At 53.8% G+C, this 136,380-nt stretch overlaps 7 protein-coding genes and 1 pseudogene across 18 annotated transcripts; 5 read left to right on the top strand and 3 right to left on the bottom strand.

Moving 5' to 3' along the window:
* Positions 1-2,080: 2,080 nt before the first annotated feature.
* On the bottom strand, positions 2,081-13,806 carry LOC120408980 (dapper homolog 1-like). Of its 6 annotated transcripts, none has more exons than XM_039546223.1 (6): positions 13,306-13,806; positions 12,224-12,488; positions 7,655-7,753; positions 5,967-6,264; positions 5,456-5,707; positions 2,081-4,020 (listed from the first exon to the last, which is right to left on the bottom strand). In XM_039546223.1, the coding sequence occupies exons 2-6, from the start codon at positions 12,410-12,412 to the stop codon at positions 2,699-2,701; spliced, it is 2,160 nt and encodes a 719-aa protein (XP_039402157.1). In that variant the 5' UTR covers positions 12,413-12,488; positions 13,306-13,806; the 3' UTR covers positions 2,081-2,698. The 6 variants fall into 6 exon arrangements, with proteins under 6 accessions (XP_039402157.1, XP_039402158.1, XP_039402156.1 ...); XM_039546224.1 differs by lacking the exon at positions 13,306-13,806 and adding an exon at positions 12,599-13,272; XM_039546222.1 differs by lacking the exon at positions 13,306-13,806 and having other exon boundaries at positions 12,224-13,272.
* A 190-nt stretch (positions 13,807-13,996) lies between these two features.
* LOC120408983 (microtubule-associated proteins 1A/1B light chain 3C-like) lies at positions 13,997-17,093 on the top strand. The gene is made up of 4 exons (XM_039546231.1): positions 13,997-14,107; positions 14,517-14,572; positions 14,802-14,908; positions 15,383-17,093. Exons 1-4 carry the CDS (start codon positions 14,047-14,049, stop codon positions 15,543-15,545), a joined length of 387 nt encoding a protein of 128 aa, XP_039402165.1. The 5' UTR covers positions 13,997-14,046; the 3' UTR covers positions 15,546-17,093.
* A 682-nt stretch (positions 17,094-17,775) lies between these two features.
* On the bottom strand, positions 17,776-22,585 carry ZBTB3 (zinc finger and BTB domain containing 3). Its single transcript, XM_039546229.1, has 2 exons — positions 21,767-22,585; positions 17,776-20,734 (listed from the first exon to the last, which is right to left on the bottom strand). The coding sequence occupies exon 2, from the start codon at positions 20,680-20,682 to the stop codon at positions 19,285-19,287; it is 1,398 nt and encodes a 465-aa protein (XP_039402163.1). The 5' UTR covers positions 20,683-20,734; positions 21,767-22,585; the 3' UTR covers positions 17,776-19,284.
* On the top strand, positions 22,184-33,381 carry LOC120408979 (5'-3' exonuclease PLD3-like). Of its 4 annotated transcripts, none has more exons than XM_039546220.1 (13): positions 22,184-22,223; positions 25,734-26,066; positions 26,275-26,373; positions 27,161-27,595; positions 28,101-28,291; positions 28,550-28,733; positions 28,837-28,951; positions 29,116-29,243; positions 29,549-29,749; positions 30,125-30,264; positions 30,758-30,923; positions 31,611-31,710; positions 31,998-33,381. In XM_039546220.1, the coding sequence occupies exons 2-13, from the start codon at positions 25,872-25,874 to the stop codon at positions 32,189-32,191; spliced, it is 2,148 nt and encodes a 715-aa protein (XP_039402154.1). In that variant the 5' UTR covers positions 22,184-22,223; positions 25,734-25,871; the 3' UTR covers positions 32,192-33,381. The 4 variants fall into 4 exon arrangements, with proteins under 4 accessions (XP_039402154.1, XP_039402150.1, XP_039402155.1 ...); XM_039546216.1 differs by lacking the exon at positions 22,184-22,223 and adding an exon at positions 22,606-22,752; XM_039546219.1 differs by lacking the exon at positions 22,184-22,223 and adding an exon at positions 22,658-22,752 and having other exon boundaries at positions 25,650-26,066.
* Positions 33,382-34,472: 1,091 nt separating this feature from the next.
* On the top strand, positions 34,473-38,323 carry POLR2G (RNA polymerase II subunit G). Its single transcript, XM_039546400.1, has 8 exons — positions 34,473-34,629; positions 35,287-35,396; positions 35,771-35,930; positions 36,919-36,969; positions 37,068-37,133; positions 37,371-37,442; positions 37,769-37,802; positions 38,101-38,323. The coding sequence occupies exons 1-8, from the start codon at positions 34,618-34,620 to the stop codon at positions 38,112-38,114; spliced, it is 519 nt and encodes a 172-aa protein (XP_039402334.1). The 5' UTR covers positions 34,473-34,617; the 3' UTR covers positions 38,115-38,323.
* Positions 38,324-40,460: 2,137 nt separating this feature from the next.
* Positions 40,461-48,133, top strand: EEF1G (eukaryotic translation elongation factor 1 gamma). Its single transcript, XM_039482507.1, has 10 exons — positions 40,461-40,614; positions 41,729-41,887; positions 42,600-42,663; positions 43,122-43,264; positions 44,900-45,043; positions 45,298-45,427; positions 45,914-46,100; positions 47,004-47,176; positions 47,298-47,422; positions 47,810-48,133. The coding sequence occupies exons 1-10, from the start codon at positions 40,600-40,602 to the stop codon at positions 47,966-47,968; spliced, it is 1,299 nt and encodes a 432-aa protein (XP_039338441.1). The 5' UTR covers positions 40,461-40,599; the 3' UTR covers positions 47,969-48,133.
* Positions 48,134-80,631: 32,498 nt separating this feature from the next.
* Positions 80,632-135,117, top strand: AHNAK (AHNAK nucleoprotein). 4 transcript variants are annotated; one of them, XM_039482643.1, is made up of 6 exons: positions 95,855-96,015; positions 112,154-112,235; positions 113,568-113,718; positions 115,064-115,251; positions 115,869-122,270; positions 123,867-135,117. In XM_039482643.1, the coding sequence occupies exons 3-6, from the start codon at positions 113,568-113,570 to the stop codon at positions 134,226-134,228; spliced, it is 17,103 nt and encodes a 5,700-aa protein (XP_039338577.1). In that variant the 5' UTR covers positions 95,855-96,015; positions 112,154-112,235; the 3' UTR covers positions 134,229-135,117. The 4 variants fall into 4 exon arrangements, with proteins under 4 accessions (XP_039338575.1, XP_039338577.1, XP_039338574.1 ...); XM_039482641.1 differs by lacking the exon at positions 95,855-96,015 and adding an exon at positions 80,632-80,649 and having other exon boundaries at positions 115,869-135,117; XM_039482640.1 differs by having other exon boundaries at positions 115,869-135,117.
* LOC120369384 lies at positions 82,689-83,812 on the bottom strand (annotated as a pseudogene).
* Positions 135,118-136,380: the final 1,263 nt, after the last annotated feature.

Below are 136,380 nucleotides of genomic sequence, written 5' to 3'. Positions count from 1 at the left end.
TGCATTGTACCTGTCATTGCACAGCCCAGTCCTTGCATTCATTGTGCTCAGTCTGCCCTGGCCAAATCCAAGCCTGGGACATCCCTAGTTCCCTTCTTGAGCAGGTAAGCGACTCTCCTGCCCTTGCTGGCTGTGCCACTGTGAAGTAGGTGCCATTGCTCATGCCAGGGCCAAGTTCTCTCTCTTCTCTGTGTGGTGCAGAACAGGGCAAGATAACAACTGACTGGAGAAGTGGATGCTTCTTTCCAGCCCCTGCAGCCCTATGAAATGGAGAAGGTATTGCAGCTGTAGCAGAGCCCGGCAGGTCATTACACAATATCTCAGAAAGGCCACACTCCCCTCTATATGCCCAACAAGCTGCCTAGGTGTGGCATTGGGGAGACTGATCCCAGAATCCTGCATCCAGTTTTGCGATGCACATTTTGAGCAGTGCCCTGGCCAGCATGCAGGGAAGAGCCACAGACTATTTGAGGGCAAGAGGTGCCTAACCCAGAGAAACTGATGATGCTTGCTCTGTTTAGTAAAGAGACAGGTGACTTGATTAAGAGATACATTTTTCCCAGGGAGGGTGATTTACCACTGGAACAACTCCAAAGTAGGGGGTAGATTCCTCCATCTCCTGAGGTTTCCAGACTCTCAGGCAGGGGCGGCTCTACAAATGACGCTGCCCCAAGCAGCGCGCCGCGCCGCGCGCGCGGCAGTCCTCCCCGGCGGTCCCCTCCTCCGGGTCTCCTGGCTCGAGGGGAGGGAGCCTGGGAGCGGCTCCGCCCCCTGCATGCTCCCGCGGCGGAGCCCGGGGCGGGGGGAGAGCGGACCTGCGCGGGCATGCCCGCGAGCTCAGCGGAGAGAGGGCGACGGGAGCGGGGACCGCGCGCGCAGGGCACAGGCGCCGTCGCCGCTCCCGGGCTCTCGGCCCAGGCGCCAGGCATGGGGAGCTCGGCCGAGCCAAATGGCGCCTCCCTCCCAGGCCGCGCGCCCGCGCGCGCTGCCCGCTGGTGCCTAGAGCCGCCCCTGCTCTCAGGTGGCCTGTCTGGAAGATGCTTTAGTCAAACCCAAGAGGTATTGGATTCAATGCAGGGGGAACTGAGTGAACTGCTCTAGTTGGTGCCTCATGCCTGATGATCCAGTTGCCTGCTGTGGCCTTAAACAGTCTGTGACTCTACCTCACGCAGTAATCGGGCCAACCCTTTACTATCCCCCTTGCTTATTCCCTTTTCTCCAAGAGCAACAGCCAACCCCTCCCCAAGCAAGGGATATGCAGGTGAGAGGTTCAGGGAGGGCAGCACTACTGTTGGTGGGTCTTTCTCCTCTCCCTCCTAGGCCCAGAATTAATGCACAAGCCAACAGGGCACCAGCAGGAGTGATGAAGCAAGGGCCAGGAAGGCCAAGCCACAGGGAGCCTGTGAGAAAGCAGTGGAAGGTCTCTCCTGTGCAGGCCAGCCCCTGGGCCCACACACCTGGTAAACCCCATGTGATGCACAGGCTGAGGCTACTGAATTTCACCTAGAGAAGTACCTTCCAGCTGGGGGTTGCTCCCAGCTCCAGGGACAAGTGCTGGGCTCTGAGGGGGAGTTATTAGCATGGAGGCAGCTGGCATGGGGTTAATACGAGTAGCATCTAACAAGCAGCAGCAGCATGAAATAGAGCAGGGGGTCCAGTTCACAGCCCCCAGCTGTCATTACACAGGTACTGCCTGGACTTATTCTAAATGCTGCCCTTAGGGTAAGTCCTCCCAACAACAGCAAGGATCCTATCCTCTCTCCCCCAGTAAGATGGGGGCATTAAGATAGGGAGTGCACAGGGATTTTGTCAACAGCCGACTGGGTTGCACCCCCAGCCTAGGCTAAGGCCACAGCAGCTAATGAAATACAGGGCTTGGCTGTAACAGCCAGGGAAGGGTTGCATGTGAGCACCCATGCTCATAAAACAGCCTATGCACAGAGAGAGAGTGCGAGCGAGCCCGTTGCCGCCTTGGCCAGCATTTAACACTGGAGTGGGGCACTGCAGGGGGCAGTGAGGTCCTGCCCTTCCCAGTCCAGCAGACACCTTTCCCCCCGCTGGTTCTAAAACACCCTCCAAATCCTTCACATTTGTTTTTTATTTTTTTTTTCCACTTAGAATTGACACCAGCAATGAGGCTCCTTGGTGCAGCCAGAGCTGGGCAGCTCCGCCTACACAGAGCACCTGCCCGCCGCAGCTGGGCAGACAACAGCACCCAGACACACCTAGGTTATGGGAGACGCAGGGGCCCATGGTACCTGATGAACATTTGATTTCAAGCCCACACTAGGGGCCCAGATACAGTCCCTAGAGCCCAGTGTGGCTCCTGCCCCCTCCCACCTGTAGAAGTTGGGGGGCCATTTCAAGCTCCCTGCCTCTCAGGGAGAAGGCTGCTCTGGCCTGTCCATACTGTAGGGAAAGGGTGCCCCTGTGCCAGCCTTGTCACTGCAGTTCTGCCAGCGTTGGGGCAGGGGCTGATTCTAAATCGCCTCTGCAACTTGTTGGCGATCAGGGTGGGTGAAGCACCAGGCCCTGCCAGTTCCACAGAGAAGAGACATGAAGAGGGGACCGTGAAGACTCCATGGGGAGGAGGCAGGCAGAGCTTGCAGTCCCAGTAAACGGGGTCCCCCTCCAAAGGATGGGGCTAACTGGGGTTTTTGCCACATGGCTTTTGGGAGCAGCCTGCAGCTAGAGGAGGTCACTTGGAGGCTCCGCTGGCCTTGGGAGCCAGAGGCCTGAGGGAACGGCTCACCATCCTCTTCAGCTCCTTGAAGGAGCGAGTCCTGTGTAGTTTGAAGCTGGCCATGGCCATGTTGCTGGAATCCAGTGTGGCAGAGGCATGGAGCGGGCGGGCCCTGGGTGGGCCCAGTTGCCGCAGTCGCCAATCCCCATTCAGGCTGACAGCATCTACCTCACTGAGGCTGGAGGCACTGCTGCCCTCAGCCCGCTGTGGCTGCAGCTCCAGCTGGCTGCCATCAGGGAAGCAGGAGTCTGTGGAGAAGGCCAGCTGGCGGCTTGGTGGGGGGAAGGGCTCGGCTTTCGGCCTCCCCAGGGCCTGGCTGGAGATCTCCAGGACGGATGCCCACTTCTGTCTCCCTGGGGGCTCCAGGCAGCGCTGGGAGCTGCAGCGATACACAGGCCTCGGCGTGCGGACGTTCACCTCTGAGCTGCAGCGGCTCCCGCCCTCTGCCCGGAGAGCTGGCCTGCGCCGGAGGCTGATCCTGCGAAGCAGCTCCCGCGGGCTGAGCCAGCTGCGCTCTGCACCCTCGCCTGCCTTCACCAACTCCCGTGAGGCATGCTTGCCCTTGTACAGCCGCTCTCGCTCAGTGCCAAGGGCCTTCCTGGAGGAGGCCTTGACCCTGACCACATGGGGACGACAGGACGAGGCCTCAGCCCAGCCGGCTCCCTCTGGCTGCTCCCGGCACAGTGAGAGCTGCTCCAGGAGCAACCCCACTGATCGCTCGCTGGACCCCACAGAGGAGGCAGTGGAGCCCCGGCCTCCTGGGCCATCCAGGGCCTGGGAGCTGTCGGGCCCCTCTGGAGAGCGGAGGTGGGAGCAGGTAGAAATGCGCCTGCGGATTTTCCAGCCGGGGAGCGGCCCAGCTCCCAGCGGGGAGCCACAGACCGATGACATGGACTGGCTCTTCTGGTGCCCTACCAGGTAGCCAGGCTCTGTGCGGCTAGCCGCTGACCGACACCTGTACCTCAGCACCAGCTTGGCGATGTAACGGTCCAGCTGGACCTGGCGCTGCTCCTCGGAGGGGGCTGTCCCACTCCGGGGAGAACCCTCCTGCACAGTGGGGATGGCTGCCTGCTCGCTGAGGTCCTCCTGGGACGGGCCCCGGGACAGGCCGCTGGTAAAGAGTGGGCTCTGCAAGGCCACGGCATGCAGCGGGCTGGGGTAGTGGTAGATCTCGCTGGTGCTGCGGGACACCAGGTCGCACTTGTACCGCAGGAGCTGCAAGCTCGGAGGGAAGGCTGGAGAGAGCTCACCCAGGCTCAGCAGGAACTCCAGGTCCCCTGTGGAGAGAGTAGAGAGCAGGCACCCTGGATCAGAGACAGGTGCCTGGGCCAATATTCCCTGCATGACATGGGGCTTGGCTGTACCAAACTGGACCCAGTATCTGAGCTGGACACAGCTTGGCTAAGTGGTGACCTGGGGTGACCACGGGCACTGGCAGGGATCCCGGGGCAACAACGCGGGTTGAGTGGAGAGCTAGGAGAACAAGTCGAGGGCTGAAAACCTGCCTCGAGACCAGGGCCTTGTCCCCACTAGGAGGGGTCGGCTGGTACAGATATACAGGCATAGCTACCAAAGCAGTCCCTTCTAGTGGAGGTGCAGCTTAGACCGGTTTCCCCAGCAAGAGGCCTTTTTAGCTGATATAATTGTCTCTACACTAGGGCTTTTGCCAGCACAGCTCTGTCAGGGAGAAGGATGAAAAAAAACCAAACCATCCTTCACTTAACATAGCTGTGCCAGCAAAAGCCCAAGCATAGCTGCAGTTTTGCCACCCAAAAAGGCCATTTGCCAGTAGAGCTACGTGCGCTCGGTGGGGCTGGAATAAACTACGCTGGCACAAGAGCCGTTTTGGAAGTCTAAGGTGCAGCCACGCTCAGAGTGTTTTGCTGGTGTGGTACACAGGGACAGCCTATGGGGATAGCTACACCGGCAACATGCTCCCAGCACAGACCTGGCCTCGGACCAGATGGAAAGCACATTGTTAAAAGGGAGAGCGATTAGCCATTTAACAGACCCAGGGAGATGGTTGATTCCCCATCACAAGGAAGAGTGGGACATGGGGTGGGGGCTGTAAATTAAGCCCAGGATTCTAAGGCCTTGTTCACTGTAGTCACACTGGTGTAGTGAAAGCATAGAGCCTCCCTTCCCCAGTGGGGATGTGGTTACACTGACCTGATTTAGCTGTTCCTGGAATAAACTCTCCTGGGGTACGGCACCTTTATGCTGGTATAACTGCAGCTGCACTGGGGCAAACTACACTGGTTAGGGGGTGGGGTTTTACACCGCCGAGGCCTTCTAGTGCAGACCAGGCCTTGAAGGCATGCTCTAGCTCAGCCATGAGTGGCAAGTTACATACAGGTGTATCCAGCCTGGCCCATCAGAATGCACTTCGCTGGTCTTGAGATCTGTGACAACTCAGCGCAATACTCCTGGAGTATCTGTGAGGCAGTGGGGAGCAGGCAGGGCCCACCCCTGCCTGGGATGCAGAAAATCAGAGAACAGGCGGTATGGGACAGTCCTGCACTGACCCTGCCATTGGTCTGGGGGCATGAATGGCACCTGGCAGGGTGTCCAGAGCCCCTGTGGGAATGGGGAAGTTAGAATCAGTCAGCTGCCCCCTGCCAGGTTCAGGGTGATGTCCCCACCTTGTTACTCCCAGGATCCTAGTGGCTGGCAGCAGGGCTCCACACCCTGAGCCGGCCGTTTCCTTCTTACCTGTTGAGACTGGTCTCCTGGCAGCAGCATGGGGACTGCTGGGAGCATTGGGTGCCATTACCCGCTGCAGTCGGAGGTCGAGAAGCCGGACGGTGGCCTCGTCGGTGGAGCGTGGCCGTGAACAGCCACTGTCTCGTAGGCCTGGGAGGTGGGAGAGGGAACCGACGCTGCAGTGCGAGCCCCCCGGGCACTCGCTGTGCATGGACGTGGAGGAGTCGGACAGGGAGCCCATCTCGCTGGTCTCGTAGAACCCTGGGGCAAGAGGAGAGGTTCACTGCAGGGGACCGGTTGTCCTTATCTCTCCCCCTGCCAGCCCTGAACAGGATGGGCCTCTCCTCCCGCCGAGTCCCCCACTAACAAGTCCCAGGGACTCTGGGTTGTAGAGGATGATCCTGACAGGATACATGGCCCAGCTCGGAGCCTCTGCTCGCATCACACGCCACCCAGGACGAGCAGGCCCTGGTGCCTTCTCGCTCCTGGTTGCCAGGGCCCAAATCCCGGCTGGACATACCTGAGCTGGGCCTGGAGTCGGCCTCTGAGGTCTCTGGTGCAGTGAAGCTAGGCTCTGCCTGTGCCCTGGGCCTCTTGGGGAGCAGCAACTGCTCGCTGGAGCCGGCGGTTCTCAAGGCCAGGCTCGTCGCTGGCGTTCTGCTGTCCCTGTTCCCGGCCTGGCGCCCCACGTCGATGCTCTCGGAGGAGCAGTAGGAGATACATGGCTTCTCAGGGATGCCCAGCAGGTCCTCAGACTTGCTCCGGTCCAGCTTAGCTGGGGGCAGCGGTTCCTTAGGCCCCAGGCTGCCCCATCCCTGCTGTGGCAGAAGCATGAACAGGGTTAGTCAGAGAGATGCCACCAAACCCACCAGCCACTCGGGGCCCTGGCATCCAGGGCCAGCCCCAGCCCTGTGTCTCTGCAAGGAGCTGGGCAGAGCACATCCCCAACTACGACTGGGCCTCCTCCATGGCACTGGGCACTGCACAGCCCCCCAACTCTGCCCCAGACTCCCTCCTCCTGGCCTGCTGGGCACTGAATAGACCCTGCTACCTGAGCGAGATCAGGGCCTCCATCACACAGAGAACCCTCCCCCTTTGAGGGGGCTCCCTTCAATCGCTGTTCTGGGCACGACAGAGACCCCCGGAACCCTTTGGAGATCAGGTGCTCCCCCCATCACTGCAGAGGACCCTTCCTCCCCCCTGGAGAGTGGGCCCCTTCCCCCCCTTTGTGCTGGCACTGCACTCCAGTAAGCTCTGATCCACACGGGGAGTTGCACAGGTTGAACTAAATCGTTGCGGTACCGATTGCTGCTGCAGGCGTGGCCTCCCACTGATTCAAACCTGGCTCAGCGTGGTGTCACTGCTGGAGGCACATTTACAGGAGCAGGCTGAAGCGACAGAACCAGTTTCCTGCGTCCGCACACATGTGCAGTGCTGGTTTAGCCCTATCAGGTTTTAAACCAATTCTAAGCTGCAGCTTGTGTGCCATGTCTAGGCTCTACTGCCCCAATGAGCCAGAAGCCCAGCCCTGCCCCAGAGAGCAGCTGCCCAAGGGAGAAGGGAGCCCACTGCTGAATGAGCTCTGCAAAGCTACTGTTGGTGCTTCCCAGGCTCAGAGCAACCTGCCCATTAGCCCCCACAGCTCCCAGGGGTGTCAGGCAGCATCAACCTCCCTTACAGCGACAGGTAGAGACAGAACCTGCCCTAGGTGGCACAGACCAAGCAGCAGTGCTGAGAAGGGAACCCAGGAGTCCTGCACACAGCTGCGTGCTCAACCCGCTAGGCAAGCAGCAGCTTTAGACACATCCCTAGCTGGGAAACAGCCCGGAGGCACAATGGATGGGAGGCTAAGGGAGGGCAAGCTGCTCGCAATCTCCCCCCAGGTGTGAGGGTGGCCTACAACCTGGCCACTGCACCCCCAGCACAGAGTGTCTTAGCTCCCTCCCCCCATATCATTGCTGTCTCCCAGATGGACAGGATTTGGCAGGCAGGGGCCTCCCTGCCCACCCCAGGAACTGGGAAGCAGCAGCAGCCACAGCCAGGTGAGGAGTTCAGGAGGCCAAGAGATGATGCACCTTGACCCCAGGCTGATGATTAGAAATACTGATAAGATCACAACCTTCCCCAGTTCCCTGCACTTTACCTCAATCTCCCATCCATCCCCCTTCCTTCATGGGCGGGGGAGGAGGCTGGCCCTGTCATTCTTACCCCAGAGATGTTTGCAGATCTGTATCCTGGCTGACGTGGAGCTGGGGGGCCCAGTGGCTTCCCCCCAAGAGGAGGGGCTGGCTCAGGTTTTATTGGACCCTGGGGTTCAAGAGGGTAAAAAAACAGTGAGGCAATATGGTGGGGGTGGAGGGAAATCACAATGGAAGCAGGTGCTGCTCCCTCCAATCCGCCCCAGCCCATGGCCCCAGATACACCCTGGCCTTGCCCCACGGCCCCCAGCAGCAGCCAGGGTGACCTGTTCCATTAGGGAGCATGCTCCATAGCATCATCCCTACTGTCCCACATGCCTGGCCTCTCTTGCAGGGCCCAGACTGTGCGGGTGTAGGGGGGGATGGGAGGGGGGAATGGGACTTCCCCCAAGCCCCACTAACAGCCAGGCTAGGGCAGGCTGTGAGGAAGAGGGGGGAGGGCCCCAGAGCCAAGCTGGCGGCAGGAGTGAAACATGAGCCTGGAGGCCCCTTTCTGCCTTTCACTCAGCTCCATCCCTCCCAGGCCGGGCAGCTGTTGCCTTTGTGTGAGCCCCCCCCCACCCCACCCCCCCGCCTCCATCTTACCTACTGAAGCGGAGAGACACATGCTCTACACAGGCAGAACGGAGGGGGCATGTACAAGATTTCAAGGTTTGGGGGGAGGGGCACGCAGGCAGGGGCTTGCTGGCTTGCCCCAGGTGTGCATGGAGGGTCCACACGTGCACCTTGGAGAACAGCCAGACCACACTGATATTTCTGCCACCTGCCCCTGACTCAATGCCTCCACGCAACTCATTTGGTTATTCAAAGCCTCTGCTGGCCTTAAGCCAGGCTGGCCCTGAAAGCCAGGTCTGGCCTCACTGCTGTCCCTGGGAGGGGGCAGGTCGCAGGCTCCCAGCTGTTCAGACACCCTCTTCCCCGCAGTACAGGCACAGCTGTGTGCAATACTGTGCATGAGCAGGCATGCACCAGCCGGGCTGCCCTGGGGCCGCTCCCCCCATTTCCCCTCCCCCTGCATGCCAGGTGTGCAGGGCAGGGATGGAGGGAGCAGCCTGCTGCCTGTCCCAGGGTTAGTTTACACTGGAGCTGGCTAGTCGACGTTTCCCCCGTTTCTCATTAGAAGACGACTCTGGTTCTGCTATTTGCTCTTGAATGACACCAGGAAGGGGATGGAGAAGCTGGCACTGCCCACGCCAGCGCAGACCTGGGCTGGGAGGATAGCCAGGCAGGAAGCAAGTGAGGACTGTAAACAACAGGTGGTTTGTTTCCTCTAATACACACAGGGCCTGACCAGCCAACGCCCACCTCCAGGCAAGCCAAATCCACAGAGCCCAACCTGCCAAGGCCAGGTCAGTAGCCTAGGCCTGAATCCCCCTTCCTGCAGCTCAGCTCCCAGCCTCAGTACAAACAGAGGTCAGAAGAGACGCCAAGAATTCCCCTGAAGCCCCACAAGGCTCCAACTCCCCCATCCTAGGGCTTTGACTGTACAAACGAGGGCACATCCATTTCAGACAAAGCAGGCTGAGAAACGCAAACAGCGCAGCCCCAGTATGGCAGAGCACACACCACCCCTTAGTTAGGTCCTGTGGCACAGGGCAGATGAGGGAGGCACAAAACGCTGCCTCCTATATGATAAGAGACAAGATGGGTGAGGTAATATCTTCTATTGAACCAACTTCCACTGGGGAGAGAGACAAGCTTTCAAGCTACACTGAGCTCTTCCTCAGGTCTGGGAAATGTACTCAGGTCTGGTCTGCATTACAGAGTTAGGTTGAGGCAAGGCAGCTTATGTCAACCTAACTATGGAAGTGTCTATACTTAAATTTAATTCCTGCCAATGTAACTGCCCCGCTATGCTGAATTAATAACTCCACCTCCACAAGCGGCGTAGAGTCACGGTCCATGTAGTCAGTCGACGCAGTGTCAGTGTAGACATTGTGCTGCTCATGTCGACTGTTACTGGCTTTCAGGAGCTGCCCCACGCTGACAGTATAATCGATACAAGTGCTCCTGGGGAGAACATGCACCACAGACACAAAGCGCAAAGCATAGACCAGGGGTCGGCAACCGTGGAGAAGTGGCGTGCCAAGTCGGCAACCGTGGAGAAGTGGCGTGCCAAGTCTTCAGTAATTTAAGGTTTCCCATGCCAAAATAAATTTTACATTTACAGGGGACCCTGACAGAACCCCAGACTGGCAGCAGGCTGAACGGGGCTGGTGGCAGGGACCCCCTCTGGCAGGGGCCGGCAGACGGAACCCCAGACCAGCAGCGGGCTGAACGGCTCAGTGCGCTGCTGGTCTGGAGTTCCATCTGCAGGCCCCTGCCAGCCGGGGTCCCAGCCGCCGATCCCATTCAGGTGCTGCCGGCCTGGGGTTCCATCCATTCAGGCCAGCCGCAGGCTGAGCTGGGCTGGGACCCCGGCTGGCAAGGGGCTGGCAGCCAGAACCCTACACCAGCAGCTGGCTGAGCGGGGCCGGAACCCCAGACCGGGCTGAGTGGCTCAGCCAGCTGATGGTCTGGAGTTCTGGCTGCCGGCTCCTGCCAGGTGGGGTCCTGGCCGTCAGCCCCGCTCAGCCCGCTGATGGCCTAGGATTCCGTTCACCCAGGCAGACAGGGGGCTGAGCGGGGCCAGCGGCCGGGACCCCGGCTGGCAGCAGCGTGCTAGTAAAAATCGGCTTGCATGCCGCCTTTGGCGCGCGTGCCGTAGGTCGCCGACCCCTGGCATAGACACCCAGAAGCGAAGTAATTATTTGTGGTAGCTCTATAATTCTGTAGTGTAGACATGGCCTCAGAGCGTCACCGCTAAATACAAGACTGAACAGATTGTTTAGCATAAGTCATTAACAGGCCACTTCACCTTGAATGGTGCCTTGAAATATGTAACTACTTAAGCTAAACAATCTGTTCCACCTTGTACTTAGCAGTGACACTCTGAGTACGTTTCCCAGACCTGAAGAAGAGCTCGGTGTAAGCTCAAAAGCTTGTCTCTCTCACCAAGAGAAGTTGGTCAAATAAAATATATTACCTCCCCCACCTTGTCTCGCCAATATCCTAGGACCAATATGACTACAATACTGCATACATTCTATATGATGAGACAGTCTAAGAGGGATAATGGATTCTCTTTTCCTTCCTTTTCCTCTCCTAAGCTGTTGAGCAGCATTGCAATGTGCTGTTGGATAAGCTTTCTCAGCCCACACCAGATGTGGCTGCATTCAAGCAGTGACTAAGGAGAATTTATAAGAAACAACTCACAAAACAGACTGTCCAGCATCAGGCTATGAACCTACCAACTCCTCCACATGCCAGAGAGCTGCTACACAAACTTTATGCACAAAAAGGAGGAAGTGGAATTGGGAGGGGTGCAAATACAAGCCAGAATTAGAAGACAGGTAGAGACTTCAGTAAGAGACTGGGGCTGTTTAGTTCAGATAAGGGACATCAGGGAGTTCACAAAATGGTAACTGGCATAGAGAAGGCAGACTGGGGACTCCATTCACCCCCCACAGTTGATGCAGGAACAAAGAGACATTGAGCGAAATTAAAGAGGCAATACATTTAACACCAAAGAAAGGAAACAAGCACTGAATTAATCTGTGGAACTCACTGCCACAATATATGACTGGGGACAAGAGCCTAGCAGGATTCACAAAAGGGCTGGACACATCTTTGGATAATGGGAACATGCCCAGGTATGTCAGACAGGAGAAGAGGTTATAAGGGATGCAGACTCCTCAGGGCACAACCCTGTCCCTAAGGGAGCAGGGGGTTCCTCCTGGGCAGGACATAGTGCTCCACACTGGAGTTTCTTGTGCTTTCCCTTAAGCCTCTGAGCCACTCCCAGAGGTGGGGCATAGGGCTGGAGAGGCACAGCTTGAGTCAGCACTGGCAGCCCCCAGGGTTGTTCCACAGACTGAAAGATGTTGCATTTGGGGAGCTTTCCTGGCTCATTTGCTGCAAAAAGAATGTTTTTCTCCAACTGGAGCACACACTATCCCAGGGCAGAGTCCTGGGGATGCCAACTTGCTCAAAGCCCTTGAGCCCTCCAGCTTCCCCACTTGTATCCTGGCACCCCAGGACTCCCCTGGACCATAACCCTGCAACCAGCCTCCCCATGGTCACAGCAACCATTGGCCCTTCCCTTCCAGCATACCCCTCTGCCCTCTCACTCATGCCCCAGCCCCCATATTGCACCCCCAGTCTTGCACCATCACACCTCCAATCACACCATAGTTACACCAACCATAGCTCCCCCCCCACTCCTACTCCAGCTCCCATGTTCCTCTCCCACATCCCACTCCTAACCCAGAGTCATCCCCATCCCCCACACCCTCCCTGTGCTCCCATCCCATACACTTAGCCCAAGTTCCCCTACTTGGACCCCAGCTACCCATGCTCCACTCCCTTGGCCCCTTGTACTCCCCCCCTCTCATAATCAGCCCCTCCCGCTGAGTCACAGAGTTTAAGGCCAGATCATGTAATCTCCTGTAAATCACAGGCCACCAGCACACCCCACCCCGCATACTACACCCAACAATCCCTCCCCTGGCCCATACATCCCCCCCACCTCCGCTCTCACCTGTCGCTGCCCCCCTGGGACAGCCCCCGCGGGCTCCCCGATGCCCAGGGCGCTTTCCACGGTTCCCTTCTGCGTCTCTCTCAGCAGCCCCAACTCCAGGATCCCGGCGAGGCTGGCCTGAAGCCGCTCCCCGATCCGCACTCGGTCGCTCCCGGACCAGAGGGAGGGCAGCACAGCTCTGCGGGCCATGAGGACCGCCGGGGCAAGCGGCACCGATCAGCGGGGGTGGGGGCTTGCACCGGGGAAGGGGCTAGGGACACAGCTCCTGGGGAGGTACATACACCGGGGGTAGGAAAAAAATAGAACTGGGGGCAGTGTATGCACCAGGGGCAGGATCGACTGGGCGAGGAAGGAGGTGCAGCAACCAGGACTCACCGGGTACAGCAACTGCAGAGGGAAGTGTGCACCGCAAGCAGGAGCAGAATGCCGGGAGGGGGGTAAATTGCATGCAGTGGGCAGGATGGGTGGGAGAGTAAATTACATCCACCGGCAGCAGGAGTGCTGGTAAGTCGCATGCACCGGGAGGAGGCTGGGGGGACTATAAATTGCCCGCACCATGGGGGAGTTGGACGTAGAGAGGCACCCCCCAGAAGCCGCCACCGGCTCCTCTTGCCAGGGACTTTCAGTACATACACAGCAGCTCAAACAAAGGGGCTGGTTTTGAAAGAGTCACGTGGGGGCGGGGCCAAAGGCCCCGGGCTCCCGATTGGATCCGACCCGGGCAAAACATTTCGTAGAACGAAGTTAGGTTCAGAGGAGGAGTAGACGGCAAATATCCCCTCGGCCCCGCCGTGCACCAGGGGGCCAAAAACCCATTAGACCCTCCCTCAAATGCACTATGGGACAAATACCCCCAGACACACCCTGAGGGGTAAAATAACCCCACTGCACCCCCCAGAATACAGCGTAGGGGGCACAGGCCCCCATTACCCCATGGGAGGGTGAAATGCCATCCAAATCCTTCCCCCAGTGAGGGGCAGATTCTCCCCCCAAATATAGCCGCAGCTCCCTTGGGGACAGGTCACTTCCCCATTCCCCGGACCAGCGACACTTCCCATAGCAGCCCCGTGCCCGGCCCCCACCTTGGCTGGCTGGCTGGCGGGTGGGGAGGCCTTGGGAGTGACTGCGAGTCCGTGCCTGGGCTTGTTCGTCCATTCTCGCTCCCCCTCTTCCACCCTGGGGCCCAGCCATGTGAGCTCCTGCTTCCGGCTCTTAACGGAGTCGGGCGAAAGGATTCAATAGCCATACGGCCCGAATTCCCTTCTAGCCGCTGGACGTGCACAGGGTGTCGGAGGTGGGGGCAGGGGCAACTAATAGACCTCCCTCTCTATCGCCCATCCATGGGTGGCTGGGACAATTAACAGATTCCCCCCCCATCCCCATCATAGGGGGCAATTAACTGACCCCTCTACCATGGAGAGCAGGAGTAATTAACAGACTCCTCTCTACCCCCCATCCATGTGGGGTAGGGGCAATTAACAAGACCCCTAGGCCCCTCTGTCCCCCCCTCATAGAGGACAGGGGCAATTAACAGATAACCGCTCCCATCCCCTTCATGGATGTTAACAGACTCCCTCTTCTCTGAGCAGAAGCAAAATCAGCCCATAGAGAAGAAAAACCCTCCCCCCGCCCCAGTGCCCTGCTCCCCACCAGGAGCCCCCCGTCCCGTCAGGGCCCTCCCTGCGCTCCCCAGCAGCAGCAGGGCCCTGGCCTCAGCGATTCCCCCGCGGGCGGGGCGAGTTGCAGAGGGATCCTGCTGCAGCTGGGGCAGCGCTATTTAAAGGGCTCCGGGGGCAGACGAGCCCCGCTCAGCGCCCTACAGGATGTTGCCAGTTACCAGCAAGCGGGAGCCCCGCGCTCCCTTCAAGCAGCGGAAATGCTTCGGTGAGAGGGGAGCCCTGGGCGGGTCACTGCAGGGAGAAACCGGTGAATTCGAGGGCAGGGCGTCCCCTCCAGGGAAGCCACTGGGTGGACCTCGGGGTGCCCTGCCCTCTTCCCCTCTGTGGGCTCGGAGCGGAGAGGCCCCCCGCCCCAGGAGCTAGACAAGGGGGCTGGAGCTCCCCCTGCAGCTGGGGTGCGGAGAGACCTGCTCCGGGCTGGCTGCCTGCCCCCGCTCCCTCCCCACCGGCGCGGGGGCCCCGGATGGTTCCTCGGAGTATCCAGCTCTCAGTGGGCGCTGCCCGCGCGGGGTCTCTCCCCATTTCCCTCGGGCTCCGGGGGTCTCTGGTGGGGGAAGCCCTGGCTCAGCCCCCTTGACTGTGACCCTCCTCCTCGGATCCGCTTCTCATTCCAGCTACCAGGAAACGCGAAGTGGCCGCGGTCCGCTCCAAGTTCCCCAGCAAACTCCCGGTGAGTGCGCGGGGCGGCTGCTTGGCGGGAGAAGGTGGGGCGCGCTCAGCGTGTAGCCTGGGGCCAAGGACACCAGCCACTGCGTGGGAAATGGGCCCTCACCTCTTCTACCCCCCCCAACTCCGAAGGGTCAGGGATTGGGAAAGGGGCGGGGGGCTGTGCGTATCTCGGTAGCGTGGCCCGGGGAGGGGTGCTGCTTTCCTCCTTTTCCCACGTGTCTGTTTTCCAGGTGATCCTGGAGCGGTACCCCAAGGAGAAGGTTCTGCCAGCATTGGATAGGACCAAGTTCCTGGTCCCTCAGGAGCTGACAATGGGGCAGTTTGTGACCATTATTCGGTAAGAGAAGAGAGGAGGTATGTGTGTGATTGGAGGTGAGGGTCTGGTTTGGTATTGCACCCTTTGGTGTCTGTGCCCCAGGTGCTGCTGGGTCCTGCTTCTCTCTCTCCCCTGAGACCACAAAGCAGGGGTGCTGTCACCTGGGCATTCATTAGCCCCCTTAGGATGCCCCTGTGTTTCAGGGGTGCTGTACAGCTTTGGGAGAGGTGCTACCAAAGGCTAATGCAGAGACTGCAGCTCTCTGAACAGCCCCTTCTTGTTCCAGGGTGCCCTGGGTAAGGGACCCCTGTTCTCCTTGGCAGCTGTTGTGGGTTAAGTGCAGGGGTGGCTGTGAGCAAGTGCAGGCAATGCCCAGGTAGTGCATTTCCCCCCCTGGGCAAGGCAGGTAGTGGGTGATCTCAAGGGAGACCAGTCAGTGCTTTCCCTTCTTACCCTCAGATGGGACTCAGCTTTCCTGCCTTCTTGCTTCTCCAGGAACAGGATGGCCCTCAGCTCCACCCAGTCGTTCTACTTGCTGGTGGATGGTAGCCGGAGCCTGGTCAGCATGTCGCTCACCATGGCTGAAGTGTACACACTAAACCAAGATGAGGACGGGTTCCTCTACATGACCTACGCCTCCCAGGAGATGTTTGGTTAAGGCTACTGGTTGCCTCGGACCCCTGCTCTTCTGAGAGGACCCATTGTTGCCCATTTAAATGTTGCTGCTTGGTAAATGGTGTCATCCCACCCCCTCTAGTCAGAGTAGGAATGATATTCCTACCTGGCCAGTGGGGCATCTACCCTGGTGTGGTGAGACACCAAGGAACCTGCCCATTTCCTCCCTTCCCCAAGTGGGTGACTGGATAGACTTGCTCCAAAAGGAAAGATCTGACTCCAGACTGAGGGCCCCCCCTTTAGCCCAGTGCAAGTACCTTTACCTTGTCATGCAGTGCCCATGGGATGGCCCTTTCAGTGTTGTGGGGGATAGTCACACCTGCCAGCCTCTTGCACTGGTGCCAGTGTGATTCCCCCCACTGTGAGACCAATAGGACCCCACTGCTCAAGGGCTAATGTTATAGGACACTGCTTGGTGCTGGCTCAGAGTTCCCGCTGTACCACCTGGGGCTGGTAAAGCCCAGCCTGTTCCTTCTGACCTTGGGATAGAACTCACATGGTGGTAGCTTTTGGAATAAAAGGAAGTAAACTTATCTTCCAGCAGCTTTCCTAGCCCCACTGCTGACCACTGGAGACCCTTGTCCTCCCTGAACAGGGGTGAACCTCCTCCTCAAGGGCAGCCCTAGCTGTGGGGTAGACTGGTTCTCTTGTAAGGGAGGTTGAGTTGTGCAGGAGGGAAGGTAATCCTGCACATGGAATAAGCACTGTCTGGCCTTTAGATGGCACGTATTCCCTTTAGAAGCATACCCTGTAACTACTATTAACCCTGTTAAACATGTTTCTGTAAATGCTTGTCTGTGTGAAATGGGACTGGCAATCCAATCCAGCATAGCCAAGCCACTGCAGTTCCTGAGAGTAATGACTACACTGAGAGCTCTCCTGCCAGGTGCAAGCAGCTCATGATGCTACCAGTCAGTAGAGAGGCCTGAGGCGAGTGCACCAGTTACAGCTGTATTTAGAGCACATGGTCCCTTGGGCCTGTTATCTTGGTGCAAATAACCTGTCCTGGATGGGAGGTTCTGTGCTGTGGTGACCCTGTCCTGGACCCACAACTACTTAGCAGGCCTCAGTCTGAGGGTTGTTTAGCTGGTGCTGTGTGCTTTCCTCTCCAGTGCTGCTGGGTTGGTAAAAGCTCCTGGAGACCCTGCTGGAAGCCTGTCTTAATTTCAGACTGATCAGAGGCTGCTTTCTGCTGGTGGCTGTCACTGATTCAGAAGTGGGCAAAGGAAAGCTGGGTTAGAAAGGCCTGTGTTATCTAAGCACCCAAGGCTCCTAATGGTGTAGAGCAGGACGGGGCTGAGATAGCAGCTAGCGTCTTTCCTGCTCCCTACAACATGTGTGCATGTACCAGGGCCTCTCCTCCTATTGCTGCTGGGAAGATTGATTCATTGCAGGGAGGGGAAGCTGTTATCATGTTCTGGGATAATGCCTGAGGAGGCTGGAGCATCCACTAAATAGGCAGTTCCTGTTCTGTACCCTGCTCTGGAGTCCCAGTCTGATTCCAGGGACTCCTACACCAGACAGATGTAAAGAGGGACCTGGAACACTGTGTGTGAGAATTTTTCCTCCTCACAGAGTTGAGAGGGGAGTAGAAAAATTTCTTCCTGATTCTTACTTTCCTACAAACTAATTCTCATCTGGGTGGGAGTTCTGCCCCCTAGAACAAAGCATCTTGGAGGCCCCCTTTCCATGGCACAAGAGTGATATTCCTGTGCTGCTTCTGGAGTCTGGCTAAGGTAGGTAGGTGCACAGCAGTTTGAAGCTGGAAATCCCATCAGAAGGGGGCTCTGAGGGTCTCCCCTCTGGAGTTGGCCAGAAGCCTGGGTTTGTCTTCCCCCTATGCCTACCTCATTCTTCTCATGCTCGTGCTATTCTTAGCAAGGTTGAGTAAACTATGGAATCTCACCTCAACCAGCCCTTGTGAGTGGGGCTTGGTGCTGTTCACCTCTCAGGCCCTGCTCCAGACCAACAGTGGCTAAATAACCATATCACCCCACCAAGGGGGTTGCCTCAGGCCAACTGCCTGTGTAATAATGGTAGGGCCACAAAGACTGAACTCCCTCCTCCACTGTAGGAGTGAATCAGGTGGTGCTGCAGCAGCCTGTCCTGTGGATAAATGGACTTCTTTGTCAGCCTGAACCAGAGAGGCCAGAGCTGCCAGAGCTGCAGTGGAGCTGACCCCTCTGACACCAAAATGTGCTGGAGAGAAGAGACCACAGCACAGACAGCGGAAGCACTTGGTGCTAGTTTTACTATAGAACTTGTGTCCTGGGCAGTGACCCCAACTCCTGGCTTTGTACAGAAATGAGTCCTGGAAGCACTTTCACTCTGGGCTTTATATTTAGAGGATCAAATGAGTTGGATAAAAGGTGGCAGCTCTGGGCTGTTGGGTTTGGTAGGTGGAGGAGAAGGGCTGATATGAGGACAATTTAATAGCACAGCAGCTTGTGGAGTCTGTCCCTCCCCCTGGAGTGAGCAGGAACCCTGTTGCATTCACTGCTGGGGCAGTGTGGGGGGACAAAGAAGTATTAACTGGGAGGGGCAACTTGAGCTTAAAGAGCAGCTGGTTAGGGCCATGGGGTGGTGTTGAGCAGTTGGGGGCCCAAATGCTGCCATGACACTAAAAACAATGGGAATCAGAAACTCTTAGCCTGGAACCTTAGGAGGGTTTTCAGGAGCGGGTTTCTTGGCTTTAGGTGTTTTCTACCAATCTGCCCTTCTGCCCAAAGGCTCCACAATAAGCAGCACAGACAAAACTGGTACAAACCATCCCATGCAAATAACCCACCTTTCACCTTTTTGTCCCTTCCTGGGTGGTTTGCAGAAGGGCTAGTTGGCCCTAAAGCCTCATAGCTGCTGGGAACTTATCCTCCGGGATGTTGGGCTACTCCCCACATTCTCTGGGAGCTCATTCCTGGGGGACTGGAAGGGCCACCCCCATTGGTGGGAAACCATTTTTAAAAACCTCACTTTATATCCTCTTGAAAAGAGAACCACAATTTGCTTAAAAATAAAACCTTAAAAGCAGGGAGCCTCTGTCTAAGGCGGATTAAGATGGAGAGTAACTTTCAAGGAGACAGTGTCTGGGCATAAGTTAACCTTGGCAGGGCTAAAACAACCAAGAGAAGGGTCAGCACTGGGAGTGGATGGTGAGGGAAATGAAGTTTGTGTGTCTGCTCAAACTCACTCTGAAGTAATCACTCTAAACCCCTCTCTGTGCAGAGCTCCTGCCCAGGGTAATAATAACCCTGACAGTCAGATACTGTCCTGGGTCTGAACTCCCAGCTGCTGTTACCTACTCTGAGCATAAATATATAAGGAAGTGTTTCCTGGTTAGAATTTAAATTATTTTGATCAATGCAGCTATTTCCAAACTATTTACAAAGCTGGCAGCAGTCCAAGGGGGAAAGGCCAGTGTAGTGTGCCCAGCACAGGTCTACCCTGTATAAGAAATGACAGTGACTCCTTCCAGCAGGCAGGGAGGTGGTACATGTGGCTTAGGCAGGAAGATGACTGATCAAGGGCATGAACCAGAGCAGCTGCTAGTTTGGAGTTAGGTCCCTGTGTCTCCTGAATAGAGTTCAAAATTCCCTGCTAGCATCTGGGGGGGCCTCACCACACCCCCAACCCATCTCTACAGGAGAAAATCCAAAGGCTTCCCCTGTACTGCTTAGCAGCGTCCGGCTTGTCTTATATCCCTGAGTGGGGCAGATGTGGGTTCACTACGAAGGGTTCTCCACGTCCTGTTTACAGCGCTTGGCTGCCAGGTCTTCATTGTGGGCCTTGCGGATGTGCCTGTACAGGTCCCCAGACTGGGTGTAGCTGCGCATGCAGTAGCGGCACTCATAGGGGCGCTCGCGTGTGTGCACAGTGGCATGGCGCCGCAGCGTGTAGGAGCAGGAGAAGGTCTTGCCACATGTCTTGCAGGTGGGGACGTCCTCAGTGAAGATACCAAAGTTGGGGTGTGCCTCGTACTCTGGCAGGTACATCTGCTCATGCAGCGGTGGTGTCACCATGTTGGAGTAGCCCTGTCCACCCGGCACTGGGATCATATGGTAGGGGAGATGCTCCTGTGGAAGGAAGCCGCCCTCTGAGGACACCTCCTCCATGCCACTGGGCTCCTCAAAGCCATCGGGGTGGCGGTTGCAGCCCCCAGCTGGTCCCACCTCCACTGTGGGCCTCTGGAAGATGCTCTCCATCCTCATTTCCATGCTCCGCCTCTCCAGCTGCTCCACTGTGTCCGGCTCCTCGTCAGAGATCACAATGGCTTCCACCTTCACTTTGATGGGGCCCCTGTTCAGCTCCTTGGGGTAGAAGCCATCTAAGTTGCCCACCCGTGGCTCCACAGCTAAGCTTTCAGGGATGGTTTCCAGGCTGGATGGTGCCTCTGCCACATTGCCTGGGGGAAAGTAGCTGTGGGAGATGGTTTCGGTGGAGCTGCTGGGGCTGGACAGGGACAGGTCTGCAGTGGCTGGGGGGAGAGGCCTACCCAAGACAAGGCCACGGGGGGAGTCACCCTCCATGCCTGGCTGGGTAGTATCTGCCATGTCTGCAGTTGGTGCTGGAGGCTGCTGGGGGCCTGCTTTCTCCAAGTGGTTATTCTTCCACTCCTCCTTCTTGTTCTTTCCTGCCTCACACAGATGCAGAGGTGGTGGCAGGACCTCAGGGCTCTGCAGCTGGCACTTGGAGGTGCTGGGCAGGAACTCAGAGCTGGCTGGGGAGTCCTCCTCCTTCTTAGTGCTGTCAGCCTCTGCCAGTGCCCGTGCCTGCAGCTTCTTCTTGCAGACCTTGACAATGTCATTCATGTGCAGGTAGCTTGCTGCAGCCAGCACATCCTCCACTGGAGTGTCGTTGAAGGCCAGCATGCCCTGGTACATGAACTCCAACAGCAGCCCGAAGGCCGGTGCTGTGACAATCTCGTTGTTGATGCAGACGAGGTCCCGCTTGTCCAGCCGCTCTTTGTAGAACATGTGGAAGAAGGTGCTGCAGGAGGCCAGCACGGCCCGGTGTGCTAGGAACTGGGTGTTGCCCACCATGATGGTGCAGTCGCAGAGGAAGCCCTGGTGTCGCTGCTCTCGCAGGCTCTGCAGCAAGTGCTTACTGTGGTCAGGGAACTCCATGCTGAAGGATGGTCAGGAGGATGGAGCAGCAGCTGGCATAACCCTGAGCCCCCTGGGAATGGGGGGAGGGGGAAGAGAATCAGAGTTACCTTGGAGATGAAGGGGCTGACGAAACATCCCTTCCCCACCAGACAGCCCCATAATGGGCCCTCATGCCTCTCATCTATCCCCTTGCTGCCTCAGCTTGAGCTCTGTTCCCTCTTGGGCTCTGTGGGGGCCTCACTTGCCCTGCATCTTTCATTATCTGCCCCTTGCCTGCCCCCATCCCTTTCTCCTTCAGCCTGCCCCATTGTGGGCCCTCACACCTCATGCTGAGCCTCTTTATCCCCTTCCCGCTGCAAAGTGTCCTATCCAGAATCTCCTCTTCCTGTGGGCTACAGTAGCCAGAAGCCCCTGCTCCCATCATCCCCCTACACAGGACCCCACCCCAGATTTGGGCTGGAAGCTGGTGCCCCCCAATATTCCCCAGCATTGGCTGTTGCCTAGAGCAGGCATCCCCCATTCTAGCATGGCTGGCGTGTGTTAACATGACCCAGTGTCACCTTCCCCTACGTGACCCTGAGATGGGAGAGGAGCCTGTAGGAGTTTTAACCTGGGAGGGGAGAGGGCTGGCGCAGGGGTCCCGGCTCTAGGAATGGGGCCTCAATGGGGATGGGGAAGCCTGGGCAGGGAGGAGATGGTTGCCCCCAACATTACAGCCCAAACTAGGTGAAGGGCACTTGGGATGTCAGGCCAGGGCTGCTTGGGGGGGCAGGCAGGGGGCTGATGGGGGGGCATGGGGGGTGGGAGGAGCCGGGCTCAGGGGGATCCTGGTTTAGGGGTCTAGGGCCAGAGAGCGCCTGTCTCAGTTCGGGGGAGCTGGGCCGGGGGAGGGGGTCCCAGTATGGGAGAAGGGGCCAGTTCTGGTCCCGCGTGAGGGGAACGGGGCCGGGGTCCTCGGTGGGGGGGGGGGGTTGGAAAGAGGCCGGTTCTGGTCCCGCGTGAGGGGAACGGGGCCGGGAGGGTCCCGGTGCGGGGGGAAGCGAGGGCGGCTAATCCCGGCCTAGGGGGTACTTTGCCCCCCAGTCCCCACATCCCCACTCACCACAAAGCCGCGGCCTGAAGGGATCCGCCTACTCCCGCCCCCTGCTGCCTGCCTTTGCCACTTCTCCAACCTCTGCTGTTCCATTGGCTCGGAATCACTGTCAGTCTCCGGTTTCCCCCGAAGATTGGATATCGGCTGCTGTCATTCAATCCCCATTCCCGTCGATTAGTTTGAAGCGCCCGTCCATCAACTCGACTCATCCGTTGATTGGTTTACCATAAACTGTCACGCTCACCCTCTGCTCGCTGACTGGCCGCAGAAATATATGCCTCAGCCCTTCACCAATCTCAACGGGCACTGGTCAGACTCGGCTCCTCCCACTGATTGGTCAACGCCTGGTGTCAGTCCACCAGTCCCCCTGGTGATTGGTGAACTAACCTGGCCCGCCGTTTCGTGTGGGGGTGGGACTACGGTCTCCATAGTAGCCGGTGAGCGGTGAGCGTGAGGGAGAGGCGGGGTGAGCGACGCGGGAGCTATACTGTGTCTCTCGAGGTTGCGCGGCAGAGCAATAGTCTCTGTTTTCTTGTTATTCGTTTGCTGCGATGCCTCAGCCGTGGCCCCCTCCCCGCCCTGCGCGCCTCACCCGGGCGGGGCGGGCTCTCCTCCCCCTTGGGGTGTCCGTGAGGCAGCCGATGCCCGACGGTGTGTCCCGGCCCCTCCGTAGGGGCCCCTGCTCCCTTCCCCGGGGTGCGGCGGCCGAGGGGCGCCTCCGGCCGTGGCCCGGCTCGCGGTGGCCTGGCTCGGGGTGGCGGGCGGGGGTTCGGCCGCCAGGGGGAGCCGCGCCGCGCCGCGGGCCCAGGCCGGCGCGTTGCCAGCTGTCATTTCAAACCAGCCCCGGGGTTTGAATGTCAACGGGCGCGGGAGCCGGGCCCGCCTCTTCCTTCCCCGCCACTCGCCCGCCCGGCATGAGGAGACGGGGCTCGCTGCGCGCGGGGACTCCCGTGAGGCGCTCCACGCGCCTGGCGCAGAGTAACGCGGAGGAGCCGGTGAGAGCAGGGGGCGACCCCGCGGGGGGCTTCGAGGGGGCGGGACCGGGGAGCCCCGCGGCTCGGGCAGGGCGGCCCCGGCTCTGGGTGCGGCCGCGGGCGCCCTGGCCCGGCCCCAGGCCCTCAGCGGCTTTTAGGGGCTGGGGTGCAGGCTCTGGCCGGCGGGGCGCCCCCCGACCCAGCCAGCACCAGGGCCCCGCGGGGCGCCTCCCCAGCCCTGGCCGGCGCGCTCGGCTGAGGACTCAGCCCCCGGAGCAACCTGGCACTCGGAGCTCGGCCTGCGGGGCCAGCAATGCCGGGGCTCCCACACCCCCCAAAGCTGGTGCCGCTCGGTGGGTGACGCGCGCGGTCCGAGGGTTTGTCATAGCGCCGGGACCCCCCCTGCGCTGGGCAAGGGCAGAACAGGGAGAGGGGCCCGGGCCAGAGAGTCAAGTTGTGGAAAAGCTGCGCTGCTCTAGGCTGTGCCTGCCCGACAGCACCGCGGCACCGGTGCCTGCAGCTCCCCTGCTGTGACATCCCGGCTTGCTGCAGCGCTGCGTGGGGTTCCCCCGAATGGCTGGGTCTGTCGCTGTAATAAATCCTCCCTCCCAGCAGCCTAGCGGGGTCTAGCCCAAGGCTTAGGTCAGCTTAACTGTCTCCTGCGTGTGACTTTTTCACAACCCGGAGGCAGGCAGCTAGATCAAGCCAAGTTTTAGGTGTAGACCAGGCCCTAGTCTCATGCTAATAAACCATCGATTGTCATCAAGTCACCTCAATTTTCTCTTGGATTAAACAATCTGTAACTGCTGCATAGGGAGGAGAGTTAGCAGCTGTCAAAGGCAGAATGCCATCCAATGGTTGGGAGCTGAAAACTGAGAAGAAAGGCACGTTTAACAGTGGGTGTAATTAACCATTAGAACAATTTACCCCCCCCCCCCATGGTGGATCGCTCATCACCTGCAGCCTTTACATTATGACTGGATGATTTGTCTAGTTCTGCTTTCGCTCAACCAGACATTATAGGGTACAGTTGAGTGGGAAGTGATTTTGAGACTTTTCAAGAGTAAAAACCTTCCTGCATCAGGCCAAAGTCATGAACTGAATTCTTTTTTTGCTTTGTGTTAATCAAACTGCTTCCTTCTGAGAGTTGTGACTTCTTCCTCCACCTTTTTTCCCCCAGTGTAAATGAAATTACTTTTCAAAACAAAAACCAGAACTTTGTTTTGAGAGTGGGATACTGCAGCAACTTCCCAGTTTGTTTTTCCTTGAATTTTTTCCCCCTCAGGGCAGGAAATTCATTAAACCCAATACCTTTTCAGGAACAGTTGGAGTTTTGACATTTTTTGGCTAAAGTGTTTTGTTAATAAATCTCCAGCCAGTGCTAGTTCTGGACTTGAGGCAGGAACTACCGTACAAGGTTCTCTAGCCCGTGCTATGCAGGAGATTAGTTTACGTGATCAGAATGGTCCCTTCTGGCTCTAAAATCTCTGACACTGTATTGCCTAGAACTCCAGCCAAGATCAGGACTCTGCAGAGACAGGTGCTTTGTCAACACACAAGAGCCACTCCCTGCCCTGGAGAGCTCACGCTGTTCTGTACTCGACAAAGGCTGGGAGGGGAGACAGATAGATTTGCCCAACATCATGTTTTTGGCAGACCCAGGACTAGACCCTAATCCAGTGACCTAGCCACTAAAACACACTGCCTCCCTATGCCTTGGAGCTCTCCTTGCCTTAGTGTTGGAATGAAAGAAATGTCAGCAATTCACTGACATCTAACTAAACAGCCTGAATAAAAACCCTGTTTCTGCTCAGAGAGTCAGGTTTCACTTCCTTGTCACTTGTGGTGTCACAAACCCACCAATTCTTCCGTTGCCTGTAGAGCCACTGCAGGTGGGCAAGGGCTGAAGTTTTAGATTTAAAAAAAAAACCAAAACACAACCAAGGAAAAGTGACCAAAGTTCATTTTACAAAGAAAACACCCCTCTGTGCCAAGAACAAACTTTCAGCCCCAAGGGGCAATTTCTTACCTGGGATTTGGAGTTACCTCAGGGGAAGTCTCTCACCTAGCATCCTTAGGGGACTATACTGGAGAGAGGTTTGGGCACCTGGTGTCCTCTCCCTCCTGATGGTTTATTACCCTGAGGCGCAGGGTCTCACTGTTCTAAATCCAGTATAGCCAACCCCCAAAACACGAACCAATCAAGAGGCAGGCCAGGTAGCAAGGTTACACACTCTGGGTTCAGACCCTGCTACTTGCTCAGTTTTTCTTCCATCCCACATCAGACCACCCCCCATAGCTGGTGTTTTCACAGTACTGCTCTTCTGGGGGTGGTTTAGTACTATAACCCCCCCTATTTCAGTTTATCTGGGCTTCTGCTTGCTTCTAGCAGGTTCAGTCCTCCTAATAAGCTGCAACTTAGACTTACTCCTCAACAAATACATATGCTCTCTCCAACCCCTCTGTGGCTGCCCCTTATGTTCCCCAGCAGGCCTGGTTTCTAGTTACATGCCATCGTCAGGGTCCCCTGGTGTAATTCCCTTCACCTGGGGAAGTGGGCTAAGTTTAGCACAGGTGAGGCTGAGCCCCTCCTCCCCCTTAAAGGACCAGTTCACCTCTGACCAGCCCCAAGAAATAATGTAATTTAAAAACAAGAATAAATGTATGTTCCTTTTCATTTGAGCTCTTAGGGTCATGCCCAGGTCACATCTAGGGACTGTTAGGAGCATACCTGGGTCATGTTTTCAAGCTTTTCTCTGCAATCACGAGGGTTAGAAACTTACTCTTTTTTAAGGGCAAGCTGCAATTCTTACAGGAGCTGAGGCTTTAGGTAAAGTGCCAAATGTAATGAAGATTAACAGCGCTGTAAACTACAGTCCCTTGTTAATTTGTAATCTCTGATGAAATTGAGTCTGCAGATGTGGGAAACTCCCAGCATCAGTGTCCAACTCCTATTCTGCCTGGGAAAGGAATATTAATCAGGGCCCCACGCTCCTCTACAGGTCCTGAGAGAGGTGCCCAATGCTGAGGGAGGGAGCTTGCCCCTCGTTCTGCAGCCCCGGGCCAGCATCAAGGCCCACAAACTGCATCTTACTCCAGCCCGGGATCCATCGCCCACTCGAGCCAGTGACCCTACCCCCATGCCAACTCTGGAGCCCTCATCTGGGTCAGCCCTGGAGCCCTTGCCAATATTAACCAGGGAGCCTCCACTGCCCCAGCTCAAGGATGAACCCACCAGGACTGTGATGAAGAGAGGCCTATCCCGGAAGCCAGTAGCAAGGCTGGAGGCTTCCAGGAGCAAGAGATGGGTGGCACTGGACCAAGATGCCCACTTGGTGAGTCACTCTGTCTTGTCTGTGCTGGCTTGCATGTCTGGTTCTGGAGTGATCCCCTCTCCCATTCTCCCTCACCCCTACTCCACAGGGATTGGAGGTTTGGTGCTGTACAGACCTATGCAGATGGGCTGCTGTCTCCATTAGCCCCATGTAGCGTCTCTCAGAGACTGGCAGAGCTGATATCTGGCTATTTCTGTTTCCCTTCCAGTCACCCTATGTGAGACTGAATAGGCTGCAGATGTCAGAGGAGGATGAAGAAAAGGAGGAGCTTTTCCCCACCCGAAGTGAGAGCTCAGGGGAGAAAGAGGTAATGTGGTCCCTCCCTTCTCTAGCCTCTATGCCTCAGCCATCCAGGATTTCCCCCTAGAGGTGAGAGGAGTGTTCTGTGTCCACAGTCCCTTCTGCTGAGGCTGCCCACAGTGGGACCAGTCAGGAATAGTTGTGCTGGGGACATCTGCCTGATGGACTGGGGTCAGCAAACAGCTATCAGATTAGAATGGGTTTCAGTCACTATTGATCTGGGGCTGGATCAGAGCCAGCACCCCCTAGAGAGAAAAGGCCCCGTGTCCCATTTCCCAGCCTCCTGAGCCAACCAGTCCTCCCTGATGCTGAGGCTGGATCGGAGCTGATGCCTCCTAGCAGCAAAAGGCCCCTTCTCCCACGCCTGACCTGACTGAGCCAGCCAGTCCCTCTACACTGGGACAGGATCAGAGCCAGGGCGCTTTATCAGTGAAAGCCCCATATGCCATTCCCTGCCCCCCAAGCCCTGTAGCCCCATGGACAGTCTGGCCCTCCCATGAGTAATAGGGGTCTTGGGTTGTGGCTCTTGCTGATGCCACCCAGCCTACTCTAGGTGGGGCGTGGAGCAGCCTCACTGTGGCTGGCTAGCAGACCCTCATGTTAGGCATAGGTAGTGGCTGATCCCAGGTCTCAGGCTCTGCAGCTCCCCCTCCCCCAACTTGTACCCCTCTATTGCTCAGTGCTCTTTTAGGCCATTCTTATCCTTGCACCAGAGGGACAATGCTTGGGGGGCTGGGGGCTGCCTCTCAGCCAGACTAAGGACCACCCTTTGGCTTGGCTGTCTCCCACTGCAGAAGCTGAACCTGGACTGGCAAGAGTTCAGAGATGAGAGAGCCCAACTGCAGGTGCTGGAGACTGCGCTGCCTGCCTCAGAGACCGCCACTGTCACAGAGATCACGGCCCCCAGGCTGCAGGGCAAAGCGGCCAGCAACACCCCCAGGCTGCAGGGCACAGCTATCTGGCTGCAAGGCAGGGCAGCCAGCAGTCTCCCTAGGCTACAGGGTGGGGCCCCCAGGTTGCAGGACAGGGTGCAGATCAGCACCCCCAGGTGGCAGAGTGCAGCTCCCAGACTGCGGAGTGTGGCACCTGGGACGCCAGGTCTGACAGAGACAGATACTCCCAGGGAGCGGCACGTTGCCCATGGAACACCAAGCTTGGCGATGTGGACAGAAACTGCAGCACTCAGGTCACCAGCCCCCAGACCCAAGAGCCCAGGGAAGCAGAGCAAGGTAAAGGAGAAATCCACTCTTCTGCACTGGAGTGTCCAGGCATTCTATGTGCTGAGCTCCCTGCTCCATGTCTGCGCTGGGTGCCTAGCATAGTCTCCCTTTAAACAGCTGACCCATTTCCTGACAGCCATGGCAGCTCCCCTCAGAGCCATACCCTAATGCCACAGGCAGGAAAGTAAGAGCTCAGAGTTGCCTTCTCACACTGGCTGGGGGGCAGTCTCGGCCTGCGAGAGGGCATTATTGGCTCAACCGCTGCTGGATGGAACATTCCCTGCCATGGAGAGCACTGTGCTCAGCAACCTTTCCCTGCAGCATCGGGTTCTGGACGCTACTACTTGGGAGAGAGCAGACCTGGTCCAACCAGCCCCTGTCCTGTCCCTGGAAGGGTTGGATGGACACAGATGTGGGCCCTTGTCCATGGGGCTCCTGGAGAGGTGTCCCTTTGTTATGTCGGTTCCTGCCTCAGGCAAGGCTCCACACTAAGCGCTATTCTCTCTCTTGTTAGCTTTTCCTTTTCTCCTCCACCTGCTGCATCCTTCTTTCCTTCCTGCTCATCTTGGGCTTCTCTGGTTGGTTCCTGTGGGAGCACAGCAGCCCCGTCTCTGACCTGGGGTTGATGGAGCAATGGCAGCTGGGCTGGAGCCATGTCGCCAGCCTGTGGAGAGAGCCAGAGGAGGAGTGCAGCTCACAGTGCAGGTAAGGGATCCTGCAGGGGGCAGGCTGTCACACGGAGGTGGTGGGCAGTAGCACATAGCGACAGCACAGGCTGTGCAGGCAGTAGGTAGCAGATGGCTGTGCTTGCCCTCGGACTCAGCAGATCCTTGGCGTGGAAGGGAGCTGGATTTTGCTCTGGTCTCTGCTTGTCCTGGCAAGTACTGATGCCCTCGCTACCCCTGTTGAGGAGTCCGTCTCCTAACCCTGCCCATCTCGCCTCTCTCTCTGTGGCTGCTGCAGTTTGGTGCTGGTGGAAAGCATCCCCGTGGGCCTGGATTACAACCACTATAGCCCCCGTCACCTCCCCATTTTCCAGGCCTGGATGGACCTGTTGGATGCTGCCAACCACTCTGTAGACATCGCAGCTTTCTACTTCACTCTCCGGGACTCAGACATGCAGGAGGAAGAACCCTCATCCTGGCAGGTGGGGCTCAGCACAGGCGGAGGGAGCCCTTGTCCGCTCCTGTTCTGCAGTGAGAGGGAAGGAAGGGGTTGCTAAGCAATAACACTCATGCTGCTCCCTGCAGGGCAGGCAGGTGTTGGAGAAGCTGCGGGACCTGCCCTCTCGGGGGGTGAAGCTCAACATTGCTGTGAACAGCCCCCAAAAGTCTGACCGAGACACCGAGGAGTTGGCCAGCAAAGGTAACACAGGGGTCGGGACAGCCCTCGAGCCTGGGTGGGGATAGGGGCATGAGGAGAAAGGGGCAGACAAGACCCCAGCCAGCTGGGCTGGGATAGCCAGGCTGAGAGAAGCGGGAAAAGATGTCTGTGTGTCATGGCCACTGTTCTGCTGGTGCCCCCTGCAGGTGCAGACATAAAGTATGTGGAGTTGGAGCGCCTGACTGGGGGAATTGTGCACACCAAGTTCTGGGTGGTGGACGGCAAGCACGTCTACATTGGCAGCGCCAACATGGACTGGCGCTCGCTGACACAGGTACCACAGTGGGTAGAGGGTGGACAGAGGGGAGGTTACTCACAGGGACTGGCGCTTGGGGGAGGGTTTGGGAAGGGGGGAGGTGTGCTCACAGGGACTGGGGCTCACTCTTCTGGGTCCCTGTGAGGCAGGGTTAGGACTGGAGCTGGGGCTCATGTTGGAGTTGGGCTTGGGTGGTGAGGCTGGCTGCCCACTGAGGCTGCACTCACTCTCCTGGGGTTTAGAGTTCAGCCTGGCGCTCCTGTTAGAGCTGGAGCAAGGTCATGTTTGCTGCATGGCTGTTCCCAAAAACCCATGCCTTGCAGGTAAAGGAGCTGGGTGCTGTGCTCTACAACTGCAGCTGTGTGGCCGGTGACCTGCACCGGATCTTCGCCATGTACCGTGCATTGGGAGGGCAGGGGGCCTCACTCCCGACAGTGTGGCCAGCTTATGTCTCCGCAAAGTCCAGCCTTAGCCGCCCCCTGAAGCTGCAGCTCAATGGCAGCAGTGCAGAACTGTACCTCTCTGTAAGTATCCAAGTAGGCTCTGTCGGGTCAGGCAGCTCATCATGGCTGCTTCCTGGACTCTGTATATCCCGATACCTCCTCTGCCATCCTGGGGCCCAGTGCTCAGCCACTGCCTGCTGGCACTGCTGGGGGTTGCACAATATTGGCACAGCAGCTGGATGGCTCTCCAGTGCATGGGGGGCAGCCACCTAGGACTCCCTGCCAGGGGCCTCTCCCTGTCTTAGGAAGTCCTGTTACTCGTTTCCCAGAGTCTGTGCTGTGGCACATACTGACCCTGTGGGGTTCTGGGCCCCAGAAAGCCCTGTCATTCACTCCTGGATTCTGTGCTAACACACATCCTGCCTGTCTCTGTACCTGTGTTTGTTTGTCTTGCAGAGCTCCCCTCGCGCTCTCTGCTCCACAGGCCGTACCCCAGACCTCACAGCCATTGTCAGCACCATCCAGGATGCCCAGGCCTTTGTCTACATCTCGGTGATGGACTATGTGCCCCAGTGCACCTTCTGCCAGCCCAAGAGGTGGGGGCCACAGGATGTGCAGGCTGGAGGTGGGGTTCAGGCAGTCAGCTCCCCTGACATTGTCTCTTCTAGACATAGCTGGGAGTCCCGTGCTATCCTCCCCCATGAGGCTGGCGGCAGGGACAACCTGGGCTCTGCAGACAGCGAGGATGGGGAGGAGAGACAGAGGGTCAGACACAGGCTGGCACTAGTGAATGTCAGATAAATGGCTAGGGGGTGGGCAAGGTGGGGCGCTGTTACCAGGGAGCTGGGCAGAGGGGGTGGGGGGGGGGCTGTGCTATGACTTGGGGACTGGGCTGGTTGGGGAGAGAGGGGAGGGCAGTTGGGCAGCTCTGACCCAGAGGGTGGGCAGTTGGGAGACCATGGCCTGGGGGCTGAGCAGTTGTGAGGCTGTGGCCCAGGGTCTTGGCATTTGGGGGGCTATGGCTGGGGAGGTGTTGGATGTGAGACCAGGTCCTGTCCCCTGACCTGGTCTCCTTGGGCTGCCCTCTAGGTTCTGGCCGGTCATTGATGATGCACTGCGTGCTGCGGCCTGCAACAGGCACGTGAAGGTGAGGTTGCTTATCAGCTGCTGGCAGCACTCAGACCAGTCCATGTTCCTGTTCCTGGAGTCGCTCAGTGTCCTCAGCCGGGAGCCTCTGGGCTGCCCTATCGAAGTGGTGAGTCGTGGAGTGGTGCAGGAATAGGGACCTGAAGTGCCTGGGGCTGGAGCTGGAGCTGGCTGGATCCTGAGGGGACCTTTCCACTCCATGACTCAGCCTAGGGGCCAGCTGGTAGGAAGTTCTCTCTGTCAGTGCCCTGCATTGGCAAGGGGTCACAGATTACCTGTGTAATCTTTTTCAAGCTTTGTGTTGAAAAGTTCTCAATTAATATTAAGTTGTTAAAGCTAAAGTGCAATAAAACCCATCTTAGTTTTCAGTTTTGAGCCTCTAGTCAGTTACAGAAAATGTATTTAGTAGAGGGCCACTAGATGGCACTTTGAATGCTACAACCAAACTATTAAAAAGAAAAATCATTAGATAAGCAAACAGGCATGCGGTTATCACTTACACAGTACTACAATCTTAGGCCAGATCTACACTCTAAACTTACATTGGAATAATTATGTTGCTCATCCAGGGTCGTGTCCTTGCTAACTCTTACTTTCTCATAACATGGTATCTCCAGCTTATCTCTAACTTTCTCACACTAGCAATGTCAGTTTTCCATACTCCTCTATACTTAGGTTTTGGGCCTAAGTTAGCTTAACTTCTACTTATTTCTTAACCTAAACCATCCTTTATAGGTTATACCAGGACATGCTGGACCTGTAGGCTCAAAGGTGACTTTGTGTTTGTCTCTTTCAGAAACTTTTTGTTGTCTCCGCATCGGCTGAGCAGAAACTCATTCCCTTCTCCCGTGTCAACCACAACAAATACATGGTGACCGACCGCCTGGCCTACATTGGTGTGTGCCTCCCCAGCTATGGGGTGGGGGTGGGATCAGCCCAGGGGTCTGGAATCATGGGCTAAGGAGGCCAGGGAAGCCATCACTGGGACCAGTTACAGCATCTCAGAGTCCACTTATGGGTGGGAGTGTTGAGAGCCAAGACTCCTGGGTTCTTCGTCAGAACTGGGAGGGGAGTGGAGTTCAGTGGGTTAGAGCAGAGGAGGGGTGTTAGCCAGGATGGAGCCCCTGAATGACTCAGTGTTGATTCCCTGCAGACTTGATGATGTTTGCTCCTCTCTCGGCAGGCACCTCGAACTGGTCTGAGGATTACTTCACCAACACTGCAGGGGTGGGGCTGATCGTCAACCAGAGTGAGGCTGCCCCTGGGGTTACCCAGCTCACCCTGCGGGAGCAGCTGGAGGCTGTGTTCCAGCGGGACTGGAGCTCTCCCTACTCACAGCCACTCAGCCCCAAGCCCAGCTGTGCCGCCAAGAACTGAGAGCAGTTCCCTGCCCGAATGCTGGGCCAGGCCCAGGACCTCTCCTCAGCTGGATGTACATTTGCAGCCTCCCTTGGAAATCCAGCCCTGTGGCAGCTTGCACCAGACTGCTTCTGCTTTTGCTCCCCCCTGCTCCGGGAGGGATCCCACTAGCCAAAGAAGGACCAGTGCAGGCAGCAGCAATGAAACACCCAAGGGGACCCTGGATGCCAGCATGTGACTTGCCATGGTGCATTAGTGCCGTGGTGCTTGCCTCCTGGCTGCACTCTGAAGCTGGGGGTTTGGGGCCCTGGCACGTGGACATTAGCTAAATCTCAGGCATAGGCACCAACTTGGTGGGTGCTCTGGGGCTCAAGCACCGGTAGGAAAAACATAGGGGGTGCTCAGCACCTCCCAGCCACAGCTATTGTGTGGTGCCTGTGACTGGCCGCTGAACAGCTATTTGGCAACTAATGGAAGGCACTCCGGGGAGGGTAAAGAGGACAAGCAGCAGGCAAGAGGGTTGGGGGGATTGGGGGAGGAGCAAGCAGTGAGAAAAACAACTCAGTGCCTATGGTCTCAGGGTCTAAAACCCTCTCCCAGAAGGGATGGGCACCTTCATGGGGAGAGGAGCTAGCCTTAAATTTTATTTGGGAACTGAACTTCTCCAGTTTCATGACGGGTATTTGTTTTAGGTGGGTCCCACTTACAGGTGCTGGATTGGAACCTTGCTTCCTGCACTCAGGGCTGGGGGAGGAAAATAAGTCTTGGGGAAGTGGCAGGAAGAAATAGGAACAAAGGTAGTTCATAGGCTGCAAGCCAATGCAAAGTGGCACTGCCCCAGGGCTGAATGGAAGAGCTGGTTGCAGCAGTGCCTCAGGGCTAGATGTGTCTTGCTATATTGCAGGGGCCTGGGCCCTTGTCCTGTGGCCCTGCCAGTTATGATGCCATTTTAGCGGTTGAACCAATGCAGATTTGGAGAATACAGTTTGGTGTGTGGAGAGCGATACAGCCAGCACCAAGAGCTGGGTGCTACAGCTGTGGCCATAGGTGCTCGAGGAACAAAGAGCCACAGCTACCTAAAGGCACTTAAATGCAAAATGTTTGGGTTTAATCTGTCCCTTGACCACAGGGTCGTGGTCTCAAAGTGCCAAGGGCTGCGGATCTCCAAAGGTCTCCCATCGCTTTGTGAACTGATAGGATCTCCTCTGGGGCAGGGTGATTATGGCTCAGAGACAATCTCCCAGGAGGTGGGGTAGGGCTCAGAGAGGGTCTCCCCCTCTTTCCAGGACTGCCAATCCATTTATTGTATTGCTTACCATAGAGGATATTGCACTAGTTTAGGGAAGTGGCTTAGGGGACTGAGCATGTGTGTTTAATGTTGGGCAGGGTCCATATGTGTGTATGTGGATCTGAGCACTTGGTGCTCTCAAACCAAGATGCTAGGTGTGCATGGGGAATGGGAAGCGGTGGTGGGGGTTTGCTGGGGGAGGGACAGGCAATGGGAAGCTGTGACATACTGTGAGGGGCAGCCAGGGGCGGCTCTAGGAATTTCGCCGCCCCAAGCACGGCTGCACGCCGCGGGGGGCGCTCTGGCGGTTGCCAGTCCCGCGGCTCTGATGGACCTCCCGCAGGCGTGCCTGCGGATGCTCCACCGGAACCGCGGGACCAGTGGACCCTCTGCAGACACGCCTGCGGGAGGTCCACCGGAGCCGCCTGCCGCCCTCCCGGCGACAGGCAGAGCGCCCCCCGCGGCATACTGCCCCAAGCGTGCGCTTGGCGCGCTGGGGTCTGGAGCCGGCCCTGGGGGCAGCCCCCTGAAATCGACTCCCAGGAGCCACGATCAGGAATTTGTTGCAAGGGTATCATGGCCCCCTTGATGGGTGAATTTCAGGGAGTTGAAAGAGGTGGCTCCCTGTGATTGGGGATTCGCGGGGGTGAGGTCTTGTGGGTCAATCCTGGTTGGGGATAGGGGGTCTCAGACTGGGATTTGGGGGAGGAATTGCAGGGCTCCCACGAGCTGAGGGGGGCAGCCTGGGCGGCGCTGGGGGGTCGAGCTGCTGACTTGGGCACGTGGGAAAGGTATGGCTTTCCAGAGTTTATTTTTGTACCTGACTGCCCAATAAAACGGGATTTGGGATAATTCGCCTCCTGTCAATCACTGTGCGCCCCGCCCTTCGCCATGTCAATCACGGTTTCCCTCCTACTCCCTCACCTGCCGGACCCCGAGCTCCCTCTGGCGTCCTCTGGCCAACGCGGCAGCCGCTCGCTGGGCGGCTGCCATGATACTATAGGCGCCCATGTGACTGCAAGGAGCGCATGCGCACAGAACCCTACAGGTTTCTGTTTCTTTGAGGGGCGGGGCTCCCGTGGAGCAGTGAGGAAGGAGCTCGGGGAGGGGATTGTGGCGGGTTCCTGCCGGTCCTCACTCCTGACCCGCTTGGAAGATGTTTTATCACGTGAGTGACGGGCCCCCCTCCGGGACACCCCCGCCGGGGTCAGCTCCCCTCCCCCCCGCGCCAGGGCCTGGACCACCCTCCCCCCCCCGCCCCGCCGAGGATCAGCTGTCGTCCCCCCCGGGGCCTGGACAACCTTCCCCCCCCCGAGGGTCAGCTGCTTCCCCTGCTAGGGCCTGGATAACCCTCCCCACGGGGGTCAACTTCCTACCCTTCTCCCCGCCCCCCGCCAGCAGCGCCTGGACAGCCTCCCCCCTGTGGTCAGCTGTTTCCCCAGCCCTGTTTCTAGGAATCAGTTGCTCCTCGACCCTCCTCCAAGAAGCGACCCCCTAGGTGTATTAGCTGCCTTCTCCTGCCCCTGCTCCCCATTGGGGACCTAGCATGAGTTACTCCCTCGGCCCCAGGAGGCATTCTCCCCTCACCCATCCAGGGCCCCAGCATGTACCATTCCCTGTGCCTTGGGGAACCTCCCCCCAAATCCAGGGGTCTCAGCAGCCACTGTTCACTCTGCCCCTGGGGGCACTAGGGCCCTGCCACATTGTGCACTGCTCAGTCTGCTGTGAGATAGGGGAGGGAGGGTTTGGCTGATGGTTGCATCCCTTCTCCTCTCAGTGACAGGTCTCTCCTTTGCCCCCTCACCCCCTTTTTCTGCGCCCATAGATCTCCCTGGAGCACGAGATCCTGCTGCATCCACGCTACTTCGGGCCCAATCTCCTCAACACTGTCAAGCAGAAGCTGTTCACGGAGGTAGAGGGGACCTGCACGGGCAAGTGAGTAGGGGCAGGAGTATGGAGGATAGGCCATTGTGGGGTTGGAAGGTGCAGCCAGTGGGGGGTAGGGATGGAGATAATGAGGCTGGGGGTGATGGGAATGTGTGTGTGTGTGTGGAGGGAATGGGAAGCAGTGGGGTGGGGGGAACGGAGGGAGGGGGTGGGAGATCCAGGGCAGGTGCAGATGCATGGAAGGAAGAAGTGGGAGTTGAAAAAGGAGGGGGTTGCTGTTCTGGAGGGATCCTAAGACTAGCCCCTGGGGTGAGTGTGGGAAGCTCCCTCTATAACAGGACCTTGGGTCCCTGCTCCTTCTCTGGCCCCCGTTTCCTCTGCCTTGGCACTCTCTAACAGAGCTGGTTCCTACTCTCCCCCAGATACGGCTTTGTCATTGCAGTCACCACCATTGACAACATTGGGGCAGGCGTCATCCAGCCAGGCCGTGGCTTTGTGCTCTACCCCGTCAAGTACAAGGCCATTGTCTTCCGGCCCTTCAAGGGAGAGGTGGTGGATGCCGTGGTGACGCAGGTCAACAAGGTAACACAGTGCAGCGGGGGGGTGTGGGTGTGGGTAGATTCGGAGAGTGTAAGGTCAGAAGGGACCATTAGGTCATCTTCTCTGCCCTGCTGTATAACACAGGCCAGAGAATCTCACCTGGACACTCCTGCATTGAATTCACTCACTTGAGTCCTTCAGTGACTAAATTGTTGTGAGCCCCAGGCAGAGAACAGGAGAGTCTGAGCAGCCACCAATGCCGGAAGGCCCTGCAGTGACAGGGAATTGATTTGGCAAGATATGCCCAGATGATCCTAGCAAGTGATCCACGTGCCATGCTGCAAGGGAAGGCAAAAAGCGCTGAAGGTCCCTGCCAATCTGACTGGTGGGGGGAAATTCCTTCTTGGCCCCTAGTCTGATGATCTGAGCATGGTGCCCCAGCCAGGCATTTAGAAAGAGGATCCTCTGGACCACCTCGAAGCACTGGCCCACTGTGCCCAGTGAGCTGTCTCCAGCAGTGGCTGATCTCTGATGCTTCAGAGGAAGGTGCAGTGGGGGACCCACCCGGGGGAGGTTGGAGGGGGCCATCCTACCCCAGCCCAACCCAGATTGTGCATTGGGAGGAAAACGTTCCTTCCTGACTCCTGCAATTGACTGGCTGAAGATCTGAAGCATGAGATTAGATTATAGTCATAATGCTGAGCTACAAGTGTTGTGGCCAATGCAAACAATCCTGTTCTCCTCCAGGCCCATGAAGGAAAGGGATGGACAGGGGAATTCGTGGAACTAAGCCAGGGGGTGGGTCCCTGGCTTGAGACCATGGGGTGTCCCCTGTGCTAAGGATCTATGAACCCCAGAGCAGATCAGGAAGGGATGTGCAAGTGCTGTTTTGCCCCTGACTGTGGTGTATGGGTGCTAGGGTGTGAGCAGTGGGTGTCTTGGGGCTGGAGGTGGATGTGGCTATTGGTGGGAGACTGGGATAACTCCCATGTCTATGTGCTAATGGAATCACTGCTTCCACTTCCTACAGGTTGGGCTCTTCACCGAGATCGGGCCCATGTCCTGCTTCATATCTCGACATGTAAGCAGGGTGCTGGGGAGGGGGAGCTTGGGGAACAGGTTAGGGGTGGGGTGATATTTGGGGAGCTCCTCCCTCACTGACTCCTGTTCTCTTCTCAGTCCATTCCCTCCGAGATGGAGTTTGACCCAAACTCCAACCCTCCCTGCTACAAGACAGTGGATGAGGTGAGTCCTGGGTGGATGATGCTTTGTGGGGAGCTTGGGGTGTAATGGGGGTAGTGGAGGTGTCTGGAGAAGGAGAGAGACCCAGCTGGGGGCAAGGGAGACCTGTGGAGCAGGCTTGTGGATGATGGGGGAGGATTTTGCTTCCCCTGTATCAGACATACTTTACTTACTGGCTGTCTGTCTGAGAAGGGGAGGAAGCTTGTAAATGGGTCTCACTCTAGTGCTGCATGTCTCTAGGACATCGTGATCCAGCAGGATGATGAGATCCGGTTGAAAATCGTGGGGACCAGAGTGGATAAGAATGACATTGTGAGTCTTTGATGCCTCCTTCAAATATGCTTTGTGCCTGTGTGCGTGCAGATCCCCAGCTCTCAGCAAAGAAGAGGGCAGGAGCTGCTGGCTACTCCACCCTAGCCTCTCCCAGCAAGGGGCACTGTAGGGAGCAGGGCATGAGGGCTGGCTGTGGGGGAGCTCCCAACTGCTCCTAGCCTGGGAGCTGTAAGGAGTGGGGCAGGAGGGCTGGCTTGTTCATTCCCAGTCTCTCCCACAAGGGGGTGAGCAGTGGTATGCAGGCAGGGGCAAGTCACACAGTCTCTTTGCTGCCGCACTAATCTCTCTGTTTGTTTGGTTTGCAGTTTGCCATTGGCTCCCTTATGGATGATTATCTGGGTGAGTGTTCTCTGTAGGCGCGAAGGGTGGGGGGGGGGAGTAACCAGATGGGCTGGGCTGGCTGAGTTCACATTGGGCTTGGGTGGATTTCTTACTCCAGAATGTTTCTGCAGCATTGGCTCTTGCACTAGAAGCGCTCTCAGTCTCTGCCATAGGATGGCTTGACACTGGCGACAGTGGGGTGGTCTCCCCGGGGGCTGGAGGGGGGGTAAGGGGAAGGGGCTGAGCTGCACCTCCTGGGGGTCAGGGCTCTGGTTGCTCTTGGTTTCAACCTCCTCTCTCTCTGTTTCTCACGCAGGTCTTGTGAGCTGAAATACAAATCCATCCCTCTCGCTGCGTGTCTGGGCTCCAGTTGGGAAGCAGTTGAGCTGCATCCAGGCCAGACCTGCTCCCTGCACCTACTGCTGTATTTATAGTGTACAGATCCACGCCCCTTCCACTCAGCAGTTGGGAGTTTGGGGGGGTGGCCGACGGACCAGAGCTTCCTCCTTCACCTCCAATAAAAGTTTATTAAAACAAAAGGAAGTAGCATTTTGTGTCTCAACCCGCAAAGCAGGGCCAGCTGCCTTGGGTGGGGCTCGTGGCTCCCTTTCCTGAGCACGAAGGGGGCTGCCCTGCTCTCCAGCACTCCAGCTACTTGGCACCTCGGCCTTACATGAGGGTAACAAGGGAGGCGCAATGGTGCAGCTGTTTAGACTATGCCATGTGACCTGTTGCACAGCTGCCAGTCTGCCTTTCCCAGAAAGCATTACTGTCTGTATTCTGGCTGTGCCCCTGGTGTGCCTGGTGCTCTATACACACAGCCAGTCCCTGCCCCACCAGAGCTTACACCGTAAAGGGCAAGGTGGACACACAGATACAGGCAGACCACCAAGCGGCACTGGGGAGGGGGTCTGAGCTGGGATGTTATAAGGCAGGGAAGCAGGGCTTCCCCTGAGTCAGTGCAAGGATCCTGGGTTGTGCACCCCTGGCCTTGGCTAGCCCGTGAGTCCCACGTGCTGCTCACACCAACCTGCCCCAAAGACCACTCTGGCTTTGGCTGCAGGGCTGGGGAGTCTGTGTGAAAAAGACAGAGGGAGATGGACAGGGTGGGGCAAGCTCTGCTCCCGAGCACTGCTGGCCAAGACCTTTGTCACCCATCCAGCAATCCCTTCTCCAGCCCCTGCCATCTGGCACCCTGGGCCTAGCCGGGGTTGTGCTGGGGAACTGGTGCAGGAGCTCTGATGCCTGATTATGGTGTCTGGCCTGGAAGAGAACAAGCTAGGGTAGGAGCTGTGTACCATAGACATGTGGGGGCAGCCCTGGTGCTGGGTAAGAGCCCCCATGGTCTAGAGCACAGTGCCAGAGCAAGCAGCGTATCACAGATCCAGCAACCCTGGGCCCAACTGGGTCTCCCAGCCCTGCCTCTCACTCTGGGCAGCCAGGTACTGCCAGCTGCCCCCTCTCCCCGGGAGCTGGCCACCAGGTGGCCCTTTATCACCAGCATTGGGTTTATAATGGAGCCAGGCCCATGCTCAGAAAGGGCCCTGGCCTGCTCTACTTACACTGTGCCCTGAGACCCTGCTGGCTCTCCCCCCCAGCTCACCACTTGCCCCTCTCAGCCAGCCACTGGCTGGCTTCTCTCTGCCCCCTGCCAGGACCCTAGTGCACCTCCAGCTCTGGAAGGCAGTCTCTGGTTCCCACCACCTGTAGGTCCCCACCTGTCTCCCCGGACCTGAGCTGAGCTGGGATTGGTGCAGAAGTCTGGCCAGTCTTGGTGGGGCGGGATCTTGGCTGGGCCCCTCCTGGCTGATTTCACCACTCCAGGGCCAGAGAGATTCCCCGGCCCGGGACCAGTTCTGGCTGCACCAGCAACTTAGCTTGGCAGACACAGTTGCCTCCCTGCAGGGCCGGTGAGTATGGCCGGGAGGCAGGCTGTGGGGGAGTGGGTCTCTTGGGGGTCTGGGGGGGTGCTGCTGGGCTGTGAGTGGGTGGGGAAGATCTCTATGTGTAGGGGCACTAGGGACTGGGAGTTCTGTGTGGGGTGCTGGGCAGTTGTGATGGGGCTGTGGGCAGGGGGGTGCTGGGTAGGGGTGGTGTTGTGCAGGGTGCTGTGCATTTGCGGCAGGGTCTGGGGGCACTGGGCATAGTGGGTTTAGGGAGGCTCTGGCCATAGGGAATTGGGTGTGTGTGTGTGTGTGTGTGGTGCAGGCTGCACTGTGCAGTATGGGCCATTGTGCGTCTGGCAACTGCCGGTTTGTAAACAGTGCCCTCATCCTGGGCTGGGCGTACTATGTCATGCCCCTGGCTGGCTCCTCACTCTGGGGACTGACCCCTCCCCCCTTTGCACCATGCTCCATTACCCCAACGGGGGCCCACAAATATGTTTGGTGCCAGGTCCATTCAAGGTTACTCCGGCCCTGTTTATCGTCCCGGGGCCCTGAGAATCCAGGGGCAGGTGGGGGGGATCATCGGGTAGGGGCCCAGTGAGGAGTTTGGGGGTGGTGGGGCTTGTGGGGCGCGTCCGTCAACTCGGGACGCGAAGCACCCAGAGGGATAAGCTGCGGAACGGCCACGTGGTTGGAGTTTTAAAGCCATTTCTGTTCCCTCCCGTTGCGCAGCTCCCTCTGCACGTGACCCAGAAGCGCGTCTCCTGTTGCCTCTCTAAAGCCCCGCCCCCCAGGTGACGCCCTATAAGGGCGCCGGGCAGCGGTCTGTCGTGCTGTGACTGGGTGTGCGGCGTCTCGCGTTGCGGTTCTTTCCCCTTTGCTTTACGGTGGTCCCGGCCTGGGCTCCTCCCTTTTCTCTGCTAGCTAAGATGGCGGCGGCCGGGGTGAGTGTGTCGCCTCCGTGGGTTTCCCCGTCCCCCTCTGGGCAATCCGTTTCCATCCGCTCCTGGGGGGCTGGTCGGGGCCTGGGGGAATGGCGGCGCTTGGGCGGAGGTGGGCTCGTGTGCCTGAGGGTGGTATTATGGGGGCCCTGGCCGGGGAGGGGGGACCCTGCGGGGGCTGACGCGGGACAGGCTCCAAGGGGGCTTAGCTGCTGCAGGAGAGCTGGGGCTAGGGTGGGGAAATGGGGAGCGTGCGGTTAGGGGAGGCGGCAGCGGCGGGGTAGGTTTGGAGGCCCCCGTAGCTGGGGGGCAGTTTGGAGGGGGTGTTGACTTCGTGTCTGCCTGTGGTGGGAGGTATTGGGGGGGGGGAGGCCCCATCTCCTGGGGAGGAGGTGGCTGCGCTAGGATTAAGGTATTGGCGGGGAGGGGGTGTGTGGTGCTGATGAGGTAGGGGAGGGGAGTCTTTCTGGGTGTACCGGGGTACCTGGAGGAGACTTTTGCACTACTGTCCTTGCGTGTCCCTTTGATGGAGCGGTGCAATGGCCAAGGAGAGTGAGTGTTGGCTTAGCTGTCTGGTCAGTGGGTGGCAGCAATAAATGGGGGTTGGCCCAGGGTGAAGAGTTTGTATAGAGAGACAGGACTTTCTGGTGCATGGCAAAGCTGGCAGTGAAGATGAGTGGATGGGGGTGTGGCCCAGAGTGCTTGGGTTTCTGATGGGGTAGTGATCTTTGTGCATGTATGGGGGACCCTGAAGCAAGGGGGGCATTTGATCGGGGGTGCTGAGGATTTCTGTGGGTGAGGAGAAATCTGGGAGGTGGATGGAAGGAGTAGAGTGGCTGTGAGAGAGGGTTATGTCTCTGAACTGGTGATAGGGCTTGGGGTGGATGAAGGGAGCCACTGTGTGGTGAATGAGGGGAGGGAGTACCTGGGGTGACCATGGCAGATGAGGGGGCTTTCTGGGTGAGTTCTAGGGTTGGTAAAATCAGCGTGGTGGGGGTTTGGTTTAAGAAGGAAGGTCTTCCTGGGGGACAAAGGAGAAGGAGGGTCAACCAGAAGACAGATCTTGGTGATCTGCTCCTGTGTTTTTCATCCCTTGTTCATTTTCTGTGTTCTTCAGACTCTCTACACCTATCCTGAGAACTGGCGGGCATTTAAAGCCCTCATTGCTGCCCAGTACACTGGGGCTAAGATCAAGGTCCTTTCCACCCCACCCCAGTTCCACTTTGGGCAAACCAACAAGACACCTGAGTTCCTGAAGAAATTCCCCGTTGGGAAGGTAACAGTGCTGCATGTGCCTCCTTATACTGAGTGAGGAGCATTGCTGGGGTAATGCCAAGTTTCCAGTAATGAGTCATTCAGATTAGAGAAACAGGTGTCCTCTGGGGTCACTCTATCCCTCCCTCTAGCCTCCATGTGCTGGGTATATGATGGTTGGGGAGGCCTGGGCTGGCAGAGGCAGACCAGCTGCAAACAGTGCTGCATTGAATCTCCTGGTGTCGAAGGAAATGTTGGTAGCTAGAGTGTGGTGGAGCTGCTCATGTCACTTTACCCCTTGGGCAGCCCATAGGTGACAGCTGTGCACTGACTGCTCATGGTACTTGGGAAATGAGCTGTAGAGGGACAAGCCCTGAGCAGCCTCCCACCCCCAGCATGCTTTCCCTGCTGCAAGCCACTCCATCCCCCCAGGGGTGGGTATCTAATGGGGAAGGAAACAGCAGAGGGGCTTCCTTGGTGCCTGCTTGGAGGGCATGAATGCCTCCCTCCTCGCCACCCTGTGACTCCATCTGAGAGCTGCTGCTGTGGGGTGCTGGGTGTCAGCAGAGCCAAGATGCCCTTCTGTGACTAGTATGTCGGCCCTTGGGGGAGGGGAAACTGGCTGTACTCTGAGGGCTGGTGGAGATAGCTAGTGTGGCTCGGGGCGGGGTGCTGCACAGGTGGGTAAAAGTCCTGATTGGTCAGTAAGGAGTGCAATGGTGCTTGCTTTCTAGGTTCCTGCATTTGAAGGGGCTGATGGATTCTGCGTGTTTGAGAGTAACGCCATCGCACACTACGGTAATGGCCAGGGCACCTGGAGGGAAACTTTATAGAAGGAGCATACTCTGTGCAGCTTGTACCTGGCAGTAAAGTTAGGGTGTCCCTGACCCTATCCAGCTGCTGCTGCTGCCTCTGCTGCTGTCCGTGCTGGGCTCAGTGGAGTAAGCAGTGCGTTGGTCAGCTCCTTACTGTGTCAGTGCACCTGTAGTAGGGTCAGTGCCTGTGGACTTGCTAGATCTGTAGTGTCTTCGGGCTGGGTTTGGCTCTTCCCATAGCTGGCTCTGCCAGGGCAGTTCTGCTTCCTTTCCCCTAATGGTAGTCCCACTCCTGGGGCAGGTAGTGCTTCTGCTGCAGGGGGTGGGAGGGAGGGAGAGAGATGGGTGTGTGTGTGTGGATTGGGGGGGTGTATGTCTTGTCTTGTCTGGGTGGAGTTGGTGTCTCTCCCCATCCCAGTGACCAGCTGGCTCTGGTTCCAGTCAGTAATGACGAGCTGCGGGGATCCACCAAGGAGATAGCTGCCCAGATCATCCAGTGGGTGAGCTTTGCTGACAGTGACATCGTCCCTCCCGCCAGCACCTGGGTCTTCCCTACTCTGGGCATCATGCACTACAATAAGCAGGTCAGTGAGGGGTGGGGCAGGTAGCTCGTGCTCTCCTCCAGTGAATGGTCTCAGCCCCAGGACCTGGCCAACTCCTTGCTGCCCCTGTGTACATGTGGGAGTCCTGGAAGTTTCCACTCCTGATACTTCTGTTCACAAACATCCCCTCCTGGAGCGTCAAAGGCTTAGATCTTGGCTGTGAGGCAGGGTCAGGATTTTAGGGGTGCGCACCACTGGCTGCATTACGGTCGCACTCAGTGACCTGCCTCACTGGGGGTGAGACAGATGCATGGGGCCATAGTTGGTATCTGCCATCCGAGCATCTCTGCAAGGGCCTGGCAGTGAGAACTTGGCCTGAAATCTGAGGAGAGGCTGTAACTATAGCGTCCTTGCCCTCTGCCATCCACAGCCAACGGAGAATGGACACTCCTTCCAGCTTGCTAGGTACTAAGCTTGTTGGAGGCCCAGATCCTCCGAGTCTGGGCTGCCATGGTGCAGCTGGGGTACAGTGAAGCTCCTGGCACTGCCTCCCTGACTTATGCAGATGGGCCCATGCCAAGGAGGATCTCCCTGGGCTGCTTCTCCTCTGACAAATGTCACTGATGCCTCAACAGCTGGGAAGGCAAATAGCCTGCTCCAAGGCTGCAGTCTGTGAGGAACTGCTGGCCCCTTCCCCTGAGGGTCAGGAGGCTGCTGTGAATAGAGGGCTCCTGTGTGGTAATCCAGTGAGACTGGCTTCTCTCTTCCCTGTTTCTTCAGGGACTGAGAGGGATGAGGGGTGGGAAGGGCCACACCAAGCTGATGGGCCTCCAGCTCCCCTCCATCCCTGCTGGGATTCTGATCAGGAAACAGCCACAAGGCCAGGCTAGGTCTGAGGCTGCATGTCTGGGACTTTCTCCTGCTTTGGGGCCCATTCCTGTCTTGGTGCCAAGCTTGGAAAGAAGATGCAGCATCTCCTGTCAGCTGGGGGTTGGGGAAGGAGGGCGATGCCAGTCATTGATTGGGGGGGGGAGGGGTGGAATTCCAAAGAGGATGGATCTAGACTGTTCTCAGTGGTGACAAGTGACAGAACAAGGAGCAACGGTCTCAAGTTGCAGTGGGGGAGGTCTGGTTGGATATTAAGAACCTATTTCAGTAGGAGGGTGGTGAAGCACTGGAATGGGTTACCTAGGGAGCTGGTGGAATCTCCATCCTTAGAGGTTTTTAAGGCCCAGCTTGACAAAGCCCTGGCTGGGATGATTTAGTTGGTGTTGGTCCTGCTTTGAGCAGGGGGTTGGACTAGATGACCTCCTGAGGTCTCTTCCAACCCTAATCTTCTATGATTCTATGATAGCTTGTGCATCTCCTGCACCTTGGTTTGGGAGTTTGCAATTCCCATGGGGTGGGGGGATTGGAATTTGCCTCCTAGATAGGAAAGGACTTTTCCTGAAGTCAGTGGTTGAGCTGGGGTTAGAAACCAGGAGACCTGGCTCCTCTGCTCTAACTACTAGAGTGAACTTGGTCTGTTCTGGTTTCCTGGGAATGCTGGGGAGGGGAGGGTGTTAGGTGGTGGTGAAGCTGTTTCCTGTATTTGGTGGCACAATGTATGGCAGCTAAATGAGCATCTTTCTGTCTCCCCTGCCTCAGTGGGGTTCACCTGGTTTTTTTGATCTCCAGGCCACAGAGTATGCCAAGGAGGAGGTGAAGCGGGTCCTAGGCATCCTGGACTCTCACCTGAAGACCCAGACCTTCTTGGTGGGGGAGCGCATCACACTGGCTGACATCACTGTTGTGTGCACCCTCCTCTGGCTCTACAAGCAGGTGCGGGGGTGCTCAGTGCTCTGCCTGAGGCTCCATGGCTGTGGCAGGAGGGTCTGGTTCTGGGCTGTAGCTTCGCTGAGAGTTCCTGCTGTCCTGGGTGTGCAGGCTGGGGCTTTGAGGGGGCAAGGCTGGTCATAGATTCCAGTGTGGTTGCAAAGGCTTGGAGTGGCTGCTTGTCCCTGGGACAGGGGTAGATGCCCAGGACCTGAGCCATGGCTGGCTCCAGCTGTGCTGATTGCTGACCTTCTCTCCAGGTGCTGGAGCCGTCCTTCCGCCAGCCCTACAGCAACACCAACCGCTGGTTTGTGACCTGCATCAATCAGCCGCAGTTCAAGGCCGTGCTGGGTGAAGTGAAGCTATGTGAAAAGATGGCTCAGTTTGATGGTGAGTAGCCCCCTAGGCAGGGGTCTGGCCCTCTGCCTCCCCTCTGAGGGGTGTGTGGCTGTCCTAGTGCCCCCAGTAAAGGCAGGCCTTGTTGTTGCAGTGAGTCTAGAGAACAACTTGGAGGGGGAGAAGGGTGGTAGGATCCTGCTTGCTAACTCTGGGGTGATTCTGCTGGGATCTGCGTACACTGATCTACTGCCCTCTTTCCCTGTGGGGCCTCCCAGGCTTCACTCAGCCCCTGATCTGGTTCTGAGGCTACTCCACCCTGGGTGGGGGAGGATGCAACCACAGAAGCTCTAGCAGGGAGCTGTTACTGCTATGATCAGGGTCTCCCTGGTTCGGGGCTAACAGTGGCTGGGTCAGGGCATCAGTTGCTGGATTTCTGCCATTGCTAAGTCTTAGGATGGTCTGCCAGGCCTCCAATATGGGGAGTGGGAGAGTCCTGGCTGCTCCCTGCCCATGGGCTCCTTCTTCCCCTTGATGCAGCCAAGAAGTTTGCTGAGAACCAGCCAAAGAGAGATGTCCCCAAGAAAGAAAAGCCTGCCAAGGAGGAGAAAAAGCAGGAGAAGAAAGAGGAGAGGAAATCTGAGCCTGAGGAGGAGCTGGATGAGTGTGATCAGGCCCTGGCTGCTGAGCCGAAGTCCAAGGACCCTTTTGCTCACCTGCCCAAGAGGTGCTCACCTACTCACTGGCTGGTGGGGCTCATGCAGGGAAAGTGTGGAGAGGGGGCTGGATCCTGGCAGTTGCATGGCACTAGTCATGTTCCCTCCTCTTCCCCAAATAGCAGCTGTCAGACTCCTCTCTGCTGCTGGTGGGCTGGGCCCTGGGAAGGGCCAGTTCCCATGCTCTGCTCCCCTTGTCCTCTGGCCTCTTCTGGGCAAGCTGCCACCAGCTCTTGTTTGCGCCCGGCAGTGGGGACACAGCCAGCCCCCTCCTGCTGCTCCATGGGCCTCTGGATGGGAAAGGGCAGAGTGGCCTTTCCAGAGCAAACAGAGGAGTTGGCTTTGGGAGCCCAGTCCTGCCCCTCCCTGCCTCTACCCCTTGGCCCTTAGCAGAGGGAAGCAGCCTCTCTTGGGGATCAGATTTCAGGCTAGGGTCCCCTTGCTTATGGCTTGTCTGCTGCCTCCCCTGGCCACCAGGGGGCAGTGGCTGCATGCTGACAGGCAGAGCCTCAGCACTGCTGGGTTGGAGTCATTCCAGTCCCACGCCCTGCTGCATGCTTGGGATAGCTTCCTGTGCTGCACTGTCTGGGCCCATAATCCCTGCTGGGATGTGGAACGCATGGCCAGAGGCATGGGAGCTGGGGTCCTAGCCTAGGACCACTGGGTAGGCTGGGGAAGATGCTGCTAGCCCTCCTCAGTGCCCTCTGTTACTCTTAGCCATGGGCTCTCACTCACTGACCTGGGAGCTGAGGTTGTGCAGCGTCCTGGCCCCACAGCCCAAACACCTGAGCAGGAAGAGGGGCCTTGGAGTCACTGCTAGGCAGGAGCTGGGACAGAGCCAGCCCATGTGGGAGGTGGCTGAGGTGAGGACAGCTGCCCCCTGCCGGTCTCTGATGGAGCCACTCTGCCCCCAGCCCCTTCATCATGGATGAGTTCAAGCGGAAGTACTCCAATGAGGACACTCTGACGGTGGCACTGCCCTACTTCTGGGAGCACTTTGACAAGGACGGCTGGTCCATTTGGTACTCGCAGTACCGCTTCCCTGAGGAGCTGAGCCAGACCTTCATGAGCTGCAACCTCATCACAGGTCAGAGCCCAGCACACAACCCCCAGCTCCCCGAACAGCACCTGGGGCTGGTCTGGGTCACAGAGGGTTCCTGCTTGGAGTGGGGCATAGCAGTGATGTCTCTCCCACCTCTTCCCACTAGGCATGTTCCAGCGCCTGGACAAACTGCGGAAGAACGCTTTTTCCAGTGTCATCCTCTTTGGCACCAACAACGACAGCACCATCTCCGGCATCTGGGTCTTCCGTGGCCAGGAGCTGGCCTTCCCGGTGAGTCTCTGCACAGCCTGCGGGGGTGCAGGAAAATCTGTCCGTACCCAGTAGGAGCAGGTACCAGTAGCTCTGTACTGCCACACTACAGGGTTGTGCATCTCTGGAGCCTGCTGGCTCCCTGGCCTGGGAACAGGTAATGTTCCTGGTGCAATGCCGCTTGAGGCAGCCAGCTAATGTCCCTGGGCAAAGGGGGGCAGCCTGGCCATGCCCTACTGTGAAGCTGCCCAGTGACAAGAGCAAAGGGTTGGAGTCATCCTCATAGGAGGAGTGTGAACATCTGTAGTGCAGGCAAAAGGGAGGGACTATGCTCAGCTGGGCCTGTTTGGTGCAGTGCCTGGGATGTGGGGGAGGCTCCTTGCTGATCCCCCTCCCCTTTGTTCCCAGCTGAGCCCTGACTGGCAGGTGGATTACGAGTCCTATACCTGGAGGAAGCTGGATGCAGACAGCGAGGAGTGCAAGACGCTGGTCAAGGAGTATTTCACGTGGGAGGGCGAATTCAAACACGTTGGCAAAGCCTTCAACCAGGGAAAGATCTTCAAGTGAGGGTGCTGCCTTCCTGCCAGCTGGGACGGCACAGACTGTGCAGTGAGGGACAACAGCCTCTGGGCAGCAGCCAGTGGGAGCATGGGCTGCTGGGAACTGTTCACCAGGGGCCAAACATCAGAAGCCTGGATCAGTGACACACAATAAAAACCCCACATTCTGGTATCCTGGGGTCTGTCATTCCTGGGCAAGGGCTTGTGGGGCTGGCTGGGGGTGCAGGGACAGACACTGAGTTTCCTGCTGGGGAGGACAGGAAATCTGGGCTGTCCCTAGCAAGAGTGCAGCTGCTGTGGGGCAGATCTGGACTCTTGCTGTGGGCTTGATGGGTGTCTTGGCTGGGGTATAGGATGGAGGGGGAGAGCTGCTGTTGCTGGGTAGGGATGAGTGCCTCTGGCAAGGAGGCTGGTGTTTGGCTGTCTCCCCATCTGGGCTGCCTGTAAAAGGAAGATGCTTTGTCGGTGGGGTGCTGTGGCACAGTCACCCTTTCCTGGAAAACTGATGCATCAGCACTGGGGAGCTGTGCCAGGTGGCTTTGCCCTCAAGGTGCTGCACAGGCTGCTCATGCCCTGGCAGAGCTCTTGGTTCCAGAGGGGCAGGGCATGGTGCTCCCATGGAGCTGGCCATGTGGGTCTCTGCCAGGGCTGGAATGGGAACCCAGGGCTGGCTGGCTGGCTCTGGCCTCTGCCTTTAACAGTGCCCATCAAGCTGCTGTGCTTGTCCCATTCAGCCTCCCCCTTGCCCACCCAGTGTGCAGCCTGCAGCTGGGAAGGGTAAACAGGTGAGAGCTGTCAGCACAACACAGGAGTGCAGGGAGGTGGCTCTGGCTGCTGGGGCAGTGCCCACTGGGAGAATCCTCTCTGATTTGTTTGGAGAGGCTGAGTTGCCAGGCCCCAAATCAGTATTTAAGATTGGAGGCAGGGCTTAGATCACTGCAAGCCTCTGCCCTGGCCTAGCCCTCAAAGCCTATTGTTGATAAGCTTATCAGTGCCAGCGGGCAGGGCTGAGCCCTGCAGCCAGGTAGGTTACAGGCTTGGGTGTACCACAGGAAATAGGTCCCAGCTGTCCTCATGAGTAGCTTGTTGGCAGGGTGTCGGGGAAGCCTCACCCTGGAACCCATCAAACAACTTGCTAGGCTGTTCCCACCCCCTCCTGAGTGGGCTGCCTTAGGCCGATGCCTAGCTCCAAGGCTGTGGTGTCTGCCTGACCAACCAGCCTGCTCGCCACACCCTCTTTCTAGCCTGGCATTGTGCAACCCTGGCTCAGCTAGTGCTCCACCCCTGGAAATACTTCAGGGTGAGGAGCAAATTCTCCTTAACCTTCATGTGGCAGGGCTCCTAGGGGCTGACAGCTTTCTTGTCTGTTGGTCAGTCACAAAAGCTGGGCCCTGGGTGTCTTTCCCCTGCAGCTGCTGTCTGCAAGGCCCCTTCCCTTGCCACTGTGGCAGGGGCTGCCAGCTGGCTCCTAGGAGCCTTCCCTAGGGTTTTGCCCTAACCAGCCCTGTTGCCTGTAGCTAGGCAGCCAGTATCCCTGTGCCTGGGCCTGCTCCTCCTGTCCCTGCCCCAGCTGGGACTCCCTAGCACAGGTGTAGGCAATCTATGGCATGCGTGCAAAAGGCAGCACACAAGCTGATATTCAGTGGCACTCACACTGCCCAGGTCCTGGCCACTATTCCAGGGGGGGGCTCTGCATTCTAATTTTAAATGAAGCTTCTTAAAATTTTAAAAACCTTATTTACTTTACATACAACAATAGTTTAGTTACCCACTTTGTCTGTCTAAAGTCTATTCACCCATGCTCCAATACGTCTGTTAGTCTATAAGGTGCCACAGGACTCTTTGCTATATTTATATAGTTGTTATAGACTTAGAGAAAGACCTTTAAAATGTATTACTGGCACGTGCAACCTTAAATTAGAGTGAATAAATGAAGACTTGGCACTCTACTTCTGAAAGGTTGCTGACCCCTGCCCTAGCAGTTGAGCCCTCCGGTGCAGGGCTCTGTTCCTAGGGAGCAGCCTGGAGTGCGTGACTCATGATTGGGTGCTCTGCCAGCTGCAGAGAAATGGCTTATTCACACCCCTGATATAATGAGCTTGTGCTGGCTGGCAATCAGTGGGACTGGGGCTCCCTGGGTATGGGGGGAGGCAGGGGCCAGTCCTGTACCACCCAGGACATGCTGAAGTGTCTGAACTAGGTGCACTTTGGAGTTGGAGCTTGGGCTGGGACCCCCAGGCATGTGCCTACTCTCATCATGACTGGGTGAAGCTCCAAGTTAGGTGGGGAAGAGTCCAAAGTGCTGCAGGGCTGGTGAATGGTGGGGAGAGGGGGTGTCTGCTGTGTTACCATCTGCCCACTGAACCGAGGGTGGGGTCCCACAGTCTCTTATGGTGTCCTGGTGTGTGGGCAGGAGCCCCCTGCTGCTGAGGGCTGGCGCCTGGGCTGGGTGTAGAGGGGCTGATCTTGAGGGCTGGGGCCCTGATTGCAGCTGCCAGCTAAGCTGCCCAACTTCCCCCTGCTCTGCCTTGTTGACAGCTCTGGCACTGCACTGCGTGCTGGTTGGAGCTGGCCGCCTGTCTTCATGGACCGGCTGCCTCTGTCTCTTTCCGAGCTGCAGTTGTGGTGGGAGGCAGCACTGGGTTAATCGCATCCATCTGGCTCTTCAGGGGCCCTCAGGAAGCATGAGTCACTCTTGTATCCTGTTGCCCGGCTGCTGCGTTCCCTGCGGGTGTGGTTTGGCCATGCGAGGCTGTAGCTGTCCTGCCATCTGACAGCATGAGCAGGGCTGGGCAGCAAGCTGCTGGTGCCAGCTGGGCTAGAAATGGGAGCAGTGTGTGAGCCTCTTGTAGTGTCTGGGGCTGAACTGCTGGGGGGGCTGTGATCTCACTGCTGGCTGCTAATGTAGCTTCCCCATTGGCTGCTGCAGGATCCCTTAGGAAAAGTCCCTGCCCTTCAGTGGTTGCCATGGGGGGGGGCGGGTGCCAGTGCCCAAACAGTGAGGCTGGAAGCCTGGGCTGTGGGAACGGCCCCAGGGGAGTGGATGCTAAGGTAGATGGTTGTGTTTAAATGGGGCGGGGTCACTGGCTCATGGCCCATTCAGTGGCTCAAGGCCATGGGGCAGGCACTGTGTCTGGTGTAAAGGGCCATCTGGCCTGCTCGTGCTGTCTGAGTAACAGGCCTCTGCCCCACTCCAGTGTTTCTGGATGAGCTGGCCCTGCCCTGCTCCACCCTCTTTGTAAATTCCCTCAGATCCTGCTGCAGTCTTGCCTCCTTCCCTCTGTGCCTGCCTGAGGCAAGAAAGGGCCCTGCCCAGCTCCCCTCCTTCTCCTGACAAGTGTGGGAGGGGGGAATGGTGGGGACTTTCACACCAGTGAGGCATTGGCTCAGTAAAAGCAGTGCCCCAGCCCTGTCTGCCCCCAGTAGCAGCCAACCAGCCTCCTATCTGTAGAGGGGCAGCTGAGCGGGCGGAGGCCGGTGCTCAACCTCTCAGCTCTGCAGCTGCTGCATAATGTGAATTGTCACAGAATGTTGCTGGCTGGGCCCTTAGGGCAGTGTTCTATCACCATTCTGCCATTCTCACCACCGAATGATCCAGCAGCAGGGCGACCTGGGTTCTGCCCTGGCTCTGGGAGGAGAGGGGGATATGATGGGTTAGAGCAGGGTGGGGTGCTGGGAGTCAGGATTGCTGGGATCTGTTCCCCTTTCTGGGCCTCAGTGTCCCCATCTGCAAAAAGAGCCCATGGTCCCTCTGCAAAGCAGTGCGAGGACTAGTGAGGGAGATGCCAAGAGCTTTTGTTGTACTGGAGCCAGAGACAAACAGTTCTAGAAGGTTTGGTGAAACTATTTGGGGGGGGGGGGGGAAATCCGAGCACAAAATGAGAGGGCTTTTTACTAGCCTTTTGTGCTTGGATAATGTAAAAGAAAAAGTGTATGTGTTGGGGTTGGGGGGGGGGGTGGATATTTAAAGCTGCCTGCACCAGCTGTTACCCTGGGGCAGGCTGTTTTGTTTAAAAGCATGTTTCTAAAGAACCTTTGAAAAGTGCCTCCTGTGTGGTGGCAGCAGCACATAATTGCTAACCGTTTATCAGCACCATGCATGTAACAGGAACACGTGTAGGGGAGCACATGTACCCAGACCACCACCAATGCTACCCCAGCCCCTAGGGTGCCTGGAGGGGTCTCCCTCCCTCTGGGCAGGTGTAGGAGCAGAGCAGGGACCCACACAGCACACTGCTCAGGGCATCTGGCTTTGCCTACTGTGCTGGGGATCAGAGGTCATTAAAGGCTTATGGGTGTAAATCCCCAGAGCCGCTTGCTACAACTAGACCCGCCAGCACCCTAGAGCCAAGTAAATCTGCTATGGGGCTACCCCAGGGTGGAGTTCCAACCTCCTCTTAAGCTGGGGGCTGCTGGGACCTGCCAGACTTCATCAGAAAGGGGGTGGAGAGGTTTCTAGGCCAGTGTCCTGACACCAGGGGGGAGAGGCTTGTGGGGGAGAGGCCATGGGGCACGTGTCCTCACAAGTCGCAGTAGTTAGCCATTGGCTTGTGCTTGGAGCTCGTATGTGTGTTTATTGCCTGCCCCTTCCTCCCTCACAGCTATTGTGCACATAATGCTCTCCACTAAAATGCCAATGTTTGCCAGTGTCTTTCACCCGTTTCCTGAAACCATCCCCTGGGCTCTAGCTGTTTCTGCCCTGGGGCTTCCCCACTGGCGCAGCTGCAATCCCCTCTCGCAGGCACTCTGCATTAATGCAATGCCTGATGTATGCAGCATATAGCATGGCTGCCACATTGCAGCTAGCAGCCCCATGGGTAAGCCCCAGCCTAGACACGCTCTTCCGGCTGCTCTCCCCAGGCACTACTGCCAGCAAATGCTGGCTTACCACCAGCTGCTGTGGGGTACCTATCTGGGCCATAGACAGTTACACAAAATGCCATCTGCATGCCCGAGGGCAGGAGCAGTGACGTGTGCCTGGCCACTCCTTGTGCTTGGCTGGGCGAAGCTGTGGCCCTGGCTGCTCAGTTTGTGAGTAGTTCCCTGCCTGCTGGAATCAGCTTGTCAAACTTCACTGCACATCCTATGGCAAACAAGCTGCTCGTGTTTCTGTAGGGTGTGGTGAGGGAAGGGTTAATGCCCTGTGCTGCCCCTTAGCAGTGTCTCCCCTGATCCTCCCCCCACCATTGGGGGCACATTTCCTCCCAAACAAACTCCAATGCCTCAAGATGGCCACCAGATGTGGGGGAGCAGCTGCAGCCAAGGCTGGCGCCACTCCAAATTGCCCGTTTGCACATCTGGCTTGAGTTTTGTTCTTGCTAAATCCGCCCCACCCAAGCTCTCTGGGGCGGCTCTGTGTACTGACTCACGGCTCCCCTCTGCTTGCAGTCAGCTTCCAGCCCTCGAGAGGAAGCAAGCTGCAGCCAGGCAGCGCCAGCCCACTTCCATTTTAGCTTCTTACTGCCGCTTGCACAGGAAAGCGTGATCGCTGCACCGCACCGCTGGGGCTACCCTGGTAGGAGGCCCCAGGTTGGAGGCAACCCCTACATCACTGCTGCAGCTTGCAGAGGCCCTATGGGCTGGCCCCGCCAGTCAGCTCCCAGTGACTGACCCAGAGCTCTGGGGCAGGGGCGGCCAAAGCCTGGCCTGTGTTTTGAATCTAGGAATAGTCTGAGTGGAGGAAAAGCCTCCCCCATTCTCTGCTGTCCCCCTGCCCTTCCTCCACTCCACCTGCCCATTCACCGCAACCTGGTATAGGGGGACACAGTGTATTGGAGTGGGGAAAGATATAATGGGAACAACCAATGTATGATGGAGAGTTATGTCAAGATGCAGAATGTATCTGATTTAATGGGGGACACAATTTATTGGGGTGGGGAACACAAGGTCTAGGGGGACAGATAAAATGAGGATACTCTATATCAGTGGTTTATAAACTTTTGTACTGGTGAACCCTTTCATATAGCAAGCCTCTGAGTGTGACCCCCCTTATAAATTAAAAACACTTTTTTATATATTTAACACCCTTGTAAATGCTGGAGGCCAAGCAGGGTTTGGGGTGGAGGCTGACTGCTCACAACCCCCCCGTGTAATAACCTCACAACCCCCTCAGGGCTCCCGACCCCCAGTTTGAGAGCCCCTGCACTATATTGAGGAGAAATATAATGGGGAAACAGTATATCAGGCTGGGGACAGATATCATCGGAACACACCTGTGTGGTGCTGGGGGAGAGGTTTAATGGGGGCACACAGTGCATGGCAGGGAGAACATAGAATGGCCATACTGGGTCAGACCAAAGGTCCATCTAGCCCAGTATCGTGTCTTCCGACAGTGGCCAGTGGCAGGTGTCCCAAAGGGAATGAACAAAACAGGTAATCATCAAGTGATCATCCTCTGCTGCCCATTCCCAGCTTCTGGCATGTTCTGGAGGGCGTGTTTTAATGGTGGTACATCATTGTGTTGGGAGGTGGGAGCAATATTATAACTTGCTCGTTCAGTGTGCATTGTGTGTGCCCACACTAATGGCAGGACCAAACCTGAGAGCAACAGCCTACTATTGCCACCTGCTAATGGAGCTTCCCCCTTTAGCTGATGTACAGGCCCATGCTTTCAGCAATGAGGGTACCTGTGCACTGGCTATGTTCCCTGTGGCAGGGGGAGAGACCACTGTTTGGGCCCGTGGGCAGTACCTTGGAGTAAGGTTTCTCTCTTGGGAGTCAGGCAGGTTGGAATAGAGCAGCGCTGACGGGGGACCTATCTAACCCAGTGTCCCACAATGTACAGAGGAAGGTGCAGGATACCTGTAGGACCCAGGCTACCTGCTGTGGAATACCACACCCTGGGGATGTGGCTGCCCAATGCCAACTAGTTAGGGGGCATCGGCATGTGCCCCAGTGGAAGCCCTTTGTGGACGCTCCTATCTCGGTTTGGATTATCACACCCGTTCCCAACCGACCCAAGCAAAGCTGATTTAAACTGAGATGAGAGCGTCCCTGTGGCCTTTCCCACTGCTTTAATGACGGGTTTAAATTCACACCTGTGGTTAAAGCAGCATCCCAGGCAGGAGGGCCCAGATCCTGTGCTAGTCTAACTCTGGAGGAGGTGCTGGTGGGAGGAGGGCAGGGACAGTCCCAAGGTGACTCTGGCTCCCTGCGCCTGGTTCCCACATGAGATTTTGGGTTGCTGAGCTGCATGCGGAAACGCCAGGGCTGGGCCTGGAATGTGGACCTGGAATGTTATCTTGGTGAGCTGTTTTCCTTTTGCTCGGAGCTTGGGAGGAGCTAGCAGGCGATCCCAGGCTGTCATCTCCCTCCCACCCCCACTATTGATCTCTGGGCTGGAGTGACACAGGGCTGCCAGGCGAGGGTTTAGCAGAATGCTGCTCCTAGTAAACAAGGCTGTGCAGATTCTTGTGGGTGCTCCAGAGAACAGGCTGGACATGCACAATCCCAGGCCGACCCAGGGTGTGTGGGGTGCAGCGTGTGGGCCTGGGGAGAGGGCATTTGCAGGGGCCAGAGGCTTAGAAACAAGGTGTTTGTGCTGTTAGCTGGAGGGGTGTGGCAGTAGGGGTGTGGGTGTGTGCGCTGTAACTACAGCCCTGCCATGGCAGTGTGTGTGTGTGTGTGTGTGTGTGTGTGTGTGTGTGTGTGTGTAACTACATCCCTGACATGGCACTAGGGGGTGTGTGTGTAACTACAGCCATGATGTTGGGGTGTGTGTGTGAGCTCTTTGTGACAATTCCTACTCCTCTGGTGCCTCTTTCATCTCAGGTCTCCCTGCTCTTTGCCATGGGTGAGTGCGGCACATCGGCTTCCTGAGATAGGCGGGGCAGTGGTGGCAAGTGGAAGGAAGGAGCTTTGCCCAGGCCAGTGGGTGAGAGTGCAGAGCCAGCCCCTTGCCCTGCCTGCCTTCTCTCCAGTGACCTGCCTGATCCCCAGGTTGCCTGGGGAGCGGGATGCAGTCTGGCCCCTCACAGTGTGGAGCAGGTGTGATGGACCCTATGCGGGGCAGAGGTGTTTTCTGACCAGTCTCTCTGCCCTGCATTCAGCCCAGCGTGGGAGGCAGGCCGAGAGCCAGGAGAGGCGGGAGAGTAACCCATGGTCCTTGGCCAAATTCCTGTTTGTTTACTGGCAGTGGGAAGAATGCAGGGAGGTTGCTCAGCCCAGCCCAGCCAGAGCCCCAGGGAGGGGCGAGGGAGGAGGGAGGAACTGAAACAAAGTGTAAAATTACCAGCTACCAGCTTGGTTTGGCTGAGGTGCCTGGGTGTGGAGGCCTCTCTGAGCTGGCGGCAGGGGGACGGGACGGCTGAGGGGATGGTCTTGTGAGCTTGGCCCCAGCAATTTTGTCAGGATCAGTCCCCAGCTCTTGTCAGGATCAGTTCCCAGCCAGGGGTTGGGGACCATCTCAGCGGCTCAGCCCCGCCCTTCTCACTCAGAAGCCAGGCTCTGAATAAGGCATTCCTCAGTGCAAAGGTATTTCCCCTCTTGAGCTGGGACTCAGTATTGGTGGGGCAGGGTCCAGCTCACCTGGGAGGGGCAGGGGGCGTGCTGCACCCCGATCCCTCCTCTAGGGATAGGGGTGGCCTGGCCTGCAGTCTCCAGAATACAGGTCACAAAACACAGCTGCCGCCAGCTGCAGATCCTCATGGTGCCCCCCTCCACACACACACCTGCCCTGGCCTATTCACCCTCTATCCTTGTTGTGGGGTGGCTGGAGACCCCTGCTCTGGGCTTTCGGCCCTGGCTGGCATGGGGCAGCCGGCAGCAGACGTGCTCTGCACAGCTGGGCTAGGGGTGACTCACTGCTATTGATTTGCATGGCACTCAGGGTCAGGGCGCCATTGTGCAGGCATGGTACCAGGAGCTAAAGCCAGATGCTACATGTGAGTGTAAAAGGGTAACACAGGGTTACAGAGACTAGCCACATGCACCCCCTGCCTGGCCAGTGCCACCTGTCACCTTCTTGGGGGCATTGCTGAAGGATCACAGCTGGAGGAGCGATTCCAGGTGTATTAATATAACCTGCTGTAACAGGTATCCTGGGAGGACCTGGCTGGAGTGGTGCATTCTGCATCTGGGGTCCCCCCTCGAGCTGGGTTGGTACGTCCTCTGTAGGATTCCCCTCCCAGTTGGACCCTAATCCCTGGCTTGATGTCTCCTGCCTCCCTGGGTTCTGGGTTCCTTGCAGCTGGGCTGGGTCAGTCCCTGGCTTGGGAAGACCCACAACAGAGCTGGTACATCCCTGGCTTGTGGTCCGTTCCCACCCCTGGTAACCCAGACGTGGCTCAGCGCACTGGGGCCGGCTCACAGCCGAGCTGCCTGGGTGGCAGGTTGCTCTAGTGGAATCCCAGTGCCAGGGAGGGGCTGCCAGGCAGAAACTCTGAACCTCATAGTTTGGGAGGAAATTGCAAAGCCCTCAGAAGCCATCTTGATCTTGTAGCCAGGGAGGCTGCGCCATGGCTGCCAGAGCCCAGGCTCTTCCTTCAACTTGGCAGGGGTGAGCCACAGGGGGCAGCTCCCTGCTAGAGCTCTCAGCTCTAGGCAGAGCCGGGGATGCCCTGCCTCTGGCAGCAGAATGTGCCCTGAACTCCCTCCCCTGCCTACCCAAGGTGGCTGCAGGCGAGAGGCAGGATTTGGTGGTCTGTACAGGGACTCTCCCAATCCCCCCCTGGCAGAGCTAACATGGGAAGAGAATCCCACTCCCCGCCATGTCTGCTTCAGCACTTCCGGGGCTATGGGTGGGACTCTGGTGGAGTGTGGAGCCTTGGGTACTTCTAGGGTGACCAGATGTCCCGATTGTATAGGGACAGTCCTGATATTTGGGGCTTTTTCTTATGTAGGTGCCTATTACCCCTCAGCTTTTGTCCTGATTTTTCACACTTTCTATCTGGTCACCCTAGGTACTTCCCACTCGGGAGAGTGTGGCGTGGCCACTGTGTGTCAGGGGGTGGGGAAGCAGTGCTGGTCTGTGGTGCCCTGGCTGCTTCCCGAGGGACCCCCAGCTAGGGCATGTGACAGGCCCGTGGCCAGTGCCCTCCCCTCAGTTATGGGCAGAGCCAGCGGCAGAGGCAGCAGAGAACAGAGCAGAGCTCACACCACCTCTCTGCTGCTCTCACCTGGCTGGGGAAGGTGCCCGAAGGGAGCAGGTGCCCGTGGGACTGCAGGGAACAGCAAGTTCCCCAGAGCTGAGCTCTCCTCGCCCCCTAGCGCTGCAGGGGGAAGCCAGGCAGGGAAACCTGACACTTCCAAGGCTGGGCTGGGCCACCCTGCTTGGGTTTTGCACACGGCCCCATTGCTGTCTGGCCCAGCTTTGATGTAGGTCACATTACATGTAAACAGGGGGCTTGGATCCAGGCAGTGTGCCCAGGCCCATGGAGAAGGACCTGAGAACAAGAGGGAGTGAATTGCAAGCAGAGCTGCTGGGGGCTCTACACTGAATAGAGACCAGGGAGCTTCAGGGCAGAGCTGTCATGGTGGGGGGTGGGGGGAGAGAGAGCTGGATACTGAATAGAGACTGGGGAGCTCCAAGGCAGAGTTGTGGGGGTGGGGGGGGACTCTATTACTGAATACAGATGGGGGAGGGGGGAGGCTGCAGGGCAGAACTGTGGGAGGGGCTCTATACTGCCCAGAGTCAGAGACCAGGGCGGAGTTGTTGTGGGAGGGGGGGGCTATAATAGATCATCTGGGGTTGGGGTTTGCACGGCAGTGGCATGTTGTCCCAGAAGGGTATGGGGAGCATGGCCCCCCCTCTGCTGCAGTGAGTCTAACAACAGTTGGTAAGTAAATGTCCTTTGTCTGTTAGCCATGTGGACGGGCCCAGTACAGGAGTGCTGGAACAATTTATGCAGGGGTGGTGCTGAGAGTCATTGAACCAAACTGTAAATCCTTATATAATGGAAACCACTTCAAGTCAGGAGTGCTGCATCACCCGCTGCACCCCCAGTTCCAGCACCTATGGCCCAGTACCAGCAGAGCAGGTTTTCTCTCTCCCGACTGGCTTGTCACACCTTTTCAGATGTTGCTTTGAGGCTTGAGTTCAAGTCAGGGGCCACCCTTGACCCCAGTGCTCCAGAAACAGCTGCTGCCGTGAGGAGCCTGCACACATGGGTCTCTTGAGAGAGCCGCCATCTTGCCAAGGGAGAGTCTGAGCTTTACCAACAGCGCATGACACCAAACCCAGCACTAAGCCCCTAGGCTTGGACCCTCCCCACACTGCCCGCATCCTCAAATCTCCTCTGGGCTGCAGTGCTAAGGGGACTCTGGCCAGCTGCCTGCAGGGACCTCTGCACAGGGACAGTCATGAACTGTGGGGGGATTGTGGCTGCAGAAGGCTGGCCCAGCACCTTAGGAATATGCCAGTGTTGGCTCCTCACCCCTAAACACGCCAAAAAAACCTCACTGGATGCCTCAGAGAGCCGGTTAAGGCTTTGAGGGAAGGAATGGGCTGGCCCCATATGAGCCACCTATTGTTGGCGGGTCCCCCATTGGCTCACAGTGACGTCCTCCGTCAACCACTGCACCTCTAGTATCTGCACCTCCCAACGGTGACCTCTTTGCTGTCTTTCTGATGTCATCCCATTGTTTTCTTGAACTCTCACCATCGGCATACTCGCTAAAGCTCTTTCCTTGTTCTTATATGTGGAGCAACTTGAGGCACAAGGACATTTTTTTCCTCATGGCAAAATTTTCTGTGGGAATTTTTGAGGTTTCACCCTCACCCCTAATTTTTCTTCTTTTGGCTCAAAGCGTTTGGATGAAAAAATGAAACATTCTCAACATACTTTCTTCCAAAACCCAAATGAGCCAAACCCCAGTTTTCCGTCGTAACCAAGCTGCAGTAGGAAATGTTGCCCGGGTTTGTGTAGCACTCCCCGAAGCTTGTAGGAAGTTTTGTACGAAGATACAAAGATCCCTAGGAACTGCTGAAAGAGGCAAGAGCCAGCTGATCTGCAGGTATTTTTGTCACATGCATGTTTGGCCTAAAGAAAATGAAGGCACAAGATGGAAATGAGATTGTCTTCTAAACTAAACAGTGAAAAGGGGAGCAAAATTAGAGGGGTGAAAGGAGGAGAATGGGGACAATGTATGAGGCCTTGGAGGCAAAAGAAGAGTGGATGGTCTTTAGAAGAGTGGATGGAGTGAAACAGACCCTGCCACAATACAAATAGCAATACTAACTCCAAGCACCTCTATCTCTCTCCCTCCCCAGCCTCCTATCACAAGGGCCGGCGGGGTGCCATGAAGGGCCAATTTCCCTTCCCCTGGGCGTGGAGTCTGCCCCTGGCCCGTGGCTGCTCTCAGCCCTGCTCCACCCTCTTAGGGGATATTAATGGCAAGGAGGCTCCTTGGACCTGGGGTGGCTGCAGGAGAACACTTGAGCTGCAGGCCAGAACCCACAGGGCAGGCCTGGCACTTTCCAATCCAGTTAAAGAAACAGGCTGGCCACACACAGGAGCCTCTTATCAGCAGTTCCTTAGATTGGAGGTGGAGGGGGTGCCCTGGCCCCTGCTTGGTGAGAGCAGCGAGCAAGGCTGCACTGAGCTTGGGAGTGGAGTTGGCGGAAGTGACACCGCTCTCACTCCTGATTAAGTGCGTGAAAGGGGAATTGGCTTCCCCATTGAACCCACCCGTGCTGGGAGACTGCATCTTGAGGTCTGCAGGGCTTTCCCACACCTTTGGGATGAGGGGATGGGGGATCCTGGTCTCCATGGCTCCCCCAGACCCTGGGGTGAGAGGATCCTGATCTCCATGGCTTCCCACTCCCTGCCAATGCTTGCAGCAATCACCCTCTCCTAGAGCCAGGGGGGAGTTGTAGATTCAAGTGCAGGGAGTAGCTGAGAGGCTTCCAGGACCACAGAGGCCACCTGCCTGTACCTGGGGGTTACTGGGGGACCACTGTGGTCTGCGCAGCTCCTGACCACAGATATTCCTGCAATGCACTAAGGGACAGGGTTTGTCTGGAAGGTGCCATACAGAATAGCCTGCTGCTCCTTCCTGGTGCTCATGCCGTGCCCATTTCCACCATAATGAGCCCCCAGTGGGATGGGTCTGGAAGTGCTAAGGACTGAGGTGCAGTTGAGTGCCAGGTCTCTATAGAGACAGGACTGTCTGTCCTGCTCAGACAGTCCTGGGCATGCAGGAGTTGGGGCAGTAGCCTGCTGCGTTGTAGCTTTTAAGACTCTTAGAGGGAAAGAATCCAGCTGGGAGAGGAGGGTTTGTGTCAGCGCCAAGTCTGCAGGAGGCGTCGCTCTGCCTTTACCCCTAATTACTGAGCCAAACACGCCCTGGCTTGGCCCGGGCTCTGGGTAGAAAGACACACCATCTCCCTCACCCCCTAGAGTTTCCTCGCTCAGGTCAGACATGCCCTGGGTCGTGGGCTCTTGTCTCAGCAGCTGGTGCTTCCCAAGCACCAGGAAGGACATGGGAATCCCTCCCCAGCGAGAGCAAGCCCCAGCCAGGCTGTGGTTGCGCTTTCTGGGCTCACCCTGTGTATAGCCTGAGCTCTTTGTTTTACCAACAATCTCTATGGTTAAGAAGCACCTTTGCCAGGGAGTTACGACCCAATAGAGCTGCCTGCTGTGAATCCGTCCCTGCCCCACCCCCTCTCTCTGCTTGCCCTGGCCTGCTGGCATCAGACCACAGGGTGCGATTGCCTGTGAAATGCCCTTGTTCTTTCCAGAGAAAGGAAGTGCTGCCAGCCTGCCAGGAGGAGGAAAGCGTCATTTTCGGTAGGCTCTCTCCAGTTTGTTGCCAAGGTGTGAAAGCTTCCAGTTAAACCAAGCAGCCTTGGCAGGGAACTCCCTGGCAGACAGAGCCCTCCGGAGAGGCAAGGAGAGATGAGACACTCTTTGGGTCAGGGGCTGTCCTTTTGCTCTGTGTTTGTACAGGGCCTAGCACTATGGGCTCCTGATCTGTGACTGAGGCACTACTGTTAACACATATAACAACAGAGGGCCCCTGGGGAAGCCAGGCCCTTGGGAAGCAGGTTCTATGGGACAATGCATGAGCCAGCCCTGGAGGTGCGATAGGCATCACTGCAGTGGGTGCGGCCTGTAGCCCAGGCCTGCATGCTGCCATCTGAGCCAGATTTCCAGGGTCTGTCTCAAGTGACTCAAATGCCTTTCCTATGTCACAGGACAAACAATGCAGGCGCAACAGCGCATAGTGGCATCAGACATGAGAGAGGCCAGGAGCAGGCGTCTTTGTGACAGCTCTGGTAACGCCTGCTGGAGAGGGGGAATGTTCTGTAGGTTTCTCTTGACTAGGAGAAAAGGCGCGTTGTTAGCGGACATGTCGTGCAGCTTAAGTGCAGCAGGCAAGGCCACATGCTAGTTGGCTTAGTTGAAGCCAAGGAGGTTGGGTCTCCCGCTCTATGGAGAGGGCTTCTCCCCGACCCCCTTGTTGGGATGGCACAGGCAGGGCTGTCTGGTTTTGCATAGAGAGGGCTGAGGAGGGGCCCAGCTCACTCAGGGCTCTGCAGTGTCCCAGCCCCTGAGAGGGGAGGTGCAGGCCCAGCTGTTTTTCCCTATTGCACCATCCCATGCTGCTAGGGAGAAGCTTTATCTCCCTAATCCTGCCCTGGGTTGCTCAACACACACAAGGGTTGCACGTTGCTCCCTCTCCCCCCAGCCAAGTGTCAGCCCCTTTCATTACATGCTGGGGTGTGTGGGCTCCTGCCAGCTCTGCTTGGGGCTCTGAACCTGGGGTGCCATCTGGGCTTGCATGCCTTACACCCCACAGTTCTCCCTGACCTTCTCTGTGGATCCGGTGTCTTTGAGGCTGGGACAGGGGCTGGGGGAGGAGGTACTGCACCTGCTTTGGTTATCAGCCCTACCCATGACACTGTCCCAATTCCCTGCCCCCCCACCTCCCATCGTCTCAGATACAGTCCCCTTCAGACCTATTCCCCCAAGCAAGATGGCCATCTCGGTAACAAAAAAGTGGCACTGGCGAACTCTGGGTAACCAGAAATGAGGTGCTGGGTCTGGGCAGAGCCCAGGGATTCATGGTGGGCCCCCGAAGGAGGCATGCTGGGACCAAGCAAGACCTATTGGGATTCTGGGTAGCAGGAAATGGGGCACTGGGGCTGAGTGGGCCCTGGGCGAGGGTACTGGGTAGCAAGGAATGGGGCTAGGTGGGCCCCAGGGGGGTTCTGGGTAGCAGGGAATGGTGCACTTGGGCTGGGCGGGCAGGCAGGCAGCAGTGCCAGCTCTCTTTGCTTGGGTGCTGGGATGTTGGCTGGGCTGGAGCCCACCTTGCCCACCTGGAGCTCTGCCCTCTAGTGAATTTGAGTCGGGCCCTGCATGTGGGGAACCCACTCTGATTGACTGCCTGCCCCTTGCATGTCTCTGGGGCTGAGCAACCAATCAGCATTGCTACAGGGGAGCACAGCTCCCCTCACAACCTGACCCGTTCTGTCAGTAGGGCAGGGAGAGCAGGTGTAGCCCCACTGCTGTGGGGCTCCCGCCTCTTCCTCTCTTGTGACCAATGAGACAGCTCTGCCTCCCCCCCCGCAACCACCCCATTGCCCTGGGCTGGATATGAAGTGCCTTGGGGCTGCCCCATAGCTTGGAAGGGGGCAAGGGGACCTTGCTGCAGCACCCCCTGGCCTGTGGGGGGAGGTGTGAAGAGCCCCAGAGGAGCAGAGGTGAGGAGGGGGCTGACCTTGGGGGTAGGATTGGTTTGGAGGCTGGGGGTTGGATTAATTGTTGGGCAGGGGGAAGGTGGATGTGGGGTGAGAGCTCCTGCAGCAGGGGCAAAAATCTCCTCGCCCATAGGGTGATCAGATAGCAAGTATGAAAAAATCAGGACAGAATGTAGGGGGTAATAGGCTCCTATATCAGAAAAATCCCCAATATCAGGACTGTCCCTATAAAATCAGGACATCTGGTCATCCTACTCACACAGTACATCTGTGTGCGTGGGTGACACTGATTGTCTCACACACACTGGGGATGTGGAGTTCAACAACCATAAGACAGACCAAAGAAAACACATTTGGCCCCAAAAATCTTTTTTTTTTTTTAAATTCTTATGATATTTGGGGGTCCCACTCCTGACTTTAGTTTTTTTGCGGTTGGCGATACTGAACAGGGAAGGTGGTGATGGGGCTGGTTAGGATCCTGGGGGATTATGGGTAACTGGGAGTGGCAGTGGCATGGTGAGGGCGGGCAGGACCCTGGGGGGTTCTGGGTAATGGAATGGGATGATGATGTGGGACAGGTCCCAGGGGGTTCTGGGTAACAGGGAATGGGGCTGAGCAGGACATCAGCAGATTCTGGTTAACAGGGAGTGTTTACTGAGGGCACTGGGCTTTTGGTGCTGAGTTTGCTTTGCATCCAGACACCTCCCCAGGCCTGCCCCCAAGAGAATTCTGTGACTGGCAGGGATGCCCATTTCCTGGGTTTCAGCTGGAGAGGAGAGATCTGTAAAGCAACGCATGTGAGGCTTTGGCTACTGTACCCACCAGTCCTCCGTACCGTGAGAGCTCCCCCTGTCCGTGCTGGGACAGCAAGGCGGGACAGAGGCCTGTCCCAGCATAGGACCCCTAGGAGACACCCCGTGCTGCTCCTCTGCCCCACATTAGCTTGTACTTGCTGCTTGGGTTGGGGAGCTTGTGCTTGTCTGGTTAGTCCTTTACCCCTCCGCTCATGAGTGCTCTGCAGGGACAGCTCTCTAGCTTCTGCAGGGGATGGAGGCATTTGTGGTGAGCCCAGATACCCAAATGGATGGGCTCCCAGGCGACACCAGCTCTGCACAGGCAGGATTTAGCCCAGAGTCCCCACCCCAGTATAGTCCCTCCCCCATTTGGCTCACCAGGTATCAGGAATCTTAGGCAGAGCCATGTGGGAGCGGTGCATGTGTGCGTTTGTGCATTGGGTAACGAGGGCACTGGACAGGCCGTGGGAGGCAGCACCGAATACCAAGCAGCTCCCATGGGATTCTGGCTCCCTGGGAAGTTGGACTGGGGGCTATTCCCTGACACGCGGTGCAGGTATGACCTCCCTGCTCACCTTAATGACAGACTGGAATAAGTTTCTCCACCCACACAGAGGACCCACCAAATCTCATTCCACATGAGCTCACCCCACAGGTTCTTGATGGTGTTTATCAAGGATGCAGATGCAGCAGCAAAGAGACGCCAGGCACCTGCTAGAGGACGAGGCTGTGGGTGGTTGCAGCAAACTGCTGTCAGCACTGAGTCCTGCTAGGGTGTTCATTGTAAGGGGAGAGCCAGATGGCTCCACAGATGGGTATAGAGAGCCCTGGTCTGGGTGCGATGGAGCCTTCTCTTAGTGCCTCAACAGCTGGAGGGGAACCTGGCTTCTGAAGGTGGGGGCTGTTTCCTCTTTCTGGCATAAAGCTGGAGTCTGCAGTATGATCCCTCGCCCCCATCCCAGTGTGTCTTAGGGTGAGCTTGGCCTTGTCGTCTTGCTGCTGGTTTTTGTGGGGACAATTCATGGAGGCTCAGCTGTCCCTTGGGAGCGGTCACCTGCCTGTGAAAGCCCAGTGTCAGCTGACCTGCCTGCTCCCCTGCTTTGCAGCTTGCAGATCAGATGGGGCGTTTTCCATGTCAACAGCTCAGTGATAGTGGATGACTCATCTTGGGGTGTCCAGAGCTGCTTTTATTTAGACACAGCGATTACTGGCTCTGTAAAAAGGGATGTTCTGTGAGTGGGAGGTGCCCGGCCGGAAATCCAAGGGGCCTGAACCTGCAGTCAGTAATGCTAGCAAGGAGCGGTTCCTCTAAAGTCAGTGGAGTCACATCCACGTGAGCGAGGGGAGAATCGGACCAGCTGAGCCATGCCTGGGGCTAGAGACACACAATGAATCCTCTTCCTCAGTCCCTAATGTTCAAAACTCAAAAAACAGGCTCCCAAAACCATGAGATTAAATTTTGATTTAGTCGGTGATTGGTCCTGCTTTGAGCAGGGGGTTGGACTAGATGACCTCCTGAGGTCCCTTCCAACCCTGATATTCTATGATTCTAAATAATTGTGTTTGGTTCTTTTCATTTGCTTCCTGGTTTCGGAGCATTTGAGTAGTGCCCAGATCATGTTTTCAAGCTTCTCTCTGCAGCAAGAAGGGCTAGAGACCAATTTTAATAAAAATTCAGATTTGCCCAGAATCCCATGACTTTGAGAGTGGGGGCTTTGAAAAAATAGCTGGAGACTCATGATAAAATCACAAGAGTTGGCAACACCTTCCTCCCTGGGAGCTACTTGGCCTTTGAGTCACAGGTGGGAAATAACAGCTTCCTGCCCGTCTGGGGACAATCTCGCCAACGAAAGGGGTGTGAGATATCCCTTGCAGATGATACTAAACTTCTCAAGATAGTTAAGACCAAAGCAGATTGTGAAGAACTTCAAAAAGATCTCACAAAACTAAGTGATTGGGCAACAAAATGGCAAATGAAATTTAATGTGGATAAATGTAAAGTAATGCACATTGGAAAAAATAACCCCAACTATACATACAACATGATGGGGGCTAATTTAGCTACAACGAGTCAGGAAAAAGATCTTGGCGTCATCGTGGATAGTTCTCTGATGATGTCCACGCAGTGTGCAGAGGCAGTCAAAAAAGCAAACAGGATGTTAGGAATAATTAAAAAGGGGATAGAGAATAAGACTGAGAATATACTATTGCCCTTATATAAATCCATGGTACGCCCACATCTCAAATACTGTGTACAGATGTGGTCTCCTCACCTCAAAAAAGATATTCTAGCACTAGAAAAGGTTCAGAAAAGGGCAACTAAAATGATTAGGGGTTTGGAGAGGGTCCCATACGAGGAAAGATTAAAGAGGCTAGGACTCTTCAGCTTGGAAAAGAGAAGACTAAGGGGGGACATGATAGAGGTATATAAAATCATGAGTGATGTTGAGAAAGTGGATAAGGAAAAGTTATTTACTTATTCCCATAATACAAGAACTAGGGATCACCAAATGAAATTAATAGGCAGCAGGTTTAAAACAAATAAAAGGAAGTTCTTCTTCATGCAGCGCATAGTCAACTTGTGGAACTCCTTACCTCAGGAGGTTGTGAAGGCTAGGACTATAACAATGTTTAAAAGGGGACTGGATAAATTCATGGTGGCTAAGTCCATAAATGGCTATTAGCCAGGATGGGTAAGAATGGTGTCCCTAGCCTCTGTTCGTCAGAGGATGGAGATGAATGGCAGGAGAGAGATCACTTGATCATTGCCTGTTAGGTTCACTCCCTCTGGGGCACCTGGCATTGGCCACTGTCGGTAGACAGATACTGGGCTAGATGGACCTTTGGTCTGACCCGGTACGGCCGTTCTTATGTTCTTATGTAATGGTGGCATGGGGAAATGGCCCCTCTCCCCAGGGTGGGAGCAGGGATTGACCTCTGTCACCATGAGCAGCTCAGGAGAGGTCTAATCATGCAGATGAGGTGTGTATCTAGCCTTCAAGCACATCATATTCTCTAATGTATTTATCCTCCCAGTCCCTTGGGACCATGCTATTGTCCCCTGTTGAGCCACAGAAAAACTAAGTACCCAAGGTCACCCAGAGAGTGGGGATAGAGCAGGGAACTGAACTCAAGTCTCCTGAATCTGAGCTTGCACTCCTGGAGCATCCTTCCATTTCCAGTTCATTGCAGTGCAGAAGCCCTGTCACTGGGACCTTTACAACTAGACTGGACAGAACATTACTGCATTGGCCTCCAAGGAACATAGTTACTAGGACATGGAGAAGGGTAGGCAGGCGGTGTCTGGCTGACAGTGGAAGTGTTAGAAGTGCAGATGGTTACAGAAAGGACAGCACGGAGAGGGGAAATGACTTGCCCAGGGTCCCAGGGTGAATCAGTGGCGGAGCCAGAAATAGAATCGCTAGGCTTGATTCTTCTCTCACTGACTCTGGTGCAGGAGTCAGACAGGAGTAACTCCATTGGAATCTGTGGTCCCCCTGGTATGGGGGGAGAACCTTAACACAGGATCTCATGCCCCTGCTCCAATCACTAGATACACCTCTTTTCCCCCTCCCCCCGCCATGCTGTCTGTGACTCACTGGAGGTGATGGATTCTCCTTCCTGGCTCGACAGCTCATTTAAAAGTAATTTTGCAATGAAAAGCCTGCAAACAGCTGTTGCATTATCAGAGTTGGTGACATGCTCCCAGGAGTGTCACAAGGTGTTTCCTCTGCTGGGAAACGGGGGCAGCTGGCTGTGCCTAAACTGGGGAGAGACTGGGTGCCTCTGCAACGGGGGAAGGTAATTGGGCCTCCACTGGGGTGGGATGGGTGCCCTTGGGTCTTGGAGAAGCAGGCTGTGCCAACACTAGGGAATGGGGCAGCAGTGGGTGCTGGTATTTTGTCTGTCTTTTAAATGCTGCATGGAACCCTGGTCTCTGAGCACCTCTCTGTCTCTGTGCTGAGAAGAGGGTTGAGTCTTGCCTCTGGGGTGGTGTGGAGATGTCCAGCCCCCTTGCCGTGGCATGGCTGCAGCCCTGCAGCCTGCTCTGAAGCCCCAACAATGGGTATTTCTGCAGCCATTGTGGGTGGCTCTGCCAGCACAGGCATCCGGCCTATGGTGACTCACACAGACACATCACTGCTGCTGTTTGAATTCTTCATGCCCTGTTGCTGCAGCAGGGAAAGCCTCTAGGAAGGATGTAAGTAGGGTGACCAGACAGCAAATGTGAAAAATCGGGACGGGGGGGGGGGAGTGGTTATAGGAGCCTATGTAAGAAAAACACCCAAAAATCAGGACTGTCTCTATAAAATCGGGACATCTGGTCACCATAGATGTAAGGGAAGGGACACAGCTGGCTTGGGTTTCCATGGGAACCAGCAGTTTTACTCACATTTCTCCTGGGGTTTTCCTAATCTTTAAATCCCTTGCTGCCATGCCAACCAAGGGTGGGTTCTCTGCAGCCTCTGGACCTGCATCTGATGGGGGGATTGACTTGGGGCTCCGACATTCCAGCCCGAGTGATCCATTCAGGAGTTGAGCCCACCCCATTATGACTGGGGTGGGGGCATCTTCTCAGGGGGACAGTGACGGGGCATGAAGGGATAAAAACCCTGTTGGGATGATGGAGGGTTCTGATGAGAGCGATTTGGCACCAGCATCTGAGAGGTGAGGGGAAGGGTGCTTGCTGAGGGGAAGTGTGGATGGTGTAATGATAGGGCACTAACCTGGGACTTGGAAGGCCTGGGCTCAATTAGCAGTTCCACCACAAATTCCATGGGTGACCTTGGGCAAGTAACTTAGCCTCTCTGTGCCTCAGTTTGCCCCAGCTGTATTGCCCTGCCAGTCACAGCGGGTTGTGAAGACATATGTTAAATGATTACAAGGTGCTCAGATACTACCAGTGACAGGGTTGCATAAATACATACACAAATCTGTGGGATCTAGTGGTCTGAGCATAGGATTAGGAGCCAAGAGCCTTTAACCCCAGTTTTGCCCCCTTGTGTGCTCTTCATCTGATCAGCTCTCTCCATCTTAGTTTCCTCTGCCCTTCCAGGGTGTGTGTGTACTCTGAGGATTAATGTAAATGATGTGGGATTCTGATTAGTATTGCTGTTAGATAGTTCAGCCTGAAGTAGATATTAGATGTATAGAAGGTTGTTTCACCCAGTGCTGAGATGCAGCCACCTCTGGAGGGGGGGTGTGGCAGCTGCTTATAAAGGGATCCCTTGCCTGGTGCAGAAAGGCAGCGCTTCTGGGGTGAGGTATAGTGGCTGTACGGATGAGGATCCCTTACTGTTCACTGGAATGCAGCCGTTTCGAGATTGGGATGTGGTAGCTGTTTAACAATGCACAGCAATATTGCACAATGGTTTAGGACAGGAAACAGAGAAAGATCCTGTATTCAGTGAAAGTTGCAAGGGGAATTGAAGGGCTCAGGAAGCAATGACAAAGGCTTCCAAGTTCATGGCTGCTAGTGCGCTTGTCTTTTAACGCCTGTGAGATGCAGAGATTCTGGGCTGTATGTTTGGGTTTATGTAACAGGGAGGCTGCCTTGGGCACTCTGCAGACTAGAGCCTGGCTTCTGACTCCAAAGCCAGCAATGATTCTCCAGGGCTTTTTGGCAGCGCTGAGCTTTCCTGACTAACTTCAGCCCCTCTCTCCCTCCCATGGAGGAGGCTTCCCCCGTGCCAGGAACTGAAACCTGGCACCATGCTTGGTGTGTAGCTCAGGAAAGGCCATGGCTGAGCACCAGCTCGGAATCTGAAAAATCTCACTGTGTAGTTTTACTGCAGATTCTGTGCTGGGGCCATTAGTCTGTTTCCCTCCCTGTGTCTGTCTCACCTATTACCAGTCACTGCCTGCTGCCATTTGCAAGGTGCTTGCCCTGCATCTTGGGCAGTCCCCCTTAGTTTTGGTGGTTGAAGCTGCTGCCCCTGGCTGGAGTGCTGCACAAATGCTACTGGCTGGGAGATTGAAGGATCAGATCCAAATGCATATGGGCACACGCTCTGCTCCCCTCCCGGGAAGAAGTGGAGGATGTGCCTGCAGGAAGCTGAAGCCCTAAGTTCCGCCTCCATTGCCCTCCTTTTATACCACAGGGGCCCCCTTATCATCTTCTCTTGCTGCTTCCCGACCAGCTGCTGAGCCTCTTCCACGTGGCCCCAGGAAGCTGTGGGGTGCTGCTGCCGCCTTGCCAACTGCACAGAAGCAGTGAATGTACCGTTTCCCCTTTGTGCTTTTGTTATACATAGTGGGTGAGGGGAGACCATCTGTGACGTGAAAAACTGACCAACAGAGGGATTTCCGGTCCTTTATGCTTTCTGTGAGCGCAGCCACATCTGGAGTACATACAGCTGTTGCCAGAGCAACAAAACCTCTCCAACATTCCAGTGTCCCTGTCCTGATCTGCCTGTAGCTCACTCAGCGGCAGCTCTGTAGTGGGCTGCTCTGACTCTGCCCCAGAACAAAAGCATCATTATTTCAGTGAGGACAGCCTCACAAGTGCTCTTCTCTTACAGCTGGGACTTGTCACAATGAGCTTCCCCATAGCCGTGCCTCGTCTGCCAGCCCGGACCCCAGTGCTGTGAGCTTTCCCATGGCAGTGCCCGTCAGTTACAGCAGGAACTCTGGCAGTCTGAACTCCCTCCCTGCAGCATAATGGGAACTAGGACTCTGGCAGATAGGATGGGGTTGCATTTCTTTTGGATGCTGTGCTGGGTTCCCTGACATGTCTGTCTCTGGTTTGTCAATAACAGGGTGCCTTGTTATTGCAGGCCCCATCCCTGCCCAAGAGAGACAAGGTGGGTGAAGTTATCTTTTATTGGAATAACTTCTGTTAGTGAGACGAGCTTTTGAGCTCACACAGAGCTCTTCTTCAGGCCAGACCCAGCGACATCTTCTCCAAGGGTGAGGGAGAATCGGGTGGCAGCACAGCCAGGAAGCCATGTGTTGTTAAGAGCAATGAAGGGATTCCCAAGGGAACGCATGTCCTGAGATGGGAGCTGTGTGTGTGAAAGATCTCTGCGCCCGCTCCTGTGGACCATGCACATACTTGCTGCATCTGAGACCTCCTACCAAAAAGACACTGCCGGGGTATGGAAAGGGTTAAATGCTCATGGCCCAGCCTGCCCAAGGGCGGGGAACAGGGCTTGGTGGCTGCTGAATGAATGACAGCAGGAAGCCCTGAGCAGCATGTGCACAGGGTTCTCTAGCGATGCAGGAGCAGGGCTCTGGCCGGGGAGGGAATAAGGACTGGGTTGCCTCAGGCAGGGACTGTGAGAGTCCCAAGTACCAGCTGCCTGTCTTGGGCCCTGCAAGGGTGTGCGTGGAATGGAGCCACGCAGCTCTTTTCAATAGGCCAAGAGGTTGGGGCTCAGCTGCCAGAGACTGACCAACCGATCTATCTGTCTGCCTTTCTAGCCTTGTCCATGTGCCCCTCCCTGATGGTGGTCTCTGAGTCCAGCCTTGGCACTGATCATGGCCACCTCTCCCACCATTTCCAAATCTCACCTGCCCCCGCCCACGCCGCTGCAGTCACAAAGTTGCCTGCATGGAGAGCTGCATTTTATAACTGGGCAGGCTTGTTTACGAAGCACAGGGGGACTATTTCTGGGGGCTGGCTGTGAGTGAATGTCCTTCTTTGTTGGAATGTGCCCGGAGTGGCGTGCAGCTGTCATGTGAGGGAGCATCGATTTCCCAACTAGCTCAGCCCTTTTGAAATCCGCTGCCTTTGCCAGGACCTCGTGGGGTGGCTAAAAACTGCCCAAGGAAGCTGAGCTGGGGCAGGATGAGCTGGCAGCTCACTCCTGCAACTACGGGCCCTGGGCCCTCCCCACCAGGTTGCTATGGCAATATGAATTTTCTTTTAAGAATCTGCTCAGCTTCTGCATTTCCACTGACTCATGCCGGGCAGACTGGGCCTTTCCTGCCAGGGCCGCTCCCATTCATGCTGGTGGCTTCTGACTCTGCCTAGTGGCAGCCAGAGCCGCTTTAGAGGAGTCAGCAAGAAACGGTTCCCTGGGAGCCTACGCTGGGGCCAGCCCCCAGCATCCTCCTCCCCTTTCCCTTCACTTTGCAGCCACCCAGCCTGCTTGGAAAATACGCTTCCCAGAGGTAGGCCCTTAGAGAGTCTCCCAGGAGGCAGGGAGCAAGCCTGGAGCCAGGCCAGGGAGTTAGAAAGTCAAACTCTTTACTGTGGGAGCCAGCTAGCAAGATCCTGTGTTAAACAGAGCCCCAGGGGCCGGGGGAGAGAGGGGGAGTGAGCTGGACCATGCAGCTGTCTTAGCTCCAGACAGGCACAGCCTCCTTCAGGTCGGTTTACAAATGCTTTGGCCTAGCAATCCGCTCCCTGTTCCTTGTGCAGCTAATAGAGAGTGGAACCTGCCCAGCTCCCTTCCTGCCAGGGAGTTTTTCTGTCTCAGATGTGACAGTTTCTCTTTCCTGTGTTAAGAGCTCAAAAAACGTTTGCATCAGGGCCCTGCACACATCTCGTTCTGAGTGTCCAAAACTTGGCTCCTTTGGGCGTGGGCTCAGAGAGGCGTCGGAAAGCACCAGGGACAGGCCAGCTTGCCTCTCATGGGGTTATTGGATATTATGTGTATGAGAGGAGAAGAGGCAGAGGAGCGTCCCGGTATGGCCAGGCATTGAGTCTGGTGCCAGCGATGCTCCTTTCCCATGCCGGTAACATCTCCGGTGGATTCTCCTGCAGGTGCTGTGGAAGCCAAATGGGAGCCCAACTTAGAATGGCCTTTCTGCCCCTTTTCATGCCAGGCATCCCTGCACACGGGCACCTGCCCTGCAGTCCTATACCATGTCCTTTGCATGCTCACTTCCTGAGAGCTTCTGGTAGTGACCCCAGGGTCAGTTCTTCAAGGCTCAGCTGATGGCATTGTTGCCGCGAGCGGGCGGCAACGGCACATCACTCACTGCGCCCCAGAGGTGCTTGTCCAAGTCAGGCTGCTTCCCCATGCCTCACACAGTTCTTCACTGCTCCCTGCCCTGCCCTCTCCATCAATCATAAACATGCCTCTCGCTGCTCTCTGGCATCTCCTCGCCAAACCAGTTCTCTGACTCTCTGGTGGGGGAGGGGGAGAGTCCAAGTGCTATCAGTGTCGGAGAGGCAGGCACCCTTGCCTATCCCAGCTCTGCAATGCCTCCCTACCCCCCCCCCCCCCATGCCAGCAGGACTGACGCAAGAGAGTGACGAGGTCTGGGGAAGACCACGCACTTGAGGCCAGGTTACTTCTCATGTCCACAGGCCAAGTGAGCGCCGTCAGGCCAGACAGGAGTGTAGTCCATGGCAATTGTGCCCTGGCACTTGCACCCAGTGGCTGTGGGGAAGCCTGGCACCTGTGTGTGTGGTGACTGCTGCACCCAATTACAATTCTGAGCTGTGGCTGAGCTGGGCTCGGTGTAGCCTGGAGGGGTGGTGGATAGGGGACTGTGTAAGATCCGACAGCTCCAACTTCCTATGAGGGCTAGGGCTGCCTGTGAGCCAGGCAGGAGCCCAGCATAGCTGGAACACCATGGGGAGGACCCTCTGCTGCCCTTCATACATGTGCTAAGGAACTGAAATGCTTCCAAGCAGAGCAGCAGCATTTTACACACACAGCAGACTGGGAATCAGCCCCAATGTGCAATGGCCATGCCCCCCTTCCCTGAACTGCTCCCTCTTCTCCCTGGTCACGCCCTTACATGGGGGTGGGGGAAATACAGGGTGCTAGTCAGAGGAGAGTCCCCCTTAGAGCTGGGGGAGGCTAGAGTAGGAGCTGGGAGTGTAACCCCAGCACTGGCTAACTGGGGAGCAGTTCTTCCAGGGCTCAGGGTGGCAGTTTGCAGGTGATGCACATGGTGCCCTGGGGCCGGCATGGGGGTGAATCATGTTGCTCTGAGGAGCGATGCCCCTTAGCCACATGCAGAAAGGAGAACTGACACAGTCAGGGTTCCTAGCCCGGTGCAGGGCCTTCTGCCCCATGCCCAATCCCCCATCTGCTAGTCTCAGCCCCTCCTGGCGATGCCCTGGAGCATCACAGTGCAGCCAGGGCTCCTTCTGCCAGTGGCTGGGGGAGGGGAGGCTTGGAGTGTCTCCTTTCAATGAGCCATGCCTCAAGTATGTGCTGCCTGGCTGTGCTGCAGTGCTCATTCAGAGGGCGATTCAGTGGGGTGCTGCAGTGGCTGGAAGTGCTGCTCACCAGGGGCTGGGATTGAACAGAGGGGGCGTGGCACCTGTCAGGGTCAGACCCTGCACCCCATGGCCTGCCCCTTTCTTCACAGGGGCTGCTGGTTATCCGTGGCCCATCTAACCTGGCACCTGGGCTCTGCCAGAGGAAGCAGATCCCCCCCACATGTAATGCATTGGGTCAGTGTTCAGTACTGAAGGGGTGGGGTCTTCCTAGCAGAGGCCAAGGACCCCACTGGAATACACTGTCACTAGAGGATAAGAGTGTCCTCGTAGCTGTTCTGATTGTAGCTGCATGGGCTAATCAGAGTCCTGCACAGCTCTATCCATTCATCTGTGCTCATTTGATTCTGATAGGGCTCTGGGCCTCACGGGTATCTGGCATCACAGAGTTCCACAGCAGAGTACATGTCGTGTAATAAAGGTATTTTATAAGAGAGAGAGCTGGGGTTAGGACTCCTGGTTCTATCTGCGGCCGTAGGGCTGTGTCCAGTGGGTTAGAGTCAGGGGGTTGGGAGCCAGGACTCCTGGGTTCCATCCCCAGCTCAGGAAGGGGAGTGGGGTCTAGTGATGAGAACCGGGGGAGGGAACGACTTGGATTCTCACGTTCCAGTCCCTACTCTGCTCTGATGTGCTGTGGGACCTTGGGTGAGTCTCTTCACCTTTGTTTCCCATTTGGTAAAACAAGATCCATGGCCCTGATGTGCTCGCCAGGGGGCTATGAGCTTGCACCAGTCAGTGCAGAAGCAGCACTTGGAAATTGTGTGGGTTTGGAGGCCCAGAACTGACATTAAATTCACTGACCTGTATCTTCATTGTGAGACAGCTCCTTCTTGTAACCAGCTGGGGTAGAAGGGACCATTCCTGGCCCGTTCATCTGGCCCATGCTTTCCCCTCGGATAGGCTGACCAGACAGCAAGTGTGAAAAATCGGGACGGGGGTGGGAGGTAATAGGAGCCTATATAAGAAAAAGACCCAAAAATCGGGACTGTTCCTGTAAAATTGGGACATCTGGTCACCCTACCCTCGGATAAGATTTTAGAAACACCACAGACAGAGATGCCCCTCTTAAAACCAGTCCTTCCTTCTCACACCTCTGCAGCAACACCTTCCCCTCTTCTCTTTCCCACCCCTCAGACTCGTCAGCTCCTTGGGGCTTGCAAGGCTGCACAGTGGCTGGAGGCAGCCTTTGCCATTCCCAGGAGAGCAATATTCAATAGTAAACCCTGGTCTCCTGCCCCTCCCCCTCTCTGCTTGGTCATGCTGACTCTTCTCTGGAGCATTTGCAGGAGAACAGCCTGAGACCCAGCAAACCTTTGGCTGCCATTCCCTCCCCAGGGTCTCATGCGCCTGCCCATCACTCTGTCAGAGGCTGGGTCTGTCTCCGTCAGTCGCCGCAGGCTCCATGTGCCCACTCTTCCTGCAGGTACCTGAGCTTCCTGCAGCTGCCGCTGCCGCCGGAGGCCTGTCTTACTGAGGAGGATGCAGGGGTTTGGTCGAGCACCGTCCCTGATCCAGGTGCCTTTGGTAACATGCTCATGAGGGCCAGTCAGAGATCCTGGAAATAAGGGTTTAAGAGCAAACGTCTGATTCCATTTAGTGGGTCACATGTAGCCAGAGCAGGGAGACATTTTCCCCAGAGATGTCTCTGAGCTGAGACTAGCCAGCACCTTGGTGGGCTGGGGAGCTGTCCTGGGGAAAATCAGAGCAGTGTGGTGTGTGAGGAGATATATATATGATGTGTGAGGATGTGGGCACATGTAGGCTGAGGGAGTGGTGTACCTATAATGAACATGCTCTGTGTGTGTGGGTTGGGGGGGAGGTGTAGTGTGTGGTGTATGTATATTTTGCGTGTGTGGTGTATCTATAGTGAGTGCGTGTGTTTGTATATGTATTACTGTGTGTTACCAGGCTCAGCTGGCTGACGGGGCTGGTAGTAGCAATGGAAAAAGCCCTGATAACAAACCAGGCCTCATGAATTCATCACTGAATGATCAGACAACCCACAAATGAGTCATATGCCCAGACCGCAGGGCTTGGTTTCTCTCTTGTTCTTATCTTGGCCAGGATCATGTGTGCACTTGGCCTGTATCCGCTTGCTCACCAGCAGGATGCTGTACCAGGGCCTCGTGGCAAGAGGTGCCAGAGAGAAGTGGCACTGTCTTCTGCTGTCTCTGCACTGAACCCCAGTCGCCCCTGAGCCCTGGCCTCCACATGGGGCAGAATGGGGAAAGCACTCTGGTCTGTGTGTAGTACATGTCCCCAGTGCACCAAGGATGAGAGTCTCTTACATTCCCCCACCTACAGAGGTTGGCTCTTTAGCTCATGGTGCAGAGACCCTTGCTGAGATCAGGGCTCCATGGGGCCGGGCACTGAAGCTTTAGTGATCCCTAGCTCAATCCCTGACGTTGGCCAACACAGTGATTGCCATGTGAGTCTAACACCTGAGCTGTGCATGGTTGCAGAAGGTATTGCTGCTGTAGCTGTAGGGGCCTGCTCTTGTAGACTCAGAGGAGGGAGTGTATGGCCAGGGGATGATCCGGCAGCTTTTCAGTTCCCTTTGAAACCCCACTCAGCAGCAAGCCTCCCCCCACCATGGGGTGGCAGATGTGGGGACCTCACCAATGCTAGCCCTGGCACAGGCGCAGCGCTGATTCTAGGGACTGAAGGAAGGGTCTCTTAATGTGCATCTGTGCAGTGCCCAGCACAATGGGGGCCCTGATCTCAGTCAGGAGCTGTGCAGTGCCTTGTACAATGGGTCCCCCTCATCTCTGTTGGGGTCTGTACAGCACCTGGCATGACAGGGGGCCTCTGATCTTGATGGAGGTCTGTGCAGCACCTGACACAATGGGGGCTCTGCTGTCAGTTGGTGTCTGTGCAGCTCCAGACACAATTGGGCACCGATCCCTGATCGTGGCCCCTGGATGCTACAGTGATAACAATAGTAAATGGTGGGGCATCATCTGTCTGTCTCTCATATCCAGTCTCTCTCTGGCAGGAAGGAATTGCAGTTGTGAGGTGGAGGGTGGGCCAGGCCCAGCCTCACCTCCCTCTTTATGATCTTTTTGATCAGAGAAACCTGTTTTGCAGTCTCCCTCTTCCCAGCACTGCAGGCTCTTACTTGTCATCTGTCTGCTCTTGCACTGGCCCACCTGGGGATGGGAGAGACAGGGAGCTCTCTCTGAACAGCAAGGACTGGCCAGACACAGCTCCCATCCCAGCATATTGTGGAGGGAGGAGAATGGGGGAAGGAGGGTTGGGGTCAATTTAACCTTAGGGCTTGTTTCCATGGAGATGGGGAGAACAGACCCCTGTTCTCTTTGCCCCCTAGAAGGCCACACCTGGGCTGAGCACGTCCACAGAAATGGCTGATGTACAGGAGGCACGACCACTGTGGGGGGGGCTGCTGGTTTGGGGCAAGGATTCTCTCATTAATGCCACAGCGCCGTGGCACTAGATGGAGACCCAGTGTGGCTGGGGCCATGTGAGACAAGCCTGAGTGAAGCTGGAGGGGGAGGGCAGGGACATGGAGGCAAGGCTGGGCCTCCCCAAACTCCTGCTCCCTCCTTGAGTGAGTCAGGCTGTTTTTGTCCATCTCCTGCCAGGCAGGCAGTGGAGGGAGGCAGCCGGGTGCACCCACAGCTTTGTTTGAGAAGGTGGAGCCCTGTTTGCACTTGAATTCTCTGCAAAGGCGAAAGACAATCAGAGAGACCCAGCCTGCCCTGAGCAGCTGCCAATCCCAGCATGCTGGATGGGACCCATCCGGCTGGCCAGGCTTCCCCAGAAGAAACTTCCCTGCAGTTGGAGTGAGGAAGCCCCGCTTCCTCCTCCTATCCCACTGACTGTGGAGAAGCATTGTAGTGCTGGTTGCCATGGATACCAAACCATAATAAATGCACATAGTCACTGGGCTGGTATTGCCGGGCAACTGCAATGACAGCTTGAGACCCAAACAGGGAAATCCCTTGTCTGAGTGACTCACCCGCTGACTGAGGGATGGTGCAGACCCGGGAGATAAGGCCAAGCCCCCGGGAGAGTAGCACAGGCTGCAGTGTGCACTGCGCATGTCACTAACAGCGTGCTGAGGGGATGCAGAGAGCCCGAAACAACTTGGGAATCCTTTCCACAGAGTAAAGGTAGCCTCATGGCTGAGGCCCAGCACCTGGCAGTCAGGACTCCTGGTCCCATTCTCAACTCCCTTTGTGACCTTGGACAAGTCATGTCCTGTCCCTGCACCTCCCCTGTTGAGTGTCATGGATGTGCAGGTGCTGTGCTGCGCCCCAGCCTCTTGGCAGTCTTCTGGCAGTGATGCTGGTTGGATGCCAGATCCTAGGGGTCCATACTTTTTACCAGGGTGAGCTCTGCAGCTCTCCAGCACCATTTCTCATCATGAGCTCCTGCAATGAGTCCACCTTCGTTCAAAGGCCTGTAGAGACTTTGTACCTTTGAGGAGCAAGGCAAACAGTGAATATCTTTAGCGATACAGGGAAGCCTTTTCAAAACGAGGTGGCATTGATTAGTCCTCTGGAATCCAGCATTGGGAAGTCTTTAGGTTAGCATGGAAAAGTCAGGCTCAAGTCAGAGTCCATATTGGTAGAAGCAATGGCCCCCAACATGCCAAGTTCCTCTGAGGTCCATCTTGGCTCCTCATCTCTGTGTCTGTTAGAAGCGGTGTGTCTGTGAGCCCAGTTTTTAGCATGGGCCTGCTCTACAATACAAAGTTAGACCAGCATCAGGCACCTTGTATCAATCTATCTGTGAATGTGTCTATGCTCAGATTTGTCTCTGGCCAGTATAAGTGTCCCATTACAGCAACGCAGTAAAGCCATGTCCCCGATTGGCATGGAGTTGTGGTTGACCTACTTAGGGCAATGCAGTGTGAGTGTAGACACTGTATGACCTGTCTTGACCCTAACAGTCCTCCAGCAGCTGTCCCACAATGCCCCATTCTCAGTGATGGTGACTGCTCTGGTCACAATTTTAAATTCCGTTGCCCAGAGGTCACAGAGACTGAACGTCACCTTCCATCACCTCCCCTTTAAGCCCCTACTTGTGTGTTTTTAAAATGCCTTTTGCTGATTGCCCACCTTGGGAAGCACACCTGGCGGCTCTCCCTGGTTGTGTGCAAATGCCCAACCGACCATGCCAGCTCCACACACGGAGAGGTACTACATGCAGTCTGCCTGGGGCAGACAGGATGTATTGGATCCCCTGGACCTGTGGGGAGAAGAGGCTGTGCAATCAGAGCTATGGATCAGCAGTAGAAATGTGGACATCTACAAGCAGATTGCATGGGAGATACAGGTGAAGGAGTCTGACAGGGAACAGCAGCAGTGCTGTGTGAAAATGAATGAATTTTACCAGGGATACCATAAGGCCAGGGAGCACATAATAGATCTGTCATGGGTGCAATGAACTGCATGGCATATGTGTTGGACACTCCACCAGCACCCTGCAGACCACTCGATACCTTGGAGGAGCCTGAGATAGGGAGGCCAAAATTGGAAACTTCTTGTTTTGGCTGGTTTGTCTCCTGTCTGGTACGACAAAACCAGATGTGCTTTTGTCTGGTATCACATGGGATGCCATTTTGAAGAGCATGCCACTTCACCCCACCAGCCTGATCTGGCAGGCACACTGCATGCAAGCTCAGACTAGTGGGGGGCAGAGTAGGCTGACCAGACAGCAAGTGTGAAAAATCAGGATGGGGTGGGGGGTAATAGGAGCCTATATAAGAAAAAGACCCCAAAATCGGGACTGTGCCTATAAAATTGGGACATCTGGTCACCCTAGGGCAGAGTGAAGGGCTCTTCAAAATGGCTTCCCTCATGTGGCACCATCATGCAGGCAGGGGAGGACCCATGCTGTTCTGGGAAATGCCAGAATGTCTGGTATTCCAGGAATGCATAAGGGGCCACCTAGTCTGAGACAGAGAACCCTGCTATGAACAGCGAGGAGGAGGAGGGCAGATGCAGTGAGGGACTCCAGCCATACTGTGAGCCAGGACCTGTTTGAGACTTGGTCCCACCACGTGAGCACGCGTGAGCCTGATGAAGGGGAAAGGAAGTCAGGTAAGCATGTCCATGCATTTTTCCTTACAGTGTTTACATTTAAAGGTGGTACCCAGCTCATCTCCAAGTTAACAAGACAAAAGTATTGATTTTTCATTGTTTTACTCGCATGAGAGGAGAGAGAGGTACAACAAACAGAGGCAGAGTTGCAATCTGCTTTTCATTCACCTCTTGAATGTGTGAGATGTGTGAGGGGGTATGTGGAGCACTTTGCTGATGTACATAGGGGTGTCCCGTTTATCCTCCTGAGAGATCTTGAAACTTTCATGGAGATACTTTGCAGTCCTCTCCCAAGGGTTTCTAGGGATGGCTGCCTTATGTCTTCCTCTGCGGTAGGACACTCCCCCACGCCATTCTGCAAAGACCTCAGCTGGAACCATTGCAGTTAACAGGCTAGCAGCATACGGGCCAGGGCGGCTTGGGGATGCCAGTAGCAGCTGTATTCTCTGTGCCTCTGTGACCCTCAAGAGTGAGATCTCAGCTAAAATCACCACCATCTGTGGAAATAGTGCCAATATTCGCTGCCATTGCCCTACACTCATAGGGACCAACATTGATAACTTAATGCAACAGATTAGCCTTTTCCCTTTCACCCCTGGCAGGCTGTACTCACCATGGCTGCGGCTGGAGAGCGGTGCTGTGCCAAGGTGCAGTCTCAATAAGCATGCCTTAGTCAAAGTGTTTATGGGTCTAAGTGTGAAAAATCGGGTCAGAGGGTGGGGAGTAATAGGTAAGAAAAAGCTCCAAAAATTGGAACTGTCCCTATAAAATCGGGACATCTGGTCACCCTAATCTAAGAGAAGGGAGTTTTGAAAAGTGTATTTCCCTTTCTGCTGTGACTGTAAATCCAGAGGTGCAGCTGACTGTTTTCGTCAGCACATTTGCAGGGGCGGCTCTAGACATTTTGCCGCCCCAAGCACGGAGGGTCCGCTGAAGCCGCGGAACCCTCTGCAGGCAAGCCACCGAAGGCACCCTGCCTGCAACCCTAGCGGCGACCGGCAGAGCGCCCCCAGTGGCTTGCTGCCCCAGGCACGCTCTTGGAGCGCTGGTGCCTGGAGCCGCCCCTGCATATTTGGGCATTGTGGCCTTCAAGAGTGCCCCCTCCACACTCCCAGAGCACGTGACCCTGATGAGAAGGAGAAAGAAAACGAGGATGGACATGTTCAGTGAGATCCTGCAAGCCAGTGCTAGATCAGACTGTAAACAAAGGGGCCTGGAGAGCCAATATGACTGAGAGCATAGAGGAAGGCAGAGAGGATAGGAAAAAGGCCCAGGAGTCACAGCAGGACAAGAAGCGGGAAATGCACCAGGACATAGTGGGTCTTCTTAGGCAGCAAATCCAAATGCTTCAGACCCTGGTTGTCCTACAGGTCCAAAATCCTGGACTTTCCACCCTTTGCATCCTTGGAGAACTCCCTGGTCACCACTCCCTACGTCCCCCAACATACCACTTGGCATCACAGTGTGTATGATTACCCTGACACTCGTCAAGAAAGAAAACCACAGCTTCACACACCAACCGTGGATCTCACAGGTGTATATGTGTAGCGATAACAGACTAAATTTGTGCACTCAAATGAAGAGAAATGTTTACTCCCTTTCTAATTTTAAATTTTCACCCCTATTAAGTCATGTTAAAAATTGTATAACATTGCATGTAGTATGTTTTGGGGTTTGCACATTGATTTTCTGCACTGTTTTTTTCCTAAATACAAACACTCTATTATCTTTATTACTTCACAATAAATATTGCAGAATGCACAGTGATACTCAAAGCAAACAGTACTTGTAAGTGCACACCAAGCACCACAGAATTCATAGCTTCAGGAATACACCCAGCCACCTTTATAAATGTACAGCAAGCACTATACAATTCTTAAGTGACACCCAAAGCTCCAGGCCCAGAGAACATTCCAGCAGAAATGCTCCTGTGGCTGACTGTTAAAGTGCTCTTTGAAAGCCTCCATTAACTGCATAGCTTCATTTTTTTTTCTTTCCACATTCTTTAATGGATTCCATAACGATGAACAAGATGGAGTTTAGAACTGGATCACCTGGCCCTTTCTCTTCTTGTCTCCTCCCAGCTCAAAGTGCTTGCACCTCTTAATGGCCAGCATTCATAGATTCATAGATTCTGGGACTGGAAGGGACCTCAGGAGGTCATCGAGTCCAGTCCCCTGCCCTCATGGCAGGACCAAATATTGTCTAGACCATCCCTGATAGACATTTATCTAACCTACTCTCAAATATTTCCAGAGATGGAGATTCCACAACCTCCCTAGGCAATTTATTCCAGTGTTTAAGCACTCTGACAGTTAGGAACTTTTTTCTAATGTCCAACCTAGGTGAAAGCACTTTGAGCTGGGAGGAGGTAAGTATGCCCAGTGGTCTGTGATGGGATGTTAGATGGGTTGGGATCTGAGTTACTACAGAGAATTCTTTCCTGGGTGCTGGCTGGTGAGTCTTGCCCACATGCTCAGGGTTTAACTGATCGCCATATTCGGGGTTGGGAAGGAATTTTCCTCCAGGGCAGATTGGCAGAGGCCCTGGAGGTTTTTCGCCTTCCTCTGCAGCATGGGGCACGGGTCACCTGCTGGAGGATTCTCTGCAGCTTGACGTCTTCAAACCACAATTTGAGGACTTCAATAACTCAGACATAGGTTAGGGGTTTGTTATAGAAGTGGATGGGTGAGATTCTGTGGCCTGCGTTCTGCAGGGTGTCAGACTAGATGATCATAATGGTCCCTTCTGACCTTAAAGTCTATGAGTCTATGAGACAAGAAGAGAAAGGGCCAGGTGATCCAGTTCTAAACTCCCATCTTGTTCATTGTTATGGAATCCATTAAAGAATGTGGAAAGAAAAAAAAAGAAGCTATTCAGTTAATGGAGGCTTTGAAAGGGCACTTTAACAGTCAGCCACAGTAGCATTCTCTTGGAGCTGCAGTTGGGCTCCACACAAGCGTCAGCACAATTTTCTTTGTGGTCTTGGCCTTCTTGCGGAAGATAGGCTTTGTCTGACCACTATAACCACTCTGCTTTTGATCATATCTCCTCTTTCCCTGAGCATAGAGTCCTTGCCCTTCTTGTACCGGGTCACTTTGTGCGGCTGCTGCTTGCCACATTTCTTGCAGTAAGTCTTGTGGGTTTTGGGGATGTTCACCATCCTGCCAGCAGCAGCGTTGGGGCGCTTGTAATAGCACTTGTGTCTGGGTGTTCAAAGGTGGTAGACAGCCACTCACCCTTCACCCTGGCAGCAACTTTTCCCCCTTTGCCTTAAAGATATTGTGCAGGACACAACAGGCAGCTATAACCAAGGAGATATTTTTTCTCACTGTCTCAATCTAGTGAGTAAACACTGCCAGAGTCCCTTCAATTTATCAAAAGCACATTCAGCAGGCATTCTGCAGCTGCTGAGCCAGTAGTTGAATTTTTCCTTGGTGCTGCTAAGGAGGCCAGTGTATGGCTTCATGAGCCCAAGGAGCAAGGGGTAGGCTGGGTCCCCCAAAATCACAATTGGCATTTGAGTATTGCCATTGGTAATGCTCTGGGCTGGAAATAATGTCCCTGCTTGCAGCTTTCTGAACAGCCCTGTGTTCTTAAAGATGCGAGTGTCATGTACTGTCCCTGACCAGCACACACTGATATCGGTGAAGTGTCCTCGGTGAACCATCACTGCTTGCATAGCCATAGAAAAGTAGCCCTTTCGGCTGATGTACTGTGTGGCAAGATGAGCTATCTATCACCCCACCTCAGTGCGGGAACCCCATGGCTGCAAGCTATCCACTATTCCCTGCACATTGCCCAAGAATCAGTCCTGTGTAACAGGAGACAATTAATGGCCCTACACACTTACACGACAATGGCCCCCACTGTGGGGGGAGCATGGGCTGTTATAGCAGAAATAAGGGAGAGACAAGACAGAACTTGCGGGGATGGGGGGAATCAAATCAGTATGGTCGATGTCTGTATGCTAATGCGAGAAGTATGGGGAATAAGCAGGAAGAACTTGAAATGCTAGTAAATAACCACAACTATGACATAGTTGTCATCACGGAGACTTGGTGGGATAATATGCATGACTGGAATATTAGTATAGAAGGATACAGCTTGCTCAGGAAGGACAGGCAGGGAAAAATGGAGGAGGTCTTGCTTTATATATTAAAAATTTATACACTTGGACTGAGGTTGAGATAGAAAAAAAGAGACAGATTTGTTGAAAGTCTCTGGGTAAGGATAAAAGGGGTAAAAAACAAGGGTGATATCATGGTAGGGGGTCTACTACAGACCACCAAACCAGGAAGAAGAGGTGGATGAGGCTTTTTTTAAACAACTAACAAAATCATCCAAAGCACAGGACTTGGTGGTAATGGTGGACTTCAGCTACCCAGACATCTGTTGGGAAAACAACACAGCAGGGCACAGATTATCCAACAAGTTCTTGGAATGTATTGGAGACAATTTTTTTCTTTCAGAAGGTGGAGAAGGCTACTAGGGAGGAGGCTGTTCTAGATTTTATTTTGACAAATAGGGAAGAACTGGTTGAGAATTTGAATGTGGAAGGCAACTTGGGTGAAAGTGATCATGAAATGGCAGAGTTCACGATTCCAAGGAATGGTAGGAGGGAGACCAGCACAATAAAGACAATGGATTTCAAGAAGGCAAACTTTAGCAAACTCAGGGAGGTAAAATCCCATGGGAAGAAAGTCTAAGGGGAAAAACAATTGAAGACAGTTGGCAGTTTTTCAAAGAGACATTATTAAGGGCACAAGAGCAAACTATCCCACTGCGTAGGAGAGATAGGAAGTATGGCAAGAGACCACCCTGGCTTAACCAGGAGATCTTCAATGATCTAAAACTCAAAAAAGAGTCCTACAAAAAGTGGAAACTCGGTCAAATTACAAAGGATGAATATAAACAAATAACACAAATATGCAGGGACAAAATTAGAAAATCCAAGGCACAAAACAAGATCAAAATAACTAGGGACATAAAAGGAAACAAGAAAACATTCTACAAATACATTAGAAGCAAGAGGAAGACCAAGGACAGAGTAGGCCCATTACACAATGAGGGGGGAAAGACAATAACAGAAAATGTGGAAATGGCAGAGGTGCTTAATGACTTCTTTGTTTCGGTTTTCTCCAAGAAGGTTGCTGGCAATTGGACGTCTAACATAGTGAATGTTAGTGAAAATGAGGTAGGATCAGAGTCTAAAATAGGGAAAGAACAAGTCAAAACTTACTTAGACAAGTTAGTTGTCTTCAAATCACCAGGGTCCGATGAAATGCATCCTAGAGTTCTCAATTTGCTGACTGAGGAGATATCTGAGCCATTAGCAATTATCTTTGAAAAGTCATGGAATACAGGAGACATTCCAGAAGACTGGAAAAGGGAAATATAGTGCCCATCTATAAAAAGGGAAATAAGGACAATCCGGGGAATTACAGATCAGTTAGCTTAATTTCTGTACCCGGAAAGATAATGGAGCAAATAATTAAGTAATTAGTTTGCAAACACCTAGAAGATAATAAGGTGATAAATAACAGTCAGCATGGATTTGTCAAGAACAAATCATGTCAAACCAACCTGATAGCTTTCTTTGACAGCGTAACAAGCCTTGTGAATGGGGGGAAATAGTAGATGTGATATATCTTGACTTTAGTAGACTTCTGATACTGTCTCACATGACATTCTCATAAACAAACTAGGGAAATACAACCTAGATGGAGTTACTCTAAGGTGGGTGCATAACTGGTTGGAAAATCGTTCCCAGAGAGTAGTTATCAGTGGTTCACAGTCATGCTGAAAGGCCATAATGAGTGGGGTCCTGCAGGGATCGGTTCTGGGTCTGGTTCTGTACAATATCTTGATCAATAATTTAGATAATGGCACAGAGAGTACACTTATAAAGTTTGTGGATGATACCCAGCAGGGAAGGGTTGCAAGTGCTTTGGAGGATAGGATTAAAATTCAAAATGATCTGGACAAACTGGAGAAATGGTCTGAAGTAAGTAGGATTAAATTCATTAAAGACAAATGCAAAGTACTCCACTTAGGAAGGAACAATCATTGCACACATACAAAATGGGAAATGACTGCTTAGGAAGGAGTAGTGCGGAAAGGGATCTGTGGGGGTCATAGTGGATCCCAAGCTAAATATGAGTCAACAGTGTAACACTGTTGCAAAAAAGGCAAACATCCTTCTGGGATCTATTAGCAGGAGTGTTGTAAGCAAGCCACAAGAAGTTATTCTTCCGCTCTACTCCGCGCTGATTAGGCCTCAACTGGAGTATTGTGTCCAGTTCTGGGTGCCACATTTCGGGAAAGATGTGGACAAGTTGGAGAAAGTCCAGAGAAGAGCAACAAAAATGATTAAAGGTCTAGAAAACATGACCTATGAGGGAAGATAGAAAAAAATGGGTTTGTTTAATCTGGAGAGGAGAAGACTGAGAGGGGACATGATAACAGTTTTCAAGTAAATAAAAGGTTGTTACAAGGAGGAGGAAGAAAAATTGTTCTTCTTAACCTCTGAGGATCGGACAAGAAGCAATGGGCTTAAATTGAAGCAAGGGTGGTTTAGGTTGGACATTAGGAAAAACTTCCTAACTGTCAGAGTGGTTAAGAACTGGAATAAATTGCCTAGGGAGGTTGTGGAATCTCCATCATTGGGTATTTTTAAGAGCAGTTTGGAAAAACACCTGTCAGGGATGGTCTAGATAATACTTAGTCCTGTCTTGTGTCCAGGGGACTGGACTAGATGACCTCTCGAGGTCCCTTCCAGTTCTATGATTCTATGATTTACCACTAAGCAGTAGCAATCCAGCATTTCAAGCTTTGAGAGCGCGATCGTCCCTTGCTTCTCCACTGTCAATGCAGCTCGCATTCTGGCGTCCCTGCGCTGGAAACAAACTGGGTCAAGCTCTACACACAGATCCAGGAATGTGGCCTTTTGCATCCAAAAGTTCTGCAGCCACTGCTTGTCATTCCAAAGCTGCACTACAATGCAGTCCCACCAGGCAATGCTTGTTTCTCGGGCCCAGAAGTGGTGCTTCACCTCGTGCATCTGCTCTGTGAACAGCACCAGCAACGTTGAATTGTTTTTTTGCTATGGCCCACAGCACACTGTCCTCAGAGAAACAGTCACGTCCCCTGTTGTTGCTGTACTTCCTGCAGGTGTGCAAATAGAAGAGGATCATGCATCCTGTATTTACAGTGTTCATGAGAATAGTGTAAAACTCTGCAGGCTCTATGCTTCTGTCAGACAGCGGACATGGAAAAGTGCCATGTGGGATTTTAAAAAATGGCATGAAAATGATGAGACATGGATGGCATTATGGGATGGAGAAAGTAGCATGCTGGGAACTTGACCTCTAGCTCCCAGAGATCCCGGGGTGAGCAGGGCCACCGAGAGTGGGTTCGGGCCCCGGTGAAAATATTTTTCGGGCCCCCCATCAAGGGCGGACCGGCTAAACAGGGCCAACAAAGCTGGGCCCCAGGCCCGCTTCTGGACTGCCAGGCCCCGGTAATTTTTACCGGCTTCCCCCCATCTGGTCACCATAAAGTGGGTGGGTAAAATGAGGCATACACATGACTCATAAAACTATTACCCAAAATTCCCACATTCCTCACACTAAGATTGACTAGTTTCTCATGGAGGCTCCATTCATGTTTGCAGTGGGGTGACTGGAAGCTGTGGGGGTGGGATGGGGAAGAGTACTAGTTGGATGAGAAGCTGGAAGAGAGGAAACTGGGAATGGCTGGGCAAGGAACCAGGGGTTCGAAGGGTCAGGGCAGAAGGGATCCACCTTAGGAAGTGAGGAACGGGCAGAAGAGTCTGTGCCCAATAGGACACTCTCCCCTCCAAAGCTTGGGATGGATCTTATAATTCCTGAGTCTCACCATTCCTTTACTGTCAGTAAATAACTGTGAAACCCACTGCCAAAACATGAGACTGATCCCCTTGTAATGCTGGTCCACATAGAGGATGACAACCTACTATTGCTATCTGTTACTCAGTTAGTGGCAGAGATCTATGGCGAAAGGTTCTATCTCTGCTGATGACACGTGGATGTACATATGTCACAGAGTGTGGGGGAGTCAGGGCCCTGCACCCCCCTTCATGTGATTCACCATGACTCTCAGCCAGCCAGTAAAACAGAAGGTTTATTTAGACAACAGGAACACAGTCCAAAACAGGTCTTACAGGTACAGACAACAGGACCCCCTCAGTCAGGTCCATCTTTGGGGGCCCCAGGGAGGTCAAAGCCCAGTCTAGGTTCCCCTCCATTTTCCCAGCCAGCTCCAAACTGAAACTGAAACCTCCAGCCATCTCACTCAGCCTCCCCCCAGATCCTCCCCCAGCCTTTGTCCATTTCCTGGGCAGAAGTGTCACCTGGCCTCCAGCCCCACTCCTGGTTCTCATGTTACATGATCAGGTATCATCCCTCAAGGAAAGTCTCCCATCCCCAATGCAGACAGTCCCAGCAAAACTCCCCTGCAACCTTCCCAGGTCAATACTCCCCTCTCCCTGCTGCATCACAGGTGCCCACATAGAATTCAAAGAACACATTAAGAACATTCCCAGTTTGTCACAACATATGATGGTATTTCTGTTTTTTTCAATTTGCTTTTTTTAAAATCTAGGATATTACACAAAAAAACCTAAGTTAAAAGAACACTGTTATGGTTGCACATTCAAACACTCAAAAGTTAGAAAATGCCAGAATGAAAATTTGCCCGTGGAACCCGAATTCAGCCCCCTGGGGCATATGTGTTATGATACAGTTTTTAATTATCTGATCTTGTACAATTGTTCCACCGGACCTCTGCCTTATCCAGTGCACAGGATGGAGCTACTGTGGGATGCATGTGTGGCAAAGGGGGCTATTGTCTGTAAGACCCCCCGCTTCATTTGTTGCAGAAGCTGGAAGGTGGGCAGTGAATGAGGCAGGAAGAGAAAGAAGGGTCTTATGGTTAGGCAGCTGAATGGTGCCTTGGAGAACTGGATTCTCTAGCTGCTTCTGCTACAGAGTTCTTGTGTGACGCTGGGTGTCACAGATCCCAGCTGAGGGCCCCCTCTTGGCCTCTCACTAGACTACTGTGAGGGTTACCTATCTGCTGGGTCCCTGTATGTTTTAAGCATCCAGAGCTTGAGCAGAAGCCAGTCACTGATCCCTAGGCACATTCTTGGGGCACAGAGCCGCTGACTGGCTCCTTTTCATGAGAGCTAGCACTCGCTATCGACATGCTTACCCCCTGGGCTCAGCTGACCCCCAGTAGCTTAAACACCCCCTCTCCCAGAACTCCACCCAGAGGTGTGAGCCTCTTCTCTCAGGAGGCCTGGATATGTAGCATATAACACATGCAGATACTTTTCAGTCTCATGCCATTACCCTTTTACATAACAGATAAAGCATGAGAGAATTCAGATCACATAGAAAACAACAAACATCTTAACTGTGGTGCCCTTCACTAGCTCACCCTTCCCGTGGAAGACCAGCTATATTCAGGTAGGTAAACAGGGTTCTCTGCCTCATCAGGCTTCTAGATGCTGGGTTGTGTCTCCTTCATCCTGAGCTGGAAAAAAAGTGCCCTAAAGAAGAACAGCAGCTCCTGCCCGTTTATAACTTTTAGCTCCCTTTATCAGGTGATGTCCTGCTCAGCCTCCTCAGGTGACTTTATTTTCAAGGTGACCTCTCCCCTGACAAATCAATTCTCCTGGCTGGGAGCCAGACTATTGATTAGAGCTATTCCATTTCAATGGAAGAGCACTTTAAGTCAAGGACCCTCCTTTATCCTTTTGCCACTAGCCTGTGGAATTTTAGCCCCAGAAGGGTGCAAACAGCCAATAAACAAGTCAAAGGGGCAGCACATTCAAAGTGGAGTTTGCATCTTGGTAAAGATCCTTGCAGAGATAATTCCATCATCTCACATCAAATTCATAGCCTGTACAGACAGAGTCCCAAGTCGTCACACTGCACAAATCACTTTTCACAAGTGGTCACTGATTGCGTGTTCCTCATTTCCTGGGTTCCCAATGTCAGACTTGGGGATCTTGCTTGCAGCTAGCTCACAGTTGCTACTGAAGTTAATGGAGGGGAGCTTTGCAAATATAACATGGTATATGATGCTAAGTTCTCTGAAAAATCAGGCCCTAGGTGTCTCAAAGTCGGCACCCAAAATTAGTGGCTACTTTTGACCTTAATCTCGCTCTGCCTCAGTTCCCAATCTGTAAAATGGGGATAAACCTCTCTCACCACCCAAAGATACTGTGAAGCTACTTTAATTAATAGTCAGGAAGCACTCCAATAATTATAGTGATAGTGGGTGCCACAGAAATGCCCACGCGGAAATGGATAATTTTGTATTAAGAGCAGCATTTGAACAGTGTGCTGTAAACAAGGCCTGGAGCCACACATTGACCAATGAGGTGAAAACAAAATATTGACTACTGCTCATTAAGTGAGCACTATCCATCCTGTCCATGAGGCAGGAGTCTTGTGGAAAAAATAGCCTGTGATCATATAATTACAGGCAGTCTCGTAATCTGTGCGCACAAATGGGTTGCATTAAGGTTATATGGATAATACTGTCATTTTCTCACTTTGGACTGCTTGGCTTTTCCACCTTAACAATATTCTTTAAATGCAGTTTGTGCATGTGATATATGTCACTGGAAAGGTGACAGCAGCATCACCCCCTTTCATAGATGGAGAAACTGAGGCACTGAGGAAGGGGCTTGCCTGAGGTCACCCAGCAGGTCAGTGGGAGAGAGAAGCTCAGAGTGCAGGTTTGCTGACTCCCATGCCAGTACCCCACTACCTGGACCACATGGCCTCCCCTTTAAATTCACCTGCCCCCTCCTGAGAGCACCCTTTACAGCGCACCCCCTTGTCTGGCTCTCTGGGTGCACCAGTAAGTACAACAAACTGATGTTTCCACTGGCCCTGGAGCTGGATGACAAATACCCACAAAGTGTCATTTAACTCCTGTGCTAAGGGAGTGGTTTCCCCGTGCTGTGCTTTCAGACCCCCAGGTTGCCTCACCCATCCATAAGGAAGTGACGCTGGCTTGTTCACTGGAGTGATCTTTACACCTTGAGCCTCCCGAACCTGAGGGACTGCCATAAAGTGAAGTGATTCCACCTTGCCACCGCAAAGTGCCTGGGTGCCACAAGGAGCTGTGTGGCTGCCCCTCTGGGGTCCTTGTGCTTGGGATGGGGGGGCGTAGAGCCCTGTGTCCCTTCGTGACCCACCTGCATTCTTCAGCTTCTCTCCTGGGTGTGAATTCCAGCGGCTTTCCCAGCTAGGATTCCTGGGATTGCCCTGCAGCAGGTGGGGGCTGACCTCTGGTCTTTTAAAGGCAGCAGGTCAGTCACTTAAGCCCCCTCTCTAGTTCAGTGAGATGGATGACAACAAACAACCCTCCCCCATACCCCCCCTATGGTGCAACAGCCTGCATGGGGTACCTCTCAAACTAGAGTTGCTGGATGGTTTGTAACTGATAAACAAAGCTGAGTGCTGGGGTGTTTATAACGGAGGCTGAGCAGGGCTCATGTGATATTTATAGCATCTAAACAAACCAGACTCACTGGGTCATTATAGCTTGTAAACAAACTTGGTGGTTGCGGGGTAAGAACTAGTGGCTGAAACCACAGGCTACTCCATCCCTGAAGACCACGGGCTCTTGTTGGGGGCCCTGTACAGGATCTCACCTGTGTCAGCAGAAATTTTTACTCCCAGCTTTCTCCTCCAGCCACTCTTTGCGGTCCTTTGGCTGAGGCTTGAAGCACCAGTAGCCAGCGAATGGAGCTTGGGCTGGGAGCCAGGGGCTCTGGAGTTCTCATCCTGGCTTCACTTCTGACCTGCGGCTAGTTCAGTGCCTCACAAGTGGATTGTCAGGGCTTGGGAAATGCAGAGCTCTGTCTAGGTGTGAGATATTATTGTGGTGTGCTAAGGGAAGGCCTGGTAAAGTCACCGATGCAGCAGTTCCAGGGAGGCAGGGATGGAGACCCTTGCAGGCACTTTCAGAAATACCAGGCTTCAGCTGGATATGGGACAGGACAGGAGAAGCCAGATCTACCCTGTGTTATGGAGAAGGAAGGGTCTTGTAGTTAAAGCAATGAACTTGGGTTCAGTAGCTGGTGCTGCTAAGGTACCTGTGTGATTTGGAGCAAGTCATTTCTCTGTCAGTACCATGGAGGGAGCTGGTGCTATGGAGAAGGGGACTGTGTAAGTACCTAGGCTGAACTAAAAGGTTGCTAGTTTCATGCAGTGGCTGTAACACAGGAATATCTTCCTAATCTTCAGGCATGTGTACTGCACTCTCCATCGGACGTTGTCTGATTGTTCATTTTGGAAATGCTCATCAGTAAGTGTTAGCAAACCATCGACAGCAGAGAGAGGGAGTGGGGAAGGCAGGTGGGAGAAGATGGGAAACAGGAGAGTGGGGGAAGAAATGAACTTCTGAGAAAAGTCAATAAGGAAGCTGCAGCACAGAAGCGCTGTGGTTGGTACATGTCTTGCTCCAGGACACTCACTGGGACATGTAAGGCCATAATTAGGTATTTAACACAAAATGTGATGGGTAAGTTGAGTAATGGGAAAAGACTATTAAAAGCCAGGTCTGGGCCTGAATGACAGAAGATTTCAAAGTCATGTTTCAGATTAAAAAAAAAAAATAGCAGGATGGAAGAGACTTAAACACCAGGTGCCCTGTGATATTGAAGGAATAGTCTTTGCCTGGAAACCACATTATAATACTGAGATGCAGCCACATCTTGGTGTGAGAGGGTCCCTAGAACAGAAGGGACGCTGTCATGTCTGGGGGCTGGAGGTTCCTGGGTAGGCTGACCAGATGTCCCAATTTTATAGGGACAGTCCTGATATTTGGGGCTTTTTCTTATATAGGCTCCTATTACCACCCACCCCGTCCTGATTTTCCACACTTGCTGTCTGGTCACCCTATTCCTGGGTGATATGCTGGAACAGAGGGGACGCAGTCGTGTCTGGGGCTGGAGGTTCCTGAGTGATGTGCTGGAGCAGAGGGGACGCAGTCGTGTCTGGGGCTGGAGGTTCCTGAGTGATGTGCTGGAGCAGAGGGGACGCAGTCGTGTCTGGGGCTGGAGGTTCCTGAGTGATGTGCTGGAGCAGAGGGGACGCAGTCGTGTCTGGGGCTAGAGGTTCCTGGGTGCTGTGCTTGAGCAGAGGGGACGCAGTAGTGTCTGGGGCTGGAGGTTCCTGAGTGATGTGCTGGAGCAGAGGGGACGCAGTCGTGTCTGGGGCTGGAGGTTCCTGAGTGATGTGCTGGAGCAGAGGGGACGCAGTTGTGTCTGGGGCTGGAGGTTCCTGAGTGATGTGCTGGAGCAGAGGGGACGCAGTCGTATCTGGGGCTGGAGGTTCCCGAGTGATGTGCTGGAGCAGAGGGGACGCAGTAGTGTCTGGGGCTAGAGGTTCCCGGGTGCTGTGCTGGAGCAGAGGGGACGCAGTAGTGTCTGGGGCTGGAGGTTCCTGAGTGATGTGCTGGAGCAGAGGGGACGCAGTCGTGTCTGGGGCTGGAGGTTCCTGAGTGATGTGCTGGAGCAGAGGGGACGCAGTCGTGTCTGGGGGCTGGAGGTTCCTGGGTGCTGTGCTGGAGAAGAGGGGACGCAGTCATGTCTGGGGCTGGAGGTTCCTGGGTAGGCTGACCAAATGTCCCGATTTTATAGGGACAGTCCCGATATTTGGGGCTTTTTCTTATATAGGCTTCTATTACCACCCACCCCCTGTCCTGATTTTTCATACTTGCTGTCTGGTCACCCTATTCCTGGGTGATATGCTGGAACAGAGGGGACGCAGTCGTGTCTGGGGCTGGAGGTTCCTGGGTGATGTGCTGGAGCAGAGGGGACGCAGTCGTGTCTGGGGCTGGAGGTTCCTGAGTGATGTGCTGGAGCAGAGGGGACGCAGTCGTGTCTGGGGCTAGAGGTTCCTGGGTGCTGTGCTTGAGCAGAGGGGACGCAGTCGTGTCTGGGGCTGGAGGTTCCTGAGTGATGTGCTGGAGCAGAGGGGACGCAGTCGTATCTGGGGCTGGAGGTTCCCGAGTGATGTGCTGGAGCAGAGGGGACGCAGTCGTGTCTGGGGGCTGGAGGTTCCTGGGTGCTGTGCTGGAGAAGAGGGGACGCAGTCGTGTCTGGGGCTGGAGGTTCCCGAGTGATGTGCTGGAGCAGAGGGGACGCAGTCGTGTCTGGGGTTAGAGGTTCCCGGGTGCTGTGCTGGAGCAGAGGGGACGCAGTAGTGTCTGGGGCTGGAGGTTCCTGAGTGATGTGCTTGAGCAGAGGGGACGCAGTCGTGTCTGGGGCTGGAGGTTCCTGAGTGATGTGCTGGAGCAGAGGGGACACAGTCGTGTCTAGGGGCTGGAGGTTCCTGGGTGCTGTGCTGGAGCAGAGGGGACGCAGTCGTGTCTGGGGCTGGAGGTTCCTGAGTGATGTGCTGGAGCAGATGGGGAGCAGTCGTGTCTGGGGGCTGATTGTTCCTGGGGCCATCTTGTAGCAGGTTTACATCCCCTTTTCTCGATGCAGTTGTGCCCTCTTTTCACATAGCTGTGTGGAGTTTGGTGCAGGCAGGATGTGTGGGATGGGGTGGAAGGTGCTAACCTTGGCTGGGTCTCTGCATTTTTTGTGTTTTTTTCCCCCTTCTCTGTGAGCAGCTCTCAAGCCCGGAGCAGGGGAGTGGAGCTCAGTCTGATGGGTGCCTAGTCAGGGAGAGTCACAGCCAGCTTCTTGTTCAGCCCTCTGATCCGAGGAGGTGGAGACCACAGGGCAGGAGGGGGTGGCACAGATCTAACCCTCTGGGCCAGCTTGCTCTAGATTTTCAGGGGATCAGGCTTGGGCTCCCAGCGGGGGAGTGGGGGTGGCGGCTTTTCTGGGGAGGTGGATGCATGTCTGGCCGTGGGAGGGGCTCTCAGCCCGGGGACCCGAGCAGGGTGCTGCTGGCCTGGGGTATGCCAATGGCAGGGCGCACCTGGGCATGGGAGGGAGAGGGCTGGCCGGGGTGTGCGCCCCCGACCACGGCCGGGATCCCCAGCGCGGCCCGGCTCGGCAGGGCGACTCGCTCGCTCTGCTCGAGGCTGGCTTGGCTCTTGGTCCCTCCCTCCCAGCAGCGCGGCTCTGGGAAGGGGAGAGACACACCCAGCCCGGGCTGAGTTACAAGAGCCCAGCCCTGCGCCGAGCGGCGTCCACTTCGTGCGCTCCGCCGCCGGGACAGGACCGGACCCTGCGTGCCAGGGAGCAGCCACCGCCGCCAGGAATCCGGGAGCGGGCTCGGGGCTGGGCAGTACCGGGACCCTGCCGGGCATGGCTGTACCGGGAAGCTGAGAGCCACTGACCCGCAGGTAGGGACCAGTGGCCCCTGGCGCTCGGCCAGAGGGGACCCGCCCTTGGCACCGAACCTGGGGCGGGAGGCTGGGGCCGGACCCGGACCGGCGGAACTTTCTGCCTCCTCCCGGGCTGGAGGTTCGCGCTCGTCTGGTGTCCCGGGAGCTGGAGCCTTTGCTGCGCCTAGGGCAGGGACCGGGTCGGGTCTGGCGCTGAGAGCGCTGGGGGGGCGACAGGGGGGTAGAAGTCCCCGCAGCTGCAGGGGGCGTGTGTGTGAGGGAGGGGCTGGGTGTATAGGGGGGGGGTGAAGGCTGGGGCTGTAGGGGGTGTGCGTGTGGGAGTTGTATATGGGGGGATTTGTGCGGGGTTGTATATGGTCTGTATATAGCTGGCGTTTGCATATGGGGTGTATTTATGAGGTGTATATAGGTGGGGTTGCATATGAGGTGTGCAGAGGTGTTGTGTGTGTATATAGGCGGGGGTTGTATATTGGGCATGCGTATGAGTGTGGGTATATGGGGGTATGTAGGCAGGGGTTGTATGTGGGACGTGCACGCAGGGGGATGTATATGGGATGTGTATAGGCAGGGTTTGTGAACAGGGTGTGTGTGTAGGTGGCGGCTGTATACAGGGCGTGTTGAAGTTTCTCTTGCTCCAGGCTTGGGCTGGGGCAGTTTGGTGGGGGGCTGGAGCCTGCGGAGCCTGGAATCTGCTCTGGGGAGCTTTGCTGAGTGGCCATGCAGCCGCGGTGCTGGAGCTGTCCCGAGCCCCCCTCTCCCGATGGGTGGGGACCCCCGCACTGGACCCGCTCCAGCCGCCTGTGGAATGTGGTGGTTGGAAAGAGTGACTAATTCAAACCAGGCGTCGCCAGTGGCAGGCCTGTGAGAGGCACAGGGTGTGTGTGTGTGTGTGCAGGGGTTGGGGAAGAACTGTGTCCCTGCTCAAGTCTGGGAGCAAAGCGCCCCCCCAGTCTTGTAATGTGCATCCACCCCACCCTATGCAGGAGCGCATGGTGCCCTCTGGGGAGCTCTGAGCCGGGCTGGGGAACTCGCGTGGCTGTGGGGTAGGGAAGCCTGCAGGGCGCTGATGAGCCCCAGGTCTGTGGTTTCCGGGCGCTGCGGGCTGGGGGGTAGCTCAGGCGCTGCGCTTAGTTGCGCTCAGGGTGTGGCACCTTCTCTGCCAGTTTGGAGGCAGCAGCGCTGTGTTGCCTTGGCGCAGCCCATGGGGCCGTCACAACCCCTTTCTGGTCACTGACCCAGCCCTCAACTGAAGGGCCAGTCAGTCCCTTTGTGCCTCACTCACAGGGAGAGAAGGACCCAGCCCCCCACCCCCCTCCATTCTGCCGCTCTGGGGCCTGGCAGCTTGTTTCGGGCTCCACTCACTACAAAAGTTTATTTGACTGTTGTTGACACTCAAGATTAACTCCATGTTCCCTGTGGCAAAGGGCCCAGAATGGCTGGTAGCAGGCTCCAAGTTCAATTCATAGGGACTTGGTCTTTGTGCAGAGAGACAGTTGTATTTGGAAGTCAGGGATCAGTTTGTACTTGTGTGTGTACAAGTGGAGATGAGTGGGGCCCAAAGGCCTGGAGAGATGGCCAGACTGAAGTGGAGGTATCAGACAGACAGAAGGACTGATGTGTGACTGTTAGATGGAGAACTCTGCACAGGGCAACCAGGAGTTCAGGAGTTGGTGCCGGGGTCCCTGTGGGTTGTCAGCTGGGTTGCCTAAGCACCACGTGATAATTTGCGTTTCAGCTGTCACTCGCTATGGGGAGGGCTTGTGGGGAGCCTGCTCTTCGCTGGAGGTACCATTCCCTGGAGGGCGAGATTACTGGGTGGAATTCTCTGGCCTGTCCTATTGAGGTCAGATTAGATGAGCAGTACGGCCCCTGCGGGTTTGGAAATCCAGGAGTCTATAAAATGACAAGCTCTCCTTGTAAAAAGCAACAGAATCCTGTGGCACCTTAAATACCTTCTTGAGGCTTTTGAAGCTTGGGGAGATGTAACTTCAGTCTTCTGAACACTGGCGTATTTGGGAGGGGCCCACTGGATGAGAGGCATACTGGGAGCCAGGACTCTTGGGTTCTTTCCCCAGCTCTGGGAGGGAAGTGGGGTGTAATGGGTTAGAGCAGGGGGTCTGGGAGCAGGACACCTGGGTTCTAGTCTCCGTGTGGGAGGGGAGTGGTATCTAATGGTTAGAATGTGTATCTGAGAGTCTGAACTCCTGGGTTCTATTCCAAAATATATCAACTGCTCTGTTCCTCAGTTTGGCCATTGTTAAAATGAGTGTGGCAGCTCTGCACTAGCTCACAAGTGTGGCTTGGTTAAGAGTCATAAAGTGCCATTAGCCCTCTGAGTGCCAGGGGCTAGAGAGCTGTTGTTTTTATTTTTATTACAGGCACTGGGGATGTTCTTCCAGAGGACACTAATTAGTATGTTGGTGCTGAGCTGGGGTCTAGGGGCACAGAAGGGACAAGCAGACAGTCCCCCACCATGGTGGTTGCCTGAGAGAAGGGAGCACTGAGAGAGATGAAGAGAGAGCAGTGGGGCAGAGTCAGTGACAGAGAGGGGCTGTTGCAGAGAAGCTTGACTTGTGGCCTAGAGGTCCCAGGGCAGTTCTCTGAGCAGCTCAGGGTCCCTCTTCCAGCTGGGTATCCCACCCCCTGTAATAGGAGCTGGACTGTTTGGTGTGGTCTTATGACACTGAGGCAGTTTGCAGAGTGTCAGGAGGCCTGCGAGCCATACAGGGTTTGTGTGTGTGTGTGTGTGTGTGTGTGTGTGCGGGGGAAGGAGGGGCGAGGCTGTTAGAAGTTACAATATGTTTCCATGATCCCCTTGCAGCTCTTTTGTGCCTAGGCCTATTATTAGGCAATACACTTATTTACAGAGGGACTTGGGTAGCTACGTGTATAATCTTGTGCTTGGTGTTTGCAAGAGTCAAGGCGGCTTAGCTGTCCCTGCACCCCCTCGGAGCATGTGGCAAACTGATCGGGGCGGGGGGCAGTGTGTGTTCCCCCAGCTGGCATGAGACCATCTCCTGACCATTTGGAGAGTGCTGCAGTTCTATCCACTCTGACTTCCTTCCCCTCCTGCAAAGAGCAGCGATTCCTTCAGGGGAAGATGCAGAGCACAAGGGGAAGCGTATTCAGTCAGAGAATGGACCGCTACCCAGGGACCATTCCTCAGCTGCTTTCTCTGTGAGGGCAGCACTGCTCCTGCCTATCTGCCTTGTGCACCCCAGTGCATGCGGCTACAATGAGGAGACTAGACTGGATGCCCCAGCGAACGTCCAGGACCATGTTCTGCCTGTGTTTGGAATGGAAACTTGTCTGTAAATCCTCTCTCCTTGTGACAAAGAACCCATGGATTGTCTAGATCGGGGTGGGCAAATGATGGCCCACAGGCCGGATCCGACCCGCCAGCCATTTTAAGCCGGCCCTTGACCTCCCGCTGGGAAGTGGGGTCTGGGATTTTCCCCACTCTGGCATTCCAGTTGGGCAGCAGGGTCGGGGGCGGCGCCATGCGGCTCCCGGAAGTTGTGGCATGGCCCTACTCCAGCTCCTATGCATAGGGGCAGCCAGGGGGTTCCACTCTGCATGCTGCCCCCTGCCCCAAGCGCCACCCCCCGCAGCTCCCATTGGCTGGGAACTGCAGCCATTGGGAGCTGCAGGGGCGGCACCTGCGGATGGAGCAGCACCCAGAGCCGCCTGGCTGCAGCTCTGCGTAGGAGCCAGACGAGGGACATGACTGCTGCTTCCGGGAGCCGCTTGAGGTAAGTGCCGCCCAGAGCCTGCACCCCATAGCCCCTCCCTGTGCCCCAAGCCCCTGTCCCAGCCCTGATTCCCCTCCTGCCTTCTGAACCCCTCGGTCCCAGGCGGGAGCACCCTCCTGCACCCCAAACCTCTCATCCCCAGCCCCACCCCAGAGCCTGCACCCCCAGCCAGAGCCTGCACCCCTTCCCACACCCCAACCCCGTGCCTTAGCCCTAGCCCTGATCCCCCTTCCACCCTCCAAACCCCTTGATCCCAGCTGGGAGCACCCTTCTACACCCCAAGCTCCTCATTCCCAGCCCCACCCCAGAGCCCACCCCACCAGCTGGAGCTCTCACACCCCCTCTGCACCCTACTCCCCCACCCCAGCCCAGAGCCCCCTCCCACACCCTGAACTCCTCACTCCTGGAGCCCGCACCCCTGGTCTAGATGCTTGTTGGAATTGTCTGGATGACACAACTGGCCTTTTTGGTCCATTCACAGGGATCTTCCCCACCCCTCCAGGTGAGGCCGTGGTGGTCGGGATTGTGTGTTAGGGGGAGATGTGCTAGACTGGGGTGGGCAAAATTTTTGGCCCGAGGGCCACATCTGGGTATGGAAATTGTATCACAGGCCATGAATGCTCACAAAATTGGGGTTGGGGTGCGGGAGTGTGTGTGAGGGCTCTGGCTGGAGGTGCGGGCTTTGGGGTGGGGTTGGGGGTGAGGAACTTGGGGTGTAGGAGGGTGCTTCAGGCTGGGATCGAGGGGTTTGGAAGGTGGGAGGGGGATCAGGGCTGGGGCAGTGGTATGGGGGAGGCGGGTGAGAGTTCTGGCTGGGGGTTCAGACTCTGGGGTGGGGCCAGAAATTAGGAGATCCGGGTACGGGTGGGGGCTCTGGGCTGGGGCAGGGTGTGGGGAAGGTGAGGGCTCTGTCTGGGGTGCGGACTCTGGGATGGAGCTGGGGATGAGGGCCTTGGAGTGTAGGAGGGTGCTCTGGGCTGGGACTGAGGGGTTTGGAGGGTGGGAGGGGGATCAGGGCTGGGGCAGGGGGTTGGGGCATGGGGTGGGTCAGGGATGCAGGCTTCGGGTGGCACTTACTTCAAGCAGCCCCTGGAAGCAGCGGCCATGTCCCCACTCCAGCTCCTATGTGGAGGCATGACCAGGTGGCTCTGCGTGCTGCCCTGTCCGCAGGCGCCGCCCCTGCAGCTCCCATTGGCCGCGGTTCCTGGCCAGTGGGAGCTGCGGGGGCAGCACCTGCAGACAGGGTAACGTGGAATCCCCTGGCTGCCCCTAAATGTAGGAGCTGGAGGGGGACATGCCACTGCTTCCAGGAGCTGCGGCACATGTGTGCAGAGTGTCCCCCAACGCCGCTCCCCAGCTGGAGCACAGGAGCGGGGCAAGCCCCAGACCCTGCTCCCCAGCGGGAACTCGAGGGCTGGATTAAATTGGCTGGTGGGCCAGATGTGGCCCAAGGGTCGTAGTTTGCTCACCCCTGTGCTAGACAATGGCATAGGTGCTGGAACTAGGTGGGCTCCCCCTGGCTTGAAGTGGTTTCCATCATACACAGGGTTTAGTGGCTCTCAGCTCCCCCACTATACAAATTGTTCCAGCGCCCCTGGACGATGGACTCTTTGTTCTGAGGGCAGCGGTCTGGGTGCCCAGGCTGCTCTATGGCGGGTAAGAAATACCAGGGAGCTGCCCAATGGGCACACAGGCTGCACAATATGTCATGGGACAGACTGGAAGCTGCCTGGCTTTCACAGCTCGTGGAAATGGGGGACAGGGCTCGGTGAGAGGTAATTCAGGGGCCCTTCCAAGCAGACTTACCAGTGTGAGAGATAGATGAAACATGGTGGAGCACACGAGGGGGCATAGGAGGAGCCAGGTGTCCTCTCTCATCACCTCCTGCTCCCTCTCTGGTTCTGGGAACTCCGGTGTGACAGGCAGAGGCTGCAGCTCCCTTGCTGCTTCATATTCGTATTGTACTGCTCTCACTGCATGGGCTTGCCCCAGTGTTGTAACATGGTTAGGTAAATAGCTAGGTGCTGTGGGACGCGCCAGCCCCAGGAGCAATTACTATGGTTTCTGCAGCACCCATAAACTCACAGGGTGTTACACAGACAAATGAAATAAAGGCCTGTTCCCTGCCCTGGAGAGCTTGCCATCAAAACGTGAGACAAGCTGCAACAAGTGAGAGCAACAAAGTGTGTGTGTGTGTATATGGGTCTAGCCAGGTTCTTACCTAGGCACCTATCACCACAGCATGGGAGTGTGTCAGTTTGTCTAAGTTCTTATATAAATGACTATCGCAGTTGTGTGTGTGTGTGAGGAGTGGGAGTTGTGGGTGTTTGTGGGTGGGGAGTTGGTAGTGGTGTTGAGGGGGGAGTGGGTTTGGAGGTGTGTGCATTTGTGGAGCCTAGTGGTGGTGGTGTGTGTAAGGATTTATAGTGTGTGTTACTAACGATTCAGGGTGTGTGCAGGGATTTGGGGTGTGTGTGCGTGGGGGGGTTTGGGGTGTGTGTGGGAGGGTTGGGGTGTGTGTATGTGGCGGTGTGGGGTTTTTTGGGTGTGTGTGGGGGGAGGGTTGTGTGTGTGTGTAGGGGTTTGGGGTGTGTGTATGTGGGGGTGTGCGTGGGGGGTTTGTGGTGGGGTGGGAGGTGTATCGGGGCTTGCGTGGAAACTCTTTCTCATTTGTATGCATGGGGAACCAGTCATGTGTTAACCCTTGGGCTGGCTCAGCACCCTCTCCATTCCCAGCTGTCTCTGGCTCCTGGTTCCTAGGTCAGGAGGAAAGTAACCAAGAGGCAAGGGGTAAGTGAGGCCCAGAAAGGCCTTGGCCAGTAGTCACTCTCTATGGCCAGCAGAGAGTAGGAATTCCGGATAGTGCATCCTCCCCTGATTCCCACCCTGCCAGCTGTTTAGAGTGACTCTGCCCTGCTTGCAGGCACCAGAACTATTAGCCTGCCCCAGCAACCTGTGCTCTGGGCCCCTCTGTGCAACAAGAAGCTGGGTGCATTGGCACAGGCCTGCTGGCATGATGCACTTGATGTTTGTGCACAGGGTGGACTCTCCCGCTGAGTCTTTCCTGCTGCCAGGGGGATCCCTTCTCTTTTGACAGCCAGTGCCTGGTCTCCTGTTGTGACCCCTCCATTGTGCCCTCACTTCCCCATTCTCTTTAGATGCAGAAAAATCCACCAACACTAGGCAGAATATTCCCCCCCACCCCCAAAGAGAGAAGTGCCCTTAGAGACTTACCTGTCCCCTGTCCCTGTAGCATCTGGGCTACACTCTATTTATCCTCTCACACCCTTGCTGTTATCCCCATTGGGCAGGTGGGAACCAAGGCCCAGGGAGAGCCACTTGGCCACGGTCCCACAGCAAGTCTGTTGTGGCGCAGAGATTTGAGCCCACTTCTTCCAAGGCCCAGGCTCCGCACCCTTCTCCACTGACTCCATGAAGCCCACTATTGATTTTACGTGGCAGGTACTCAGATACGAGGGTGATGGGCAGCAGACTAAAACCCACAGAGCGCGATGTGTGGGGATGCCTGGATGGATGGATAGATGGAGGGGGGTAACGGGGATAAAGAGCTCGATGGGCACGTAAGGAGGCTGGATGGATGGGCCACTATGGTGATAGAGAGAAAATCAGAGGGTGCCTCGTGATCCAGATGCTGATTTGGTTGGAGCCAACGTGCTGGGCTGGGTCAGTAACTGGATTTCGAAGGCAGTCATGTGACTTTCTGGTGTTATTCAAGTCACCAGGGACGTGGCGCTGTTCCAAGGGCTCTGGTGAGGACTGCTGCTCTGCCTCCCGCACAACCCACCCCACTTTCACTCTCGGCACTAATTGGAAAGAGCAGCGTGTCCCTGGGGAACACAGGCGCCCACTTGTTCACAGAGGCCAGTCCCAAGCCGAGAGCAAAGCGGCACATTGTTCTCGGCCCAGCGCCACTCGCAGTCACACCCGAAGACGGATGTGTGAAATCTGCAGGGTGCTGGGCAAAGAGCACAGAAGGACTTTCGCATGCACCATGGAGCGGTTGGGCAGGAGCGGACCCCACAATAGCCTGCCAACCTCGGTGGGCAACAGAGCTAGAAATGTGTCACTGGTGGGCAATGGTGGGTGCTCCCACCTCTGCTTGCTGCCATATGGGCAGGGCCGCCCACGGGGGGGCAAGTGGGGCAATTTGCCCTGGGCCCCATGGGGGCCCTGCGAGCCCTGGCCGAGAATCCCTTCCCTGGCTACTCACCTGGTGGTGGTCCAGGTCTTTCGGTGGCACTTCGGTGGCGGGCCCTTCACTTGCTCCTTCGGCGGCACTTCAGCGGCGGGTCCTTCAGTGCTGCTGAAGACGTGGAGCGAGTGAAGGACCCGCCGCTGCAGACTTGGAGCGCCGCCCGGTGAGTACAAGCGCCGCAGCGGGTGGCGCCTTTTTTATACGTCCGCTCCCCGTCTTTGCCCCAGGCCCCCTGAATCCTCTGGGCGGCCCTGCATATGGGGCATGTCATCCCTGGCTCCTTCCTTGACACCAGAACAGCGTCTCCAGCGCCCTCCAGCACCCCCCTTTGCCCTTCTTGTCCTGTCTGTCTCCTCATTCCTGGACTCGTTCTTTATTTTCTTTCTTGTGCTCATCTCTGTTTGTGCATCGGTCTGATTGTGCACATGTGGGTGTGTGCGCACATGTGTACATCTGTGTGTGTGCATGCGTGTACACCTCACTGTATATGTGTCTGTGCATCTGTGGGTGGGTGCATACTTCTGTCTCTGGGGGTGTGCATGCACGTACATCTGTCTGTGTGTGCACATGTGTACAGCTATTTCTGGGTGTGTATGCACGCGTCCCTCGGTCTGTGTGGGTGTGCACAGGTACATCTGTCTGTGCGTGTGCATGCACCTGTCTGGGGATGAGTGCGTGCATGCATGTGTGAGTGTGTGCCCACATGTGCACCCCAGTGCATGGGTGTGATGGGATGTGACCACCCATGATGTAGCTGGAGGAACACTCTGGGGAGGAGATGGATGGAGAATCTCCTGAGAACTGGCTGCAGCGGCTGCAGGAGCCATTTATCTGTGTTTGCTGCCATGTACAATTAAGCTGGTATGAAGCAGAGCGGCTGTGCCAGAGGGAGTGGCATCCTGAGCTGGGCTAATGCCAGTCCCCACAGATCAAACAGACTGTGGGGGAAGGGTGTCCAGAACAGGACCCTGGGTGTCTGGGCTGGCGGTGCCGTGGGGCAGCATTCTAGCACAGGCTGTGTTACTGCAGCCGGCCTTGCTCACAGGAGCCTGGGAAGGTAGCTGGCCACCTGCCGCCACCACAGCACGAGTTTCCTTGCTTAGGGCGGCCACGTCGTGTCGCACCCCTTGCCCTGCAGAGCCTGTAGGTTCAGTTGGCTGAGGGACCAGCAATTCCCCCTGAGCCCTGGCAGCGCTGGCAGAGACTCAGCCTGAAGGGGCTGCATGAGAGGACGTGGGGGAGCAGGAATCTCCCCAAGTGAGTTTTTAAGCCTTTATTTTTCTTCAGCCGAGAGGCTGCAGAGTGGGAGCTACCGGGGTGGGTGGTTGGATGCTGGGTGTGTGCAGTGCCCAGTGTTTGGTTGTTAGCTGCCTGGCACTTATGTGGATAGCCCAACACATGTCCTCCTGCACAGGGGGGTAGCATGGAGGCTTTGGCATTCAAGGCATGAGCACAGGAAGAGTGAAAACCACAGATCCTTGTTCTAAAGATCTCAAACTGTATAGAACGTGGTTTAACAATGTGTGTGCACCATGACGGAGGGGATGCTGCCATATGTGTGTGTGCCACGACAGAAGGGATGCTGCCATGGCTTGGCACAGGAGGTTCTCAGGTGCTGTGCTGGAGCAGAGGAGATGCAGTCATGTCTGGGGGCTGGAGGTTCCCGGGTGCTGTGCTGGAGCAGAGGGGATGCATTTGTGGCTTGGTGCTGAACTTGGAGTCTGCCTCACTCACCCTGTGAAATCTCTGCTCGGTCTCCACCGAGGCTGGCAAAGGTCACCTGGCTGATTGTGTGCTGGCCATGGATTTTCCGAGATTAGCTGCCACTGCAGCCCCAGCTTCGCTCAGCAGATCTTCCCTTTGTGTCCTGAGTGGAAGTTTGGGATTGTGTCAGCCCATCGTCTCTGTGCACACAACAGTAACTGACAGCGTCCAGTGGGCCTAAGGGGATTAGTGCTCTTGCTGCCATGTGCCTTCCCCATGCTCTGTGTGTGCTAGACACCTAACTGCCTCTGGTCTGCCTCCGGTCTCAGTCCTCCCTCTCCTGGAGATGGTTTGGATGGTGATGGCAGCTGGAGCTCTGGAGGTGGCTGCCCGGGACCCTTCCCAATTGCAGATTGGAGGCTGGAGGTGCTGACCGGTGGCCTGGGATCATAGATTATCCCCTGGTCTGGGAGCAGTGTGCAGCTCTCCTCTTTCTTGAGGCCTGGGGATGATTATTTCAGTATGTTTGGAGCGAACTGGTGTAATGACTTGGCTATGCAGCAGGCAGGGTTTCAGCCCATGGAGGTGCTGAGGAGAGGACATTAAGACTGAAGTCTGGAGGAAACCCCCGAAGCAGGGATTATGTGGGCCTGGCAGCAGCCTCTCTGGTTTGCCATCAGCCAGCTGTGACACCAGCTCTTTGCACATGTAGCAAACCGACGCAGAGGGATCATGTCACCCAGCTGGGAAATGCAGCTGCCTCTGGGGGAGGGTGGGGCAGCTGTCTGGGCACGCACAGCCGTGCTGCACAGCAGCTCAGCCACAAGCTGCTCCCTCTTTCCAAACGCCTGGAGATGGGGGAGGAGTGAAGGCGGCCGTGACCTGGAGTGGAACTGGCCCTTGAGCAGACACCTGAGTGCAAGAACAGAGAAGTGATGAGGCCGGGCTGGGCTAAGTCTCGTGTGCGTGCCACTGGGTGAGCCCAGAGTGGGACCATGCAGTCTGTACACTCCGAGCCATCTCAGACCCAGCTCTGCAATGCGGGGAGGAATAAGGTCCTGGGTCGGGGGTGCCACCCATCCCAACTTGGGGCTGCCTGGGCCATCAAGTCCTGCAGGAAGGTCCCAGCTTCTTCCATGGTCTGGGCTGTGATGCCACAGCAGGGATGACAGGTTAGTCTCCCTAGGCCCAGAGCTTCCTAGCTTTTCTCCCTGCCTCTGCTTCTCCCTCTTGGAATCGATACCAGGAGACACCAGGATTAGTCCCCTGCTCCTGCCTTTCAAGTTCTGTTCTGGCCACTTTAGAATCTAGAGGCGAGGAGCCCTGTGCTTCAGGCCCGTCCTTTGCCGTACAGAAGGAATCCTCAGGGACCTTCCTGGCCCTAACTGGGAGCCACCAAGAACTCCAGCTGTCCTGCTGTCCCTGTGCCTGGCTGTTGGGGCAGAGACCCTTTCCCTGGGGACAAGGGATCACAATCCCTTCGCAGCCAGTTTTCTCTCTGCTTGAAGTTGGAGGCTAAAACAGACACGTAGTCGCTGAAGCATTTTCCTGCCTTTAGCCTCCCGTTGCTGGAGGTTTCTTCTGTAGGATGTGTATTGTGGAGGCACCTTGGAGCCCTAGTCAGGGGCCAGGGCCCCACTGTGCTAGCTGCTGGACAAACACAGACCAAAAGAACGGTCCCTGCCCCCGAGAGCTCACGCCCTAAGTATAAGACAGGGGCCGAGTGGTGGATGCAGACAGACCAAGAGGGGAACACAAGGAAACGGGGTGGGTCAGCATGATAGGCAATGGGCTCAGCACCCCAGCTGCCTGGCTGCTGCCTGTCCCCGGAGGATGGGACACTGGGGGTTTCTTTGGAATCTGAACATTCACAGCCCTGTGTGGAAATAAAGACAGTCGCTTGCGAGGTTCTCCAGGGGTTGGGACTTGTGGAAGGAGGAGCTGAAATGTCTGCCAAGGGAGGCAGGGCTGGGTTAGGCGCTGAGCCTTTGTCACCTTTTCTGTGAGGCAGAGGGGCTGCAGCATGCCCAGGTGTGTCCGCCTGGGTAGGGGAGCTGCAGCTGGAGAGACAGAGACTGTACCTTTGCAAAGCCCCAGCAAGCCTCGGGAGGGAGGTTTTGTTTCACAGCTGCTGTGCATACCGTTCACCTAGGGGAGGAATAATGCTCTCCTCGTGGAGTATGAATGTGCCCGGCGAAAGGCCTGTGTGCAGGGCAGATGCATCTAAAAATATCGAGAGCTGAAACACGTGGTGAACCTGAGAATAGCACCAGCAGCTTGGTGACTACATGGCTGGCATTGCTGTGCAGGATGCCTGCGGGGTTTTCCCTTGCCAGGCTGGAGGGGCAAGCGCTCTTGTGCTCACTGGAAACCTTCCCCTCTTGCAGCTTGGCCTTTGCCAGGTCTGTGGTGGAGCTGACATGTAGTGGGAGTTGGATACTCCTCCACAGCTTGTTTCATGGTGAATAGGGCTGTGAACTCTCAGGTGTTGGTGCTACAAGTATTACCATGGCCTAAGGCCTTCTTCACACCAGGCTCCCCGGGGAAATCTCCTGTGAGCCCTGCTGGGGGCACAGGAACCCCAGCCTTTCCCCTGCCATTTTGTCTATAGCTGCCATGGGCAGGATGAGTTGCCATGATGTGGAGGTGCCCTGCCCCCTAAGGGCTCCCAGTGCTGCAGCACCAGGCTTAGTGTAATGCTGGGAGATCACCCCGCAGAGTGGAGTGCAGGGGCACGGCCTACAGGGAGGGGAAGACAGCAGCTGTGGGGTGGGGCTGGGAGGTAGCGTGTGGTGGGGGAGAGAGGAGGGTTAGGCACACAGTGCTTTGGGGCCTTTCCTCCAAGTGGGCAGAACAAGCCGGCTGTGCGATTCTTTCCCTGCTTTGATCTCAGATGGGCTGGACTTTGGGCCCTGTGCAGGATGGCATGTGGGACCGAAAGGCCCAAGAGAGCTGGCTGAGACTTCTGGCCTCTCCCTCCATTCATAGCAGCCCTGGTGCATGCTGAGTCACTTCGGAGGCTTCCGCACCCACCCCACAGGCCTCTCTCCTGAGCCACCTGAGAGGAACAAACCAGTTTGTTCTCCACTTCATTGCAGTTTTCCAAATTACTCAGAAACCAAACAAGTTGAGTGGTTCCAGCCTGTGTGACCCTGTGCAGCGCAGACATCGCCTCTCGGATCCGGGCACCCTGCATGAACCTGCAGGACAGCAGAGCCACCAGGCTGCTTAGTGAGAGCCTTTCTGGGGCTCTAGCCCAGTGCTTCTCAAAGCCGGTCCGTTGCTTGTTCAGGGAAAGCCCCTGGCGGGGCGGGCCGGGCCGGTTTGTTTACCGGCCACGTCCGCAGGTTTAGCCGATTGTGGCTCCCACTGGCCGTGGTTCGCTGCTCCAGGCCAATGGGGGCTGCGGGAAGGGTGGCCAGCACATCCCTCGGCCCATGCTGCTTCCCGCAGCCCCCATTGGCCTCGAGTGGCGAACCACGGCCAGTGGGAGCCGCGATCAGCCGAACCTGCGGACGCGGCAGGTAAACAAACCGGCCTGGCCCGCCAGGGGCTTTCCCTGAACAAGCAGCGGCCTGGCTTTGAGAAGCACTGGGCTAGAGCACCATCTCATACATGGCCAGGGACCAGCCAATGTGCCAGGCCTGACCAGCCATAGTTTTTTCCTGTCACCTTTGGGCTCTGGAGGGAAGGGGGAATGGTGCAGGTGACTCCAATTTACAGCATGATCCTGAGAACAGACACTGGCTCCATGGCTCCTCCCAGAGCAGACTGGTTTGCATTTCAGCAGGGCTCCCGGGCGGATGCTTTGCTGCGTGGTCAGAACTCCAGTAGGAAGCTTGTACCAGATCTGAGCACCATACGGTGCAGAGCAGCATAGCCTGTGAACAGCCATGCAGCTGCCCCAGAGTAAGGTGCTGCACAGCGGAAGGGTGACTGAACGGGATGACGTATAGCGATGGAGGCACGGGTGGGTGTGCACACACCTTGCCAGTGCACAGGTGTGTGTGGGTGAGTGCCATTCTTGTTACAAAGGGAGCCTGACACATAAATTGTGTGTGACCCACTAAATTTTTTTTTATTTACTATTTTCCTGCAACAAGGCTATGGATTTGCAAAGACAACCCACCTCCCCAGGTGTTTGAGATAGTGGAGGACTCACCTAGTTTGAGTTTTAAGCCAGGGAGGTGGATCCAGTGTGGGTCTAACCTGCCTGACAACATCCCATTAACTTTTCTTTAAATTATTGTTTTAAAATGTGTAAATGCTGGAATGGCGAGTGGTGCCACTGTTCCCCCTGCCCTGGGCTGCCCTTCTCCTGGCTTGGGGAGTGCATTGGCAGTACATCTGGACTGGAGACCTAGGGACTGGTCTGGGGAGCTGGGAGGGGCTCAGGTTTAAGCAGTTGCCTTTAGAAAGCTGTCCAGTGGCTCTGAATATTACCTGTGATGCTCCCAGACCCAGCTGGCCAGTGCCCCTGGCTGGCAAGGGTGGTGTGGCAGATAAAGGAGAGGGGCAATCAGGGTTACATCTGACAACGTGTTGCACAGCTGCTGCTATTCCTTTCCCGAGTGATGTTTTTGAACACTCCATGTTCAGATCTGTGGTCTTCAGGATGGTGGGTTTTGTTTTAAGCACAGATGCAGGTTAATCCCCAGACAGCTCTGTGCCTTGGCGACACAGACTGACTCCCATTGGTGGCTATTTAGGAGCTGTGGACTTACAAGGAAACACTTTGGACCCACTTCTTTGCAGCTTGGGCAGTGGTTTCCACCAATGCAAAGTTCTACCAGCCCTGCAGATGGCAACAGGGGACTGGTGCATCCGGCCCGTGGTATCTAGGGCTCTGAGCTGGAGAGATGCTGAGCCTTGGCCTCTCCAGCGGAGTTCAAGGGGAGGGAGGAGTGCAGTGTCCCAGGGGGGCTGAACGCTGGGACAGGTGGTTGGGGGCAGGACATAGCAGCGCCCAACATCATGGATCTGAGAGCAGATTCTGTGGTAGCTGATCTCCCTTCGCATTGTTATTAACATTATTGCCTCTCTTCGGATTCTAAGCGAAACGTCTGGGCTGCCTTTGGCTTACTCAATTCCACAATCTCCTTTAGATTTGCATCTTGGCAGCTCTCCTGGTGGGAAGTCCCCACTTTAGCCTTGCATGCTCCCCAGGCAGCCCTGAGCACCAGATCTCCGGCTTCATGGTTGCTTCCATTGATTTCTGAGCTCTGCAGCAACCGCTCATAGATTTTAATGCCAGAGGGGGCTGGGGGCTGTGGTCTGTAGGTTGCACCCCACTCCGGGGCACATTCCCTTCATTGTGTTGTGCTTCTGGTTGCAATTTTGGCTCCTGAATTCAGACGCCTTTGATTGTGCAAGAGCTGACGCAGCATTGAGCGCTCAGTCCCTCAGGCTTGGGTCCCCTGTAGTGCTTCCAGCCTGGGACCTGTGCTTGCTGGAAACGGGAAAGTTTCTTTGCCTTGCTAGCTGGAGAAGAGGAAAGGTGGGGCAGCTCGCGTGGGTGTTGCCGACAAACACCAGCCAGGCAGAATTAGCAAAGGCACAGCGCCCCCTGGTGGTGACAATCCCATGGGCAGCCGGGCCCAAGCCAACACCGCCCCCCCCCCCACTTGGTACATCAGGTCTCTTTCCTCGCCCCTATTTAACCCCTTCCTGCTCAGCAAAGCTCTGACCAAAGAGTGGTTTTGTAGACCATGGTGGTGGGGGTGTCCAGCTATTCCCAATGCCCTGATTAGGAACAATTCATTCAAAGAAACCTTTTCTTTTACTGAGCTCCTTGGTGCTGGCCATGCACCACAATCCCTGCTCCCCACCCGGGCTCTCACGTTCTCTGACATGTGCCATTCTTCACATAGTGCACTCTGTGCTGGGAAGCTCTGGCTGCAGCGTGGTGCACAAATGCATGGCATGCAGGCAGGGGCTGGTCTCAGGAATTTGGGGTGAGGTTCTGTGGGCAGAGTTAAAGCCTCCAGAAAACCTTAACTTTGTATTTTCTGCCTGTCCACGTGTTGGGGTTTGTTTAAAGTTTCACCGTGATGCATATCTCCTGGCTTTGCATCTCTCCTTTCTTTTTTTTTTTTAAACACCTCAGTGTTCTTTTAGGATGAAATCCATTAAAGTCAAAGGCAAAACTCCCATTGATTTCAGTGGGGCCAGGATTTCCCTCTCAAAGTTTATTTTCACTTTATGAACATTACCAATTTTAAACAATGCTATTTAGCTCTTATGTACAGCTTTTCAAATCGTTCCCCATTGAAGCAATTAAACCTCAGTGTCTTCTATGTTGGATTGTTTTCTGTAACAGCACGAGTAGTTCAGATACCAGTGTCTTTTTTTGTTAGATCCTACAACTGTCTTACTGGCTCATCCCAGAATGGACCAGAAAAAGCTAAATGTAAAAAACATACAAACAGGTGGTTTATTAAGAACTCTTTGAATTTTCTGCTAGGCTGGGAAGTTGATACCGAAGGTCAGCAAGTGAAGAGAGGAATTCCTGGGGCGGTTCCAGCCAGGACCAAAGTCCCAACAAGGTCAGTCAAACAGGATCGGTCCATTCATCCCTGAAACAATAAAACATGCTTGATTCTTGCTCTCTCTGCTACACCTCCCACAATATCCGTGCGGGGTGAAATCCAGCCAGTGCAGAAGGCCAGCACTAAGCCTGTGCAAGCACTTACATCCCCATCGTCCAAGCTCTCTGCATAGGGATGACTCACCTCTGCAATTTATGCTTTGTGGTTTAGGGGCATTGAGACTGTGCCCAGCCCATGTCCATCCAGACTGTCAACTTCCAAAGCTAAACTATAGAGATAAACACAAAGGCCTGAGACTGCTCTGGTCTAGCCCAGGGCCGCCCAGAGGGGGGGGCAAAGGGGGCAATTTGCCCTGGGCCCCGGGCTCCGCAGGGGCCCCCAAGAGAAGAGCGGAGGCTCCCGCCTCCGCCCCTCTCCTGGAGCACGCCGAGTCTCCGGCTGAGCCCCTGAGCCCCGCCCCGATCCGAGCCGCGTGGTGAGGGGGCGGGGCAGGGAGCTCTGGGCTGAGCGCTGTGCTCGGCGTGGAGCTCACAGCCCCGCCCCCTCACCACGCGGCTCTGTGCGGGAGGGAGCTCAGGCCTCGCCGGAGACGCGCTCGGGTAAGGGGCTGGGGGCGGGGGGGAGCGGACCCGCCGCCGCCGCCGCCGCCGAAGCGCAGCCCAGCCCGGTCTTCGGCGGCGGGAGGCCCCTTCTGTTCAGGACCCGCGCCAAAGTGCCCGAAGGCCCGCGGCGGGGACCCCCCCCGCCACCGAATTACCACCGAAGACCGGGCTGCGCTTCGGCGGCGGGTCCCGCTTCGGCGGTAATTCGGTGGCGGGGGGCTCCCGCCGCGGGTCTTCGGGGCACTTTGGCGGCGGGTCCCGGAACGGAAGGGCCCCCCGCCGCCGAAGACCCCGGGCCCCCGGAATCCTCTGGGCGGCCCTGGTCTAGCCCCCTTGCTTTGACTCCTGGAGTTCAGTGGGGCTGCACTCCAGTAACTGAAGACGGAACTGGGCCCAAAGATTATAGCTTTGGCCTGTAAACTTTTCTGTCCATGTTGTTTTAAGAACGTAAGAACGGCCATACTGGGTCAGACCAATGGTCCATCTAGTCCCATTTCCTGTCTTCTGATAGTGGCCAATGCCAGATGCTTCAAAGGGAATGAACAGAACAGGGCAATTATCAAGTGATCCATCCCCTGTTGTCCAGTCCTAGTATTTGGCACTCAGAGGGTTAGGGATACCCAGAGTATGGGTACCCCTGATCCTGGCTAATAGCCATTGATGGGCCTATCCTCCATAAACTTAACTTGTTCTTTTTTTAACTCAGTTCTAGTTTTGTTTCATTTAGATGGAGAAGGAAGAGGAGGAAACACGGGAGATCCTGCTCCCCAACTGGAAAGGAAGCGGCTCTCACGGAATCACCATTGACCAGACGGAAGATGGGGTCTTCGTGAAGCAGGTGGTGCAGACTTCCCCTGCTGCCAGAACTGTGAAGGAAGGTGAGTGCAGCGCACCAGCCCGGAAACAACACGTGTTGTTGTGAGAGGCTGGTGGTGGGGTTGTGCTGGTTTATCACTTTGGGGAGAGAATGAGGATTATGGGAAATTCTGGCTCCGCTTCCCTTGTTCCTTTGCAACCCTTTTATCATAATTCTCTCTGATGCTGCTTCTGTGGCTTTAAGGCCCCTGGCCCCCCTGCTTGGGGCTCCTTGTCCTGATTCTTTGCTGATGGAGAGGCCTCTGTCCATCTTGCCCTGTCTGTTTGCCTCTTCCCTGGGGTGGGGCTTTTCCTGCCACTCAGCTTCTCTCTCCTTCCTGTGCTGTGCTGGCAGCACAGCCCATATATTATGGGCATTAGGGTAGCATCTAGAGGCCCCTGTGTGCTGCACAGATACACAGTGGGAGACAGGCCCTGCCCCAGTGAACTCACAGTCTAAACAGACACAGGGTTAGGGTGACCAGATAGCAAGTGTGAAAAATTGGGATGGGGTGGAGGGTAATAGGAGCCCATATAAAAAAAAGCCCCAAATATCGGGACTGTCCCTATAAAATCAGGACAGCTGGTCATCCTATACAGGGTGGAAGGGGAAACAGAGGTACCGAGGGTGGGAAGGGACAGTGCCAGAGGTGGGAATAGAACCTAGGAGTCCTGGTTCCCAGGACTCCTTGCTCTAACCCACCAGACCCCACAGTCCTCCTAGAGCCAGGGATAGAACCCAGGAGTCCTGACTTCCCACAGCCCCTGCTCAAACTGACTAGATCCTACTGCCCTCCCAGAGCTGGGAATAGAACCTAGGAGTCCTGGCTCCCAATGCCCCTTGCTCTAACCCACTAGACCCCACTGTTCTCTCCCAGGGGTCCTGTCTAGTGCTTTACCCATTGGACAGTGCTGCCTCCACAGCGTGTTTGGGGCCTGCTCCAAGGTGCTAACATTCTCCTTTCTTGCTGCAGAGCTGTCTCACTGACTCGCTATGCCTGGAGGCGGGGTTCAGTCACTGATGGCTCCATGTGGTGCTGTGGGGGGCAAGGGGGAGCCATGTGTGGTAACAGGGGTGTGTGTCTTTCCTCCAGCCACCCTGGGAATGAAACAGGGGATCAGCAATACGGGGGCAGCAAGACCTTCCAGATTAACCCCTCTAGGTTCCTGCCAGCAGATCGCAGCCATGAGCTGAGTGCTGGAAAGCATTTGGCAAAGTTGCCCCTTCTTAGGCTGCAATGCTAACGAAGAGGCTTTTGATTATTTTAATCAGCCCTGTGTGTAACTGAGCGAGATTTGTTTATTGCTTGGGCCCTGGATTGCCAGTGCCATCAGCTTGGCTTCACTCTCTTCTCTCTGTGCCTGTAGGGGATCAGATTGTGAGCGCCACCATCTATTTCGACAACCTGCAGTCCGGAGAGGTCACACAGCTGCTGAACAGCATGGGCCACCACACGGTGGGGCTGCGGCTGCAGCGAAAGGGGGACAAGTCTCCATTGCCGGGACAGTCATGGTCACACGATGTGTTCTCACCCAGGAGCCCAGAAGTTGTTCTGGTGAGTGAGGGAGTGATGCAAGCTCCCGGGGGAGTAGGGTGACCAGACAGCAAGTATGAAAAATCGGAACGGGGATGGGGGGTAATAGGAGCCTATATAAGAAAAAGACCCCAAAATCGGGACTGTCCCTATAAAATTGGGACATCTGGTCACCCTATGGGGGAGGGAAAGCAGCCCAAGCATTCCTGCAAACTGCTCCATGTGGAGACCGGAGCAGATTTATTCCACTTCAGAACTCTGGCTGCCATTCCTTATGTCAGGAAATCCTCCAGGCCAGAGAGGGTAATGCAGAAAGATGAGAGCCTGGAGTCAGACACTGCAGAGATAGTCAGGGATGGGGACAGGCCAGGTATGCTGAGTCAGCATCTCTGTTGGGCAGCAGCTCCTATGAATGTACAGCTGCTCATAGAAAAGAGCAGCAGGGCCCAGGGTGACTTGATCTTCTGTCATAGCAGCCCCCCTGAAGGAAGGAGATGCAAATTGCAGCCCTTCAGGAGAGAGTCAAGGCCAGTGATTATTACACACGTTACTTTACTGCAGCACTAGCCAATCTCCCTCTTCTTCTTCAAATCTCTCCTTACGACACACTGGTGTTAACCAATGTCTCTTATTTCCAGAGTGGGGATGATGAAGAGTACAGGAGAATATACACAACGAAAATTAAACCACGTCTGAAGTCGGAAGATGCAGCAGAAGCTGAACACACAGAAAGCAGAACCATTACCGTCACCAAAAAGGTCACAGCTTATACCGTAGATGTCACTGGACACGAGGGAGCAAGAGAGATTGACATCAGCAGCCCAGAATTTAAAGTTAAGATTCCAAGCCATCAAGTCACCCATATAACAACATCAGAAATTGAAAAAGGACCTGGAAAAACCGTGATCAAAATACCACAGGTGGATTTGTCTGGGAAAACAGACTCCAGTATGGGGATCAGAGGTAGACCTAGTGGCATCTCATATTCTGGACCAACTGTCGAATCATCCACCAAAAGGTTGGACTTTGGTGCCCCTGACGTGCACATGAGAGAGCCCAAGATGGGCACTGAGATAAATGTCTCAGGACCTCAAGTCACAGGCGTTCACTCGAGAACCCAAACAGACTTTAAGCCAGCAGAAATTCAAGTTCCAGGTGTGGACGTTGTCAAATCGGTTAATTCTTCAGGCACTAGAGTCACAAGCCCAGAGGGCAGCTTGCCCAGAATCGATGCAAATGGACAGAGGGGAAACCTGGATGCAAATATTCACATTACTGGCCCTAAACTAAATGGAAAAATGGGTGTTTCAGGCATCGAGGTTAAAACTGAAGTTCCTGGAGGCAAACTGCCGCAATTTGATATTTCAGGCTCCAAGATAAGAAGTGATACAGAAGGTCCCAAAGTTGATGTATCATTTTCAAAAATCAAGGCTCCTTCAGTTGATATTTCTGGCCCTAAGATTCAAGGTGATATCAAAGCTCCAAGGGTGGACATTCCTCTTTCGAGCATCGAATGTGATATGCAGGACATTAAAGCTCCAGAAATTAACATTGAAAGCCCAGGAAAAATAAAAATGCCTGTAATGAAGATGCCTAAATTTGGCTTCTCACCTTCAGCTTCTGATACTAATGTTCGAGCACCACAGGCAGGTGTAGACATTTCTGTGCCAAAGATACAGGCTCCTCACCTGGATATCACAACTCCATCTGTTCATATGGAAGATCCAAAGGAAAAACTGAAATGTACAGTGCCTTCAGGGGAAGGTGCTAACATTGCAAAGCCACATGTGGGTGTGGCTCTCAAAGGACCTCAGTTGAAGGGAGTGGTGGAAGTGTCCTCTCCAACACTAGAAGGTCCCAGAGTTGGTGTCAAGGGTCCCAAGATTGATCTTGCGGCTCCTGATGTTGATATTCAAAGTGGTGAAGGAAAAATAAAATTGCCCTCAATGAAATTTCCTAAATTTACTGCATCAGGCTTCAAAGGGGAAGGCCCTGGTGTGGGTGTGACGCTTCCTAAGGGGGAGATTACTATTGCAGGCCCCAAGGTAGACATCAGCACACCAGATATAGACACTAGAGGAGAATGGAAAGTCCCCAAATTTAGGAAGCCTGAATTAATAAGTCAGACACCAAAAATTTCTATGTCAGATGTGGACCTGAGTCTGAAAAGCCCTAGCCTGAAGGGAGATGTGGGTATTTCAGGGCCAAGGATCGAAGGGGATCTGAAAGGACCCATTGTGGACATTAAAGGCCCCAAACTAGACATTGAAGCTCCTGGCATTGACCTTGAAAGTCCTGAAGGTCAGTTGAAAGGGCCCAAGTTCTCAATGCCTTCTTGGAAAATGTCACCATCAAAAGTATCCATGCCAGATGTGGATGTGAATCTGAAAGGGCCTAAAGTGAAGGGAGACATGGATATTTCCGTCCCACAAATAGGAGGTGACTTGAAGGGACCTCAGATTGACATAAAAGGCCCCAAACTAGATATAGATGCTCCTGACATTGACATCAAAGGGCCAGAAGGACACCTGAAAGGTCCCAAATTTAAGATGCCTGAAATGCACATCAAGACCCCTAAAATCTCCATGCCAGACATCGACTTGAATCTGAAGGGTCCTAAGCTGAAAGGAGATGTGGATGTTTCAGTGCCAAAACTGGAAGGGGAGTTGAAAGCTCCTGGAATTGACATTAAAGGTCCTAAAGTGGACATTGATGCACCAGATGTAGATATTCATGGCCCAGATGGTAAACTCAAAATGCCTAAACCAAAAATGCCAAAATTCAGCATGCCTGGGCTGAAAGGGGAGGGACCAGATGTGGATGTAACACTTCCAAAGGGGGAGCTGGATATTTCCGGTCCGAAGGTACAAATTGATGCTCCAGGTATGGACATCAAAGGGCCAGAAGGACACCTGAAAGGTCCCAAATTTAAGATGCCAGAAATGCACATCAAGACACCAAAAATCTCCATGCCAGACATCGACTTGAATCTGAAGGGTCCTAAGCTGAAAGGAGATGTGGATGTTTCAGTGCCAAAGCTGGAAGGGGAGTTGAAAGCTCCTGGAATTGACATTAAAGGTCCTAAAGTGGACATTGATGCACCAGATGTGGATATTCACGGCCCAGATGGTAAACTGAAAATGCCTAAACTGAAAATGCCAAAATTCAGCGTGCCTGGGCTGAAAGGGGAGGGACCAGACGTGGATGTAACACTTCCAAAGGGGGAGCTGGATATTTCCGGTCCGAAGGTACAAATTGAAGCTCCAGGTTTGGACATTGAAGGACCCAAGGGAGAACTAAAAGGTCCCAAATTTAAGATGCCTGAAATGCACATCAAGACACCAAAAATCTCCATGCCAGATGTGGACATGAATCTAAAAGCCCCCAAGCTGAAGGGAGATGTTGGTATTTCAGGGCCAAGGATCGAAGGGGATCTGAAAGGACCCGCTGTGGACATTAAAGGCCCCAAACTAGACATTGAAGCTCCTGGCATTGACCTTGAAAGTCCTGAAGGTCAGTTGAAAGGGCCCAAGTTCTCAATGCCTTCTTGGAAAATGTCACCATCAAAAGTATCCATGCCAGATGTGGACGTGAATCTGAAAGGGCCTAAAGTGAAGGGAGACATGGATGTTTCCATCCCACAAATAGGAGGTGACTTGAAGGGACCTCAGATTGACATAAAAGGCCCCAAGCTAGATATAGATGCTCCTGACATTGACATCAAAGGGCCAGAAGGACACCTGAAAGGTCCCAAATTTAAGATGCCTGAAATGCACATCAAGACACCAAAAATCTCCATGCCAGACATCGACCTGAATCTGAAGGGTCCTAAGCTGAAAGGAGATGTGGATGTTTCAGTGCCAAAGCTGGAAGGGGAGTTGAAAGCTCCTGGAATTGACATTAAAGGTCCTAAAGTGGACATTGATGCACCAGATGTAGATATTCACGGCCCGGATGGTAAACTGAAAATGCCTAAATTAAAAATGCCAAAATTCAGCGTGCCTGGGCTGAAAGGAGAGGGACCAGACGTGGATGTAACACTTCCAAAGGGGGAGCTGGATATTTCTGGTCCGAAGGTACAAATTGATGCTCCAGGTTTGGACGTCGAAGGACCCAAGGGAGAACTAAAAGGTCCCAAATTTAAGATGCCTGAAATGCACATCAAGACACCAAAAATCTCCATGCCAGACATTGACTTGAATCTGAAGGGTCCTAAGCTGAAAGGAGATGTGGATGTTTCAGTGCCAAAGCTGGAAGGGGAGTTGAAAGCTCCTGGAATTGACATTAAAGGTCCTAAAGTGGACATTGATGCGCCAGATGTGGATATTCATGGCCCAGAAGGTAAATTCAAAATGCCCAAATTCAAAATGCCCAAGTTTGGAATGCCTGGATTCAAAGGGGAGGGACCAGACGTGGATGTAAGCCTTCCGAAAGGGGAGATTGATCTCTCAGGTCCAAAAGTAGGCTTTGATGCTCCTGATTTGGATTTTGAAGGGCCAGAAGGAAAACTGAAAAATCCCAAATTTAAGATGCCTGAAATGCACATCAAGGCACCCAAAATCTCTATGCCAGATGTTGATTTACACTTGAAAGGTCCTAAACTGAAAGGAGATGTGGATGTTGCTGTTCCGAAGATACAAGGTGATTTGAAAGGTCCTGAATTTGATATTAAAGGCCCCAAAGTTGACATTGATGCACCAGTAGTGGATATTCATGGCCCAGACGGTAAACTCAAAATGCCTAAACTGAAAATGCCTAAATTTGGTGTACCTGGGCTGAAAGGGGAGGGACCAGATGTGGATATAGCACTTCCAAAGGGAGAGGTGGATATTTCTGGTCCCAAGATAGATATTGATGCTCCAGGTTTGAATATTGAAGGGCCTGAAGGACACCTGAAAGGTCCCAAATTTAAGATGCCTGAAATGCACATCAAGACCCCTAAAATCTCCATGCCAGACATTGACTTGAATCTGAAGGGCCCTAAACTGAAGGGAGATGTGGATGTTTCTGTTCCAAAGCTGGAAGGAGAATTGAAAGCTCCTGGAATTGACATTAAAGGCCCCAAAGTGGATATTGATGCACCAGATGTGGATATTCACGGCCCAGATGGTAAACTGAAAATGCCTAAACTGAAAATGCCTAAATTTGGTGTACCTGGGCTGAAAGGGGAGGGACCAGACATGGATATAACATTTCCAAAAGGGGATGTGGGTATTTCTGGTCCCAAAGTGAACATTGATATCCCAAGTTTAGACATTGAAGGGCCAGAAGGTAAAGTGAAAGGTCCAAAGTTTAAACTGCCTGAGCTAAATATTCAGACACCCAAAGTCTCCATGCCAGATGTGGACCTAGGTTTGAAGGCATCTAAACTCAAAGGAGATGTGGATATCTCTGTTCCAAAGATAGAAGGTGATTTGAAAGGACCCAGCATTGACGTTAAGGGGCCTCAAATTGATATTGAAGGTCCTCAAATGGATATTGACGTGCCTGATATGGACTTGGAATGTCCAGAAGGCAAACTGAAAGGCCCCAAATTTAGGATGCCTAAAATGAATATCAAGGCCCCTAAAATCTCCATGCCAGATGTTGATCTGAATCTAAAGGCACCTAAACTGAAAGGAGAGATGGATGTTTCTGTTCCAAAGATTGGAGGTGATTTTAAAGGACCCAGCATTGACATTAAGGGCCCCAAAGTTGACACTGATGTTCCTGATGTTGACCTTGAATGTCCAGAAGCCAAATTGAAAATGCCAAAAATGAAGTTTCCAAAGTTTGGCATGCCTGGCTTCAAAGGAGAGGGTCCTGACATGGATGTGAAACTCCCTAAGGGACAGGTGGATATTTGCGGTCCCAAAGTGGATATTGATGCTCCAGGTTTGGACATTGAAGGACCAGAAGGAAAAATAAAAGGTCCCAAATTTAAGATGCCTGAAATGCACATCAAGACCCCTAAAATCTCCATGCCAGACATTGACCTAAATTTGAAAGGTCCCAAACTAAAAGGAGACGTGGATGTTTCTATTCCAAAGCTAGAAGGTGATTTGAAAGGTCCTGATGTTGACATCAATGCCCCCTCAATAGATATTAATGCACCAGATATTGAACTGCAGGGTTCAGGTGGAAAACTGAAAATGCCCAAAATGAAGATGCCTCAATTTAATGTGTCAGGCCCTAAACTTGAAGGACCTGATATAGATGTAAAAGTGCCAAAGGGAGAGGTTGATATTTCAGCTCCCAAGGTAGATATAGAGGCTCCAGAGCTGGACCTTGAAGGCCCAGAAGGCAAATGGAAAGGACCTAAATTTAAAATGCCTAAATTGAATATTAAAGCACCTAAAATCTCCATGCCGGATGTAGACTTGAATCTCAAGGCACCGAAAATGAAGGGGGAGATGGATGTTACTGTTCCAAAGATAGAAGGTGATTTGACAGGACCTGAAATTGATATTAAAGGGCCAAAATTAGACATTGAGGCACCTGATATGGATCTTGAGTGTCCTGAAGGAAAACTGAAAGGGCCGAAATTCTCAATGCCTTCTTGGAAAATGTCACCATCAAAAATATCCATGCCAGATGTGGACTTGAAAGGGCCCAAACTGAAGGGAGACTTGGATGTTTCTGTCCCAAAGATAGAAGGTGACTTGAAAGGACCTGAGATTGACATGAAAGGCCCCAAACTGGATGTTGATGCACCGGACATGGGCATTGATGGGCCGGAAGGAAAAATGAAAGGTCCCAAATTTAAAATGCCTGAAATGCACATCAAGGCCCCAAAAATCTCTGTTCCTGATGTAGACCTGAATTTAAAAGCCCCTAAAATAAAAGGGGAAGTTGATATCTCAGCTCCTAAATTTGAAGGAAATTTGAAAGGTCCTGATTTTGATATCAAAGGCCCCAAGGTTGATATTGATGCACCAGATGCGGATATTCATGGCCCAGATGGTAAATTCAGAATGCCCAAATTCAAAATGCCCAAATTCAGCATGCCTGGGTTCAAAGGAGAGGGACCAGAGGTGGATGTGAAGCTTCCAAAAGGGGAGATGGATATTTCCGGTCCCAAGATAGACATTGATGCTCCGCAGTTGGACGTTGAAGGTCCTGAAGGAAGGCTGAAAGGTCCTAAATTTAAGATGCCTGAAATGCACATCAAGGCGCCTAAAATCTCCATGCCAGACATTGATTTGAATGTGAAAGGTCCTAAATTGAAAGGGGATGTGGATGTTTCTGTTCCAAACCTGGAAGGTGACTTGAGGGGGCCTGAATTTAATCTCCAAGGCCCCAAAGTTGACATTGATGCACCAGATATGGATATTCACGGCCCAGAGGGTAAACTCAAAATGCCTAAATTCAAAATGCCCAAATTTGGCATGCCAGGGTTCAAAGCGGAAGGCCCTGATGTGGATGTAAAACTTCCGAAGGGGGACGTGGATATTTCTGGGCCCACGGTAGACATAGATGCCCCAGATTTGAACATTGAAGGTCCAGAGGGAAAGCTGAAAGGTCCCAAATTTAAGATGCCTGAAATGCACGTCAAGGCACCTAAAATCTCCATGCCAGATTTTGATTTGAACCTGAAAGGACCTAAAGTGAAGGGAGATGTGGATGTTTCTGTACCAAAGCTAGAAGGGGATTTGAAAGGGCCCGAGTTTGAGATCAAAGGTCCCAAAGTGGACATTGATGCTCCAGATCTTGATATTGAAGGTCCTGAAGGAAAATGGAAAGGCCCCAAATTTAAGATGCCTGACATGCATTTTAAAGCACCTAAAATCTCCATGCCAGACGTTGACTTTAATTTGAAAGGTCCTAAAGTGAAGGGGGATGTGGATGTTTCTGAACCAAAGATAGAAGGGGGTTTGAAAGGGCCTGAGGTTGATATCAGAGGCCCTAAACTGGATGTTGATGTTCCTGAGGTTGACCTGCAGGGACCAGAGGGAAGATGGAAAGGTCCTAAATTTAAGATGCCTGAGATGCACCTCAAGGCACCTAAAATCTCCATGCCAGACATTGACTTGAATTTGAAAGGCTCTAAAGTGAAGGGAGATGTGGATGTTTCTGTTCCAAAAATTGAGGGTGATTTGAAAGGTCCTGATGTTGATCTTAAAGGCCCCAAAGTTGACATTGACGTACCAGACATGGATCTTCATGGCCCAGAAGGTAAATTTAAAATGCCTAAGTTCAAAATGCCCAAGTTTGGAATGCCTGGGTTCAAAGGGGAGGGACCAGACGTGGATGTAAGCCTTCCAAAAGGGGAGATTGATCTCTCAGGTCCAAAAGTAGACATTGATGCTCCTGATTTGGATATAGAAGGGCCAGAAGGACACCTGAAAGGTCCCAGATTTAAGATGCCTGAAATGCACATCAAGGCACCTAAAATCTCCATGCCAGATGTTGATTTGAATTTGAAAGGCCCTAAAGTGAAGGGGGATGTGGATGTGTCTGTTCCAAATATTGAGGGTGATTTGAAAGGTCCTGAGTTTGATATAAAAGGCCCCAAAGTTGACATTGCTGCACCAGATGTGGATCTTCATGGCCCAGAAGGTAAATTTAAAATGCCTAAATTCAAAATGCCCAAATTCAGCATGCCTGGGTTCAAAGGAGAGGGACCAGAGGTGGATGTGAAGCTTCCAAAAGGGGAGATTGATCTCCCAGGTCCAAAAGTAGACATTGATGCTCCTGATTTGGATTTTGAAGGGCCAGAAGGAAAACTGAAAGGTCCCAAATTTAAGATGCCTGAAATGCACATCAAGGCACCAAAAATCTCCATGCCGGACATTGATTTAAACTTAAAAGGTCCCAAAATGAAAGGAGATGTAGATGTTTCTCTTCCAAAGCTAGAAGGTGACTTGAAGGGTCCTGAATTTCATCTCCAAGGCCCCAAAGTTGACACTGATGCACCAGATGTGGATATTCATGGCCCAGAGGGCAAATTCAAAATGCCTAAATTCAAAATGCCCAAGTTTGGAATGCCTGGGTTCAAAGGGGAGGGACCAGATGTGGATGTAAGCCTTCCAAAAGGGGAGATTGATCTCTCAGGTCCAAAAGTAGACATTGATGCTCCTGATTTGGAAATTGAAGGTCCAGATGGGAAATGGAAAGGTCCTAAATTTAAGATGCCTGAAATGCACATAAAGGCACCCAAAATCTCCATGCCAGATGTTGATTTACACTTGAAAAGCCCTAAAGTGAAGGGAGATGTGGATGTGTCAGTTCCAAAAATTGAGGGTGATTTGAAGGGGCCTGAGTTTGATATTAAAGGCCCCCAAGTTGACATTGATGCACCAGACATGGATATTCATGGCCCAGAAGGTAAACTCAAAATGCCTAAATTCAAAATGCCTAAATTTGGCATGCCTGGGTTCAAAGGAGAGGGTCCTGATGTGGATATAAAACTTCCTAAGGGAGAGGTGGATATTTCTGGGCCAAAGGTAGACATAGGTGCCCCAGATTTGAACATTGAAGGTCCAGAGGGAAAGCTGAAAGGTCCCAAATTTAAGATGCCTGAAATGCATGTCAATGTTCCTAAAATCTCCATGCCAGACATTGATTTGAATTTGAAAGGTCCTAAATTGAGGGGGGATGTGGATGTTTCTGTACCAAAACTAGAAGGGGATTTGAAAGGGCCCGAGTTTGATATCAAAGGTCCCAAAGTGGACATAGACGCCCCTGATGTGGAGATTGAAGGTCCAGATGGGAAATGGAAAGGCCCCAAATTTAAGATGCCTGACATGCATTTTAAAGCACCTAAAATCTCCATGCCAGACGTTGACTTTAATTTGAAAGGTCCTAAAGTGAAGGGGGATGTGGATGTTTCTGTTCCAAAACTAGAAGGGGATTTGAAAGGGCCTGAGGTTGATATCAGAGGCCCTAAACTGGATGTTGATGTTCCTGATGTTGACATAGAGGGACCAGAGGGAAAGCTGAAAGGTCCTAAATTTAAAATGCCTGAAATGCACATCAAGGCACCTAAAATCTCCATGCCAGATTTTGATTTGAACCTGAAAGGACCTAAAGTGAAGGGGGATGTGGATGTTTCCGTACCAAAGCTAGAAGGGGATTTGAAAGGGCCTGAGTTTGATATCAAAGGTCCCAAAGTGGACATTGATGCTCCAGATCTTGATATTGAAGGTCCTGAAGGAAAATGGAAAGGCCCCAAATTTAAGATGCCTGAAATGCACATCAAGGCACCTAAAATCTCCATGCCAGACATTGACTTTAATTTGAAAGGCCCTAAAGTGAAGGGGGATGTGGATGTTTCTGTTCCAAAACTAGAAGGTGATTTGAAAGGCCCTGAGATTGATATTAAAGGGCCTAAATTGGATATAGATGCCCCGGATGTGGAGATTGAAGGCCCTGATGGGAAATGGAAAGGTCCTAAATTTAAAATGCCTGAGATGCACATCAAGGCACCTAAAATCTCCATGCCAGATGTTGATTTACACTTGAAAGGTCCTAAACTGAAGGGAGATGTGGATGTGTCTGTTCCAAAGATTGAGGGTGATTTGAAGGGGCCTGAGTTTGACATCAAAGGCCCTAAAATTGACCTTGATGCACCAGATGTGGATCTTCATGGCCCAGAGGGTAAACTCAAAATGCCTAAATTCAAAATGCCCAAATTTGGAATGCCTGGGTTCAAAGGGGAGGGACCAGACGTGGATGTAAGCTTTCCAAAAGGGGAGATTGATGCTCCTGATTTGGATTTTGAAGGACCAGAAGGAAAACTGAAAGGTCCCAAATTTAAGATGCCTGAGATGCACATCAAGGCACCTAAAATCTCCATGCCAGATGTTGATTTACACTTGAAAGGTCCTAAACTGAAGGGAGATGTGGATGTGTCTGTTCCAAAGATTGAGGGTGATTTGAAGGGGCCTGAGTTTGACATCAAAGGCCCTAAAATTGATCTTGATGCTCCAGATGTGGATCTTCATGGCCCAGAGGGTAAACTCAAAATGCCCAAATTCAAAATGCCCAAATTTGGAATGCCTGGGTTCAAAGGGGAGGGACCAGACGTGGATGTAAGCCTTCCGAAAGGGGAGATTGATCTCTCAGGTCCAAAAGTAGACATTGATGCTCCTGATTTGGATTTTGAAGGGCCAGAAGGAAAACTGAAAGGTCCCAAATTTAAGATGCCTGAAATGCATATCAAGGCACCTAAAATCTCCATGCCAGATGTTGATTTACACTTGAAAGGTCCTAAACTGAAGGGAGATGTGGATGTGTCTGTTCCAAAGATTGAGGGTGATTTGAAGGGGCCTGAGTTTGACATCAAAGGCCCTAAAATTGATCTTGATGCTCCAGATGTGGATCTTCATGGCCCAGAGGGTAAACTCAAAATGCCCAAATTCAAAATGCCCAAATTTGGAATGCCTGGGTTCAAAGGGGAGGGACCAGACGTGGATGTAAGCCTTCCAAAAGGGGAGATGGATCTCTCAGGTCCAAAAGTAGACATTGATGCTCCTGATTTGGAAATTGAGGGGCCAGAAGGAAAATGGAAAGGTCCTAAATTTAAGAAGCCTGAAATGCATTTTAACGTTCCTAAAATTTCCATGCCAGATATTGATTTAAATTTGAAAGGTCCTAAACTGAAGGGAGATGTGGATGTTTCTCTTCCTAAAGTAGGTGGTGATTTGAAAGGTCCCAAAGTTGAAGTCAAAGGACCAGATATTGATCTTGAGGCTCCAAAACTTGATATAGAAGGAAAGACAAAAAAATCAAGATTTAAACTTCCTAAATTTAGTTTTTCTGGCCCTAAAGTTCAAAGCCCTGATGTGGATGTGAAACTTAAGAAATCTGATATTGATATTTCTGGACCAAAGGTGGATGTGAGTGCTCCAGATGTGGACATTCAGGGGAAAGCAAAAGGATCTAAATTTAAAATGCCTTTCCTAAGTATTTCATCACCTAAAGTGTCAATGCCAGATGTGGAGTTAAATCTGAAAGGGCCTAAACTGAAAGGAGACCTAGATGTTTCTGGGCCAAAGCTAGAAGGGGATTTAAAAGGGCCTGAAGTTGACCTCAAAAGCCCCCAAATAGACATCAGTGCACCAGACGTTGATATTCATGGCCCAGAGGGTAAACTCAAAATGCCAAAATTGAAAATGCCTAAATTTGGAACACCTGGGTTCAAAGGAGAGGGACCAGATATTGATGTAAAACTTCCAAAAGGAGAGGTGGATGTTTCAGGTCCCAAGATAGACATTGATGCTCCAGATTTGGAAATTGAAGCTCCTGATGGAAAAGTGAAAGGCCCCAAATTTAAGATGCCTGAAATGCATTTCAATGTTCCTAAAATCTCAATGCCAGACATTGATTTGAATTTGAAAGGCCCTAAATTGAAGGGAGATGTGGATGTTTCTGTACCAAAACTAGAAGGGGATTTGAAAGGCCCTGAAGTCGATATCAAAGGCCCTAAAGTGGATATAGATGTCCCTGATGTGGAGATTGAAGGCCCAGAAGGCAAGTGGAAAGGTCCCAAATTTAAGATGCCTGATATGCATTTTAAAGCACCTAAAATCTCCATGCCAGATTTTGATTTGAACCTGAAAGGACCTAAAGTGAAGGGGGATATGGATGTTTCTGTTCCAAAGCTAGAAGGGGATTTGAAAGGACCTGAGTTTGATATCAAAGGTCCCAAAGTAGACATAGATGCTCCCGATCTTGATATTGAAGGTCCTGAAGGAAAATGGAAAGGCCCCAAATTTAAGATGCCTGAAATGAATATCAAGGCACCGAAAGTCTCAATGCCTGACATTGATTTTAACCTCAAAGGCCCTAAACTGAAGGGAGACATAGATGTTTCTGGCCCTAAGATGGAGGGAGATTTGAAGGGGCCTGAAATTGATATCAGAAGTCCCAAAGTGGACATTGGTGCACCAGACGTGGATATTCATGGCCCAGAGGGTAAACTCAAAATGCCTAAATTCAAAATGCCCAAATTCGGAATGCCTGGGTTCAAAGGAGAGGGACCAGATGTGGATGTAAGTCTTCCAAAGGGAGAGATTGATATTTCAGGACCCAAAATAGACATTGATGCTCCTGATGTGGAGATTGAAGGACCAGAAGGAAAATGGAAAGGTCCAAAATTTAAGATGCCTGAAATGAATATCAAGGCCCCTAAAATCTCCATGCCGGACTTTGATTTGAATTTGAAAGCCCCTAAATTGAAAGGAGATGTGGATGTTTCTGTTCCAAAATTAGAAGGTGATTTGAAAGGTCCTGAAGTCGATATCAAAGCCCCTAAACTAAACATAGATGCCCCTGATGTGGAGATTGAAGGATCAGATGGAAAATGGAAAGGTCCCAAATTTAAAATGCCTGACATGCATTTTAAAGCACCTAAAATCTCCATGCCAGACTTTGATTTGAACCTGAGAGGCCCTAAAGAGAAGGGGGATGTGGATGTTTCCATACCAGATTTTGAAGGTGATATGAGAGGCCCAGAAGTTGATATTAAAGGTCCCAAATTGGACATAGATGCTCCAGATCTTGACATTGAGGGTCCAGAGGGAAAACTGAAAGGACCCAAATTTAAGATGCCTGAAATGCATTTCAATGTTCCTAAAATCTCCATGCCGGACATTGATTTGAATTTGAAAGGTCCTAAATTGAAGGGGGATGTGGATGTTTCTGTACCAAAACTAGAAGGGGATTTGAAAGGGCCCGAGTTTGATATCAAAGGTCCCAAAGTGGACACAGACGCCCCTGATGTGGAGATTGAAGGTCCAGATGGGAAATGGAAAGGCCCCAAATTTAAGATGCCTGACATGCATTTTAAAGCACCTAAAATCTCCATGCCAGACTTTGATTTGAATTTGAAGGGTCCTAAAATCAAGGGGGATGTGGATGTTTCTGGCCCTAAACTGGAAGGGGATTTGAAAGGTCCTGATTTTGATATCAAAGCCCCCAAAGTTGACATTGATGCACCAGATGTGGATATTCATGGCCCAGAGGGTAAACTCAAAATGCCCAAATTCAAAATGCCCAAGTTTGGAATGCCTGGATTCAAAGGGGAGGGACCAGACGTGGATGTAAGCCTTCCGAAAGGGGAGATTGATCTCTCAGGTCCAAAAGTAGACATTGATGCTCCTGATTTGGATTTTGAAGGGCCAGAAGGAAAACTGAAAGGTCCCAAATTTAAGATGCCTGAAATGCATTTCAATGTTCCTAAAATCTCCATGCCAGACATTGATTTGAATTTGAAAGGTCCTAAACTGAAGGGGGATGTGGATGTTTCTGTACCAAAATTAGAAGGTGATTTGAAAGGGCCTGAGTTTGATATCAAAGGTCCCAAAGTGGACTTAGACGCCCCTGATGTGGAGATTGAAGGTCCAGATGGGAAATGGAAAGGCCCCAAATTTAAGATGCCTGACATGCATTTTAAAGCACCTAAAATCTCCATGCCAGACTTTGATCTGAATTTAAAAGGGCCCAAACTGAAGGGAGATGTGGATGTTTCTGTGCCAAATATTGAAGGTGATTTGAGAGGCCCTGAAGTCGATATTAAAGCTCCCAAATTGGACATAGATGCTCCTGAAGTGGAGACTGAGGGCCCAGAAGGAAAATGGAAAGGTCCCAAATTTAAGATGCCTGACATGCATATTAAGGCACCTAAAATATCAATGCCTGATGTGGACTTCAACCTTAAGGGTCCTAAGCTGAAAGGAGATCTAGATGTTTCTGGGCCTAAGTTAGAAGGTGATTTGAAAGGTCCTGAATTTGATATCAAAGGTCCCAAAGTGGACATTGATGCACCAGACATCGATATTCATGGCCCAGAAGGAAAATTGAAAATGCCCAAAATGAAATTTCCTAAATTCAGCATGCCTGGGTTCAAAGGGGAAGGCTCGGATGTGGATGTAAATCTTCCAGAAGGAGGGGTTGATATTTCGGGTCCTAAGATAGACATTGATGCCCCCAATTTGGATATTGAAGGGCCTGAAGGGAAATGGAAAGGTCCAAAATTTAAGATGCCTGAAATGAATATCAAGGCACCTAAAATCTCCATGCCAGACATTGATTTAAACTTAAAAGGTCCTAAAATTAAAGGAGACATGGATGTTTCTGTCCCTAAGATAGAAGGTGATTTAAAAGGTCCAGAGATAGACATTAAATCCCCCAAAATGTCTGTTGATGTTCCTGATCTTGACTTTGAAGGTCCAGAAGGAAAACTGAAAGGTCCTAAATTTAAGATGCCAGAAATGCATATTAAAGCACCCAAAATCTCCATGCCAGATTTTGACTTGAATTTAAAGGGGCCTAAACTGAAGGGAGACATGGATGTTTCTATTCCAAAGTTGGAAGGGAATTTGAAAGGTCCTGAAATTGACATTAAAGGCCCCAAATTGGACATAGATGCACCTGATATCAACATTGAAGGGCCAGAAGGAAAACTGAAAACTCCCAAATTTAAGATGCCTGAAATGCACATCAAGGCCCCTAAAATCTCCATGCCAGATGTAGACCTGAATCTAAAGGCACCTAACCTGAAAGGAGACATAGATCTTTCTGGTCCAAAAATAGAGGGTGATTTGAAAGGTCCTGAATTTGATATCAAAGGTCCCAAAGTGGACATTGATGCACCAGACATTGATATTCATGGCCCTGAAGGAAAACTGAAATTACCCAAAATGAAGCTGCCTAAATTCAGTACGCCTGGGTTCAAAGGGGAAGGCCCGGATGTGGATGTAAGTCTTCCAAAGGGAGAGGTTGATATTTCAGGTCCTAAGATAGATATTGGCACTCCTGATTTGAACATTGAAGGTCCAGAAGGAAAACTGAAAGGGTCAAAATTTAAGATGCCTGAGATGCATTTTAAGACACCCAAAATCTCAATGCCAGACATTGATTTAAATTTGAAAGGTCATAAAATGAAGGGGGACTTTGATGTTTCTGTTCCCAAGATTGAGAGTAATCTTAAAGGTCCTGAAGTTGAGATCAAAGGCCCAGAATTTGGGATTAGAAGTCCTGAGCTTGATGTTGAGTGTCCAGATGTGACCACTGAGGGCCTTGAGGGAAATGTTAAACTTCCCAAATTTAAGAAACCAAAATTTGGGTTTGGAATTAAAAGTCCTAAGGCAGAAATCAAATCTCCTGAAGTGGATATTGCTGTCCCGGAAGGTGAACTGAATGTGGAGTCTCCTGATATTGGCATTTCTGGCAAAGGAAAAAAAAGCAAATTTAAAATGCCTAAACTTCATATGAGTGGCCCTAAAATTAAAGGAAAGAAGGGTGGATTTGATATGAATCTACCCAGTGGTGAGATAGATGCAAATTTGAAATCTCCTGATTTAGATCTCAATGTAACTGGCCCAGAGGCAACAATAAAAGGAGATATTAATGTCAAATCCCCGAAAGGAAAGAAACCAATGTTTGGGAAAATCTCTTTTCCAGATGTTGAGTTTGATATTAAATCACCTAAGTTCAAAGCTGATGCTTCTGTGACAGTTCCTAAAATGGAAGGAGAATTTAAAGCACCCGATTTGGAGGTTTCCACACCAGCTTTCAAAGGTGATATAAAGTCACCAGGTATTGACATTACAAGCCCCAGTATCAGCGCAAATCTTCCTGATGTTAACATTGGAGGTCCTGATATCAATCTTAAGAAACCTAAGGTCAAACTTCCAAGTGGAAATATTGATATAGCTGGTCCAAAAATGGAAGGTGATCTGAGAATCCCAGGTATTGACACAAACATTAATGCCCCTGACATCAAACTTAAAGGACCTACAGTGAATCTGCCTTCGGTGGACATTTCTGCTCCTTCATTCTCTGCATCTGATCTTGATATTAACTTGAAAGGACCAAAAGTAAAAGGTGATGTCAGTCTTCCCACAGCAGACCTGGAAGGTCCAGAAGGAAAACTAAAATTTCCCAAGTTCTCACTGCCCAAGATAGGGAAACCAGGTCTGAATTTAGAAGGAGCTGATGTGCAGCTGCCCTCAGCAAGCGTGGATGTATCAGCTCCAAGTATTGAAGGAGGTATGAGTGTTCCTGCAATTGAAGGAGTAGATGCAAAACTGAAGGGACCTAAGGTGACTATGCCATCAGTAAACCTTTCAATGCCCCAAGTCTCTGGACCTGATTTTGATGTAAACTTGAAAGGACCAAAACTAAAAGGAGACCTGGATGTGTCTAGTGACCTTAAAGGTCCAAAAGTGGACATACATGCACCAGATGTTGATATGAAAAGCTTTGGAGGAAAGCTTAAAATGCCCAAGTTTAAATCTCCAACTTTGGAGGGACCTCAAGCAGATCTGAACATGAAAGGGGACATTGGATTTTCTGCCCCACAAACTGAGGGGGGCATGAAAGCACCAGGTATGGATGTACATCTCAGTGCCCCAGACCTTGATATCAAAGGGCCTACAGTGAAAATGCCATCGGTAGGTATTTCTGCCCCAGATTTTGATGTAAATTTGAAAGGACCAAAGTTAAAAGGAGATCTTGATCTTTCTGGTGGCATTAAATCCCCAAAAGTGGCTATAGATGCACCAGATGTTAACTTGGAAGGTCCAGGAGGTGCGATTAAACTTCCTTCACTGAAGCTTCCCCAATTTGGCATTTCTAGTCCTCATGTTGAGGGGTCTAAGATGGGTGTGAGTATTGAAGGACCACAAATTAAAGGAGACCTTGCTGGCTCAGGGATTGATGGAGAATTGAAAGGGCCTACATTTAAAATGCAACCACTTCAAGTTTCAGCTCCAAAAATCTCTGCACCCGACATTGACTTAAACTTAAAAGGACCAAACCTAAAGGGTGATGTTAATAGTGCTGGTGATGTTAAAGGCCCAAAAGTTGGAGTGGAAGCACCAGATATCAGCATCAAAAGTTCAGGTGGAAATATTCAAATACCATCAGTAAAACTGCCCAAATGTGACATTTCAGGTTCCCAAGGCATGAAGGTTTCTGGGGTGGGTATTGCAGCTAATGCTCCTGATATCAGTTTAACAGGTCCTGCCTTCAGTGTATCAACACCAAAAGTTTCTGGGTCAGATTTTGATGTAAATTTGAAAGAACCTAAAATCAAAGGAGGTTTCGGCATTTCTGGAGACATGAAAGCTCCTGATGTAAATGTTGGGGTACCACACTTGGGCATTCAGCATTCAGGTGGTGAATTCAAAGGGCCACAGCTTTCATCTTCTGGTTTTGATGTAGAAATGAATGTGCCAGATGTTGCAGGGGGTCTTCATGTTTCTGGCCCAAAGATAGAGGGTGGTCTGAAAGGTCCCAAGGTAGGAATCAAAGGTCCTGGTGTAGATATGAATTTTCCACAAAGTAACTTAGAAAGTGCATCAGGAAAAGTGACATTCCCCAGGATGAAATTGCCTAAATTTGTGTCTTCAGGGCATGAGGTAACAGGAAGAGAAGTAGGGGTTGATGTTAACTTCCCTCCGCCAGATGCCAGTCTCCAGGCTGGTGCGGTGGAGGCTGAGTTTGAAGAGCCAGATGTCAAACTTAAGAAATCTAAAATTAAGATGCCAAAGTTTAATTTTTCAAAACCTAAAGGCAAAGGTACCATTGTTGGCTCACCGGAAGCCTCAGTGTCCATTTCAGGATCTAAAGGAGATTTAAAAAGTTCCAAGGCAAGTCTAGGTTCTATGGAGGGTGAACTGGGGGGAGGGGAAGCTGGTGCCACTTCACCTAAAGGGAAGTTTTCGTTATTTAAAAGCAAAAAGCCACGTCATCGGTCATCTTCCTTTAGCGATGAACATTCCTCCCAGTCAACCCCCACTGGCACCTTGGAGTTTGAGTGCAGCTCAGGAGCAGAGAAGGAAAAGCAGGCCAAGATGAAATTTGGAACGTTTGGAGGGATAGGGTCAAAAACTAAAGGCTCTTATGAGGTAACTGGAAGTGACGATGAAGCAGGAAAGATGCCAGGGAGCGGGGTCTCATTAACGTCCAAGAAATCCCGCCTGTCTTCCTCTTCGAGTAATGACAGCGGGACAAAGGGGGGGTTCCGAGTGCCAGTGGTAGAACTGACCGTTGCCAAAAAGAAAGAGTAAAGCGTCCGTGTATATATGTCTGTGTATGTATATATATATATCTCTCTTCTGTGTTTGTATATAAATTTCATAGCTTGAAATATTTTCAACCTCAGCAATAAAATGAATGGTGCCTAGTGAAATGTTAGATGTCATGTTGCCTACTCAAAAGAGAGGAGAGTTTCAAAGCAAGTGACCTTGGAGCTGTACCACAGTTCATCTGATGTATTTGAAAGTTTCTTTGTGTTCATGATATTTGGTTTGCGCATTAAATGCTGAGAGCTTAAGTTTACTAGCAAACTATTTTGATATCCTTTTCATTTTACTGGATATTTTCAGTGTCGGTTTATGGAAATAATGTTTCCATCTTAATTACCTTTTGGCTTTTATTTGCAGGGCTTACATTTTTGTAATGAGAATGGATATATTGAAAACACTGTAAAATATATAGATACAACTGAAATATGTCACTTACCCTTGTAATGTGGGGTTTAAAATGACACGGAGTGTTTATCACAGAAAGCTGTGGTTTCTATTAGCTTTGATAGTTGTGGTGGTAAGAAAAGTACCCCAGTTTAATTTAAGACTAGAGAATCCAGGTTGCTTTTGATAAATGTCATGAAGAAAAACAGAATTTACCAATAAACGACTAACCTGTTTTGGGTTGGATTCGACTGACACCATCTTAGTTGTCTCCGTATATTTGTTTCATTATTTGTATTATAAGAGAGGACTTTTCTTAGTTATGGTGCAAAAATCTGTGACTGCCACTTTTCTGATATTTGTTATAATTTCTGTTAACAAATGTATCTTGATTTAAAAAAAATCTTTCAGCACTTTAATGGCAAATGAATTGAGAATGTAAGAAGATTGATCTTGTAAAATGCAAATAAACTGTTTATTAACCTTGCTCCTCTGTTGCTTTGCTGTTGTAGGGGGTGGGGGTTAAAATGCTCCAGCTGTGCCTCTCCCCTATCCCCCCAGGACAGGTGCAAAAGCTTCCCAATGCCCAGCTCTCTGTTCCCATCCCCTGGATGCAGCTGGAACTGACCCTAACTGGACTCCTTTCCCTCCTCTGCCTCACCTCCTTTGGACACAGGTGCTCTAGCTGATGCACCTGGCTCCCCTACTTTTGCCCCCTTTTGCTCCTATAGCCCCTTTACCCCTCTGCCAGACACAGCCACTATAGCTGTCCCATCCTGCAGACACAAGTGGAACAGGGCCTGATGCCATGCTCCCTTCCCTTCTGGTCCTCAGCCTCCTGGACACAACTGGAATCACTCCTCCTACACAGGGAGGAGAGGATAACAACACCCAGTGACTGCTCCCAACCAAGGATGGGCAAATCCTCCAGCAAATCCACATCAGACACTGGAAGGGTCAGGTGGCAGGAGACCCAAAGCAAATTCTCGGGATAGGGAGTACAAGGGGAGGGTGAAAATCCCAGTGAATCCCTCCCCTATCTGCTGAGGGGAGAGCATGGGCTAAAGCCCCTAATGAAGGCACAGGGAAGGAACTACACATGGGTTTTTTTTAGGTGGTGGGGTGCACATTCCTAATTTATGAGGTTCATCTCCCCTAATTACATCCTGGAGAGACCCTCCCCCTCTCAATTCTTGATAGGACAGATTATCAGCCTCCCAATTTAAACCTGAAGAGACCAACCAGCACCCCCTGTTCCAACCTCAATGCACCTCAGTCATGTCCTACAATCCCCCAGACATCCCAAGCCTGGGCTCATCAACCACACAGATTTACCGATGCCCCTGAATCCTGACCCACTGTTACTTGCTCACCCAGCCCTGGACTCAGCTGCTTGCCACATAGAGCGACCTCTGCTGATGCCCCTCAATACTGATCTGCATTTTCCCTGGCTATCCCAGCCCTGGGCTCCCCCAAGACACAACTTAGCTTATGGCCCTCAATAGCGACCCACACCCCCTTCACTAGCCCAGCCCTGGGCTCCCCCCCGACAACTCTGCCAATGCCCCTCTATCTCAACCCACAGCGCCCCTCCCCCCCCGCTACCCTAGCCCTGGGCTCCTCACCACCCCCAAACGCCTCTGCCGATGCTCCTCAATCGTGACCCTCAGCCTCTCTGCTAGCCCAGTTCTAGGCTCTCCATGGACATATGTAAATCTGGATAGGGCTTTAGAGAAAAGGAGCCCTCTTC

The sequence above is a fragment of the Mauremys reevesii genome, linkage group 7 (genome assembly GCF_016161935.1).
Source record: "Mauremys reevesii isolate NIE-2019 linkage group 7, ASM1616193v1, whole genome shotgun sequence".
Classification (NCBI taxonomy): Eukaryota; Metazoa; Chordata; order Testudines; family Geoemydidae; genus Mauremys; species Mauremys reevesii.
This window is presented reverse-complemented; position numbering and strand designations above follow the sequence as displayed.

Excerpts from the sequence above, each read along its gene's own strand:
- ZBTB3 (XM_039546229.1), bottom strand. The coding sequence starts at position 20,682 with ATGGAGTTCCCTGACCACAGTAAGCACTTGCTGCAGAGCCTGCGAGAG.
- AHNAK (XM_039482641.1), top strand. The coding sequence starts at position 113,568 with ATGGAGAAGGAAGAGGAGGAAACACGGGAGATCCTGCTCCCCAACTGG. Across the intron at positions 113,719-115,063 it reads TGCCAGAACTGTGAAGGAAG|GGGATCAGATTGTGAGCGCC; the intron begins GTGAGTGCAGCG and ends CTGTGCCTGTAG. Across the intron at positions 115,252-115,868 it reads GGAGCCCAGAAGTTGTTCTG|AGTGGGGATGATGAAGAGTA; the intron begins GTGAGTGAGGGA and ends TCTTATTTCCAG.
- LOC120408979 (XM_039546216.1), top strand. The coding sequence starts at position 22,612 with ATGTCAACGGGCGCGGGAGCCGGGCCCGCCTCTTCCTTCCCCGCCACT. Across the intron at positions 28,734-28,836 it reads AAGAACCCTCATCCTGGCAG|GGCAGGCAGGTGTTGGAGAA; the intron begins GTGGGGCTCAGC and ends TGCTCCCTGCAG. Across the intron at positions 29,750-30,124 it reads GTGCAGAACTGTACCTCTCT|AGCTCCCCTCGCGCTCTCTG; the intron begins GTAAGTATCCAA and ends TTTGTCTTGCAG.
- LOC120408980 (XM_039546223.1), bottom strand. The coding sequence starts at position 12,412 with ATGGCCCGCAGAGCTGTGCTGCCCTCCCTCTGGTCCGGGAGCGACCGA. Across the intron at positions 6,265-7,654 it reads GATCTGCAAACATCTCTGGG|CAGGGATGGGGCAGCCTGGG; the intron begins GTAAGAATGACA and ends CTTCTGCCACAG. Across the intron at positions 5,708-5,966 it reads CGACTCCAGGCCCAGCTCAG|GGTTCTACGAGACCAGCGAG; the intron begins GTATGTCCAGCC and ends CTCTTGCCCCAG.
- EEF1G (XM_039482507.1), top strand. Across the intron at positions 41,888-42,599 it reads AGAAATTCCCCGTTGGGAAG|GTTCCTGCATTTGAAGGGGC; the intron begins GTAACAGTGCTG and ends CTTGCTTTCTAG. Across the intron at positions 47,177-47,297 it reads GAGCTGCAACCTCATCACAG|GCATGTTCCAGCGCCTGGAC; the intron begins GTCAGAGCCCAG and ends TCTTCCCACTAG.
- POLR2G (XM_039546400.1), top strand. Across the intron at positions 35,397-35,770 it reads GAGGGGACCTGCACGGGCAA|ATACGGCTTTGTCATTGCAG; the intron begins GTGAGTAGGGGC and ends ACTCTCCCCCAG. Across the intron at positions 36,970-37,067 it reads CCTGCTTCATATCTCGACAT|TCCATTCCCTCCGAGATGGA; the intron begins GTAAGCAGGGTG and ends TTCTCTTCTCAG.
- LOC120408983 (XM_039546231.1), top strand. The coding sequence starts at position 14,047 with ATGTTGCCAGTTACCAGCAAGCGGGAGCCCCGCGCTCCCTTCAAGCAG. Across the intron at positions 14,108-14,516 it reads CAAGCAGCGGAAATGCTTCG|CTACCAGGAAACGCGAAGTG; the intron begins GTGAGAGGGGAG and ends TTCTCATTCCAG. Across the intron at positions 14,573-14,801 it reads AGTTCCCCAGCAAACTCCCG|GTGATCCTGGAGCGGTACCC; the intron begins GTGAGTGCGCGG and ends TCTGTTTTCCAG.